Source organism: Rhinoderma darwinii, chromosome 2 (assembly GCF_050947455.1).
Source record: "Rhinoderma darwinii isolate aRhiDar2 chromosome 2, aRhiDar2.hap1, whole genome shotgun sequence".
In the NCBI taxonomy this organism is placed as follows: Eukaryota; Metazoa; Chordata; class Amphibia; order Anura; family Rhinodermatidae; genus Rhinoderma; species Rhinoderma darwinii.
The window spans coordinates 109,900,499-110,044,677 of NC_134688.1; the positions used below are offsets into that span (position 1 = coordinate 109,900,499).

Here is a 144,179-nt window from a genome sequence, read left to right on the forward strand (position 1 = left end):
AACAGTAAGCATTTAAAGAAGAAGCGTCATAGTGTTTTTTGAGGTATCTCATTGTACAATTTTATTGGTTTCACAACAAATTAGAGGGTTTATACAATCTACATGTCAAATAAATGTATTGTACAGAGGAGTATATCAGTATGGGATGGAATAGCCAAGAACACAAATGGCTAAATACGCAGTTCTAGACTTTTAATATCTATTCTTAAATATTAGAGTTGTAAGCAATAAGCCTGACCCTTCATGTTACAATATCTTCAATTTACAATGGCTTTTCCTTGGCCATCGTAATCTGAAAACAGTATTGGCTTAAAACGCTACAGACAGTTCCAATCTGTGGTGCATATAATTGCCTGGAAGGTCCATCCAAAATACCATGCGTATTTCACTGACAAAACACTTAGGAATCATGCATTACATTGGGGGCAAATAAAGGCAATAAGTGGGCACTGTATTGTAAGTGCACGCGCTGATTGGCTGTCTAATAGCGCCTCTTTCGGGTATTTTGCAGTGCTAAATTCCCTGTATTGTTCTCTACTGGTAGAAACGATCTCCAGCGGGCACTGCACAAGTTACTGCCCCATACCCTAAAGACTACAATGAATATTCAAAAACAAAGATTGGGAATGTATATTGGCTTTATTATGCCAATGTACGTACCCAATGTTTGTCGTTGAATATCCATTGTTCTCTACTGGTATTACATGTACTGTACTATTATCTACTTACGCTACCTGTTCGAGGATGACCTGCTCCTTGGGACAACAAAGGATTGTCTCCATTATATTGTTACTGAAGAAGTTTTTACTTATTTAGGGTAGTTTTCCATAGAGTTATGGGCTTGTGCAATGGTTACCTCAGAACTAATTATTACTGTGGGACTACTATATAGATAGACTTGAAATTGAAGTACATATTTCATGTATCTAGTAAACTGACTCTCCTAGGATCAGGGCTATCAACTGTCCATAATTTTCTACACAGTCCATAAAAATAGGGGACTTTTGACCAGCGTACTTGATTATTTTAAAGCTGGAGGAGCTTATGCAGTTTATTGTAATTATCATAATTTTACACTTCAAAGTAATTTCTGCTTATGTGTTTTCATTATATCTGAGCTATAGACATCTACGTCTGTATTTTTTTACTAAATTGGAAAATAGAAAACAAATTGGTTGGTAAAGCTGCCAAGGATTTTAAAGACAACTAAAAAATTACATTGGTTGGTTTTGAATTATTAACAAACCCGGCTTTCAAAAGGAAGTATTTCTTGCTTGTGATAGCTGTCCAACCCACCAGTTGACAATATACGCGCAATAGACAGCATCTTTAAAGAGATGCTATCACATCTGCTGACATTTCTGCTTTAGTAAATAATTGTATTCCCATGAAATAACAATTCTGGATCATCTTCTCTTAGAACTCTTTTGTGGGTCCTCTGTTGTTCCTCTTAGAAACGTATGAATAAATTGACAACTGGGTGCTACCAGTTGGCGGTGTGTCTCTACACAGACTGACAATGTCTGATCAGTGCTAACAGAGTGAGACTATGTAGAGACAGCGCTTTGACAAGGGGAATGGTAACACCCAGTTATCAGTTATTTCTTACATTTCTAGGAAATATGTCTCAGAATTGTTATTTCATTGGGAATATTAGTATACACTAAAATAGAAATGTAAGGAGAGTTGACAGGTTCTCTTTAAAGGGTATTACTATAACACAAAGTTATGGCATATTGCTAGGCTATGACATCACTTTGCGATCTTTAGGGGTCTGACTGCCGGGACACCCATTGATCCTGAGATTGAAGGGGCTGTAGTTCTGATTTAGTGCTGCGTCCCCTTCTAAGGTTTCCCTGCACAGTGTAGCTCCTAGCCACCCATTTTGCAGAGAACTGCAGTCTGCCTATTATGCTGTCTATGACATTTTGTTAGACTAGTCACATAAGTATTATTTTCTTCAGCAATCATCATGACAGTACAGGCCGGACCCGGCAGAAGGCTATAGGGGTAGGTCACCATGATCAGGGATGTAGGTAGGGAAAGAGTTAAGGGAGTTAGGAGGGGTGGTTAGGAGGTAGTGGAGGTTAATGGGGCGAGGCTAGGTGTATTTAAGGGTGGGTGAGTGTGGAGGGGCGCCATTACGGGAGCAGACAGCGTGAAACTTGTCACAAAGTCTGCTGAAGATAAAATGGAGGCCCTACTTACCCAGCTCCAGCTGTGGCAGAGCGTGGGATGGCGCCGCTTGCGGAGGGGCTGGCGTTATTCGGCCCTCTGTCATCGGCTCCGAGCTCGGCGGTGAGCGCATGCGGAGAGGAGCTGTTGGGGCCTTCTGCTCCTGCGGCAGGAGATGGTGGTGTGTTGGCGGGTGGATCCGGGACTCAGGCGGTGGGTCATCTCCTCCTCGGCGGCGGTCCCGTCGCACGAGGCCCCAGAGCGCCTGAGCCCTGAAGTGCTGCCGCGAGCCAGGCACCGGGTAAGGAGCCCCTCATGAGACCCTCCAGGCCGGGCTCCCCACTCTGCTGCCAGGAGCAGGACGGCCCGGTCTGAGAGAAATCCTGTTGGCCGGCCTGGTTCAGCGGAGGTGGGGGGCAGGCTCCCTTGCATCTGGGACCGCCCTCTGCCTCCAGTAGTCTGGATCATGGATTTACGGCGGGCCGTGCTGGCGATGATACAGTCGGGCGGTCCGCTTGTCATCTTGATGAGGTGCCGGTTTCTAGATGTGTGCCACGGTCGGTGGTGACTCGGCGGGCAGGTGGGCAGCTACCTGCAGGCCGCGGGGTGTACGAGGCCCGCAACCATCGGGCAGAGAGGCCCAGTTAATCCGCGCTGGTCCAGAGCGCTTCTGTGGAGAGTCGTGGGTGTCGGTCGTGTGGCGCTTGTCCGGGTTCGGCCGGTCCGTATGAAGCTGATGACTGGGAGGTTGGTGCACAGGATGGACGTCTGGATAAATCCTTCGCCCCGGCTGGTGGGGAAACAGCACCTACGCAGCCCGGTGAGTTGATATCCCCTATGTTTTTTTACCGGCTATATTTCGGTCCACAGGGGTGGGTGGTGGGTTCCCCCTTGGGCCGACGGGGGTGCCGGGGTGTAGCGGGTTTGGGTCCGGTTGTGGTCTGGGTGAAGGGGGGGACCTTTGCGAATTGTTGGGTTATGTACGGGAGCTGTTGGCGCGAGGCGGGGGGTGGGGTCCCCTTCTCCTGTTCCGGCGTGGGTTCCGCTGTCAGTTGGGCCTGCAATGGTGGATAGTCAGCCGGGAGGTGCTGGGGGTGTCGGTGCAGACGGAGAAGGATACAGTTGATGAGGTGCGGTTTAATGATAAGGCGAAGGGGTAAGTGTATGTCTGCTCTGAGGGCCCGTTAGGAGCTCATCTGAAGCCAGAAGTCAGGGAGAAAATATGGAAGGACGAATATGTCGAAATATTTTCATTGTTGCCATTAGAAAAGTTCACCTTAGATAAGGGAAAGAAGTTGGAAAGTAAAGAGGAGGAAGGAGAAAGGAGAAAGAGGAGAAACGACGCTATCGCTTGATTCCCCAAACTTTTGTTAATTGGCTGCAGGCGTTTGCGATTTTGGCAAGCGTGATAGGACAGAGGACGCCGGAGCATTGTTTCACGCTCTTCTGCTATATGGATGCTGACGGGGAAGCTCATCAATTTTAAGGCGGGCAGACGTGGATGTGCTATGATGAGCAGTTCCGGCAGCGGAATGCCATGCCGCCTGACATTAGATGGGATAATAAGGACATAGGGTTGTGGTTGCGGGTCATGGCTCCGGTGCGTTATGGCCAGTCCTTTCCTGCGGGAGGGGGGGGGGGCGGTTCGGCAGTGCAGAGTGAGGGGGGCAGGAGGGAAATCCGGGTTCTGCTGGCAGTTTAATGAGAGCTAGTGTAAGTTCGGACCGGGTTGTAAGTTCAAACATAGTTGTTCCTCCACGAGTCCGCCAAGTTTTTCAGAAAAGGTAAGGGGGGGGGGCTGGGGGTGCTAGCCAAGGGCCTGACTTTGGTGAATTGGGAATAAATGGAGCCCTTCCTAAATAGATTCCCTGATAGATCGTAAGCAGTTTTGTTATTAAAAGGTTTTCGGGTTGGTTTCCGTATCCCTGCCCCCCCCCCCCCTCATGAGGTTCCATTTTCATTGCGTAATCTGCGTTCGGCATTGCAGTATGCGGGGGTGGTTCGGGATAAGTTGCAGAAAGAGGTGGAGTTGGGGCGTATGGCCGGGCCGTTTGTTGATTGCCCTTTACCGGATCTAGTGGTATCTCCGCTTGGGGTGGTGCCTAAGAAGGAGCCGAATAAATTTCGGCTCATACATCACTTATCTTATCCGCGGGGGCAGTCGGTTAACGATGGGATCTCTCCTGAACTTTGCTCCGTGGTTTATACCTCGTTTGATACGGCGGTTGACTGGGTGCGTCGTTATGGTGTGGGGGCTTTGATGGCAAAAACAGATATCGAAACGGCTTTTCGCCTCCTCCCGGTGCATCCTCATAGCATACGGCTGTTGGGGTGTTATTTGGACGAGGCTTATTTTGTGGATCGTTGCCTCCCGATGGGTTGTTTGATTTCCTGTGCCTATTTTGAGACTTTTAGTTCCTTCCTGGAGTGGGTGGTATGTGATGTGGCAGGCGTCTCGTCGGTAATACAGTACTTAGACGATATTTTGTGTGGTGGTCCCGTGGGTTCCTCAGTTTGTTCTTATTTGCTGCGCACGATAGAGTGGGTGGCGAATAGGTTTGGTGTACCTTTGGCCCTTGACAAAACGGAGGGGCCTAGCTCCTGTCTGGTCTTTCTGGTAATCACGATTGATTCCATAAGGCTGGAGTGTCGTCTTCCTGGGGATAAACTTGAGGCTTTGCATGCGGAGGTGGATCGGACCAGGCATTTGCGAAAGATCTTCTTGCGCGAGTTGCAGTCCTTGTTAGGCAAACTCAATTTTGCTTGTCGAATTATGCCCATGGGTCCGATTTTGAGTAGGCGTTTGTCAGGCGCGACGGCGGGGGTGAAGGCTCCACATCATTTTATTCGGCTGAATAAAGAGCACAGGGCTGATTTGGCGGTTTGGTTCGAGTTTTTGCATATGTACAATGGGAAGTCCTTTATCATGTCCCCGGTGGTGGACAGTGTTGATTGGGAGTTATTTACAGACGCGGCAGGGGGCGTGGGTTTCGGTGCTTACTGCAAGGGGCAGTGGTGCATGGCCGCAGGAGTAGGTGGATCTGCGATCTTTAAAGAACCTTGCTTTCCTTGAACTCTTTCCTATTCTGGTTGCGGTGGAGATTTGGAGCAATAGGTTTCGGGACAGCAAGGTCCGTTTTCATTGTGACAATCTGGGGGTGGTAGTGGCCAATAACAATGTGCCAGCTTCTTCCCCTCCGGTCGTCCGCCTGTTGAGACATTTAGTGTTACGTTGCCTGTCCCTGAACGCGTGGATAGTTGCGGTCCATGTGCCTGGGGTCCGGAATGACATTGCGGATGCTCTTTCTCGATTGCAGTGGGATAGTTTTCGCTTGTTGGCTCCAGACGCGGATTCGGAAGGGATTTCTTTCCCCGAGTGGCTGTGGGGGCTGGCTTAGGAGACACGGGAGGATTGATTCGATCTTCTCCTGCACCTGGGTCTGCTTATGATTCTGCGTGGAGGGATTGGGAAGGTTGGCTGGCGGCCCTGGATGGGGTAAGGACAGATGACGATCACGTGGTAGCGCTGCTGGTTTTCCAGGGGTAGGATTCTATCGCGGGCAGGTGAGTCTACAAGGTAAGTCGTTTTGTGGTAGCCCTGGCCTTTGGTTTTAAGCTCCGGGGTTGCAGGGATACTACAAAAAGTTTTTGGGTTGGGCGGGCCCTGAAGGGTTATAGAAAGGGAAGGGTGTTACCTGATCGTCGCCGCCCTGTGTCTTTTGTGTTATTGGAACAGTTGTGTGGGGTATTGGTGAGTGTTTGCTTTTCGGATTTTGAGGTGACCTTGTATCAGTTGCCATTCTCGTGGGCGTTTTTTGGGGCCATGCAGGTAGGTGAGCTTGTGGCGCCTAGCACTAAGAGGGCTGGGGGGTTGCGGATGGAGGATGTTTTGCTGACAGACAGGAGTGTAGAGTTCTGGATCCAGTGCTCTAAGACGGATCAGGGTGAACGTGATAAGCGGGTGGTGTTGGGGGCAGCGGCGGGGACCAGGATGTGCCCGGTCATATGCTTTGCGGGATATAGGGATGTTCATCCAGTTGCGAGTGGGCAACTTTTGTGTCACGCGGACGGGTCCTTTTTGTCTTGTTACTAGTTTAACTGGGTTTTTTGTAGGTGTCTTGGGCAGTTGGGGTTGGATGGGTCCTTGTTTTCCCCCCATTCATTTAGTATTGGGGCGGCAACGGAGGCAGCGTCCTGGGGGTTGGTGTCGGACGTGGTGAAGCGGATAGGTCGGTGGGATTCCCGCCGTTTCCAGTTGTATGTGCGCCCGCAGTTTTTGTGATGGTTATGTGTATGTTGGTGCTTTACTCCCCCCGCCCTCCTTCCCTTCCTAAGGTTTGTTTTATTACTTTTTGCTTTTATCATCCTAGGTCTCCCTTGCCGGTTGGTGTGGATTATCGGGCATTCCTATGTGTATTGGGGGGCGGAGAGGGCCGATGTTCGTCCGGAGGGCAGGCAGTTGGGTTTTTGGCAGGATGAGGTATTGGTTCGGCGGCTGGGGAGTAGAGGTATGGTGTGGAGTCGGGTGTTGCCTGACGTCCATAGGTTTGCTCAGTTGGATAGAGCCCCTGATGTGCTATTGTTGAACGTGGGGGTTAATGATTTGGGTCTTCGCCCCTTTTGGGAATTGATCAGGGATATTAAGTATGATCTACTTAGATTGTGGTCCAGTTTCCCAGGGGTTAATGTGGTGTGGTCCGAAATTGTCCCGCGTAAGGCCTGGCGGCATGCTAGGTCGGTGGCACGCTTAAATAAGGCCCGGGAGAAGGTCAATAGGGCGGTTTTGGGGTTTGTGGTGAGGAATGGAGACATCTTCATGCGTCATTATGACTTTGAGGATGGCCAAGGTAACTTCTGGTTGGGTGATGGTGTTCATCTGACGGCTGTGGGGATTGATCTTTGGACTCTGCGCCTACAGGAGGGGATGGAGCGGGCTCTTTTGCTGGGTGGGGGCTCTCATACTTAAAGGCTGTCTAAGTATGTTTGTGTGGCAGATTGTGGGTCCTTGCAGTTGGTGGTAAATTGGTGTGGGCAGGGCCGCCATCAGGGGGGTATTAGGGGTACTACTGTAGGGGGCCCGGCCAAACTTAATATAAAGGGGGCCCGGCAACTGCCGCGACTTGCCTTTGGTAGAAAAAAACAGGCCCCTGCAATGGTGCCTGTTCTTTTCACCAAAACAATGTCGTGAGCTGCGGGCCCCCCTCTCGTAAAACACCGCCGTGAAACACCGCCCGCTTGCGCGCACTCTCGACCGCAAACAAAGGACCGTGCCGGCGCGCAACCTGCTCGTGCCCGCCGGCAAGAGGGAAGCGGTGCGCCCGCACCACAAGACTGGCAAGGACAGCCACACAGGGAGAGCGGCGCACAGACTAGTTACCTGCTGGCCCTCCTCCGCCTCCTCCTCCACCTCCACCTCCTCCTCCTCCACACACGGACACACGCTGCGTGAAAATCACTGACAGTCTGCACGGCCCCATAGAGTAACATAGGTCCGTGCGAGGCGCGTGAAAATCATGCACGTTGCACGGATGTATTACACGTTCGTCTGAATAAGCCCTAACAATAAGGCCCAGTTCACAGAGTTTTTGGGCCTTGATATTGACTCGGACACTGCGTCAGAATCAGCACCAAACAACTTCCAAAACCGCCTCCCATTGATTTAATCTGAAATCAATGGGAGCCAGTCGCGGAAAAAAGAAAAAGCAGCACGTCCTTTCTTGCCGTTGTTCTGCCTCTGACCTCCCATCGAAATCAATGGGAGGCAGAAAATGCATTTTTCGCTGCGTTTTTTGTCTGCTGTCCTCAATCGCCGCGGGCAAAAAACGCGGCAAGATAGTGTGGGCAGGTCAAAATCTGCCTCAAAATTCGGTGCGCGGTTCCAGGCGGTCGCAGGTGCGCATGCGCGGGAGTTTGCGGGTGCGCACGATCGGTCGCACGGGCGGCAGTGTTTTGCGGCCCCCATGACGACCCCCATGCTACCCAGGGCCGCCATCAGGGGGGGTATTAGGGGTACTGATGTGAGAGGCCCGGCCAAACCTAATTGAAAGGGGGGCCCGCAGCTCACGACATTCTTTTGGTGAAAAAAACGGGCCCCATTGCAGGGGCCTGTTTTTTTTCTACCAAAGGCAAGTCGCGGCAGTTTACGGGCCCCCCTTTCAATTAGGTTTGGCCGGGCCTCTCACATCAGTACCCCTAATACCCCCCCTGATGGCGGCCCTAGGTACCATGATATAGTGCTGGACAGAGTACCGTTAACAGGCGGTGCCACGGTAGGGGGGCCCAGAAAATGTAGCTGTAGGGGGCCCTGAAATTCCTGATGGCGGCCCTGGGTGTGGGGGGGGGGGATTCATCGGGGGTATGGTCCCTCCCTAATTTATTATGGTTTAGTGGTCCGGTCAATTTGGGCTCGTGCTGGGTGGTGTCCCGGGGAGTGGTTGCAGTTTAGGTCAGCCAACTGCAGGCATGATGGTGCCCATGAGCCTGTAGGGTGAAGGCTGGAAGTAAAATACGATGCAGGTGGGCTGTTTATGTTGACAGACTTTTGTAGCTCCAAGGACTCCCCTTCCATTGTTATTCTTATATGTAAATTGTTGTTTCATCATGTTTGTTTGTAAATAAAATGGCTTCTTTGGCCAAATTTATCCAACCCAAGGTGTCTGTGTTTTCTTATAGGTGACGGGTTGAGTAGGTGGTATGGCCACTAAGGGGGGGGGGGTTAGTAGTCATAGTAGCATTACCCATATGAGAATGAACGTACTCTACAGTCCCTTGATCAAGGTTTTTACGTATATCCGCTATGATGAACTGTGCAGAGTAGCTTTATGTTTTGTGGCACTACTGTCACGTATTCAGCTGACAATCACATGCTTATTAAACACCGCACATGCCCTAAGATATATAACATGGTGTTGCTGCAGACCTTTCACACTGCTATAATATGTAAGCAAACACCCCGTGGTGTCTGCAATATTGTGAGTCACAGTAAAATATTGCTTGCATGTTTCTGGTGCTGGCAATTTTATTTTTGCCTGGTGAGATCTTGTGGGTTAATCACATTGCTTCGCGAAGGATGTGGGCACTGTTTGAGGAAGACAGTTAATTTGTCATACACTTTTCAATTTTATCAAATGGGCAATTTATCTTTTCCCTATTTTTTCAAATGAAATGAGCAGTAATATTAATGTGCCTTCCTTGGTTCTTAAAGGCTATGTACACCTTTGAAAAACTTTTTGTTTTTTTGTAATAAAAAATTGTATTAGTGTGTTTGGTGCAACTTTCTAATTACATTTTATTAAAAATTATTTTTACTTTTTGAGATACAGCTGCTTTGTATTCTGTATACATCAGTATAGTGCGCTGAAACTTGTATGCATCAGGTCAGCAGCACTGACGGGTTCAGTGTCAGCGGGTTCTGCGTGTCTCTGACACGCAGGATCCACCTGTGATCAAATCACATCTCAGTTATGAACTTAGATCTGATCGGTAAGAACTGGATCCTGCGTGTCGGAGACACGCTGAACTTGCTGACACTGAACCCGTCAGTGCTGCTGACCTGAGCGGATCAGGGTGGCTAGTAAACTGGACCCCACGTTAAGGCATGAATCGATGCCTCTAATACATTGAGCATTAACATCATTAAAAAGATCAAAATCTGCAGGCCCCTGATGAATGGCGGCAGATATTAATACAAGTAATGTAACGTGTAGGGCTGACAATTGGTAGCTGAAAGGTATAGGAGCTCGTAAAAGGGCTACTATATAGTAGCCATTACTAACCGTGCTCCGGTTAACACTGAGCTGTTTGACTCATAAGTAGTGCAGTAAACTGGGATTGAGCAGCTGCACGAACATCTTAGCGTACTAGCTGTTGGGTAGTATACAGGGAACAATATCCTTGACTATACTGGCAGCATAATCGGAGCATAGGAAGAGGGGACACCTATCCCCTCTTGGATTTATTGCCTATGCATATTAGAGGTCTAGTTTGGAGATAAAATAAAAATAATAGAATTCTCAAAAAACTACAAATTAAAATATATCTAAATAAAATCCAGACTAGATTCACAAGTAGGCATAGAGCCTGTACCGTTTTGGTATACCAATTTATCGTTACTGAAAACATCAATCTAAGTGCAAAAGCACTAGTAGAAAACATTGTTACATCAGCATTAATTATATGCAGATACAATTTATGAACTGGATACATATAGCCACATGGTTACTGGAAATAATTTTGTATCCCTATAGATTAAAAATCAGTGAGTAAAAAAAGAGACACGCCGAGCGCAGCATTGCTCTGCACAGTCAGGGTGGGTGAGGTGATTATGGTCTGGAGCTCTTGATTTGTTCATCTGGCTTTTCAGCTTCTGGAACTGTTTGTGCATCACTTCCTTATTCTCTCGTAGTTGCCGGTTCTGCTGATCACTTTTATGAACATGAGTTGCAATGTTATTCCTCAATGTTGTTATGGTTTCCTACATGAAAGAATAAGTGATCAGTACCTTAAAGGCTATGTACACCTTTGAAATCGTTGTTTTTTTTTTATTATAAAATGTCCATCAGTGTGTTTGGTGCAACTTTCTAAATACTGTTACTGAACACGTCAGTGTCGCTGACCTGATGGATTCAGGTCTCAGCGCTAGATACAGCTGCTCTGTACACAGGATACAAAGCAGCTGTATCTCAAAAAGTAAAAATAATTTTTAATAAAATGTAATTAGAAGGTTGCACCAAACATACTGATAGCCATTTTTTTTTTTTAAAAAAGTTTTCAATGGGATACATAGTATTTAAGTGTCTATTTAAAGAGACACGGTCATTTTTTAAATAATTTTTAACAGAGCAAGGAACAGGTGTGTGTTCTACATGGGAGAAGCGGTTATGGTTTTGTACTTATTGGGTGGTATTAGGCAGCCAAGATATCTTGGGTCCTGTATTGGCACTGTATTTGGTCGTTCTGTGGCTGTCACTGTAAATGGGGGCATGTGGCTTTAGCTGTATGAGGTGCTTTGGTCGTCACTTTATTTGCACTTTGTAGCTGGTGTTGTTAAAGAGGGCCTGTCACATGTCTTTCCACAGGGCCATTGCTGTGAATTAGTGTGGAAAGTGTCAGAACAACTCATATCGAGACCTCTTATCTCTTTCATTGCCGGCATGTGAGCCAAAAGCAGGAGAGGGGCTGTCCAGCGGTCTCCTACTTCTGGCTCACACACCGATGCTGCAATGAGATAGCAAGGTCTCACAATGAGAAGCCTGTCTGACATTGGTCACACTGAATGGACAGTGTCGGACCATGAAAAGTGTCGCTGTCACGAAGGGTCTGTGGACCCACTGGGCCGTACCGCCTTGGCAGTAAGGCAGCTGGCCAACAGGGAGCAGGTGAATGTCTATAGTTCTATAGGTACCTGTGGTAGCTCAGACAGCAGCAGGGCAGGCTCGGCTGGGACTTAGTTAGCAGGCGAACGTCAGGCAAGGTGAAGCAGGTCAGACGTGGATGCAGCACGGCACGACTTTGGCACAGCTCAGTGCTAGACCAGGAAGGTATGGATTGCTCGGAACAGGAACTGGAAACAGGTATAGGTACAGGGACTGGAACAGGGACTGGAACAGGAAATACACTAGGAGGCCATCACATAGACAAACTATAGGGAACACAACAACGCTCAGGCATAGAACTAGGGGGCTGGACCCCTCTTATAGTCCAGGGTACTCACGGGTCAAAGTTTGTCCATGATCCGGCAGAGGTGAGTGGACGCGAGCGCTGGCGTCTCCTGAGGAGGAGGCTGGGGCCAGCGCTTGCCGACTCGTGGCTGCGGCTGTCAGGGGGAGGTTGGAGCTGACAGCCCGCAGCCACGGACATTACAGTATCCCCCCTCTTACGCCCCCTCTTCTTGGGACCAGAGCGAGAGAGAAACTTCGTCTGAAGAGTAGGGGCATTGAGGTTCTCCTCTGGCTCCCAGGACCTCTCTTCAGGACCAAACCCCCTCCAATCCACCAAATAAAAAGTCTTTACTCTCACTCTCTTGGTGTCCAAGATCTCGTTGACCTCAAAGATGTCCGAGGGGCCGCTGGAGGCAACCGCAGGGCTGGGAGTCTTGGAATAGCGGTTCACGATCACTGGTTTCAGGAGGGAGACATGGAAGGAGTTGGGAATCCTGAGGGTAGGAGGCAGCCGAAGCTTGTAGGCGACAGGGTTGATCTGCTGCAGGACCTCAAATGGTCCGAGGAACCTGGGGGCAAATTTACATGACGGCACCCTCAGTCGGATATTCCTGGAAGATAGTCCATGCCAGAAGCAGCCACCAGTGCCTCATTGTTCCATAAGAGCTCTCCCGCCAGGGTGTGGAAGTGGATGGCGTACTCACTCATGGAGGTGTCTCCTTGTCGCAGGTTAATCAAAGAGGCCGCTGCAGATGAGACCCATCCAGGCTCCTCAAACACCATGCGAAAGGTCCAGAGGAAGGCAGGGAAGTCACGTGTCTGTGATCCTTGTCTCTCCCAGATAGGGTTCACCCATGCAAGAGCATTTCCCGTGAGGAGAGAACTGATGAAAGCGACCCTGGCACCATCAGACGAAAATGTCCTAGCATACAGGCTGGAGTGGATCTGACATTGATTAAGAAAACCACGACAGGTACTTGCTTCTCCATCATAGCGGTCAGGAAGTGGCAAAGAAACACGTGGGTCAATACTGCCAAAAAGTGTAGACCGAGGATCCACATTGTCAGGAGGTGTAGTAGGAGGAACGGCAGCTTGTACCTCCTGCCGACGTGCAAGAATGTTCAACGCCTGGAGGAGTTGGTCCTGTCGAGATCGGAGGTCCAGCATATTCGCTCGCATCTCCTGTGTCGTCGTCATAGTCTTGAATTGACCAGCGGGGTCCATGGCATGAGCGTACTGTCACAAAGGGTCTGTGGACCCACTGGGCCGTACAGCCTTGGCGGTAAGGCAGCTGGCCAACAGGGAGCATGTGAATGACTATAGTTCTATAGGTACCTGTGGCAGCTCAGACAGCAGCAGGGCAGGCTCGGCTGGGACTTAGGTAGCAGGCGAACGTCAGGTGAGGTGAAGCAGGTCAGACGTGGATGCAGCATGGCACGACTTTGGCACAGCTCAGTGCTAGACCAGGAAGATATAGATTGCTAGGAACAGGAACTGGAAACAGGTATAGGTATAGGGACAGGGACTGGAACAGGGACTGGAACAGGAAACACACTAGGAGGCCATCACATACACAAACTATAGGGAACACAACAACGCTCAGGCATAGAACTAGGGGGCTGGACCCCTTTTATAGTCCAGGGTACTCACGGGTCAAAGTTCGTACGTGAGGTCCGGGGCACGCGCTGCCACTTTAAGAGCGGGCACGAGGATCCGGCAGAGGTGTCTGATGTCTCCTGAGGAGGAGGCTGGGGCCAGCGCTTGCCGACTCGTGACTGTGGCTGTCAGGGGGAGGTTGGAGCTGACAGCCCGCAGCCACGGACATTACAGTCGCCCCTTTGGCAAGGGGAGATTGTCAATATCCAGTTGGCAATGTAGAAGTTAATTTGCATGCAGGGCAACAAATGTAACGCCTAGAATGACATCTAAAAAAAAAATCCAGGTTTAGGGGGACATTGTCAATTAAGGTAGTGGAAGATTTTTACATGGGAGAGGATGTGACAGGCTTTGAGATTTTTTCCTGCTTTCCTCGGATAAGATCTCTTCCTGTTTTTTATATAGACCTGATACAGATCCTGTCACATTCGACTATTAATCATTGCCTTTCTCATCCTGAGCTTTCTTTAATTGTAAAACTACTGCATGTGCATCCATAATGCTTCTCTATGCATGTACACTGCTGAACCACGACATTAAAACCACCTGCCTAATATTGTGTAGGATCCCATCGTGCTGTCAAAACAGCTCTGACCTTTTGAGGCATGGACTTCACAAGACCACTGAAGGTCTCCTGTAGTATCTGACACCAAGACATTATAAGCAGAGATGGGGCCTCTATGAATCAGACTTGTTTTTTCAGTACATCCTACAGAGACACAATCGTATTGAGATCTGGGGAATTTGGAGTCGAAGTGAACACCATGAACTCTTTGTCATGTTTCTCAAACCATTCCTGAACAATTTTTGCAGTGTGGCAGGACGCATTATCCTGCTGAAAGACGCCACTGCCATTAGGTAATTCCGTTTTCATAAAGGGGTGTACTTGGTCTGCAACAATGTTTAGGTAGGTGATACGTGTTAAAGTAACATAGACATAAATGCCAGTACCCAAGGTTCCCCAGCAGAACATTGTCCAGAGAATCACACTGTCTGCGCGAGCTTGACTTCTTCCCATAGTGCATCCTGATGCCATCTCTTTATCAGGTAAGTAATGTATGCAAGGGGCGTTGCTAGGGTCTTAGAAGATCAGGGGCACAAGTCCCGAGACAATATATTTAACACCCCCCCCCCCTCCCCCCGAAAAATAAATAAACTTTTACATACATATCGGAGATAGCATATCTATAAGACTAAGGCTCCTATAGCTTCACCGCTTGATAGAATTGGATGCATTGTCTTAGCATACAGTATCATACATGATAAGCTTAGATACATGGCCCCAGCAGACAGTATCACACATGATAGGCTTAGGGCTCATTCGGATGAGCTTGATTCTCGTCCGTGTTCTGTGCGTTGAAACAGCGCATAGCACTTCGGACCCATTGATTTCAACGGGCTATTCACACATGCGTGAGTTTTCATGCGGCGAGTGTCCGTTATCTGAAACTCACTGGATGTCCTATATTGGTGTATTTCAAGCACCTAGCCGCCCGTTGAAGTAAATGAGTGCGTGAAAACCATGGACAGCACACCGACAACATCCGTGTGCTATCCGTGTTTCACACAACAATTCATTTAAAAAGTGCTTGCGAATGCGTGAAAAACACATGCCACACGCGAAGCACACTGATGTAAAATGCAACGCACAAAACCAGATTTACGCGCGTTTTTTACGCATGTTAATCTGTCACGCTTGTGTGAATGCAGCCTTAGATACAGGGCCCCAGCAGTAAGTATCCTTGTACTAAACTTCTAGGGCAAATTTGTCATTTCTGGGGCCCCAAGCAAAGTTATGTCTCAGGGCTCTAACAATGACACCTGTAGAGCGGAACGTACACAATGCCCCCTGTATATAATGTTACCACCCCCTGTATGGTTCCACATACATCCCCCTTGTAGACAGTGCCATGCAGTCCCTTGTAGGTAGTCCCACATACCCACCTTGTCTCAGCAGACAGTATCATACACGATAAGCTTAGATACATGGCCCCAGCAGACTGTACCACACATGATAGGCCTAGATAAATGGCCCAGCAGACAGTATTACACATGATAGACTTAGATACATTGCCCAGCAGACAGTATCACACATGATAGACTTAGATACATGGCCCAGCAGACAGTATCATACATGATACTTAGATACGGGGCCCCAGCAGTAAGTATCCCTATACTAACATATGTTCACCCCCCCCCCCCCAAAAAAAAATGTGTGTATATATATATATAGAGATCCAGGGGCCCGGAGGTCCGGTGCTAGCGACACCACTGAATTGTACACGCAGCCGGCCGTCCACATGATGTAAAAGAAAATGTGATTCATCAGACCAGACCACATTCTTCCATTGCTCCATGACACCCTGACCGATCTGCGGCCATGCAGCCCAAAATTCAGTAAGCTCCAATGCACTGTTTGTTCTGACACCTTTCTATCATAACCAGCATTAACTTTTTCAGTAATTTATTTTACTGTAGGATCGCACCAGATGGCCTAGCCTTTGCTCCCTGTGCGTCTTCAATGATCCTTGGGCACCCATGACGCTGTCGCCGGTCTACCGGTTGTCCTTCCTTGGACCACTCTTGGTAGGTATTAACTACTGTATACTGAGAAGACCCCAGATGACCTGCAGTTTGGAGATACTCTGACTCAGGGCCACACCGTCCATGAAGCGACATGAGCATCTCGCCTCAGGCGGCGGCCTGCTGCCTCTCTGAGGGGCGGCGGCCTGCTGACTCTTGAGGGGGCGGCAGCCTGATGCCTCTCTGTGAGGGCCGTCTCGCCACCCCCTCCTGCACTAATTGTACCTGCGTCTACAGACTGCAGATGCAATTACATGCATAAGCGCTGAATGGCTGGGCACGTTCCGTGCCTGACCATTTAGCACCTTACAATGATGCCGATTGGCAGGGCAGAATCACTTGCCCCGTCAATCAGCGCCTTTTGACGATGCGTGCCGATTGGCGTGGCATCTCATTCTGCCCTGCCAATCAGCACTTTTCAATGACGCTAGCTCCACGATGACGTCATCGTGCCACTACCATTATTGGAAGGTGCTGATTTGCGGGGCACGCCATTCTGCCCTGCCCATCAGTGCCTTTCAACAAGCGTGATGACGTCATCGTGTCGTTTGCATCGTTCAGCCCCAGCAGACCTGCTCAGAAGAGAGCGGGTCTGCATTGACACAGGACGGCGTGGGAACAGGATTAAGGTGATTATATACAGTTGTTTTTTTCTTTAAAAAGTGTGTGTCGCATTATCTACAGGAGGGGAGGGCTATATGTTGGGCACAATCTATAGAGGTGACTATATGTAGGAAACTCTACAGTGGGGGGCTATATGTAGGTAACTATATACAGGGGGGCTATGTGAGGAACTATATACAGGGGGCTATATGTGGGGCATTATATACAGGGCTGCTATATGTGGGGCATTATATACAGGGGGCTATATGTGAGGCACTTTATACAGGGGGCTATATGTGAGGCACTATATACAGGGGGTTTATATGTGAGGCACTATATTCAGGGGGGCTATATGTAGGGCACTATATACAGGGGTTTATAGGTGCAGAAATGTTTGAAAGTGCTTTGAAAAGTGAGAATCTGAAGACATCTGAGCGGAAAACTGCAGAAATGGGCCGTGGCCGGGAGAAGTCGTCATAGAGGTCTGGACCGGATGGAGAAGAAAAGAGAAAAAGAACAACTAGAATATGAGACGTCACCGGTGAGTCACTTCATGTAAATGTTTATTCTGCCTCTAATCAGTACTGTAGTCACTGTATGATCTGCAGAGAGATGATGGGTGGTATGATTATTATTTTGTGTGAAACAGCATCTCCCAGCATATCCTTACCATTGTTCGAGCCATGCGGGGAGCTGTAGTTTTACGCCATACAAACCTATATGGCAGGGGTTGCACTAAATTGAGCTGTATTTCTGATGGTGTTGTATTTATGTACTGAGGTTAGTTCTGGTGCTGTGTTTATGTAATGAGCTTGGTTCTGGTGCTGTATTTGTGTACTGAGTGTGGTTCTGATGGTGTATATATGTACTGAGCTTGGTTCTGGTGCTGTATATATATACTGAGCTTGGTTCTGATGCTGTATATATGTTTCGAGCTTTGCTCTGGTGCTGTATTTATGTACTGAGCTTGGTTGTGGTTTTGTATTTATGTACTGAGGTTAATTCTGGTGTTGTATTTATGTACGGAGTTTGGTTCTGGTGCTGTATATATGTACTAAGCTTGGTTCTGGTGTTGTATTTATGTACTGAGCTTGGTGCTGGTGTTGCATTTATGTACTGAGCTTGGTTCTGGTGCTGTATATATGTACTGAGTTTGGTTCTGGCACTGTATTTATGTATTGAGCTTTGTTCTGGTGCTGTATATATGTACTGAGCTTGGTTCTGGTGTTGTATATATGTAATGAGCTTGGTTCTGGTGTTGTATTTATGTACTGAGCTTTGTTCTGGTGTTGTATATATGTACTGAACTTTGTTCTGGTGCTGTATTTATGTATTGAGCTTTGTTCTGGTGCTGTATATATGTGCTGAGGTTTGTTCTGGGGCTGTATATATATATATATATACTGAGCTTGGTTCTGCTACTGTATATACGTCAGAGCTTGGCTCTGGAGCAGTAATTATATAGAATATATTTATAACAAAATTGCAGGGCAGATAGAGTTGTTTTAAATTCGTTGTATATTTAATGAAAACCTGTCAGGTAGTTTTAACCCAATGAACCGCCACCATGTGATAATACATGACCTGACAATATTTCCAAACATTCCCCTGTATGTTTTTTTCACATGCCGCAAAATCTATAAAATCAACTTTTAAAATGACGCACACTAAATCCTAATTACTTATTAAAGGGTCGTGGGGCAGTGCCCCTTCCCTGAAGAGTCACACAGTCCTGACTCCTTTACATGCTTTATTAAGATCCCCCTGGCTGTTATATATCACTACCAGTCTCCTCCATCTTTCTCAGATGTGCAATTGCCTTGTACTACTTGAGTTGGAGGAGGCTCCTAGTGATTTAGAACAGCCAGGGGGATGTCAATCAAATTCTGGGAGGCGCCATTTCAATTTTCGACCTCAGGCAGTGGAAAAGCTAGAATCGGCCCTGCTCTGAATCAGTCTTTAAGCCATCACAATTTTGCCCTTTTCAAAGTCGCTCAGATCCTTACTCTTGCCCATTTTTCCTGCTTCCAACTCATCAACTTCAAGAACTGACTGTTCACTTTTTTTTTTCATAACATTTTTGGACTTTTTTATTCATCCTTAAAGAGCTCTGCTCATAAGATTAGTGGTTGTTCATAATGAGCTTTAAATTATATTTGCAGTTTATGTCCCTATGATAAAACTTGTGAAGTGTTAATAATGGCGCACAGTGGCGGATTAAGTAGACCATGGGCCCTGGGCTGTTACCCAAACTTGGGCCCCCCTTCCTCACCGCCGCCCTGCCGCACCGTAACTATTTTTAACACTACTTTTTGGGGCAAGCATTAACAGTGTTACGATTCCCCTTGTCACAGCGCGGTGTCCCTACATACTGACAGTATCACACTGTGCAGGGACACATCCTCCTGACAAGGGGAATTGTCTATCAGTCCTGGACTGCAGAAAGACTTTTTGTGAAATACAAGGATTTCCTATAATAAACATGTCAGGAGAGGTGACAGATTCTCTATAAATCTAGTGACTCACAGGTGACGACGTAGTTTTTTTCCTCTTCTCCATCCAGTCCAGACTTCATGACCACTTTTCCCAGCCATTTCTGCAGAATTTGCCACTCAGATGTCTTTGGCTCCTCACTTTTCCAACATTTCCACACCTATAAACAAAGATAATATTATCATGGTGCCACATACTGTGCCCCTAAATATAATAGCACCAAACACTGCGCCCCTGAATAAAATAGTACAAACATTGTGCCCCTAAATATTATAGCACCATAGACTGCGCCCCTGAATATAATTGTGCCAAACACTGTAGATAGCACCACACACAGCCCCCTGTAAATAGCGCTACACAGTCCTCCCCCTCTGTAAATAGCGTCACATAGCCCTCCCCCTCTTGTATATAGTGCTACACAGCAATCCCCCTTAGATATAGTGATACACAGCGCTCCCTTCTATATAGTGCTATACAACAATCCCCCCTTGTATATTGTGCTACACAGCGTCTCCCCCCTTGGACCTGCAGCTCTTGTAATTGCTCAGTATAATGTCCCCCATAGCTGCCCCCACAGTATATTGCCACCCATAGCTGCCCCCACAGTATAATGCCCCATAGATGTGACACAGTATAATGCCCCATAGTTGTGACACAGTATAATGCCCCCATAACTGCAACACAGTATAATGCCCCATAGCTGCGACAAAGTATAATGCCTCCATAGCTGCGACACAGTATAATGCCCCATAGCTGACACAGTATAATGCCCCATAGCTGACACAGTATATTGCCTCCATAGCTGCGACACAGTATAATGCCCCCATAGCTGTGACACATTATATTGCCCCCATAGCTGCTACACAGTATAATGCCCCATAGCTGACACAGTATAATGCCCCATAGCTGACACAGTATATTGCCTCCATAGCTGCGACACAGTATAATGCCCCCATAGCTGTGACACATTATATTGCCCCCATAGCTGCTACACAGTATAATGCCTCCATAGCTGACACAGTATAATGCCTCCATAGCTGCTACACAGTATAATGCCTCCATAGCCGCAACACAGTATAATGCCCCATAGCTGACACAGTATAATGCCCCATAGCTGACACAGCATAATGCCCCATAGCTGACACAGTATAATGCCCCATAGCTGACACAGTATAATGCCCCATAGCTGACACAGTAGAATGCCCCATAGCTGACACAGTATAATGCCCCATAGCTGACACAGTATAATGCCCCATAGCTGACACAGTATATGCCCCATAGCTGTGACACAGTATAATGCCCCCATAGCTGACACAGTATAATGCCCCATAGCTGACACAGCATAATGCCCCATAGCTGACACAGTAGAATGCCCCATAGCTGACACAGTAGAATGCCCCATAGCTGACACAGTATAATGCCCCATAGCTGACACAGTATAATGCCCCATAGCGGACACAGTATAATGCCCCCATAGCTGACACAGTATAATGCCCCATAGCTGACACAGTATAATGCCCCATAGCTGACACAGTATAATGCCCCATAGCTGACACAGTATAATGCCCCATAGCTGACACAGCATAATGCCCCATAGCTGACACAGTATAATGCCCCATAGCTGACACAGTATAATGCCCCATAGCTGACACAGTATAATGCCCCATAGCTGACACAGTATAATGCCCCATAGCTGACACAGTATAATGCCCCATAGCTGACACAGTATAATGCCCCATAGCTGACACAGTATAATGCCCCATAGCTGACACAGCATAATGCCCCATAGCTGACACAGTATAATGCCCCATAGCTGACACAGTATAATGCCCCATAGCTGACACAGTATAATGCCCCATAGAGGTGACACAGTATAATGCCCCATAGCTGACACAGTATAATGCCCCATAGCTGACACAGTATAATGCCCCATAGCTGACAGAGTATAATGCCCCATATGTACGTACCTAATAAAAAAAGAAAACATAATTGCTTACCTATCCCGGTTCCCACGACGGTGGGGGATGCGATGCTTCTCCTCCTCTGCACTGTGCTGTGCTGTGAGTGACTCCGTGCAGGCAGGCGCGATGACGTCACTACATCGCGCCTGCCTGCACCGAGCCGCTCACGGCAGAGTGAATGCTGGAGCGAGGCTCCAGCATTCAACCAAACTGAATCTGCGTCCTGCGGATGCAGATTCAGTCGGAAGCAGGCAGCGCGGTAGCGCTGCATAGTTTTTTAAGTTTGTGTGCGGTTCGGGCCGCGATGGGCCCCCTGGCAGCCTCGGGCCGCGATGGGCCCCCTGGCAGCCTCGGGCCCCGATGGGCCCCCTGGCAGCCTCGGGCCCCGGGCGACCGCCCGAAACGCCCACATTATAATCCGCCATTGATGGCGCAACAGAGCATAATGCTATTACGTTTTACCCAGATAAATAAAACTGTGCACACTGCTGTATGAAAATATGGTATTATGCATGCACCCATTGAAATGCATTACCGCCATATTCTGGATTGATGTGATACAGATTCCAAATGTGGATGTGTGCATTAAAGGTATTGTCAGGTTTTCCGCAAATTAATGTTATTTTTTGTACAAATAAAAGTTAAACAATTTTCCGATATACTTTCTGTATTAATCCCTCATAGCTTTCAAGATCTCTGCTTGTTGTTATTCACTAGGAACATTAATTGTTTTCTTCCAGTGGAAAAAATTCTGTCCATAGTCATGTGATGGACACACAGGTGCTGGGATCGTTAGAAGACACATCTCTGACACACACACTGTAACGATCCCAGCATCTGTGTGTGCATCACATAACGATGGACAGAATTGTATCTACTGGATGTAAACAAAGAATGTTCGTACTGAATAACAACAAGCAGAAATCTAGAAAACTGTGGGGAATTAATACAAAAAGAATATTGGAAAGTTTTAAAACTTTTCATTTCACAAAAGATAACAGTACTTTGCTGAAACCGGACAACCCCTTTGAGCTTGGCCTGCACAAACCTTCAAATATCAGTCAATAGACCCCATTATTTATTTTCTTCCAATTAAGGCCTCATGCACACTTCCGTCGGCCGTTGTACGGCCGCTAATGACGGTTCCGTCAAACACGGGCCACACACCGATGGCTTCCGTGTGCAGTCCGTTGTTTCACGGACCAAATTCAATGAAAAGGCTGAGACTGTTCCGTCAAAACTGGCAGGAGTAGGACCTGCACTACTTTTGACGGAACGCCCGCACGGTTCCGTTAAAACCATGGAAGTGTGCATGGTCGCATTGAAATGAATGTGTCAGGGTGCTATCAGTTGAAAAAACGCTTAGCACCCTGACGAAAAAAACTGAAGTGGGCATGAGGCCTAAGGATGCCATAGAAAAGGTAATAAAAGTTCAAATGAAAAATTTGATAATCAGCATTTCACCCATTTGATTAGCTCGGTCTAGTTGACATGCAGCTGGGAGGGTCTCCCGCACAGCACTGCCGCTTATCAATATTGACCATGTGACATTATTAAAGCTATATTACACGTATATACACGTATACATTCTTTAAATATATAAACTTACTGATGTACAAAATAATTATCCAAACTAAATTATAGGGGAAAGTATGACCGCACAGACCCTTTTCCGAACAAGAAGCATAGGTAAAAATATGTCCTGAAATGAATGTCCTAACCATGGCCTGAGTTACGTCTTATATGTAGACACTCGGATCAGCAAGGCAGAGATCCAGATGTTGCGTGAAGATCAGCTCACTTCCTGGAAGTTTATTCATGTTTTGTGCAATGAGTAACCATAGAGAACTAATGACAAACACGGAGTAGGTCAGGACATGAGGCACATTCTGATGCATATTCCTGTCAAACATCATCCTGACATATAACGCACGTTGTGTAACAGAGTACACTCATATTGTGGTCTGCTTACAAGTATATGTAAAAAAAAAAAAATTCTCCAATGTTTGAGGGATCGTGATTTGAAAAATGTAGGGTCCTACATAGGCAAAGGAATGAGGAATGGGTCTCACATTGTCATTGCTGCCGACACTCGGTCTATCTACTGTTTAACAATGATTATTCTCAACCATCGTGCGGTCCTATCGTATGGAGGGGATTGTATCCTCCAATAGACGTGTGACACAATATATTTCATCGGTGAAGCGATGAGGTCATGTGACCACTTTACTGCACGCTCTGGTCCCTGCATGTAAATGCTGACTGCAGCCACTGCCAATTTTTAAAAAAAAAAAATCTAATTAGTAAGTGACCGTAAGATGGCCTGTCTGCTATCCTGATATGTCTGTTTTAGTACGTACTTTTATTCCCCATGAAATAAAAATGTTGGTGCATATTTTCTTAGTACTCTGCATTGTGCAATTCCTCTGTTATACCTCCTAGAAATGTATGAATAAATGTAATTACTCTTCGTTACCATTGCCCTTGTCAATAGGGTTTGTCCTTAACGCCGACTCAGTCAACAGTGACTGGACTGTGTCAGTGTGTGTAGGGACATGCCCTTTCACAATGAAACCCCGCTGGGCACTCCACCAGGGCCTAATAGGTATAGTAAGATGGCAGACCTGGGGGTAATAGTTAGACCCCCAGATGCTATAGCAACCCGTCAACACCCCACAATTGCCTTGTATCATGATGGGGTGACAGAGGGAGCCCCTCGCATTCTGTCTAACCAAGCATGGTCTGTGGCATCTTAAGGGTTAAACAGCTGTGATCGGAGTTATCTCAGATCTCAGGTGTAGGGGTCAGGTGTTGGCTCTATAATGCAGCCGGCACCTGCAAAGGATGGCACTGTCTCAGCTCCTGAACCCACACCATCACAGCGTCGTACATGTATAGTGGGATGTTGCCAAGGGTTAAATATACTTATATAGGTTTAATATGTCCTTCCTTAGACGTCCCTTCTCAAGACTAAATAAATCGTATTAATTTAATCTTTCCTCATAAGGGGAAATAGGGAATTTTAGTTATCAGTTTTGTTTTTCTTGTCTGTACTTTTTCCAACTCCAGGGCATCCTTTCTATGAACTGGTACTCAGAACTGAACTGCATATTCTAGATGAAGCCGCACCAATTGCAAAGCAGTAATATTGCGTGCCTGTCCCGCGAGACCATGCCTCTTTTAATACATAAAACTATCCTACTGCCTTTAAAAGCAGCGGATTGAAATTGCGTGCTGTTATTTAGTCTCTGATATACAAGTACACCCGGACACAAGCGACTCTCCCAGTCTTCTTCCCCTAGGACATATGATGCATGCAGATTATTAGTACCCTGCCATAATGCCAAGGAGCGACATAGTCTTCTTAAAAGAGGTTTTCTATGTCCTAGAGGAAGTTATTAAACTACGAGTGGGGCAATCTGGGCGCCACTACACAACGTCTTGTTTTTTAAATTTTTTTAAATAAACACTACATGTGCATTATACTGCCGCACTTCTCCTGTTTCTCCTGCAGTGTCAGTAAGTCACCCAGGCCCTGCAGTCTCCTCCTCTTCCTGGCAGGCTCCTCTAGCCCCTCCCCCTCTCTGACTTGTCTCAGCACACCGCCTGCAGAGATAAGAGATCGCCATACAATGATGCCTGCAGATCATCCCCAGCGCTGCCAAGCTGCTGAGGAATCTTGGAGACAGCCCTCCTCTCCAGCCAGCCCCTGTGACCACACATAGGCCTAGGGCAAGCCCTGCTGTTCTGCTCCACTGTGCATTTATTCTTTTCAAAGTAGTACCTCAGTGCTCCACTGTTTACTTATTTCTTACTATGTTATGCTCAACTGCATATCTATTTATTATTAGGTAATGCTGGGACTTGTAGTACTTAAGTTCTCCACTAAGTATTTGTTCATTACTAGGAAGGGGCGTTGCTAGGGTCTTAAAAGATCAGGGGGACAAGCCCCGAGACATATAATTACCCCCCCCCCCCCTGAAAAATATATACATTTTTACATACATATCGGAGATCGCATATCTATAAGACTAGGGAAATAAAAAAAAACACACAACCCTCAATAGCCATTTTATTGAAAATAAAAAAAGCTGTCATCCAAGTATTCCACGAATCTGAAGTATTCCAACATCCGAACCTGTAGAAAATCACACAAACATACAAAAAAAACACATTAGTAACATAGGTGGTAGGCTTAGATACAGGGCCAACGTGTGATACTGTCTGTTAGACCATGTATCTAAGCCTACCACAAGGTGGGCTTAGATACAGGACCACAGCATACAGTAATCTTATACTGCATAAGATTACTGTGTGCTGGGGCCCTGTATCTAAGCCTACTATGTGGTAGGCTTAGATACAGGGCCCATCAAACAGGATCACACATGGGCCATGTATCTAAGCCTACCATGTGGTAGGCTTAGATTTAGGGCCCCAGCAGACAGGGCCCATGTTTGATACTGTCTGTTGGTCATAAACTGCTGTTTGGACACACGGCTGGGCTCAGAAAGGCAGGAGCGCTATTTGGCATGCAGATTTTGCTGCTTTGGTTTTTGAGCGCCATGTCGCATTTGTAAAACCCTAAGGTACCAGAGTACAGTGGAAGCCCCCAAGAAGTGACCCCATTTTGTAAACTACACCCCTCAAGGCATTTAACATTTGCCTGGACATATGAGGCTGGGTTCACAAGAGCATGTTACGTCCGTAATGGACGGAACGTATTTCGGCCACAAGTCCCGGACCGAACACAGTGCAGGGAGCCGGGCTCCTAGCATCATAGTTATGGACGATGCTAAGAGTCCCTGCCTCTCCGTGGAACTACTGTCCCGTACTGAAAACATGATTACAGTACGGGACAGTTGTCCTGCAGTGAGGCAGGGACTCCTAGCGTTGGTCATAACTATGATGCTAGGAGCCCGGCTCCCTGCAGTGTGTTCAGTCCGGGACTTGCGGCCGAAATGCGCTCCGTCCTTTACGGACCGAACATGCTCGTGTGAATCCAGCCTGACAGGGCTCAGAAGTGAAGAGCAACATGCGCATTTGAGGCCTATTTTGGTGATTTTCACAGCATTGGCCCACAATCTGAGGTCAAATAGTAAAACACACCCCCAAGTAGTGACCCTTATTGTGGAAACTACAACCGCTTAAGGCATTTTAAGGGGTGTAGTGAGCATTTTGCCCCCAAGGGTGTTTTTCATTAGTAATTAATGTGCTCCGGATGGTGCAAAGTCAAAATTGTCATTTTTGGCTGATATGTCATTTTAGTGCACAATATGTTGTGCCCAGTTTGTGCCACCGAAGACACACACCTCGTAAACTGCTAAGCGGGTTCTCCAGGGTATGGTGATGCCATATAGGTGGACATAAACTGCTGTTTGGGCATGCTGTAGTGTTCAGAAGGGAGGGAGCGCCACTTGACTTTTGGAGCGCAGATTTTGCTTGGCAGTTGTTTTGTTTGGGGTTTTGCTGGTATTTGAGTTTATAATGTGGCGGCATATGTAAGCTGTCCGGAGTACATCAGGGCATGATAAGAGGGTATAATAATGGGGTAAATAAATAATATTTCAGAGATACAGTATGTGGCCAGTGTCGCACTGATAAATGGTGCCCGATCTTATCCGCTTTTGGACACCGCTTTAATCTGAGAGCCAGAACTTTTTTATTTTTCAGTCAAAAAATTCTGTGTAAGGGCTTGTTTATTGTGGGACGGGTTGTAGTTTTTATTGGTACTATTTTGGGATACATGGGACTTTATGATCACTTTTTATTCCATGTTTTGCAAGAGGTGGTGACAAAAAAATATTGATTATGTCATTGTTTTTTTGTTTTTGTTTTTTAGGTGTTCACCGTGTGGGAAAAATAACATTATAGTTTCATAGATTGAGTCATTACGGACGCGGCGATACAAAATATGTGTACTTTTTTAATGTTTTCATTTTTTTCCCTATAATAAAAGGCTTATTATAGGAAAAAAAGGCAGTGTTTGTTTTTATTAACTTGAAACTTTTCGTTTTACACTTTTATTCAACTTCTTTTTTTTTTTTTTGCCCCACTAGGGGACTTGAGGGCCTGCACCTCTGATCTTTACTCGAATGCATTACACTATCCACACAATGCAATGCATTAGAGTTGTCAGCCATTCACTGACAGCAAGCCTATTAGGTCCCGTCTCTGGGCGGGGCCTAATAGGCTATCGTACGTGGCAGACCAGGACTCCATTGTTAGGCCTCCGGTTGCCATAGCAATGATCGGCATCCTCACGATCACATCGTGTCGATGCGGATCGCTGCAAACCACTAAGATGCTGCGATCACTAAGATGCTGGTAAATACCATAGATGAAGAGCTCGCTTTTAGGCGCTGCATCTAAGGGGTTAATCGGCCATATCGGAGGCTAGCTCCGATCCTGGCCTTGAAGCAGTGATAGCGTTAAGCTATCACTGCTTTAAAACTGTGTCTGCAGACGTGTCTGAAGACACAGTACCCTGTTAGCCTATGACGTAATAGTCCGTCAGTTTGCATTAACAGGACAATGCCTGTGACGGACTATTACGTCACATAGCGTTAAGAGGTTAAGAGTCCCTTGAATATATTTTCAATAATGGATGTTAAACTTACTGGTCTATAATTACCTGTTTTAAAAATAGGTACCACATTTGCTTCTTACAATGTTCTTAAAATAATAATAATAATAATAATAATAATAATAATAATAATAATAATAAGACAAAGAAGGCAGTGATATTCGGGTGCATGGTAAAGTGGGGATTATAATATAGATTAATTAACTGAGTTTTTATCTTTCACAGACACATTTAATACTAACATATGGCTAACATGCTATTCAAATACTCTGGTGACTGGCATTGTATTTTGTGTCCAGCACAGGTAGAACATCTGGCTTCAACAGAAAGTGGAGACTTCTTGGTATGATTTCTTTAAGGTCGCTTTGTGGGAATTTGGCTAAGCTTGGAAATCCTTTGTTCACAATGCACTGAGCTTGTTTTGTACAAGTGCAAGACCTGAAACTTTTTTTCTCCAGCTTTAGAAAGCCTGGCTTGTGACAAAGTACCTTTATAAATTACACTGTGCTCCAGGAATTGATGTTTGTAAGGCTGGATTCACACATCTCATATTTGTAGGAGATTACAAAGCCAGAAGTGGATCCAGGAAAAAGGAGACGTATAAGTTCTGCCTTTATATTTACCATTCCTTTTAAAACCACTTCTGGCATTGGATCAAAAGTCTGCAACAAAAACGTGATGTGTGAATCCAGCCTTAGCCATGTTCCGCCTGTGTGACATTTATCATTTACACATACACTATTCAGAATATCAAAGTGACCTATTATCCATTACGGAGAAGTCCGCTTCGTTTTTCCAAACAAAGCTGTATGAGGACTTTTCTTGGCTAGACGAGTTGTGCTTTTTAATGGCACCGTTTAATGTACCATATAATGTACTGGGAAACTTTAAAAAATTATTTTGTGTATGGTAAACGAGCATCAAATTCCTCCATAGATTTTTCGTTTTGTTTTTACGACATCCATTGTGCCATAAAAATAACGTTAACTTTAATCTGCGGGTCAATACGATTACGGCAATACTAAATTTATATGGCTTATTTGATATATTACTACTTTTACTAAATTAAAAATATTTCCATTGATGGAGCTTTGTGAGGGCTTGATTATTGTGGGGCAAACTGTAGTTTTTATTAATACTATTTTAGGGTACATGCTATCACTTTTTATTCCATTTTGTTTAGGAGGTATGGTGACCAAAAAACAGCAATTCTGGCATTTTTTGGTTGCTGTTTTTTTATGGCCTTCACCGTGCGGGATAAATAATGTTATATTGTAATATCAATTATGTTTATTTTTTTGTTTACAGTCTCATGGATTTTGTATGAATCCATTTTCCAACGTATGCCGTATCATGGTGGCATCATATGATGGCACATAGCAGTGCCTATGGGTCCATAATATAGCTCTTTTAGGACTTGGGGAACCAATGTACAGAGTCTGTGCACATGGCTTTGCAATTTCTTGATTTTATCAGTTTCTAGGAAAGCTAGTATGAACACAGTCTGTCTCTCAGCTTTCCCAAATTCCTTAATGACTATTTTTAGTAGTTATGCATTAATACTGTATATGCTTTACTTCCGTATACATGCATAACTATATAGATTTGCTATTAAGGAGTCTGGGAAAGCAGAGTGACAATCCATGTGTTGTTCTGGTGGCCATAGTGGCCATTTGTCTTTCTTTTAGGCAAAATGCTCTGCTCCTAGATATAACCTGACACCAGATGTTGTAGCGTACACTGTACAGGGTGTATGGCTTTCCTGCCACGCAGGGGAACACACAGAGGAGGGCTTTAATTGACATTCTTGTTGGGTTTATCTTTTTATATCGCAAACTGTAATTTTGATTTAAAATCGTTTTTCTGTTTTATATCTTAAAAAGAGATGGATTAAGATCAATCAAGGCCTCTGTCAGTTAATATAACTTCACCACCAGGGTTGCCAACGTCCGTAAATTTACAGACAGTCTGCAAAAATGGGTGTTTTTTTTCTGCCGTCCGTAGCGTCCGGCAGTAAAAAGCACTGTCCGGGATTTTCGGCAGTCTCCCTGAACTTTGCACTGCACATGTGTTAAAATGTACATGCGCAGTGCAAAGGAATAGTAGGCCGCGGCCGGGCATATTTTCAGATTCTGCGGAATATAAAAATATGCAGGCCTGCCGCTGCTAAGTGAGGTCGGTGCCAGGAGTGGACCAATCCAGTCAGGTCAGGTGGCCAGACTGGTCCAGTCCTTTGCCGTCACCGACCCCATTCAAAAGTGATCCTCCGCTGTTTGCTTCGCCGAATGACCACCTCTTCCTGACGGTGAGTGGTGTCAGGCAGAGCGTGGTAGGGGTAGGCTACCGCTTCTTGCTCTGTTTGCACTAAGGGGAAGGGAAGGGGAGGGAAGGGAAGGGAGGAGGAGGCTGCGCGGCGCTACTTACAAGGGAAGAGGGGAGCTGTGTGTGGCTATCTACAAAGGGGGAGCTGTGTGGCTATCTGCAAGTGGGGCTGTGTGTGGCTATCTACAAGGGTGAGGCTGTTTGTGGCTATCTACAAGGGGCTCTGTGTGGCGCTAACTACAAGGGGGATCTGTGTGGCTATCTACAAGGGTGGGAAGGTGTGCCTATCTAGAAGGGGGGCTGTGTGTGGCTATCTACAAGGGGGAGCTGTGTGTGTCTATCTACAAGGGGGGAGCTGTGTGTGACTATCTACAAGGGGGGAGCTGTGTGTGGCTATCTACAAGGGGGAGCTGTGTGGCTGTCTACAAGGGGGAGCTGTGTAGCTATCTACAAGGGTGGCGCTGTGTTTCTATCTAAAAGGGGGGCTGTGTATGGCTATCTACAAGGGGGGCTGTGTGGGGCTATCTACAAGAGGGAGCTGTGTGTGGCTATCTACAAGAGGGAGCTGTGTGTGGCTATCTACAATGGGGGGCTGTGTATGGCTATCTACAAGGGGGGATGTGTGTGGCTATCTACAAGGGGGGCTATGTGTGGCTATCTACAAGGGGGAGCTGTGTGGCTATCTACAAGGGGGGCTATCTACAAGGGGGGGCTGTGTGTGGCTATCTACAAGGGGGGCTGTGTGTGGCTATCTACATGGGTGGGGCTATGTGTGGCTATCTACAAGGGGGGGCTGTGTGTGGCTATCTACAAGGGTGGGACTGTGTGTGGCTATCTACAAGGGGGAGCTGTGTGGCTATCTACAAGGGGGGCTATCTACATGGGGGGCTATGTGTGGCTATCTACAAGGGGGGCTGTGTGTGGCTATCTACAAGGAGGGGCTGTGTGTGGCTATCTACAAGGGGGAGTTGTGTGTGGCTATCTACAAGGGGGAGCTGTGCGGCGCTATCTACAAGGGGGAGCTGTGTGTGGCTATCTACAAGGGGGAGCTGTGTGTGGCTATCTACAAGGAGGGCTATGTGTGGTGTTATCTGCAGGGGGCTCAGTTACTGAGGGGGCGCTTTTATTGTGTTGAGCACTGAGGGATTATTATTATCATCTGGGCACTGTGGATTACGAGTTTGTTTAGAGGATGGGGTATAGGTGTGGAGGATGCTGGAAAAGCGAGAAACCAACATGTCTGTGTGTCACATTCTGCAGAGACAAGTCGTGGATGGAATAAGTTGTCACAGTGGTCTGGGCTGGATGGAGAATAAAAGGAAAGTGAAAGACTAATCAGAGAAAACATCACCTAAGTTAGTGCGGGAAAGCTACAAGCGGAGCTGTGACTGGTGAGTCACTCCTAGAACAATGCACACTGCATAGGCAACGATTTTGTAATGTGTCCGTAAAAATTTTGGTCTGTCCGTGAATTTTAGCTCAGTTGTCCAGAAATTTCTGAAGTGGAGGTTGGCAACCCTGTGCACCACCCACATACATTCTCAACTGCAATATTAATTTTACAGGCTCATGACTCTAGGACAGTTTTTGCAGACGCAAATATTTTTAACAAAACATATCAGCTGTACAGGAAAAAGCACAACAACAATACAGTACATGGAACAAAACAAGAGGGACAATGTCAATAAAGCTTAGTAAACCAAGCAGGGCTGACTCCAGGCCTTTGACAAGAGTCACAGTACACCCCTGTTTACCCCATTCTGCGCTTAAAAAAGCATTCAACTTGTTTTCCTGGATCTGCATGGGTCTCCCAAAGTCCTGTGGGCTCTGGCATCTGCCCTGGTTTGCCTGGGGCTGATACTGACCCTGGTCCTAAGAACATGGCATGCTGAAAGTTTGCGTTGAAACTATTAGGCCCCATTTTTTAAGACCCTAAACACCAGATCATGGTGACAGTAGTTAAACCCATAAGAACCAAACACGTTTTGCTCTTAAAGATCGCACAATTATTTTTTTTTGTCTTTCCATCTCGGAACATTTTTTTTATTTTTGCATTGATCCACCTGTATAAGGTAATTTGTACTTTCAATACATACAATTAGGGAATGCATCATTATTATGAATAGCAAAAAAAAATAAAAAAATTCTGCCACAGTTTTGGGAAAAATGCAGCATTTATTGCGGCTTTTTTTTTCCCGGAGTTTTCTTTTGTGCTTTTTTTTGCCAAAAATGCTGCAACTAGATGTTAAAGCCCTTTTACATGCACCGATTATCAGGCTAATGAGCTTTCATAGAACGCTCGTTCCCGATAATTGCCCTGTGTAAACAAGGCTACTATCAGCCAATGAACGAGCAAACGCTCGTTCATCGGCTGATTGTATCGTTTATTCTGCAAGAAATATTATCATTGTTGGCAGGGCCGACCTTAGGGGTGTGCGATCTGTGCGAGTGCACAGGGCACTGCACCCTCCCAGCATGTAGGGGACGCCACTGGGCTCTGCCTCTACTCTGTTCTCTGCTCCTCATTACACACACGGTGGAAACAAGAGCCGAGGAGCAAGAGCAGAAGAGGAGGAAGCTCCGCCCACAGCCTGTCCTGCAAGAAGCCTGTGAGCCTGTCAGCAAGGAGGGATTGTGTCTATGTGTCTCTGTGTTTGTGTGTGAGTATGTTCCAGTATGTATGTGTATATGTGTATATACTGTATGTCTCTATGTTAATGTGTGTATATATGTATGCCTCTGTGTGTGTTTATATATGTGTGGGTATAGTTATCAGAGCGTGATATCTATGTAGTTACATAGGACTGCAGGTAAGATCTACTTCATTATCTTTGCTCAGAGTTATCACTGTGTGTTATCTGTGGTGTTGCATAGGACTGCAGGTGACCTACTAGATTATCTGTACTCAGAGAGTTATCACTGTGTGTTATATGGGGTGTTACATAGGACTGCATGTAATAGTACTACATTTTCTGTTCCAGAGACTTATCACTGTGTGTTATCTTTGTTGTTACATAGGACTGCAGTTAATATCTACCACATTATCTGTACTCACAGAGTTATCACTGTGTTACCTGTTTTAGTACATAGGAACGCAGGTGACATCTACTATATTATCTGCACTGTGTATATATGGGTATGTATGTGAATGTGTCTTTGTGTTTGTATATATGCGCATTTTATGTCTTTGTACATACTCCTGTAAGTGTATTTATGTGCCTGTGTGTGTGTGTGTGTGTGTGTGTGTGTGTGTTTGTGTGTGTGTGTATATACCGTATATGTCTGTATGTCTATATATTTACCTTTATGCATGCATATATTCCAGAAGGTGTGTATATATATTTTACTGTTTGTCTAAATATGTACCTCTATGTATGTACAGTATTTATGTTCCAGTATGTGCATATGTGGTTCATTTTTGGTTTTTGGAAGGCAGCAATAGAGAATCCCGTACAGGGCGTCATCCAACCTACGACCGGCTCTGGTTGTTGGCAGCATATCTCCCTGTAAAAACAGGGAGATGCGCTGCCGACAGGATAGAAATGTATGTGGATGAGCGATCATAGTAATGTTCGCTCGTCCCAATGCATTGCTCATTGTGAAAGGAGCAAACGATCACTGATCTCGTTGATCGGCGCTTGTTTACACGGCCCACTTTGCGTTGTGTAATAGGACCCTCAGCTGATCTATAATGAAATATAAAACATGCTACAAATAATGCTTTCTCGTTTGTGGCATTTTTCTGGCTTCTTGTTGCGTTGTTTTGTTTAGTGGCTTTTTTTCAAAATGCAACATGCTCTAAGTATGGTGTATTTTCTGACGTTTTTACCATCTTGTCTATTGGATGTAAAGGATCTGCCAGACACAGCTTCTGTGTCGACGCCCGTGGTTAATCAGTCTGCACCTGCTCCTAGGTCTGATAGAGTGACTCGATCTCCTACCACTCAGGCTGGTAGGCTCAGGAGTGGGAGAACCTATCACAGCCTGGCCAGACGATTCTAGCTCCCGCCCTCGGTCTATTTATACCTTCATTTCCTGCTTGTCTTTGCCTGTGATTCTTCCTGTTTCCTGGCTCTGCTGCTCCTGCTATTTTTATTGACCTTGCTTCATTTTGACCCTGGCTTTACTGACTACACACCTGCTCTGCGTTTGGTACCTCGTACACTCCTGGTTTGACTCGGCTCGTTCACTACTCCTGTTGCTCACGGTGTTGCCATGGGCAACTGCCCCATTTTCCTTAGCTTCTGTGTACCCTTGTCTGTTTGTCTGTCGTACACATATTGAGCGTAGGGACCATCGCCCAGTTGTACGCTGTCGCCTAGGACGGGCCGTGCAAGTAGGCAGGGACTGAGTGGCGGGTAGATTAGGGCTCACCTGTCTGTCTCCCTACCCCGTCATTACATTGGACTTGAAAATGCAGAAAAAAAAGTTACTTAAAATTACTAAATAATTTATTAATAATGTTGATATGACTATGGGGACACCAAATATGGGAGTTAATTTACTTAAAATAGTTTCTATGAAACAAAATGTATTTTCTGTAAAATAGATTGTATTTATGTAAATTTTTGTTTATCATTTTTTTTAGTCCCATAAAGTTAATTTTAACTGTGATTATTTTATTTTATTTTTTTGAGATCTGCCTGGAATCACACAAGGTGGAAAAAAGTGATATAGATAGATAGATAGATAGATAGATAGATAGATAGATAGATAGATAGATAGATAGATAGATAGATAGATAGATAGATAGATAGCAGCAAAACAGAAAGTCCAGCAGCACCGGAAAAGATGTGGGTGCAAGCCCTGGGGAGCAGACCAAGATCCCAACTATACAGTAATCCAAAAAACAGGCAGCACACCGTAGTTGAAGTGTAAAAAATGATGGTACTTTATTGCCCCATGTGTGATGTTTCAGCTCTATCCTCTAGAGCCTTTCTCAAGCGGCTTGAGAAAGGCTCTAGAGGATAGAGCTGAAACATCACACATGGGGCAATAAAGTACCCTCATTTTTTACACTTCAACTACGGTGTGCTGCCTGTTTTTTGGATTACTAGACAGACAGACAGACAGACAGATAGACAGACAGACAGACAGACAGACAGACAGACAGACAGACAGACAGACAGATAGATAGATAGATAGATAGATAGATAGATAGATAGATAGATAGATAGATAGATAGATAGATAGATAGATAGATAGATAGCAGACTTCAGTGGCCATGGCTGCATGGAACGATGTTTTTTACATGCAGCTGCTCCATGGATAATATTTATATTCATAGAGATCTAATAAGCCACATGCCTTTTAAATCCAGTTCATATTTTCTCTTTGTACTAACTATTTTACTTATTGCTTTGCTAAGTGCAACGCTCTCTAAATTTGGATTAACTTTAAAAAAACACGATTGTTTCAATTATCTGGGCCCATTTTAAGCCAAGAATGTATTTACCATGATTTTTTATGAATTGGCAAGCTAAGCACTATGAAATATGTGATAACATAAAGTTTGTTAATACTTTTTATAAGTCATTGCCCTGAATGAAAAAAATAAATAAACCAATTAATGACTGTGTTGTTGAAGGTTCAGTTTATCTAAATATCGTAGTTTAAAGGACCCTACCATGAACAAGTGTTATGTAAACTATATAAAAACAGCAACCAAAGCAACCAAACCATTAATATTAAAGAGAACCTTTCACCTGCCCATACATGTGCATCTGAGTACAGCATGTAATAGGCAGGGCTGCACAAATCCTCGGGCACTTGAAAAAAAAAAAATCCTATCCTCCTCCGTTATTTAGATATCGGTGCCGTTATATTTGGCTCCCGATATTAAAATAACCCCCTGAATGGTCAATGGGGCGTGTAGTTGGCAAGGAGAGCTGGAGAGAGGAGAGTGTGAGCGTGTGTGCGCGTGCACGTGCAGCTCCAGCGCCACCACTGAACAGAAGAGGAGAAGAAGAACGCTCTCACTCCTCAGCTCTCGGCAGACAAGGACGACAAGACTGTGTGATCTCTTGTGAGAGATCAGTCTGAAGAGTGAGAGAGTGTGCGCACAGCTCCGACACCTCTGCTGACGATACTCCCACCACCACGAAACAGAAGAAGAAGAATTCACATTCTTCTCCTCTTCTGTTCAGTGGTGGCGGCGGAGCTGCGTGTGCGCGCACGGGCACACACTCTGTTCTCCAGCTCTTGCTGTGACACTGTCCGTAGCTGATTGGACAGTGGCACAATGATAGTAACACACCCCCTTGCCAATTTCACGCCCCATTGACAGTTCAGGGGGTTATTTAAATATTGGGCACCAAATATAGTGTCACCGATATCTAAATAACGCAGGAGGATAGAAAATAAATTTAAAGTGCCCCAGGATTTGTGCAGCCCTGCCTATTACATGCTGCACTCAGCTGCACATGTATGGGCAGGTGAAAGGTTATCTTTAAAGAGGCTCTGTCACCACATTATAAGTGGCCTATATTGTACATGATGTGATTGGCACTGTAATGTAGGTTATAGCAGTGTTTTTTTATTTAGAAAAACAATAATTTTTGACGGAGTTATGACCTATATTCGATTTATGCTAATGACTTCCTTAATGGGCAACTGGGTGTGTTTTACTTTTTGACCAAGTGGGCGTTGTGGAGAGAAGTGTATGACGCTGACCAGTCAGCGCCATACACTTCTCCCCATTCATTTACTCTGCACATAGTGATCTTGCTAGATCACTATGTGAAGTCACTTACTCACATATTAACGTTACTGAAGTGTCCTGTCAGTGAATAGACATCACTGCCAGCCAGGACGTGATGTCTATTAAGAATCCTGACACTTCGGTAAAGTTTGTGTGAGATTTCCAGCAAGGCAAGTGTAATCACGCGAGATTACGCTGTAAACTGTCATTTAAAATGAGATTACGCTTGCTGTGCTGTAAATCTCACACAAACGTTACCGAAGTGTCAGGATTCTGAATAGACATCACGTCCTGGCTAGAGGTAATGTATATTCACTATCAGGACACTTCAGTAACGTTAATATGGGAGTAAGTGACTGCACATAGTGATCTATCTGTGTAAATGAATGGAGAGAAGTGTATGACACTGATTGGTCACTGATTGGTCAGCGTCATACACTTCTTTCCACAACGCCCACTTGGTCAAAAAGTAAAACACGCCCAGTTGGCCATTAAGAAAGTCATTAGTATAAAGCTAAAATAGGTCATAACTCCGTCAAAAATGATAGTTTTTCTAAATAAAAAACACTGCTGTAATCTACATTACAGCGCCGATCACATTATGTATAAGATAGGCCACTTATAATGCGGTGACAGAGCCTCTTTAAGTCATCGTCCGAAACATTTACAACACTGTGGTGTTTCAACTGGCAATACCTGTTGAAAATAACAGAATCTTCCCTTTTACTTCCTCCATTCTTAATTCAATCATAAAAAAACTCCTTTTATTCTGAGGAATGGAATCCAAAAATGGCTTCCAACTATCAAGGAAAACAGCAAGTTTACCAAACTTAGTACTGTACATTTTTTCATCTAGCAGTGTCTTAATCGTATAATTTTGCCATTCAACGAGAGTAGGCTTAGAAATACAATATTTTGCTCTTAGTTTTCAAGCATAGAATAATACCTTATGTATAGGTATATAAGTAGAAGGGGAGACTATAATGTTCTCAGTAAAACCCAGTATACATAAGGTTTTTACAGGAAATAAATTTAGTAAAATTTCTAAAATGAATATCATAAATTACCTGGTCCCAAAATCTATATAATTTCGAGCAACGCCATAGGATATGGATGAGATTAGCTCCATCCCGCAAACACTTTGGGCATTTCTCATCGGTTTTATATTTAATTTTCAATAATAATTTAGGAGTATAATATGCTCGATGGCAGATAAAAAGTTGGGTTTGAAGAAGGGCTGGATTGAGACTTAATTTTGGGATATTTTTTAATGTTTGTTTCCAGTGGCAATTTGCAAATCCTCCCATATCTGCCTGCCATATCCTTTTAACCGCAGAGGCTATATCACAAGAAACAGCAGTAATAAGAACATTATATATTTTAGGTAAAGAGCCTTTAGAGTTCAAACAAGAAACTAGATAGTTCCCCACAGGGTTGTAAAACATGATTAGATTTTTTTTTATTGAATATCTTTTGTTGCAGATCTTGCTTGATAGTATCTCAATAATTCTTCCCTCGGTAGTGTGACTACAGTTTGCAATTAATTAAATGTTTTTATTCCACCATTGACAAATAAATCCGATATAAGTTTAACGCCATAGCTGCTCCAGTGAATGCCTATACCAAGGTCACTCAGCGGAAGCAGAGATCTATTGTCCGAGAGAAGCGATATTGCCAACGATGAAAAATTTTCATGTAGGACCACAACCGATAGAGAAAGTAAAAGAGAACGGAAAAATTATTACAGTATAGTGTTTTGTTTTTTTCCTCCTTCTCCCTCGCTGCTCGTTCTCTCTCTTATCTCTTTGCAATGTGGGTGGTTGGTCCGGGAGGGCTGAGGTTGGGATTGGGAAGTATTATTATATTTGTGTTATTTTGTAATTGCATCTCTTTGTTTTTTCTTGTAATTACTAACTTTGAAGAATTATAAAGATTAAAAAAAATAGAATTTAAAATGTAAAAAAAAAAAAGAAAATGACAGAATCTGAGAGCAAAACTCCTTTTTCTAAGCGTATGTTTAATGTGATTGTCCAATCTTTTACACCATTTTTTTTTTTAAATCTAAATAGGTACAAAATTATTTTCTGATTTATATCTTCATATATCTTAATAGCGATCGGAGCAGTATTTTTCTGATACAGGACTCTAAATCTCCTGCATAGATACAAAGTTAAACAATACAATTCTAGCTGTTAGACATGAATGATTGATATAGAAGAGGGGACAGAACCTCTCCTTGCTTTTATAATGTCACATGTAAGCACATAAGCATCTCCATGGTCTGCAAGAAGGGACCTCCTTATTGGCAGCAACCAGGTAAGTAAAAGTGGGGGGGAAGGGGTGGGGTGGGGGGCAGAAATCCTTAAATCCACGCAAGAGCTGATTTTCCAGATACTGCCCAGGTTTTAGGGACCATATTTAACTTTATAAATTATTATCCAAATAATGTCATGCACTATAAGAAACCCTTCTATATCCATCCAACCCCAAAACAAAAAAGGACAATATGATGGTAAAGTAAGGGTATGTTCAGATGGGCATATAGCAGGAGTATTTTACGCCTCGTGATACATCCCAAAATGAGTCTAGAAACAACTCCCATTACAATGCAGATTTGCCAAGCGCTTTTGAATTGTTTTTTCAAAGCCTTTTTTCTAAGAATCCATAGGAATCTGCCTCAAAAACGCCTCAAGAAGTGACATACACTTCTTTTTTTTACAAGGCGTATTTTTTTTAAACAGCGGCCTAAATCTACGACTCGCATGCACTACGAAGGTTTTAACCATTGAAAACAATGGGAGGCTTTTTGCAGGCACTTTTCAAGGCGTATTTTGGAGCATAACGCAACCGTTTTATACTCTAAAGTACACCTAAAAAAACTAAGTGTGATCATACCCTTAAAGGTATAGGTTGATAAGTTGATTAAACAGTGTGAAGCAAAAAAACCAACAAACAGAAAAACATTGTAATCATGACCGGTGTGACAGAGCGGTCTGTGGAGGTGAACCATGTCTGTATACCAGGGGTCAGCAAACTTCGTCACTCCAGCTGTTATGTAACTACAACTCCCAGCATGCCCTGACAGCGAAAGGCTTTATTATTCTAGCCAAAGACTTCAGGGCATGCTGGGAATTGTAGTTTCTCAACAGATGGAATGCTGAAGGTTGCCAATGTCTGCTGTAAACAATCTCAATCTAAGACTTTTACTGCATTGGAATAATGATGATTATTGTCTTCATCTTAATATTGTTTCCCAGAGAAAACAATACACATAGTAATAATCAACCCTATTATAAAAAGCCTCTATGACTTATTTCTGAACACAACCCCTTTTTGGCCAAATCTAATCATTTCTGCTTTAGGGACAAAGAGTTTGTTTGGAAAGGACAGAGACTTGGTAACCTCAAAAAGAATGCAGTGCTATAGTGTTTCCCATGCTAAATATCTGCTATTCTCACGCTTCATTTACAAAACCTCAGAGTAATGACCTACTACAACCGCTCCGTGTAGCAAGTAAGTGAGATAAGTAGTGGGGTAAATGGAGTGGAAAGGACGAATGTGTTTACTGAACTATGATAAATTTGGCTCATGGGTTGGCACTGTTGATTGACACGGTTGCTTTGTAGTAACGAGGTCCTGGGTTTGAATCCGACCAAGGGCAACATACTAGTGGAGTTTGTATGTTCTCCCCTTCCGGTTATTTGGTTTCCTACAATACTCCAAAAACATAGTGATTGGTTAATTGGCTTCCTATGAAATTGACCTAGTGTGTCTGAGATAGGAAAATTAGATTGTAAGTCCCATTAGGGACAAGGACTGATATGATTGGTGCCAATCTCTGTACAGCACTGTGGAATATGTTGGTGCTATATAAGCCACGAAAATAAATGTAAAAAAATTGAGTACAAAAAACAATATTAAATGTTCAAGCTTATTCTTAGACAGCCCCCCACCAACACTTTGTTTATTGTCCATAAATGTATTGTAAATAGGGTTGGCTGATAAGGTACCATTTCAAATTTCCAATGGATCAGCCAGTATTGGTTAATGACGTGTAACAAATATATTTACTACAATCTAAAATGTTGTGAGAAATATTACAAAATTTGGTTTGACATATCATACTAGAATCACAAGCTGTAATGTGCGCTCAATAAACTTATATGGGTTACGGGCAGGACCGGCCTTAGGGTAGATGGCGCCCCGTGCGAAATTATCTTTCGGCGCCCCACGCCATCATAAAAAAATACCCCACAAAAAAGTAGAATGCCCCCCACAGTATAATGCCCTATATAGTGCCCCCACACAGTATAATAATAATATTTAATAATATATTATAACCCCTTCAAGGACACAGTATTTTGTTCTCTAATTGTGCCCACACAGTATTATGCCCCCAAAGTGCCACACACATTATATTGCCCCCCTGTAGTGCCCCTACACAGTATAATGTCTGCTTAGTGGCCTCCACACAGTATAATGCCCCCCACAGCCCCCCTTGTAGAAAGTGCCCCCAGTAGATTGTGCCATACAGCCTTCCTGTAGATAGTGCTATAATTCCCCCTCCTCCTCCTTGTGGACAGTGCCATACAGCTCCCACCTGCCCCTTGTAGACAGTGCCATTAAGCCCCCACCTGCCCCTTGTAGACAGTACCATACAGCCCCCACCTCCTTGTAGACAGTGCCATACAGCCCCCACCTCCTTGTAGACAGTGCGATACAGCCTCCCCCTCCTTGTGGACAATGCCATACAGCCCCCACCTCTCCTTTGTAGAGTGCCCCCAAACATCCTTGCGTCGTGATCCAGTGATGTCATCATGCCGACCCGCGCAGGGATCCTGTCCCTGCACCTCATAGGCTGCAGGCACCTCTGTAGCCTAGTACAGAGTTTCCCAACCTTTTCGGACTTGAGGAACCCCTGGAAAAAAAAAATCCTCTGGGCACCCCTGCCAAAAATTGTTTCGAGAAACACAGAAAACGGCTAAAAATAGGAACTACACTCTTAGGGTATGTTCACACAGCGTTTTTTTGTAAGGCAGAAAAAATCTGCTTTTGAATTTTAATTGACAGCGTTATTTGATGGGGGTTTTTTTTTTTTTGCATTTTTTTTTAAGCCATTGAAGCTAATGCAAAAGACGCAGGCAAAAAAGCACCAAACGAGCGCCGCAGGTATTTACTGCCTCCTATTCATTTCAATTGGAGGTCAGAAGTGGAAACCACTTGAAGACCATCAGCCCCCCACTCACAGTAAAATGACCATCAGCCCGCCACTCCCCTGTAGGTAGGGCCACACAGCCCCCTTGTAGGTAGTGCCACTCACAGATACCCCCTGTAGATAGTGCCACACAGCACCCTGTAGATAGTGCCACACAGCCCCCTTGTAGGTAGTGCCACACAACCCCCTTGTAGGTAGTGCCACACAACCCCCTTGTAGGTAGTGCCACACAGCCCCCTTGTAGGTAATGCCACACAGCCCTTGTAGGTAGGGCCACACAGCCCCCCATTGCCGCACAGCCCGCCAGTAGGTAGTGCCACACAGCCCCCTTGTAGGTAGTGCCACTCACAGATACCCCCTGTAGATAGTGCCACACAGCACCCTGTAGATAGTGCCACACAGCCCCCTTGTAGGTAGTGCCACACAACCCCCTTGTAGGTAGTGCCACACAGCCCCCTTGTAGGTAATGCCACACAGCCCTTGTAGGTAGGGCCACACAGCCCCCCATTGCCGCACAGCCCGCCAGTAGGTAGTGCCACACAGCCCCCTTGTAGGTAGTGCCACACAGCCCCCTTGTAAGTAGTGCCACACAGCCCCCTTGTAGATAACACCCCCCCCCTCCTGTAGATTGCGCCACTGTAGCTCCCTGAAGGAGCAGAATCCCCCTGTGTCCAGGGATTCCGCTCCTTGACGGAGTGCTTGATGTCTCTGTCCATATATGGACAGTGACATCAAGGACAACTCCTGAAGCGGAATCCCTGTCCACAGCGTTGCTGTGACCGGGGATTGCACTCCGGGACAAGCCCCTGACGTCTCTGTCCATTTACGGACAGTTACGTCAGGGGCTTCTCCTGGAGCCGAATCACTGGCCACCACGTCGGCAATGCTGTGGGTGGGAATTCCGCTTCAGGAGTTGCCCCTGATGTCATATATGGACGGAGACATGAAGCACTCCATCAAGGAGCGGAATCCCCAGCCACAGGAGGATTCTGCAACTTCAGTGAGCTATGTACAGGAAGGGGGGTGGGGGTGCCATTTACTGAGTCAGGAGGTGCTATCTACAAGGGGTCCGCAAAAAATCTCCTCCTCCTCACATCCACTTCGCGCTGTGAGGAGTAGAGAAAGCATGTCCGTGGCAGTGGTTCAGAGGAGTGTCGCGGCACCCCTGGAGGGTTCTCACGGCACCCCGGTTGGGAACCACCGGCCTAGTACATAGCAGAGCAGGGAGATACCTCCCTGTTCTGCTATAATGTTCAACAGTATCTGCATCCTTAGCAGGGCCGTATTTACAGCTCACGCTGCCCTAGGCACTAAGCCTGAATATGCTCGCATTAAAGGCCTATTTAGTTTAGCCAATTATCATCATGATTTGCTAGGTTCTGACCAATTATAATGATATTTGGTCAGTGTTAACAAAGGAGATGATCAATGATAAAAACTTTGCTTATCGTTGCTCTGCAATTTTTATGTAAAAGTAATTGTTATCAGTCACACAACTGATAAATGCGAATCCCGCTCATAGTGAAATTTACCCTTGGCATTGATGCCCAGTGCACAATCTGGTCCTGGTGTCAGGTGGTGTGGACTGTGTTCCCCAAAACTCATGTGTTCTATTGGGAGATACAGTGCATACTATGCCATCCCAGAATATGGAATCTGTATACATAGATTAGCCGTACCCCCAAATTATAATAATACAATGCTTAAATACTACCACTATAACTAAATAATACCGCCATACACGGACTAAATAATACCACCATACAGAGGGCTGCCATCAGGAATTTCTGGGCCCCATATTGCCAATGAGTCTGGGCCCCCGCCCCCTCGTTATTAGGAGGGGGGTGAAATGTAAAGGGGCGGGAGGTAGGGCACATTAAAAAGAAAACTCTTTGGAGGAGCAGGGCAGAGACAGGAGGTGGGTGTCGGAGGGCAAAGTGGAGAGACTAAGTGCCAGGGCTGGGAGAACTGAAAGTAGCAGTGGTAGCCAGGGGGAGACGCAACCTCACAGGGGCTCTGTGGATTGACAGGGAAGAGACAGCGGCTCTGTGGGGGGCAAAAAGTGAAAGTGTGTTTGTGTGTATATGTATGTATGTGTGTATATATATATATATATATATATATATATATATATATATATATATATATATATATATATATATATAATCTGTCAGGGTGTAGGAGGGCAATATAAACAAAAATCATTGCACTGAAGCCCTATACACAGCAGAGTCACTCACCAAAATGTAGTCTCTAAGATCTCCCACCGCCACAGGCATGCCTGGATGATGCTTTTGCATTCTCTTCACACGCTGCACACACGTTATCTGTGTAAAAACCACACAACAAAATTAATTCAGGCACCAAACCAGAAAAAAATTCAGATCCTAGACCAGACCTGTTAGGTAATGCAGACACCTTTCCACCAGACCCCTACCTGTGGCCAGAGTTTAGCATTGAGACTTTTATCTACAGGGGGGCTGTGTGTGGAGCTATTTACAGGGGGGCTGTGTGTGGAGCTATTTACAGGGGGCTGTGTGTGGAGTTATTTACAGGGGGGCTGTGTGTGGCGCTATCTACAGGGTGCTGTGTGTGGCGCTATCTACAGGGTGCTGTGTGTGGCGCTATCTACAGGGGGCTGTGTGTGGCGCTATCTACAGGGGGCTGTGTGTGGCGCTATCTACAGGGGGCTGTGTGTGGCACTATCTACAAGGGGGGTGCGTGGCGCTATCTACATGGGATTGTGTAGCGCTATCTACAGGGGGCAGTGCGTGGCACTATCTACAGGGGGGCAGTGCGTGGCGCTATCTACAGGGGAGTGTGTGTGTGGCGCTATCTACAGGGGGTATGTTCGGCGCTAACTACAGGGGGCAGTGTGTGGCACTATCTACAGGGGGCAGTGTGTGGCACTATCTACAGGGGAGTGTGTGTGTGGCGCTATCTACAAGGGGGGTGCTATCTACAGGGGGTATGTTCGGCGCTAACTACAGGGGTGTGTGTGACACTCTCTACATGGAATTCCAGTCCAGGAGGAGACCCTGACCTCACTGTCCATATATGGACAGTGACCTCAGGGGCTACCTCTAGGAGAGGAATCTCCGGCCAGAGTGTCGGCAACTCTCTGGCCGGGGATTCCGCTCCTGGATGGGTGAATGGCAGAGCAGGAAGCTGATACTTTCCTGCTCTGCCATAGTATTCAATTGTATCTGCATCCTGTGGATGCAGATACAATTGAATATGGCAGTGGCTGAGACACGTCTGGGACAGTAATTTGCCGAGACTGCCTCTGTAGATTCAGGACAGTCCCTGCAAATTCAGGACTGTTGCTAACTATGCCTCCGGTATAAGCTTTCTCCCCCTACCCAGGTATACTCTCTCCTTCCTCTACCCCTCCCCATGTATAATTTCTCCCCTCCCTTCAGATATCATCACTTTTCACCCAATTATCACCCCCCCCCCCCATTGTATAATGCCTCCTCCAGTGGAGGGATGTCACGATACCAGAATTTGGACTTCGGTACCGATACTTTGTGTAGTATTGCGATTTCGATAACAAAGCGATACTTTGCCAACAGTAAAAAAACAGTTCTTCCATTTCTGATGTGAGGTACGTGGTGTGATGGTAAATTTAACCTCCACGTGCCTCACATTAATAGTAATTAACCCCATCATGTTCCTCAATTCTAATGGGTTAATGTGTAAGGTACATGTTGGGGTTAATTACTATTAATGTGAGGCACATGGAGGTTAAATTCATCACACCTCGTGCCCCACATTAATAAGTGAAAGAAGTTTTTATTTTATTTTTTACAGCTTACACATCATAAATAACGCAAAAAAATTGTTGTGCAGGTTATTACGGCCGCGCCAATACCGAATGTGTATACTTTATGTATTGAGACTTATTTTAATGTGTTTTGTAAAAAAGGTGTATGCGTATTTTTTTTACATTTAACATTACTTTATGTTTTTACTTTATTTTTAAACTTTAATGTACTGGTATATATCTATATACGGATAGTACACAGGCAGTTGTTAGGACAGACCTGAGTATGCCCTAACAGGTAATATGGTAATACAGCCCTGGGGTCCTTCAATGAACCCTGGGCTGGCTGCCCATATATGGTATGTCCCTCAATCGCATCACAGGGATTCCTGTGGTGGTGTGATCCAAGGGGCATCCCCCTTCTCATTTTCCCCTGAATGCTGCAGTCCGCTGTGATCGCAGCATTCAGGGGAATAGCGGCGGAGAGGAGAGGTTTCTCTGATCTCTGCCTTTATAGAGTGGGACTGCGGCTGTGTAATACAACTATTGCCCCGCACGCGGTCAGCACGAGGTGATGCGGGCGGCGCTGCACTAATGAGCGGCGGTTCAGGCACTGAAGACAGAACATGCGGGGGTGTTTTGTAGAGCGCCCGCCATGTTCTGTTTTCAGTGCTGCCGCTCATTAGTGCAGCGCTGGCCGCATCACATAATCCTGGTGGTGCGCACATGTCAGGACTCCGGAGCGGGTCCGTAACTGTATTACACAGCCGCAGCCCCGCTCTCATACATTCATGTATTACAATATTGAGCTGTATCGAAATACATGAAATAACGGTATCGAAGTTTTGATGCATCGTGCATCCCTACTCCAGTGCCATCCTCCCTCCATTATTATCTCCTTCCCACTCTTGCATCATTTTCCTCCCTACCCAGTGCCATCTCCCTGCCCCATTATCATCTTCCTGCCCCCATTATCATCTCCCTGCCCCCATTATCATCTAACTCTGCCCCCTCCCCATAGAAAGCAGCATAGGATTGCATCAATCAGCTCTACAACGGCTCTTTTCTCCTGTCCTGGGTAAACAGAGGGAGAAGACAGGTTTATTGTCACATGTTACACAGGACGGGAGATAAGAGCCGTAGGGCTGATACAATCCTATGCTGCAGTGTTAACATAATACAGAGGTGGGTAAGATATTTACTTTCTATGGGGGCAGGAGGAGATTTTTTCAGGAGACTCCGGGCAGCAGCAGCCAGACACAGACATAACTTAGAACTCACTGTGTTTGAAGAAGAAGACGACAACTGCTGCTGCTGGACGTATCCTCCGAGGCTGAGCTCATAACTCCCGCTGCTGTGATGTCTCCAGCCCTTGTCTCCTCCCCACACGCTGTCACGCTGTTGTGGAGGAGGAGGGGTGGGCACATCTCACTCTCCAGCGGGCCCTTACGGTTTTATTCTGATGTAATGAACGGGCCCCTGCTTCGTGATGGGACCTGTTCCTTTCACCGAAATGAAATCGTAAGGGTATGTTCACACGGCGGGGGTCCGTAACGGCTGAAATTACGGGGATGTTTCAGCCTGAAAACATCCCCGTAATTTCAGCCGTACCGGCATGTGCAGGCGCTTGAACGCCGCGTCAATTACGGGCGTAATTAGCGCTGCTATTCATTGGAGTCAATGAATAACGGCTCTAATTACGGCCAAAGAAGTGACAGGTCACTTCTTTGACGCGGGCGTCTATTTACGCGCCGTCTTTTGACAGCGGCGCGTAAATATACGCCTCGTGTGAACAGACAAACGTCTGCCCATTGCTTTCAATGGGCAGATCTTTGTCAGCGCTATTGAGGCGCTATTTTCGGGCGTAATTCGGGGCAAAAACGCCCGAATTACGTCCGTAAATAGGCCGTGTGAACATACCCTAAGAGTCACACTGCCGTGAGTATATTAATTCCAGAGTGCGGGCCCCTTTTTTAAAAATGTATGCCCGGGCCCCTCACTGCAATACCCCCAGTACCACCCTGATGGCGGCCCTGACCATACACTGAATAATGCCGCCATAGATAACACTATGGGAAGAAAAAAGTTGTGTGCAACCTTGCGAACATTTCAAAATGTCTAATAGGGAAACATTGTAATTGATGATCATGTCGTCCTAATGCCAAAATTCTAGCCTTATAGCCGTCCACCCCCCCCCCCCCCCACACACACACACACGCACACACACAAGCAAACTATAACTAAGCCCCACTCCGCCACACATTTTATTTTTGTTGTATTCACACGTTGCATTCATATTTTGCTGCAATTGTCACCAAATTAAATTGAAAATTAAATGCAAAAACGGCAATATGGCTGCAACACGTGAATATACTCTTAGGGTGTATATAGGGTAGGTAAACACTGCGAATTCTCTGCAACGGATTTCATTGTGTAAAATCTGCAGTATAATATAGTAGCAGCAAAGTGGATGAGATAAAACAAATCTCATGTCCACACAGAAACTGTACATAAATTGACCTGCATTTTTTTAATCTTCAGCATGTCAATTTATGCTGCAGAATCGCTGCTCTTGTATTGTAAGATTTCCCCATTAAATTCAATGGGAGGTAAAACCCGCAACAAAGTCATGTCTTGTGGCAGAAATGCTGTCATTCCGCCGCAAAAATCTCAAATGAGAAAAAAAAAGGTAATACTCGCGGCCGTAGTCATAGCAATAAGTATTCTGTTTTGAGCGTAGCCCAGCCTCCTGGGATGACGATTTATCACATGTGACTGCTGCAGCCAATCTAAGGCTGCAGTGGTCACATGGACTACAGCGTCATCGCAGGAGGCCGGGCTACGTTCAGAAGAGAGGAACGCGTCGCCATGACTGCAGCTGGGAGTATAAGCTTTTTTTAAATTATTATTTTATTTTTATTTTTTATTTCCGGAGAGGACATTCCACCTGAAAAACTGCACCAAAATGTGGTGCAGTTTTTCAGGTGGAATTCCCTGCGGTTTTCAGGACGTACACTCTGTGTACTTTTACGTATCCGCCCTGTGTGTTCCTACCCTTATAATCAAGTTGCTCTCCCCCACAAAAATTATCTCTAAAGAATCCTTTCTCCCCCGTACATAACATTTGCAGCCAAGTTCCTCTCCCCCCATATGATTCATAATAAGCTCCTACACCATAAAATAAACTATACAGAAGTCCCCCTCCCCACAAAATAGATTTAGAAAGAATCCCCCCCACACAAAGCACTTATAACCTAGTCTCCCCTCCCCCACAAAATCGATCTATGCAAAAAAAAACATCCTGTTACACATCATTTATAGATCAATCTTTCCTCCTCCCTCACACAGCACATAAATGAACAAAGATTAACCTAAAGCTGCCGCTCTTACCAGACTCCGAAGGTCCGTGGAGGAGTCTTAAATGTGGCAGCAGCAGAGCAGTGAGGAGCTGCGGGAGGGCCCTGAGTGCAGTACAGACTGTGCTGATTGGTGGAGCAGACAGAGGCCCCTGCTGCTCCACCAATCAGCGCTCACTTCACACGGCAGAGGAGAGAAAGGAACATTTCTCCTCTCTGATGTGAGGCCCGTATGTGAACCCCCTTCTCCGCCCCTTTTCTACTTGTTAGTCTGGCGGGGAGCAAGGGAGGGAGTTGTAAAAAAAAAAAATTTTTACATAAAAATTGCATTACTCATTGCTGAGTCGCCGGGCCCGGGAAGCACAAGCAGGGAAAGGGAGCCAGTGCAGCGCCCCCTTCCATCTGCTGGTGTGATGCGCCCTGCGCAATGGCACAGGTCGCACACCCCTAAGGCCGGCCCTGGTTACGGGTAGGAATAGATTCTCTACTTTCTGATTAGTCATCACAACAATGTAAAAATAGTTGGAATTAGGGAATACAGCTTTAACTTTACATAGTTATATTTGTCACATTGACTTAATTTAACCACAACTTCTTCATCTCAAATGCATGTTATATTGGGTAAAACTTTGTATAATGTCTACTGTGCAGTCACGAGTTAAGTTATGTGAGACATGTTATCTGAAATGTTTAACGGACTTGTACTTAAACTGTACTTAACCTGTATGTCAGTCTAAGTCTTGGGTGTGAAATGGATGTGAATCATGTATTCTTTACATATGCTACTTCCATATACTGTCTATGCTGTACAGGTATAATACATAAGTATTGCAGGGTATTATAACAACGATCCAACAGTTGGATCTTCAAGTCCCTAGTGGGACAAAAAATTTATAAAAAACGATCAAAACGTTCCATGTACCCAAAAATGGTACCAATAAAAACTACAGTTTGTTCCACAAAAAAACAAGCCCTCACATGGCTTTCTTGATTGAAAAATAAAAAAGTTATGGCTCTTAAAATATGGCAACACATAAACAAAATAATTTTTTTAAAACCTTGATTTTGTTGTGCAAACACCGTAAACCATAAAAAACTATATACATATAGTATCACCGTAATCGCATCGACCCGCAGAATAAATTAAATATATAATTTATAGCACAGGATGAACACCGTAAAAAAAAAGAATAAAAACAATAGAAGTTTTCACAGCCTAATTTCACAAAATTCAGCAAAAAACCTGTGGGATCAAAATGCTCACTACACCTCTTGATAAATTCCTTGAGGGGTGTAGTTTGCCAAATGGTAGCCTTTTGGAGGTGTTTCCACTGTTTTGGCACCACAAGACTTCTTCAAACCTGACATGGTGCCGAAAATATAATCTAATAAAAAGGAGGCCCCAAAATCCAATAGGTGCACTCAGAATCGCTTGGATAGGTAAAGCATTCCCACGTTATTACCACATAAAGTGCCACATGTCAGATTTGAAAAAATCGGCTGCGTCCACAAGGCCAAAACAGGCTGTGTCCTGAAGGGGTTAATAATGCTTTGGAGGTGATGATCCTGGATAACAACAAGGAGAATTGTGAAAGTTAGCATGAAGAATACTGATATCTTCCAGGGGGTAATTTTTTAAGAGGTTTTTTGTTTCTAAATTTTTTTTTAGAGAGGACCTGTCACATCCATATGACATGTCTATTTTTGTAAATATCTAAATTCCAATTAACAATTCTGTAGCATCTCCTGTTATTCCTCCTAGAAATGTATGAATAAATAGACAGCTGGGTGTTACCAGTTGGAGGTGTGTCCCTACATAGACTGACACTGTCCAATCAGTGCTGACAGAGTGAGACTGTGACAGGGAGAATGGTAACCAGTTGTATACTTATTAATACATTTCTAGGAGGAATAACAGAGGAATGGCACAAGGCAGAGTTCTAAGAAAATATGTTCCTGAATTAGTATTTCATGAAAATACAAGTATTTACTAAAAACAGACATGTCAGGAGAGGTGACAGATCTTCTGTAAGTGAAGTTGAACTATTCGGCTTATTCAGTTTCTGACAATTTACAATGTCCAGGTAAAAAGTAGAGATTGATGCTGGGATGCACCACCATCTTCTGTTCGGTGAATTACTCTTGTATAATCTAAACCAAAAGTTTATCTGAATATATTTTAAAAACTGATAATGGAAATTTTACTTATTATGGGCCTCTATACCAAAATGTACTTTCTTGAAAGACACTAAACATTTGATGTGAGTTTGAGTGCAATGTATTTTTCTCTGCAAAAAGCCATTTCAGACTGAAGTGAGGTCGGATCCTGTTCTTCAATGGGATTTCTGAGAGAAAGTGTAGAAACATGCCCCATGATCACTACTTTATCCCACATACCTGTGGAAACATTTTCATATTTACGGCAGCATCTCTTTTACAAGCTTTCCTCATATGGCTGCGGACTCACAGGTTTTTAAATACTGGATTGCTTTTTTTCTTAAAGTGTAGCTAAACGTTTGAAAACTTCTGACATGTCATAGCAACATGTCAGAAGTTTGGATGGGTGGGGGTCTGAGCATTGAGACCCCCACCAATCGCTAGAACGAAGCAGCTGAAGCGCTCGTGTGAGCGCTCAGCTGCTTCGTGGCTGTTCGGCTTTTTCCGGAATGCCGATGTATCGGAGTACGGGCTCATAGATTTTCTATTGAGTCTGTACACGATACATTTATTTACGGAAAAAGCCGAACAGACACGAAGCGGCTGAATGCTCACACGAGCGCTTCAGCAGCTTCGTTCTAGCGATTGGTGGGGGTCAGTGCTCGGACCCCCACTAATACAAACTTCTCACATGTCACTATGACATGTCAGAAGTTTGTCAAACGTTTAGCTACACTTTAAGTTCTACTGCACTTCTACAGATTGATGAAACACTTCATTGTCTTCTGTGAAAGACGTTTTAAATACAGATACAAACTTTTGACCGGGAGCTCCATGAGAACTAATATTTAAAGAGAAATGTTGCACACAGTAAATATACATAAAGGTCTTTTGACACGGCCCGATATGGGTCGGGAAAATGATTGCCGATCAATGATACAGCTCATTGATCGGTGCTCGTTTTCTCCTTTCACAAGGAGCTATGATCAATTATGTTACTACAATCATTCATCGCCATACATTTCCACCATGTTGGCAGCACATTTCCCTGTTTACACAGGGAGATGTGCTGCTGACTAGCAACCATTATATTGGCCGCATAAACTGGCCGATCAGCGAAAGAACGTTCATCGGCTGATCGTTGCCCTGTTTCAGGGTAATGATCGGGAACGAGCGTTCATTTGAATGTTTGTTTAATCATTGTAAAAGGGCCTTTGGGATGTAAATGGAGGAATTTAGAATAAGTCAAGGAACGTTATTTCAGTTGATTGCTGTTTGCAGTGTCTCTCTCTGATTTTTCTACTAAGCAATAATCTCAAAGCCTGTGAATTGCAAATTAATTTATATCGCCAGAAAATAGTTAGTGAGATTACATAAAGTTAAGGGAGAGAAAAAGAGAGAGAACAGGAGAGAAAGAAAGAGAACGAGAGAGAGAGAGAAAGAAAGAGAGAAAGAAAGAGAGAGAGAGAAAGACAGAAAGACGAAGAGAGAGAGAAAGACAGAAAGACGAAGAGAGAGAGAAAGACGAAGAGAGAGAGAGAGAAAGACGAAGAGAGAGAGAGAGAGAAAGACGAAGAGAGAGAGAGAAAGACGAAGAGAGATATGTATTACATAAACTACTTTTGGTTTGTTTTTCATTTGCACTCTGCAGTTTTGTTGAAAACTATCCTATAGTTCCCTAGGGCAATCCATGACATGTTATCCGCTCAGACATCTTACTTGTTCCTTCATGCGTTGTCTTTATCATTTTACTCCAATTCTTAAGCAGGGTTGTCATTGTATAAATATACAGCGAATACTAAACTACCGATCAATTTTCCCACATGTCCTTCCCTGCTATATTATCAAAAGGACAAGGAAAGGTGTGATGATGATGATGATGATAATAATGGCAAAATAATGTAAAAGCTGTAGTCTTCACACTTTGTAGGATCTATATGCCTTAGGGTATGTGCACACACACTAATTACGTCCGTAATTGACGGACGTATTTCGGCCGCAAGTCCCGTACCGAACACAGTGCAGGGAGCCGGGCTCCTAGCATCATAGTTATGTACGATGCTAGGAGTCCCTGCCTCGCTGCAGGACAACTGTCCCGTACTGTAATCATGTTTTCAGTACAGGACAGTAGTTCCACGGAGAGGCAGGGACTCCTAGCATCGTACATAACTATGATGCTAGGAGCCCGGCTCCCTGCACTGTGTTCGGTCCGGGACTTGCGGCCGAAATACGTCCGTCAATTACAGACGTAATTAGTGTGTGTGCACATACCCTTAAAATTGCCATTACACTCAAAAGTTAAAGAGGCTCTGTCACCAGATTTTGCAACCCCTATCTGCTATTGCAGCAGATAGGCGCTGCAATGTAGATTACAGTAACGTTTTTATTTTTAAAAAACGAGCATTTTTGGCCAAGTTATGACCATTTTTGTAGTTATGCAAATGAGGCTTGCAAAAGTCCAAGTGGGTGTGTTTAAAAGTAAAAGTCCAAGTGGGCGTGTATTATGTGCGTACATCGGGGCGTTTTTAATACTTTTACTAGCTGGGCGCTCTGAAGAGAAGTAACATCCTCTTCTCTTCAGAACGCCCAGCTTCTGACAGTGCAGACCTGTGACGTCACTCACAGGTCCTGCATCGTGACGGCCACATCGGCACCAGAGGCTACAGTTGATTCTGCAGCAGCATCAGCGTTTGCAGGTAAGATCGACTTACCTGCTAACGCCGAAGCTGCTGCAGAATCAACTGTAGCCTCTGGTGCCGATGTGGCCGTCACGATGCAGGACCTGTGAGTGACGTCACAGGTCTGCACTGTCAGAAGCTGGGCGTTCTGAAGAGAAGAGGATGTTACTTCTCTTCAGAGCGCCCAGCTAGTAAAAGTATTAAAAACGCCCCGATGTACGCACATAATACACGCCCACTTGGACTTTTACTTTTAAACACACCCACTTGGACTTTTGCAAGCCTCATTTGCATAACTACAAAAATGGTCATAACTTGGCCAAAAATGCTCGTTTTTTAAAAATAAAAACGTTACTGTAATCTACATTGCAGCGCCTATCTGCTGCAATAGCAGATAGGGGTTGCAAAATCTGGTGACAGAGCCTCTTTAAGGGACAGATCCGGAGGTTTTGATACAGATTTTGCATGGAGGCCTAGCCGCCTCAAGCTCTGAATAGAAAGTTGACCAGGAGGAGCATTGACACCCTACACAACCCTTTGGCATGGAAAAGTCACTGGAATTAGGATTAAGATTGCTACAAATTGGCCAGTTACAGTTCTGTGGCAACTCACCTGCACTGCGGAGCTGACACCATATACATGTAATGTATGAGAGGCGCATCCCCATAACTAAAAGGGGAAAACGTGAGGTTTCAAGTGTTATGGTATTTTATGCCCTCGTGGCAATGTAACTGCGTCATTGGTGAAATGCTATTGATCTGCTACGTGATGTTGTTGCTACTGTTTCTTTATCCTTCTACTAGGTGGCACTTGTGCAGTGGTGAAACCAACCATTGTCTGGCAATGTATGGGAGAAGATATGCTCCAAAATTCTCCATTGAAAAGAAGGGTGTCTATCTGACAACAAAGACGTTGTGTGCAAATTGCAGTTTGTAGTTGCGTTTCTTGACTGTTTTTTAGCCAGGTAGGACAAGTTGCTTGGCTTGTTCAAACATCAAAATTTATGAAGCCAGGATGCAGTGCCCAACATGTAACGCTTTTTAACAGGGTAATGCGGGAAGCATGAGCATGCGTGCATCATCACGCCTGTGACAATACAAGATTTAACCTGCCAGTCCATGTTCTGTGTTGGCGGGAAGTTGGCGTGACCTGAGCTCTGCGTGTTATAGAGAGGAGAGGTGTTGTTGCCAGGAGGGGAAGGAGATATAAGCTGCTGTCGAAGAGGATAGAAAGAGAGAAAGACCGACTGATTTGAAACTGAGGAGCCTAAGTTTGACCAGTGAGGACGAACCTAGTCACATGACATGGTTGGGCCTGCGGTAGGGAAAAGGGATGGTGTGTGAGTCCCCATGTATGGATAGCTGGTCTGGGTGGTGAAGGAAACTTAGAAGATATGTGGTCCCGGACAGTCCGTGAGAGCTGTACTAGCAGTGGCCAGCAGTATTGCAAGACTAAAGGGAGAGTCAAGCCATGTGCAAGCTTAAGGGGCCTAAATTGCTAGGCAACTAGCAACCACCGTCACAAGGGGCAGTAGGCCCGAAGTACTAAATAGCAGCCACCATCTTGAGGTCTACTAGGCCCATGGCGGAACAACGTTTGTATTAAGGGAGGGTGCCCTTGGCCCAACCTCTGGTGGTATACAAAACAAGCCAGGCATCTTGTCAGCCTGAGCCGTAACTATTTTTCAGTCAGAAGAAGTCTTTATATTCAGATTATTCCTGTGCCTCCTAAAGAGCGGGAATATTGTAAATATCAAAATTGGCCATGTGCACCATTGGCATCGTCAAGAACTGTGTATATATTATTTGAGACTGTAAGTAAAGTTTTTGGCACTAAACCCCTCCTGCTTCCTTTCATCTTTCTTTGTGACATCCCTACGGGTCTTTCACCATCCGCACCCCGCTATTACATACACACTGCACAATGTGATACATTTTTCAATATCATGGTATCCATCACCACAGAGGTGCAAGAGAATAGGTTATTAAACAGTCATTAATATGTAAGTTAGGATAAAATCCTAAATGACTGTTCAGCTATCTTGTTTTTATGTTTACGTTTCACTAAATATAAATCATTTTTGTAATATTATATAAGAACCTCTAACCTTGTAAAAGTATACCAAAACACAAAATATCCCGAATGCAAATAGTGTTGTGAAATCCTGGAATCACTGCAAATATCTATGTTATGAGTATATACGGATATATATTTTAGTGCAATAGTTTATTAAACAGATCTTGTACAGTGACTCATTATAAGTGAGTGTTCCCTTATTCGCAGATATTACCTGTCAACAAGTGATGACCAGAAAATAAATGAAGATTTGTAAATGACTACAAGATGAGTTGGGGTTTTTTTCCCCCAAAAGTTGTATCAAATTATTTAGTCTGCAGGAGAGGGTTAATTCTGCATTCCAAGGACATTTCTCAAGAAGGAAGATGCAAGTGGGAGGTTTGGGAGGAGGAAGGAGTAAAGAGTGCTTGTGAGTCATTCTGGCAGAACTCTTAAAGGCTTGCAGGGGGAACCAAGAGCAAAGGAGCAGAGACGAAGTCACTAGGACCTCTACAAAGAGAACAACTTCAGGATGCTGCTCCTGCCTTTGCTTGGGGCTCTGGCCATCTCTGCTTATGCTGCCACCCTGGTAGACCCCCCTGCTGAAGACGAAGAAGCATTGGTGAGTCTCCTTCTCCTTGAGGACCATAAACCATAAAAAGAAAATATCTGTAATTCTAAGAATAATTACCATGATTAACTGGTTTCTATATTAGCTCTGCAGTAATAAGAATTGCTCCACATTGACATCGTTTAGTTTGGAAATATTTAGTTTTCTTTAGTCACAAACTTTTGTTCAATATATTATAATTCTGCAGGTACCTTTGGTGTCATTGAATAGGTAGAAAATGTCTATTCTTACCTTTACCGAAACTTTGATCTATACATTTGAAGAGGCAGTAAAATTTGTATTGCAAAAATATATTCATTCCTCCATAAAGTTGATATGCACCTTTTTGAAGTTTTTACTTTAGCCGGAGCAGAGAACAGCTACAATTTCTCTCTCTCTTTTTCTCTCTCTCTCTTCACTTGCGCTCTCTCTCTCTCTCTCTTTTTCTCTCTCTCTTCGCTTGCTCTCTCTCTTTCTCTCTCTTCACTTGCTTTCTCTCTTTCTCCATCTCTTTCTCTCTCTCTCTTTCTTTTTCCATCTCTTTCTCCTCTCTCTCTTCACTTGCTCTCTCTCTCTATATCCATCTCTTTCTCCTCCCTCTCTTCACTCGCTCTCTCGTCTTTGCTGCGTTTGTATTGCGTTTTCAAATGCACATGAAAGAAACGCATCTGAAAAACTCATGTGTTTTTTTGAATGTTTCAGCTGTAATCTGGTATTGAATTGAATGGTTACAGACTTACAGCTGCAATACTTTGTAAAAACACGTGGGCGTTATTTCAGATGCTTTATTTTGGCTTCATTTGAAAAAGCAACAAAAAGACACAACATGAAAAAATGTATTCATTTTTTTTTCCCTTCTACTACTCAGCCCAGATGGAGAACGTATAGTAGTAAAAATGCAACAATTCCTTGCCTGGCTTATGCCCCTTTCACACTACATTTGTTTGGATACATTTGGTTAGCAAACAAAAAAAAAAGGATCCCAACAAGGCTCCTATGGGCCAAATGTATTTCCAAACAGTGATATTTTGTAATTTATTTAACAGGTAAACACTTTGATACTTTTATGTTGTTGTATAGAATAATGGAGGCTGGTACACATTTTAATACCACAAAACATATATAAGTTAAGGTTACCTTAAAAAAATGAAAGTCATGAGTAGACATGCAACTATATAGCTTAGTATATACAGTTTAGTATCCATTTTTTTTTCTTGGGGGTGGGGGGGACCTATAAAGCGCCTGCCTTAGTTACCCCAGAGTGTAGTAATGATTTATGTCTCAAGCGACATGTTATTGTTATATTACCTTTATCGCTATTAATTATACACCATTTTTGATGAAAAACCAATAACTGCTTAACCATGTCATCCTTACAAGAACTGGACTTTGGGGTTTAGTAAAGGCCGGCAATTAGGTTTGAGAATTTTATGTGACTCCGCCGAGATTATATTTTCTACAGATTTTTTTTGTGATTGAAATTAAGTTTAGTGAGAAAAGAAGAGAGAAAAAAAAAATCACTTTAAAGTACTTTATTATGTCATGGAGAGATTTTGAAGGTCAAGCAGTGGAAAATAAACAGATGATGAAGAATAGTCCACTTGCCCTTATGTGCATTTTAAACGACTGCAATGCAACCCACTAGAAGCATGTGGATCTTGCGTGTCTATGGTTCCACTAATACCCTACATACAATACAAGTCCAGTTCTAAAATACTAGCAGCTCTAACGCGTTTTGATTCCTTACCATTTCGAGCTCTCTACCTGAATGGAAGCATTCATTATGCAACTTCAGAGGCTACAAACCTGTCCTGACCTAGTCCTGCTCACTCAGCTAAAGTTTTGCTGCAATGTATCAGTGTTGGCAATCATCTGTACACTAAATCCAGCAGTGACACAGTCAGGGACTCCAAGCTGATATCCATTATCTACACTGATACTTTGTAAGAAATTGTAGGTGCTCTTGTAGGAACATGTTTATATGGGTTTTTAGCCTCGGAATGTCAATAGAAGTATTTTCATTCACTTACAGAGAACAGAGATCTTGAAAATTTTGAATAATTGAAATGCAAAGTATATAAAAACGTTAGTTAAAATGGGTAACCTTTAATTATTTAGGACTGGACTACCACTATAAATCCTCGTATGCCATAGTGGTAGTCACAATGCTGAAGATGGCCGAAGAGGAGACCTAAATTTGCATTTTCAATCTATTTAGCTACAATAACCAATAAAAGATTTACATTTAATAAGAAACTTTCTACTCGCTTTACAGAAATACCTAAAGCAGTTTGGATACTTGCAGAAGCCACTTGAGAGTGACAGCGAGGATTTCAGTCCTGAGGAAATACAGGAAGCTATACAGTAAGTTTTCCAGAAATAACCCCACTCTTGTCCATGGGTTCTATTGAGTTAGGCTCTGTTCAAGCTGGTATCATTCCTTCCATTTTTACAGGATCTATGACAGCTATCCATCGTGATATGTTCTATTCAGTTTGATGTGGACAGTGTGAACAGAGCCTTAAAGAGGACTTTCCACCATTTCCCCAATGAAACAACTATGAGGCTCAATGCACACGATGCGTATTACGTGCGGTTTTGCCGCACGTATTTGCGTGCGGCAAATCCGCAGCGTACTACAGTACCAGCGTAGTCAATGAGATTCCAGGAAATCTCATGTACATGCTGCAGTATTTTTCAGGACGGAAAATGACCTGCGGTGCGTATTTTAAAATCTGCAGCATGTCAATTTATCTTGCGTTTCCGCTTGCGAATTGTATCTGTCTAGTGCAATGGAAAATTGCACCAAAACCCGCAGCATGAAAACGCGCCGAAAAAATGCATCAAACGTAAAAACCGCACTGAAAAATGCATAGAATAACGAACAATTAGGTGCGGTTTTTACCTCCAAATTTCCTGCGGATTGCTGCAGTTTTGGTGCATATGTTCCGCAGCAAAATATGCAACGTCTAGCCTAAGGGCTCATTCACACGAACGTGAATTTAGTCTGTGTGACCGCCGTTAAAACAACGGCCGTTACACTGACCCATGTATTTCAATGGGGCCATTCACTCGACTGTTGTTTCAACGCAGCATTTGAACGGTCCGTTGAAAAATAGGACATGTCCTATTTTACTGCGTGTCACGCATCCTTCCATAGACTCTAGTCTGTGCGGGATCCGTCACAACGTGTCCCGCACGGGTCCACCTCGGATGTGGAAAACTGCAGTTTTTCACGTCTGAGGTGGGCTACGTTCGTGTGAATGTAGCCTTAGGGAGTGTACAGGTCCTCTAAAAAATGCTGTCATTGTCAGCTTTTTGGTCAATCAAAATCATTGGCCTATCACATATCACATATTACGTATTTGTCATGCAATGGCGTAGAAAGATGTTCTCTCAGCCTAGGACACATAGAAGCATGAATTGCATTGGCAGCAGGAAAGTTCATGATGCTCCAGTTGACCCTCTAATTCTGCTCTGAATTTATTTTCCCATAAAGAATTTTCCAGCTGGCTTCTCAGCTACCTGGAACAGGCGTCCTGGACAATGATACACTGGAGAAGATGAAGCAGCCACGGTGTGGCTTAGAAGACCCCTTTAACCAAAAGACTCTGCGATATCTGCTATTAGGTACTCCAACCAGTGAGATAATTGTAGAAAGCAGACATTTGCTGGGCATCGCTGTTGGAGGGATGCTTTAAGGGTGCACACTCATACCTTCACATTGCATAATAAAATTAAAATAAAACATTTGGAATTTATTAGGACTGGTGTTTAATACGCGAGTCTTAATCTAAAATACGGAGCAGTAAGATGTGCTTATTTTACGAAGACGTGCATGCCTCTGTTTACCAAAAAGTCAAATCAACGTGAAAAATTTTTGGTCCGCAGATGACCTGCCACTTCCACCAAGCTCCGCCCTTTTTTTTTTTAAAGAAAAGTACCGCGAGCGGAGCAAATGGCGTATAGAAAGTTGCAACTTTTGTGTCATATGCGACTTCTATACACCAGAAAACTGGCATAGAACTAGTAATAAATTCCCCCCTAAAAGTTTACAACAGATTTAGGATAGTCCATCATTTAAATATTAGAATATACCACATTCTTAACCGTGGATTTCCCCTTCAAACAGTTATTTCACCAAAGAGCCCTATGGTGAACAAGGCAGTAGTCCATGTTTTGTGCCCTTGATATAAAGCCTAAAATGTTGTTATTTAACGCTCATGTCATGTGAATCCAGCCATAGTGTCGTTTTTCGGGTATGTCAAGAATCAAAATGCAATACAAACTGTTGTGGCACTGACTTGGCTTGGATCACAGGTTCACTGGTAAAATTTCAGATTATTGCAGGATGGCAAATTGAACATTTCCAGTTAATTTCCTTTATTTTGCTGACATCCAAAAATGTTCTTGCTGGGTTGCGTGCCTCATGCCCTGGCCTGTGAACACATCATCCATCACTGTAATAGGAGACAATAAAACTTTGAATTCACACACAGAAGATTTGGTTTCCGAATTTGTGTTCGAGCCTAATAAGGATGCATAGAGTTAGATCTGTTAGTGCAATGATATTTATATACTGTATATATATATATATATATATATATATATATATATATATATATATATATATATATAAAAAATGAGAAAAAGAATAAAGCAGCACAGCGACAGCAGTGGGTGCAGGCCTCCTAGGTTGAGGCTAGGAACCCTGGTTAATGAAATCCCCAAAAAAATAAAAAATGAAGAGACAGCAAATTTCCTTTGAGTGCTGACTCTTCATTTTTTTTTTTTTATATATATATATATGTGTAGAAGAAAGCAGCACAGCTTCAGTGGTCAAGAGCAAACAGTCCTCCCAGAGTCAGGCTAAGAGTCCAAAAAATTCCAATAGCAAAAAAATGAGGCAGCACTCCAACATAGTGATGGGAAAAGTAGTGTGTTTTTTAACTGCCCTAGTAGCAACGTTTCAATCCATCTCTATGGGATCTTTGTCAAGCACGTATGTGTATGTGTATGTGTATGTATGTATGTATATATATATATATATATATATATATATATATATATATATAAAAATTAGACTTCAGCCACGGACACCAATTAAGGTGCCCTCTGAATGGCTGATTTATTAAAGCTTTTCAACACCTTTTCGTTATACTGTAGCCGCATTACATTGTGTGTGGGGGGGGGGGGAATACTAATAAGGCTACACTAATATTCTACACTATTAGTAAATGTGCTATATTGTGCTTTTCACAACTCAACAGGTCAATGGAAAAAAAAGAACTTGACTTACCGCATATATAATTATACACCGGACATGACAAAAGATGAGGTGAGGAATGCCATCAAATCTGCTTTTAAATACTGGAGTGATGTCACCCCACTAAAATTCAAGGAGATCACATACGGAAGAGCAGACATAAGAATTTCGTTCCACAAGAAGGGAGAGAGCTGTTCGCGTCCATTCGATGGCCCTGGTATGCACTTCTGTAAAAATCTGTACTCAGTTTTATCTTTAAACATGTTTTTATTCTTTTTAATAGTCAATCTTCACATATTGATATTATGTAAGATATTCCTCTTTTAAAAGATTTCCAAGATAGATGGTGCCAGTAGTATCCAGAATCTTCTATATTACTCTGCACTATGCAAACACCAGCAAGTAGGGTGGAAACAATTGCCTCTTGGCCCTCACTTTTTGTCCGGTTTGGGTTAGGAAATCCTTTTCGTGGCTTTTGTAGTGCTCCAAATACAACACTGTCATACTTATTGTTAGAGCCATATGGTTTATATATACAGTAGCTGGTGCAGCAATACTTTAGGCTGATGAGGGTTAGCTACCCCTAGTTATAGAATTGCTACCGGCCTCATGTATTATCACTGTGCAGAACCCCACAGTACTAAGGGCTCTTACACATTTTATGGCTCCGTACAACCTCAGAGTTTTATCGAGGCATCGTACAGCGTCCAAAGTAGTCTGAGGCCTTTTTGCATTCTATATGCCTCTGCTTTCACACAGAAAGATTTAGACAGAAAGAAAATTGTGGTATGCTCTATCGGTGCTATTTTCACCTCCAAGCGTTGCTTTATAGGAAGAGTAACCCTGTAATATGGTGCTGCACGGAGCACCATACAGAGCCTTCGGCCTTTGTCCAGCCTAAATCAGAGTTTATCTCTCAATTTATAAACCGCACTGGAACACGACACGTGGTCTTTGCTTATTATGGTATGGTTATTTTTATTATTTGTTGTTATTATGGACAACAAAGACACTTGTCTGAATTCTTCAGCCTTTAAAAGGGACAAACGCTGTTGCGAGACCCTGAAACCTGCCTGTACAGAGCCTCTTAAAGTTTGGATGGCGTCCAGTGTTGTGATGCTCTTTCTTGTATATTGGCAGGGTCTAATAAAACGGTATGGTTGCCAGTTGGTGCTTTATGTTACTGGAGGTAAACCAGTACATTCCGTATAATAACAACAAATGACGTAGTGAACTGGAAAGGGATATGTGTGGGATTCATGAACTCGGCAGCAAGTGAAACTATCAGTTTGATGTGGTATGAAGTTCTTCAATGGTGCAGATTTCACACAATGTACTTTTTGTACTTATTTGTGCTCATTGCACTGCTGGTATATCTTCACTAAAATCTTGTGTAAATTAGAGGTCATTTAAAGGGTATGGACACGTTCCTGGTTAGATAAAATAGAACTATTATAATAAAGGTATCGTCATATCATATCTTCTAAGTATGTGTCTTCTAAGACCTACTTCACTATTTGGACATGCTCAGACAGGCCGCAGCTGCAGCCGTATTTTTTTCTTTGGCTTCTATAGCTTTTTAGTTTACTTAGTGCAGAAAAAAGATTGCGGTGGAGAATTTACATTTCACAGCATGCTCAGTCTGTTGCGGATAATTTTTACTGCGGATTTTAGCCTTTGCAATACAAAGGCTGAAACCTACGGTAATTCCGCTTCAGAAACCGCCACGTCGGGATACACCCGCACATATGCAGATTTTGTAGCAGATTCGTTGCGTAATTGCCGCGACTTTGCAGAAAAATCCGCAATGACATTTTCTGCCACATGTGAACATGTTTTTAGGACACTCACTGGAACCACCTTCCCATTAAATGAAGCCATGTTAGAAGAAAGTAACAATAAGGGTATGTTCACACTAGGGCGTCCGTTACGGCTGAAATTACGGGGATGTTTCAGCCTGAAAACATCCCCGTAATTTCAGCTGTTACGGCATGTGTAGGCGCTTGAACGCCGCGTCCATTACGGACGTAATTTGCGCTGCTATTCATTGGAGTCAATGAATAACGGCTCCAATTACGGCCAAAGAAGTGACAGATCACTTCTTTGACGCGGGCGTCTATTTACGCGCCGTCATTTGACAGCGGCGTGTAAATATACGCCTCGTGTGAACAGACAAACGTCTGCCCATTGCTTTCAATGGGCAGATGTTTGTCAGCGCTATCGAGGCGCTATTTTCGGACGTAATTCGGGGCAAAAACGCCCGAATTACGTCCGTAATTAGTGCGTGTGAACATACCCTAAGACTAAAATATCCCCCGGATTGTAGAATCAGACCTAGAAATGTGTAAACATCTCCTTATTAATGCTAAAAATACTGTGTGTCGGTCTTACAGGTAAAGTCCTGGCACATGCGGATATCCCTATGCTTGGCACAGTACATTTTGATGAAGATGAGTACTGGACTGAAGGAACATATCTTGGAGTCAATCTGCGCATAATTGCAGCGCATGAACTAGGACATGCCTTAGGTCTAGGCCACTCTCACTATGGTAGTGCACTAATGGCTCCTGTTTACGCTGGATATAGACCTAACTTTCGTCTCCATGATGATGATATAAAGGGAATTCAGGCATTGTATGGTAAGTAAAGTCTTTAGAAAATATCATAGTGCCGTTCACAGTAAAAGAAGGTAACATAGAATCATACACAACCACAGAAATGACGATACCAAACATAAAGAAAAGGAAAGAGAGGGAGAGAAATCCCAATTATCTCAAGAAAGGGTTCATGGCAATGGGATAAAAACAAAATTGTGTGATAAGTCAGATGCGAGTTGGCAAGTTATGCTTGAGATGATTTAGCTACTCTGCCTATTCCATTATGATTGGAATGATCACAGCAGCAGCAGATAAGTGTGATGATCTTGTGGGAGACAGTGACCTGTCCAATAATGTAACATCATAGGGAGGACACAAGAGAGACAGTGTAACGATGCAGTTACATGTGAGGTATTTGCCATGTATTTATGCCGCAAAAAATATGCTGCGGAAAACTTTACAATGTAATCCTATGGAAAAATATATTTCTAAGACAGATTTCTCATTTGATTGCATTGTGGAATATTATGTCTCAAGCACCACCCTGATAGAGTAAAACTTTCTAAGAACAAGCTATGTCCGAATGTTTAGAATGAAACTTTTACATTCACACAGATCAAGGAAACTTTAGTTTACAGCTACAGGATCAACGGGGAAATACTTAACTCTTCCACTGCCTCGCTTACTTACATCCTTTGAGATACCCATAATGTAAAAAGTAACTTGGCTGCACTTGATGGGCAGCAATAGACATTTAGTATTGTGTTTGTAAGTTTCCTGCATGTTTCCTGTACTGAATATAAAAAACACAAATCCAGACAATGAAAGGAAGAGATTACTCCCTAAATTAAAATAGAATTTTCCCAACAAATTTTTATAAAAGTTTGGATTATAGAAATTCAAAACTAAAATTAAATTGGTATTAAACTTAGGAATTATCAATTCTAGATCACAAAAGTGTTATTATACTGTAACAATGGAACTTATAAAGAACTTTTATATCTAAATACATTCAAAGGTAAAAACAGTCAGAATGAAGATGACAAAATAGAACATGTCACAACAATTGCACCCTCTGTCTCTCCAACTCCTACCAGTGGGATGCCTAATCCATGCCAAGACAACCTAGATGCCATGATTCTGGGTGAGTGTCCATCTTTGCATACTCTACATCTAAGCTTGCAGGTTCACAAGCATCCAGTATATAGCAATATATTTTAGTCTTCAGGAATAGGCTATAACACTTCTTGTTGTCTTACTTGTAGGGCCTTATGGGAAAACATACGCCTTTAAAGGAGACTATGTGTGGACAGTCACTGACTATGGCATTGGTCCCCTTATGAAAATCCAGTCCTTATGGAAAGGGCTACCAGGAAACTTAAATGCTGCCGTACACTCCAAACGGACCAAGCGAACATATTTCTTTAAAGGTCAGATGCCGATATTTGCTGAAGTTAGATTATAATGGGATAACAATGTTACTGTGACATTGAGGTGATACAATAATACTTTTGGAAAGTGATCAAGAAAACTATTTTTACTTGTTCCCTTTATAGGAGACAAATTATGGAGGTACACCGATTTTAAACTGAACTATGGATACCCTAAAGTTTTAACTAGGATACCCCCAAATATTGGAGCAGCCTTATACTGGGAAGGAAACCAGAAGATATTTATTTTTAAGGTAAAGTGTTGACCTAATAAAAAATATACACCAGGTGTTATATAATGCTGGCCAAACACTGTTCAGCTGACAACTCTCTACCCCAACTCCCCCATAAACATGCATGCTAAAGCCAGCCGAGCGTGCATGTTTACTGGCATAGACAGAGGAGGGATAAGTCGCTGCCAGAAACTTTTGGCGGCACCTATCTCCAGGAGGAACAAATGATCAAGCATGTTATCAATCCAACATGCCGAACCTTGTTTCCTACAACTTCAGATGTTGGGGGATATTTGGGTTGTAATGAATGTAAATCACTTTGTAGAGATTTTTACTTTGACATTGGATTTTTGTCTTTTGATCAGTGTACAAAAAATATTCAAAAAGTACTGTGATACAGTATGTAGTTACACAATTAAACATGAAAAAGACAGAGGATGATGGGAATTCTTTTTATATGCAGTGTACATGGCCTTTATGTATATCAGTTTCCCAATAATTTAAATGTACCACATTATTTTTTTTTAAATTACTTAACTATACATTTATATTGAAACATCCTATTTGTTCTAATTCTTGTTCTTTTGATAGTATAGCATTTTTTCTATTTAATTTTCATTATAATGGTAGCAGACCTATTGGTCTTAGATGTGAACAGCTGCAGAGATTTGCTTTACAGCAGGCACCTGGACATAAGAAAGTCAGAGAATTACTCATTGACTTCTATGGGAGAGTGCTGCGGGCATGCTCTGTGACATGTGCAGAGGTCACTGTGCATTGATAGTGGGGCTAAGCTGTCCCTATCACCTATTGCATACCTCCCAACCGTCCCGGATCCGGCGGGACAGTCCCGGTTTCTCACTGCTGTCCCGCCATCCCGGGCAATCTGTAAATGTCCCGCTGGGCGCTGCATCAGAGCAGCTGATCGCTGCTGACTGCAGCAGCGATCAGAAGAAGGCAGGAGTCTTGCGGCGGTGTTCTCACTGGGATCGATGCCGGCCCGTGAGTGGACCAGTCCAGTCACCTGACCTGTCATCTGACCTCACCGGACAGGTGACTGGACTGGTTCACTCCCGGGCCGGCATCGACACCAGTGAGAACACCGCCGCAAGACTCCTGCCTTCTTCTGACGGTGAGTGATCGGGCTATTCACACGACCGATTTTTTGACGGCCCGGGAAACCTGGCCGTCAAAAAATGGGACATGCCCTATTTTCGGATGTTTACCCGGCCACCCGGCTCCCATAGAAGTCTATGGGGCCGGATAACACACGGCCATCACCGGATGTTTCCCGAGTGATGGCCGTGTCTTCCGTCGCTCACGCTCTCTCTCCTCCTACTCCTCACAGTGCAGAGTTCATGTGAGGAGGAGGAGGGTCTTTTTTTGCTCCCTGTAGGAGTCGGAATCCCCAATCCCCGGCCGGGGATTGGGGATTCCGCTACAGGAGAAGTGAGTGACTACACTGTCCATATATGGGCACAGTGACGTCACTCATTTGTGAAGCGGAATCCCCGACCCTGTGGCTGGGGATTCCGCTACAGAAGAAGTGAGTGACCACACTGTCCATATATGGACACAGTGACATCACTCACTTCTGAAGCGGAATCCCCGACCCTGTGGCCGGGGATTCCTCTCCAGGAGAAGTCAGTGACTACACTGTCCATGTATGGACATTGAAGTCAGTGACTTCTCCTGGAAGGGGGGGGGGTGGGTGCAACCTACAAGGGGCTGGGTGGCATTACCTACCAGGGGGCTGTGGCATTATCTACAGAGGGCTGTGTGTGGCAACAAATTTAAATGAAATTCATCCAATTTTAAAACGGACAGGGAAAAAAACGGATGCAAAACGGGTCAAAATCGGCTGTTAAAAACTGCAACACGGCCCGGAACAGAATCGGAACGGATGCAAAACGGCCGGGAAAAACGTCCCAAAACGCCGACACTCGGACCCGGTCGTGTAAATAAAGCATACCTCTACCGCTCTCTGCTCTGGCGGCAATGTGGCACCTACAGGGGGACTGTGTGTGGAGCTATCTACAGAGGTGCTGTGTGTGGCGCTATCTACAGGGGGCTGTGTGTGTAGCTATCTACAAGGGGCTGTGTGTGTAGCTATCTACAGGGGGCTGTGTGTGGCACTATCTACAGGGGGCTGTATCTGACGTTATGTACAGGGGGGCTGTATCTGGCGCTATGTACAGGGGGGCTGTATCTGGCGCTATGTACAGGGGGGCTGTATCTGGCGCTATGTACAGGGGGGCTGTATCTGGCGCTATGTACAGGGGGGCTGTATCTGGCACTATGTACAGGGGGGCTGTATCTGGCGCTATGTGCAGGGGGGCTGTATCTGGCGCTATGTGCAGGGGGGCTGTATCTGGCGCTATGTACAGGTGGGCTGTGTCTGGCGCTATCTACAGGGGGCTGTGTGTGGCACTATCTACAGGGGGGCTGTGTCTGGCGCTATCTACAGGGGGCCTGTGTCTGGCGCTATCTACAGGGGGTCTGTGTCTGGCGCTATCTACAGGGGGCCTGTGTCTGGCGCTATCTACAGGGGGCCTGTGTCTGGCGCTATCTACAGGGGGCCTGTGTCTGGCGCTATCTACAAGGCAGCTGTGTGTGGAGCTATCTACAGGGGGGCTGTGTCTGGCACTATCTACAGGGCGGCTGTGTGTGGAGCTATCTACAGGGCGGCTGTGTGTGGAGCTATCTACAGGGGGGGCTGTGGGTGGAGCCTTCTACAGGGGGGCTGTGTGTGGAGCAATCTACAGGGGGGCTGTGTGTGGAGCAATCAACAGGGGGGCTGTGTGTGGAGTGATCTACAGGGGGGCTGTCTGGCGCTATGTACAGGGGGGCTGTGTGTGGAGCAATCTACAGGGGGGCTCTGGTGGATGATTTTTCCATTGACCGGTAGCAGAGTTACACAACTGGAAAAAAAAAATCCCCATCATGTAACTCTGCTACCTGTCAATTGAAAAGTCATCAACCACAGAGTCTCCCTCTTAATTTTCATTGTTCTTAGCCTTTTGGTTTGTCCTGCAGCTGCTGCCGTGATGAGCAAATGTTATACCCAAGATAGGAAAAGTAACATAAAGACGATATAACCTGAAATATAATGTCTGTGATATCCAGACAGTCCAGAGATCCGCAGTGAGAATGTGCGCGCTTTATTTGCAGAAGGATCTGGCTGTGATTTGTTTATGCGGAATATTGGGCGTGGTTAGGGCGTGGCTTAAAATGTCCCTCTTTTCCGAATTCAAAAGTTGGGAGGTATGCCTATTGTTTATGGTGCGATTCTGTGTTATGTACCTCTAACTTTATTATAGAAGTTTTACCATTTATTGTTATCCTACCTGCTATGATTCCTGCTGACCCTGCGCCCAGTGTACACTCCCGCCAAAAAAAACATACTCGGCTTCCTATAAGATTGGCCCAAATGTGTGTCAAAGATAGGAAAATTAGATTGAGAGTCCTATTGGGGACAGAGACTGATGTGAATGTTGGAAATCTCTGTACATCACTGTAAAATATGTTGGTGCTATACAGGCAACGGGAAATAAATAAGGCTGGGTTCACACGACCTATTTTCAGGCGTAAACGAGGCGTATTATGCCTCGATTTACGCCTGAAAATACGGCTCCAATACGTCGGCAAACATCTGCCCATTCATTCAATGGGTTTGCCGACGTACTGTGCCGACGACCAGTAATTTACGCGTCGTCGTTTGACAGCTGTCAAACGACGACGCATAAAATGACTGCCTCGTCAAAGAAGTGCAGGACACTTCTTTGAAATGTAATTTGAGCCGTTTTTCATTGAACTCAATGAAGAACAGCTCAAGATTACGGGCGTCAAAGACGCCTCGCATAATGCGAGGAGGAGCTTTTACGTCTGAAACGACGCAGCTGTTTTCTCCTGAAAACAGTCTGTCTTTTCAGACGTAAAAGCCACTAATCGTGTGCACATACCCTAGGGGTATGTTCACACACACTATTTACGGACGTAATTCGGGCGTTTTTGCCCCGAATTACGTCCGAAATAGCGGCTCCAAAGCGTCGGCAAACATCTGCCCATTCATTAGAATGGGTCTTACGATGTTCTGTGCAGATGGTCATTTTTTTTACGCCCCGCTGTCAAAGGGCAGGGCGTAAAAAAGACGCCCGCGTCAAAGAAGTGCCTGTCACTTCTTCAGACGTAAATGGAGCTGTTTTCCATTGACTCCATGGAAAAACAGCTCCATTTACGTCCGTAATGGACGCAGCGAAATAGCGCCTCAACATGCCATGGCGGCTGAAATTGCGGAGCTGTTTTCTCCTGAAAACAGCACCGTAATTTCAGCCGTTACGGACGTTGCCGTGTGAACATACCCTCAGTGTTCACAGCACAAGCTGAAAAGTGATCTCTTTGCAAAACAGGAACTGTTAGTTTGTGAGGGCTCAATGGCCACTGTACAAACGACAATATTTAAATGGTTTTCATTAATATAGATAGTAACGTGGAATGAATCTAAAAAATGAAAATATATTTTTAATTTAAATACTCATCTTATTTTTTGGTTCCCTTAAGCTTTTTGGTGCTGATTTTGACACAGAAACCGCGATAAAATCAGTGCAAAAAAACGGTTGAAATCGCCCCCCATAGATTTCAATAGAAGGCAGAGGCGTTTTATTTCCCGGGTGGCTTTTGGACACTCGCAGGAAAAAAAAAGCGCCATGTTCTTTCTTGCTGCGGTTGCCGCATCTGACCTCCCATTGAAATCAATGGGAGGCAAAAAAAAAAAAACCTGCAATGCTTGTTTTTGAGCGTTTTTTACCCACGGTCTTTGCATTAGCTTTAACGGCAGTGGGCAAAAAAGTTGCCAAAAATGCAAAAAAAAGAGCTATAACACAAAATGCAGTGTGAACAGGACCTTAAATGCTTTACCTTCAACACAGAGAAATAGACGCTTATGTATCATGTGTCATATTTTGATATTATAGAACATAAATTGTAATCTTTAATCTCTGCAGGGTGATGACTATTGGCAGTGGGATGAGTTGGCCTGGAGTAACTTGTATCCCAAGAAAATCTCCAGTCTATTCTCAGGTGTTCCTGGCAGGTTGGATGCAGCTTTGGCATGGAAGAATGGAAAGATATACTTCTTTAAAGGAGACAAGTATTGGAGGGTGAGCAAACAGCTACGCGTGGATCGGGGATACCCACTGAGCAAGGCTGAGCGTTGGATGCAATGCTACCACATGGATTAATAGGACAGAGAATAAAACGGCAAAAAGCCTTACACAATTACACCAGTCACCGAGGATAAAGTTCAATACAAGAAAACAGGGTATAGACTAATAAATGATGAGCTTTTGACACATGCTCGTCAATTAGAAAGGGGTTCCAATAATTCTACTGTTACTTATTGCTCCTGGACCAATGAATTTGAGTAAGAACATCCTACTGAACTTGACCATTACAACACTGCCACCTATGGACAAGTATAAATACTGCAACACATGTCATTTTGAACTATGGGTCAACACTTCTGTAACTTCAGTTTGTAAAAATTCAGCCATTATATGTGTGTATATTTTTTTTATAAAGCATCGCATATTTATCAAATTAAATGATCTGGATGTTCAAACTAGGCCAGGTTCACAAGACACACAGTGTAGTTTTGTTTATCTGTTCCTTTCCTTTGGGATCCAATCAGAGTTTAGGAAAAAGCATAAAAGTTTATCGGTCAATTCGAAAAAAGGGTCTGTTTTTTGTTTTTTTTCTCCAGAAATGACACCATTCTTGTCCGGGGACTATGTTTGTTATTGTAGTTGAGCACTAGTATGGTAAATGCTGCAATACCAGACACCGCACAAGTGTGGCGCTGTTTCTGGAAAAAGCTGACCATTTTTGCTAACCCTGGACAACTCTTTAAAGAGGCTCTGTCACCAGATTTTGCAGCCCCTATCTGCTATTGCAGCAGATCGGCGCTGCAATGTAGATTACAGTAACGTTTTTATTTTTAAAAAACGAGCATTTTTGGCCAAGTTATGACCATTTTCGTATTTATGTAAATGAGGCTTGCAAAAGTACAACTGGGCGTGTTGAAAAGTAAAAGTCCAAGTGGGCGTGTATTATGTGCGTACATCGGGGCGTGTTTACTACTTTTACTAGCTGGGCGCTCTGAAGAGAAGTAACATCCTCTTCTCTTCAGAACGCCCAGCTTCTGACAGTGCAGATCTGTGACGTCACTCACAGGTCCTGCATCGTGTCGGCACCAGAGGCTACAGATGATTCTGCAGCAGCATCAGCGTTTGCAGGTAAGTAGCTACATCGACTTACCTGCAAACGTCGATGCTGCTGCAGAATCATCTGTAGCCTCTGGTGCCGATGTGTCCTCGCTCGTCTGACACGATGCAGGACCTGTGAGTGACGACACAGCGTGATCTCTGGAGAACACGGCTGTGTCTGCACTGCCAGAAGCTGGGCGTTGTGAAGAGAAGTGGATGATACTTCTCATCAGAACGCCCAGCTAGTAAAAGCAGTAAACATGCCCCGATGTACGCACATAATACACGCCCAGTTGTACTTTTACTTTTCAACACGCCCAGTTGTACTTTTGCAAGCCTCATTTGCATAAATACGAAAATGGTCATAACTTGGCCAATAATGCTCGTTTTTTAAAATAAAAACGTTACTGTAATCTACATTGCAGCGCCGATCTGCTGCAATAGCAGATAGGGGTTGCAAAATCTGGTGACAGAGCCTCTTTAAGGTGCAATGTTGGAATCTATGACATATTGTTAGGGTTACCAGATCATGAAATTTAAGTCTTGCTCATGCTGCTTGGTTGCTCTTCATTTAGCTAATATGTCTGCTGTTTTGTAGCACAATGTTCGCCATGCAGACTTGTATTATATGTATTCCAAAATGATCTCTGGCTGTACAAAAATGTACATGCATTTGGTAAATTTGCCCTCTTGATGAAATGCAGAAGTCTACAGTGCCTCCTGCTGGCAGGTGACACAATTGACATTTAAATAATAAATTAATTATAGTAACATTATTTTCTGTGTGAAGTTCTTATTCAAAATTTCCAAAAACATATAGGGGGTTTATGTTATTACAAAACTCATCAAACATATGGGCTATATCGATTAAAAAATAGAGTAAGGCTTCATTCACATCTGTGCCAGGGCTCCGTTCAGGCGTTCCGTCGGAGCTTTCCCTCAGAACGAAACCCTGACTGAAACAAACGAAGATCATAGGTTTCCGTTTGCAGCACTATTGATTTCAATGGTGACGGATCCGGTGCAAATGGTTTCCGTTTGTCTCCGTTGTGCAAGGGTTCTGCCATTTTGACGGAATCAATAGCGTAGTCGACGGTTTCTCTTTAATCATTCAAGATCCACATGTTTTGGTAGCAGTTGCATAAGGTTTTGGATTTGCTGTGCACAGATGTTTCACACACTTTTCTCATCTTTATTGGTTTTGGGTTATGTTAATCCAGGTGAAGTGAAAAAAAAACCCATGTCAAATAATGATGTCGCCTCAAATGGGGAATTAAAACAAAAATCCCAGATCAACCTCTTACATGGATCAATTACACCACTAATAGAGATTTCTATGTTTTAACGGGAGTCCCTGTAATAACCTTTTAGAGAGAAAACTTCCCTCCTATGTAGCCAGGGTAAACAGCCTTGATCATTTGTACATTTCTAGGAAAAAGTATATTTTTTTATTTCTATTTTTTTATTATGTTTTATATATATATCAGAGAATAGTATAGTGATACCTTTTAATAGGGAGTATATAAGGAAATAGGTTTTCCTCATTTAACAGGTTCCCGACCGCTGGCCGTAAATATACGGCCAGCGGTCAGGGTCTCTAAAGTCCGGCGTATAGTATATATACGGCCGCACTTCAGAGACTGTGCACGCGCGATCGCGTGCACACAGCTCTATGCCCTGGCTGTTGCTAACAGCCATGGGCACTGGGCAGAATGTCAGGGGTCAATCTTTTGGCCCCTGAACATGTGATCGCTGTGACAACCAATCACAGCGATCACATGCATTTCTGCATAGAAAACAGTGTGCACGCGATCGCGTGCACACAGCCCTGTGCCCTCGCTGTTACCAACAGCTCTGGGCACTGGGCAGAGTATCAGGGACCAATCTGATGGTCCCTGATCATGTGGTCGCTGTGAAAACCTATCACAGCGACCACATTTGTTTTATTTTGACTTTTCTGGCAGTAAATCTCCTGCCTCTTTTCTTCTCCTCAAACATTGTTTCAGTTTGAGGAGAAGAAGAGACTCGGGAGAATTGCTGCCAGAAGAATACAGTGAAAAAAAATACAGTTACACTAAAACATTCTCTGTATAGATAGATTTCTATCTATCTATACAATCTATCTATCCATCTATCTTTTTTTCTATCTACCTTTCTTTCTTTTATTCTATTAGAATAGGCAGGTAGGGAGTATATAATTATATATATATCCACATATATATAATATATATAGCAATAGCGGTTTATTTTTTTGTTAGCGGTAGTGTAGATATATATAGCAGTTAGTTTGTGTGTTTTATAAAAAAAAAAAAAAAAAATTTGTTGTGTTAGTGTTAGTGTTAGTTACGTTATGGCGAGGAAGTTGTTTAGCGCCGAGGAGGCATACGCCATGCTGTGGTCTGAGTCGGAGACCGCATCAGAGATGGCGTCCGAGATGGAACCTGTTTTGGGCAGTGACGATGACAGTGTCACTTCAGGTTCATCTTCAGGGGACGTTGTCCCTGATGCAGTTGAAACTGCAGAACTTGAAAGCGCAGGGCCAAGTAGCGCTGTAGCACGGGACAGCCTGGTCCCTCCAGTCCAGGCTCTTGTATGGGCACCTGCCCCATCTTTTGGGCCTAGAATCCACGGATTTACGGCCACTCCTGGCATAACCGTGGACAATACAAATTTTGTCCAAATGGATTACTTCCATTTATTTATAACGGACGACATCCTAAATCAGATTGTCCACGAAACAAATTTATATGCCACGCAATATATAAGGCAGAAACCTTCATCCACCCATGCCAGAGATTGGACGCCCACCAATTTGCAGGAATTAAAAATTTTTTTGGGGCTCACCCTAAATATGGGTATTGTCAAAAAGCCCTCCATTAGGTCTTACTGGTCAACAAGACCCGCCCAAGCCACCCCAGTATATTCTGCAGTAATGCCCAGGTCTCGTTATGAGACAATAATGAGGTTCCTCCACTTCAATGACAACGCACAGGCCCCCCCAAGTACCGATGCAAACCGGGATCGGTTGTTCAAAATAAGACCGCTAATAAATTCCCTGAATAATTTATTTCTGCAACTCTACACCCCTGAGCAGAATGTAAGTGTGGACGAATCCCTCCTCAACTTTCATGGCAGACATAGCTTTCGCCAATATCTACCTTCAAAAAGGGCAAGATATGGCGTTAAGCTCTACAAATTGTGTGAAAGCGGGTCAGGATATACCACCGCCTTCAGGATTTATGAAGGGCGGGACCGCACAATAAATGTTCCTGGATGCCCCCCTGATCTTTCCACCAGCAGTAAGATTGTGTGGGAGATAATGCAGCCTCTGCTTCACAAAGGGTACCACCTGTACTGTGATAATTTTTATTCCAGTGTGCCCCTGTTTAGGCATTTGCATGCTGCAAGGACTGGGGCATGTGGTACCATGCGCAAAAACAGAATTGGTTTTCCACAGCAATTAGTGGGGAAGCGCATGGTAAAGGGGGACTCCTGTGCTTATGCATCTGAAGAATTGCTGGCGGTCAAGTTCAGGGATCGCAAAGATGTGTATGTGCTAAGCACGATTCATACCGCAGGAACAGTGGCAGTGAGGGAAAGAGGGGCAACATCGGACAAGCACAAACCAGTGAGCGTGTCCGAATATAACAAGTACATGGGGGGGGTGGATTTAAGCGACCAGGTTTTACAGCCCTATTTAGTAAAACGCAAAACTAAAACCTGGTACAAAAAAGTGGCCATTTATCTGTTACAGGTGGCCATCCACAACACATTTGTGCTCTATAAAAAAAACAGAGGCAGAGACACATACCTGGATTTCCAGGAGAAAATTATTGAAGGCCTCATTTTTGATGTTCAGGACACCCGAGAATGCCCCCAGTCTGAGGATGTCACGCGACTGACTGAAAGACACTTCATCAGTCGGATTCCCCCAACAGCAACCAGAAGCAACCCCCAGAAAAAGTGCCGCGTCTGCAGAAAAGACGGGCACCGCAAAGATTCCCGATATTTCTGTCCCTCATGTCCCTCACAACCAGGCCTGTGCATTGAGCCATGTTTTAAAAAATACCACACTGTTCTGAATTATTAGATTTTAGTTAATTTGTTGAAAATATATTTGCCCTACATTACGTTTTTATTTTTCCCCTGATTTTACTCCAAGGGTGAGGGAGGGAATGGGTGGGGGGTGGATGTCATGTTTGATGTTTTCTAAAGTTCATCTGCTGGAGAGCCCCATTTGCATAAACCTGAAATTTCTTATTTTAGAAAACCCCAAAAAATAAATTCCCATTATACCCCTAGATGAATATTTTGGGATTTCTGCTTCAAGAGCAGATATTTTGGACGTGTTATAGAAACTCTGTTGAGTTTTGTAAAACCAGCTTTGAAAAAAAGCGATTTGTGAAATAATCTTCTTCTATCCTCCGCCCTCCTACATCTCTATGTGATAAATAAGGCCACATATTTGGTATCCCCATGCACGGGAGAAGTGGCAGAATGTGAACGGAGATTAATTTTGACCGTGGTCTAAGCCGTGTGTGAAAAATGCTGGTATAAACTGACGCATTTGCTAAAAAATTGCTAATTTTATTTTGATCCATCTTATTCAAGAAACTTTCAGAAGAAAACTGGACTGTCTAAAAATATGATAAACCCCTTGAAGGAAACCTTGTGGGGTCTACTTGTGTGAATGAAGTCATTTATGGGGTGTTTCTAATGTTTCAGCAGCATTAGGCCCCCCAGAAAACAGTATGCTGCTATAAAATCAAATGCAAAATTCCTGGACCGAAAAGGCCAAAAAGCCTCCTTTTATGCCAAGCCCTGGCACATGCCCGCACAGTGAATAAGGCACACATATTTGGTATCCCCATGCACGGGAGAAGTGGAAGAATGTGAAAGGAGATGAATTTTGTCCGTGGTCTATGCCGTATGTGAAAAATACTAGCCTAAACTGACGCATTTGCTAAAAAATAGCTGAATTTTTTTTGTTCCATCTTATTCAAGAAACTTTCAGAAGAAAACTGGACTTGCTAAAAATATGATAAACCCCTTGAAGGAAACCTTGTGGGGTCTACTTGTGTGAATGAAGTCATTTATGGGGTGTTTCTAATGTTTCAGCAGCATTACGCCCCCAGAAAACAGTATGCGGCTCTAAAATCAAATGCAAAATTCCTGGACCGAAAATGCCAAAAAGCCTCCTTTTATGCCAAGCCCTGGCACATGCCCGCACAGTGAATAAGGCACACATATTTGGTATCCCCATGCACGGGAGAAGTGGAAGAACGTGAAAGGAGATGAATTTTGGCCGTGGTCTATACCGTGTGTGAAAAATACTAGCCTAAACTGACGCATTTGCTAAAAAAGTGCTGATTTTATTTTGTTCCATCTTATTCAAGAAACTTTCAGAAGAAAACTGGACTTGCTAAAAATATGATAAACCCCTTGAAGGAAACCTTGTGGGGTCTACTTGTGTGAATGAAGTCATTTATGGGGTGTTTCTAATGTTTCAGCAGCATTAGGCCCCCCAGAAAACAGTATGCGGCTCTAAAATCAAATGCAAAATTCCTGGACCGAAAAGCCTCCTTTTATGCCAAGCCCTGGCACATGCCCGCACAGTGAATAAGGCACACATATTTGGTATCCCCATGCACGGGAGAAGTGGAAGAATGTGAAAGGAGATGAATTTTGTCCGTGGTCTATGCCGTATGTGAAAAATACTAGCCTAAACTGACGCATTTGCTAAAAAATAGCTGCATTTTTTTTGTTCCATCTTATTCAAGAAACTTTCAGAAGAAAACTGGACTTGCTAAAAATATGATAAACCCCTTGAAGGAAACCTTGTGGGGTCTACTTGTGTGAATGAAGTCATTTATGGGGTGTTTCTAATGTTTCAGCAGCATTAGGCCCCCCAGAAAACAGTATGCGGCTCTAAAATCAAATGCAAAATTCCTGGACCGAAAAGGCCAAAAAGCCTCCTTTTATGCCAAGCCCTGGCACATGCCCGCACAGTGAATAAGGCACACATATTTGGTATCCCCATGCACGGGAGAAGTGGAAGAACATGAAAGGAGATGAATTTTGGCCGTGGTCTATACCGTGTGTGAAAAATACTAGCCTAAACTGACGCATTTGCTAAAAAAGTGCTGATTTTATTTTGTTCCATCTTATTCAAGAAACTTTCAGAAGAAAACTGGACTTGCTAAAAATATGATAAACCCCTTGAAGGAAACCTTGTGGGGTCTACTTGTGTGAATGAAGTCATTTATGGGGTGTTTCTAATGTTTCAGCAGCATTACGCCCCCCAGAAAACAGTATGCGGCTCTAAAATCAAATGCAAAATTCCTGGACCGAAAAGGCCAAAAAGCCTCCTTTTATGCCAAGCCCTGGCACATGCCCGCACAGTGAATAAGGCACACATATTTGGTATCCCCATGCACGGGAGAAGTGGAAGAACGTGAAAGGAGATGAATTTTGGCCGTGGTCTATACCGTGTGTGAAAAATACTAGCCTAAACTGACGCATTTGCTAAAAAAGTGCTGATTTTATTTTGTTCCATCTTATTCAAGAAACTTTCAGAAGAAAACTGGACTTGCTAAAAATATGATAAACCCCTTGAAGGAAACCTTGTGGGGTCTACTTGTGTGAATGAAGTCATTTATGGGGTGTTTCTAATGTTTCAGCAGCATTAGGCCCCCCAGAAAACAGTATGCGGCTCTAAAATCAAATGCAAAATTCCTGGACCGAAAAGGCCAAAAAGCCTCCTTTTATGCCAAGCCCTGGCACATGCCCGCACAGTGAATAAGGCTCACATATTTGGTATCCCCATGCACGGGAGAAGTGGAAGAATGTGAAAGGAGATTAATTTTGGCCGTGGTTCATACCGTGTGTGAAAAATGCTAGCATAAACCGACGCAATTGTTAAATTCTTGCATTTTTTTCCAATTTTGCCCACTTTAGTGAAAAAAAAAAAAATGATATATACTGACAAATGCCACTAAAACAAAGCCCTATCTGTCCTTTAAAAAGAGTGTAAAATTCAAAGATGAACTTTATTCACCTGCTGAGTTATAGTCATGTAAAGAAGCGCATAGCAAAATTGTGAAATTTGCTCTGGTCATTTAGCTGTAAAACAGCCTAGTCCTTAACCGGTTAAACCTTCCATGTTTTTGCTTTTTTGTGAACGTAAACCTTTCATAAAACAGGAGCACTTTAAAGAGGCTCTGTCACCACATTATAAGTGCCCTATCTCCTACATAATGTGATTGGCGCTGTAATGTAGATAACAGCAGTGGTTTTTATTTAGAAAAACAATCTATTTTCACCAAGTTATGAGCAATTTTAGTTTTATGCTAATGACTTTCTTAATGCCCAACTGGGCGTGTTTTTACTTTTGACCAAGTGGGCTTTGTGGAGAGAAGTGTATGATGCTGACCAATCAGTGACGAATCAGCGTCATACACTTCTCCCCATTCATGTATTCAGCACATAGTGATCCTGCGTTGTTCACTTTGTGCAGTCACATACACAAACATTAACGTTACTAAAGTGTCTTGACAGTGAATAGACATCACCTCCAGCCAGGACGGGATGTCTATTCACAATCCCTAAAATCGCTCATAACTTGTTGAAAATAGATTGTTTTTCTAAATAAAAAACACTGCTGTAATCTACATTATAGCGCAGATCCCATTATGTAAGATATTATTTCATTATGTCACCCACTTATAATGTGGTGACAGAGCCTCTTTAAACAACTACATCTAAAAGGCTTCCACAAACGGTTAATCTAGTAGATTCAAGTGGATGATTCGCCAAGAGCCACTAACAAACAGAGCTTCCTTCACACTGTGCCACCAACTAATCATATACAACTAGCAAATAGATGCAGTTAAAGGGGTTCTCCAGACCCTAAAAATGTATGGCCTATCAGGATAGGCCATCAATAGCTGATGGGTCGGGGTCCGACTGTCGGGACCCCCGCCGATCAGCTGTTTCGAAGGGACCGCAGCGATCACCGTCGACACGGAAGTAGCAGCAATTCACAGGTATTGCAGCCTGTTCTTCCATTGATTTAATTGGGAGAATGCAATACTGCGAACCACTGTTGCGTCGGCGATTCACAGCGTGAGCAAGTAAGGGAAATGAAGGGGAAGCAGCGCTCGTACGAGCGCTGCGGCCCCTTTAAAACAGCTGATCGGTGGGGGTCCCTGACCCATCAGCCATTGATGCCCTATCCTGAGGATAGGCCATCAATTTTTAGGAGCTAGAAAACCCCTTTAAACAACCCAAAATTGCAGGGCTGCACAATAGGTGCTCCCGAATCTTGGCTAACCGTGGGCATCTTAGCCCGTTTTCAGATGGCCATAATATAACAGCATTTTAGCACGTAACACCCGAAACCCTCCATGGTTCTACTGAACTGAATAGGGTTTTATGGTGATCTAAGTTTGGTTTAGTCGAATCACAGAGAGGCTAGGATCATAATCTGGTCAACTGAAACCAGCCTTTGAGATGGAGGTCACTTTTTAAGTGCACCTGTCTCCTGATTTATATTAATATACTGCTTTCCAAAACTGCCTCATTAAAACCGTACCTACAATTATACTTATACTTTTTGAAATGCATGACAGGATTTTATTGGCTTTTGGAGCAGCAGCCTGGCACGGAATGCTGCCAAATTACTTAATGTTCACTAGTATATGATCATTGTTTTTGGAGATTGAAAGCTTAGATTAAAAGTTTGGCCCATCTATAATAACCTCCAGTGCTTTTATTAGTTGGTAAAATACCAAGCGTAAGTACATCTGGTGTTGAAGAGGTGATGATCATTTTTTAACTCAAGAACAGTTGTGTGACTCTAGTTGTATGGGATGCATATAAAGCCACTGTCAGAGAAGCTGTAATGTCGGGGTAGGGAAACAGACAAGTGAGCCCTAATCTACCCGCCACTCAGTCCCTGCCTACTTGCAACGACCCGCCCTAGGCAACGGGGTACAACTGGGCGACGGTCCCTACACTCAATAGGTGCACGACAGACAAACAGACAAGGGTACAAAGAAGCCAGGGAAATGGGGAAGTTGCCCACGGGAACACCGTGAGCAACAAGCGAGGTGAACGAGCCGAGTCAAACCAGGAGATGAGCGAGGTACAAAAACGCAGAGCAAAAGAGTGGTCAGAAAAGCCAGGGTCAATCACAAGCAGAGGATCAGTAGTTCAAGAAGCTGCAGCAGGGCCAGGAAACCAACAGAGAAGAATCACAAGCAAAGGAGGAACAGGAAAGGCAGGTATAAATAGACATAGGGTGGGAGCTAGCTCCGTCTGGCCAGGCTGTGATAGGCTCTCCCACTCCTAAACCTGCCATCCTGGGTGGTGGATGATGGAGTCAGTCTCACAGACATAGAAGCAGGTGCAGACTGATTACCTATGGGCGTCGACACAGAAGTTGTGTCTGGCAGATCCTTTACAGAAGCATTTACAGCCGGAATAGCGAAATACATGAAGGTGACCAGAGAGCGGGAAAGGTTTCTAGTGTGAGAGATCCAGAGGGCCGAGCAGGAATATATTGTGAATCCTCAACCCTGTACCAAGAGCCAATGGGTCAGGGCTCAAAGGGAACTACTCACCCTACATACAGAGCAAACGAAAAAAACGTATGTTGTCCACAGAGGCAACTATATTTGAATTTGGGGACAAGAATGGTAAATTGTTAGCATATCTTTCAAGGGCAGAGCGTCCGTGTACTTCTATCACTTCTATTATCTCACCGGGGGGTGGTCTATGTAATGCCCCGAAGGATATAAATCAGGTGTTTCATGATTATTATTATGTTGACTTATACAGTTCAAGGTGTGGTGTCCCCGCGGGTGACATGGAATCCTTCTTGACGTCAATCCCGCTGTGGCGTTTATCTGATGCACAGGCGAATGAACTAGATGGCCCTCTCACAGACGATGAAATAAAAAATGCTATTCAGTTGCTGCCTACGGGTAAGACTCCTGGTTTGGATGGTTTCGGGGGAGAACGGTATAGGGCTAATTGTGAGGTTCTGGCTCCTGGACACGTATTCCAGTGCCCTTGAGCTGGGTAGTTTGCCTGCCTTCATGCGTGAGGCTCTTATAGTGTTGCTGTTGAAGCCAGGGAGGGACCCTACTCTCCCGGACTCATATCGTCCTATCTCACATATTAAAATATTGGCCAAGGTTTTAGCCATGAGACTGAAGAAGGTTATCTTGTCCCTAATTCATCCTGATCAGAATAGCTTCATGCCTGGTAAGGGCACAGATATTAATATACATAGATTATTTTTGAACATAGATACTGCGAGGCATGATGTGTCTCCGGGTTTTGTTTTCTCTGGACACATATAAGGCTTTTGACTCGGCTGAGTGGGAATATCTGTGGATGCTCCTTTCCCGTTTGAACGAACTTTGGTCCCAGATTCACCACTCTTGTACGTCTAGTATATAAAGAACCCAGGGCCAGGGTGAGAACGAATCTGGACATTTCAGAGTCCTCCACAATGGAAAGGGGCACATGACAGGGATGTCCACTATCGCCTCTGTTGTTTGCCCTCGAGATAGAACCTCTGGCGCTAGCTATACACCAGTCCCCTTCTATACAGGCTATCTAGCGGGGCCGTAGAAATGAAAAAATTTCCTTACATGCAGATGCTACATTGGTGTACCTGGCAGACGATGGTCCTTCTCTGGCTTCTCTATTACAACTAATTGATAAGTTGGGGGCCTTCTCTGGACTATCAGTGAATTGGTCTAAATCGATTATATTTCTACACTCAACTGGATATAATACCCGACAATCTCCCAGTGCCGTTAAGAATAGTAAAGGTCTCTCTTAATCTATTCCGTTACTGTGAACTTAATCTAAACCCTTTAGTAGCCTCTACTGCAATTCAACTGAACTCTTGGGTAAACCATCCTCTCTCTCTATATGGTAGGATTAACCTATTTAAAATTATTTATTTACTCAAGTTTTTGTGCTTATTTATTTGCCTGCCCCATTATAATACCTAAACAGTTTTTTAGAAATTTGGATGGCATTTTACGCTCTTTTTACTGGCAGGGTGGTTGTGCCTCGGATCAGTCTTGATTTATTGCAAGCACCTAGGCATATGGGGGGGAATGGCAGCGCCTAATCTGTATTTATACTACATAGCATCTCAGTTAGCGCTCGCACGGTGGTGGATATAGACCCGAGTAATGCAGCTACTGCACTGGTGGGGGCTCTTATGACAGCTTATGAGAGTCTTGCAAAGTCCCTTGTCTTGTACCTCTTCCGCTTCAGCCGGTGGCTAGAGCCTGGAAGGCAGCACATGTCCAGGTGTGAACCAATACGTCCCCTGTATGCTCTCCTAGAACCCCACTATGGAATAACACCTGGTTACCCCATCTTGGATCTTTACCCGGAGCAGCGTTGAGGTCGAGGGCGGGGGTTAGGTTTCTAGGGCAATTATGTTCTACGAACTCTGTCTTTGTGACTTTTTCTGAACTGAGGGATCAATATGACATATCAGGGAAGGTTTTTTTCCACGATCTTCAATTACACCATGCTTGTACCACCCAATTTGGCTCTGCTGCACCTTTGTTGGACTTCTCCAGGCTCGAGGACCTTCTTGGTGCTCCGGACCTGACGAAGGTCCTCATGCAAACCTATGCTCTACTATTGTCTTTTGGATGGAGGCCCTTTAATAGGGCATGGATTGTTTGGAAGAGAGATATCCCTGATTTGGGGGAGGAGTGGAGGATAGTAGAATTATCATTCTTTGATTCAGTTGTAAGGGCTAAAAAATTTCTGATAGTCTCGTTTTTTACACCGCATATACTATACACCAGTCAGTCTCTGAAGAAATGGAGCGTCTACTTCTGAGTCTACCACTTAGTTGTTTTAGATGTCAGTCAGATGTTTGCACTTATCTACATTGCGTGTGGTTACGCCCCAGGATTCTGCCCTTTTGGTCGGAGGTACTGGGATTCCTTCTTGTCCACTTTGGTTTCCCTCGACTCCTCACCTCCCAAATGTGTTTATTGGGCATCATGAACGATGTTGTACAGCGCTATTATAAGATATTCTCAGCTTTGTTCTATTTTGTGCTAGAAAAGTAGCAATTATGGCTTGGAAGGCTGAGGTATGTCCGAGTCTAATGCAGTGGATGCAACTGGTGAACAAATATGTACCTATGTATCAGAAACTATATCGCATTCGAAATTGACCTAATAAATTTAGTGAAATCTGGTCCAGATGGTTGGAGAACTCAGAGACTGCAGTCTAATTGTGCATGTACTGCTGGTGGGGAGGGTGGGAGAGGGTTGGGGATATTGAGGGGCTGGTATGACTGGTGTGTGAATGTGTGCTTCATTGTTGCTTGATAATGGATTATGGCACCTTAATTACCATCATTTTTGTATGATAATTGATGCTGGCATCTGTGTATTGGTGCTTGATGTTATCATTATAAGTGTAAATCTTACCTTACATGTTCTTGTTTTCGTAACACAAAAATTGAAAAATAAAGACTTAAGAACAGTTGCGTGAACCCGAAGAACATGTAGGAAATCGCTTCCTATTTATTAACAGGTGAATTTTCCCTGAAGGTTAAATGTTAAAAATCACAGTTGTTTAGATTGTAGGGTAAAGCAGAATTTTCCATTTGCGCATGGTGGGGGAGATTTATCAATAGTGGCGTACAAGTCAACAAAAATTGCACCAATTTTATGAACATAATGAATTTGGTCGAACTTGCAAGACATGTTTTGACTGGTGTACATTTACTCCAATATTTTACACTGATAAAATTAGCATATTTTTAATAAGTTTAGGGAATTTTAAGACTCCTCAGCCACTTTTCTAGACAAATTTCAAAAATTTTAAGGTAGGTGTAAAATTTAAACCACATAACCATAAACATTTTGCTTAGTAAATTTCCCTTAATGTTGTAGATATTGAAGGATTTCTCTCCTGAAGTCAGCCGCTTTTCAAATGGAAGTCGGTGTGGCGATCAGTAGATTGATGAACGTCTAGCTACGCTCATCATCTGTTAATCGCCAGTGGAAGACGTATGTAGCCAGACATTGGCATTACAAAGTGCCCATTCAAACGAATAGCTATCTACGGAAAGCATGTATGGGCCTGGTCCACCATAGCTGGTGGTTTTATTAAGCACATTTCTCTTTTTGTAGACCGTCTCACGCTTTCTATGTAAAAGGTAGAACATTGCCTGAAATACAGTTTAGTTTGGCTTTTAGAAAACGTCAAAGAACTTGTTTACTTCATGGTCCACAGAACGAACATTACAATACAGCATCAATCCGTCACACCATAATGGAGTACTGGAGACTTTTCAATTCTGGATCCTCAATTAACCAGCTAAACGAATACCCCCTCCCAATACTTAGGCTGGGTTCACACGACCTATTTTCAGACGTATACGAGGCGTTTTTTGCCTCGTTTTACGTCTGAAAATACGTCTCAAATACGTTGTCAAACATCTGCCCATTACTTTCTATGGGTATAACGCTGTATTGTTCCCACGACGCGTAATTTTACGCGTCGTACGGCAATTACGACGCATAAAATTACGCCTCGTAAAAAGAAGTGCAGTGTGATAAATGAGAGCTGGAGGGAAACCTATTTCAAGTTGATGCATACAGCTATATATGGCCTTAATATCTTGCCCTCACAATCTTTCCCTGATCGCATTACAAGTTGTCCCAAGTGCAATACACCACTGACGAATTTGTGGCATGGAGTGTGGGGGTGTGTACATACGAAACGATTTTGGGGGATGGTACAGAAATATATTAAGGACCATTGGAAAACGAATCTCCCAATGACGCCTCAAGCGCTACTATTCCATCAGGCGCGGCCGCCAGAGGAAGAGGGTGCTCGAGGAGTAAGATCACCTCCCGTGTTGGTGCACACGATTTTACTGGTAGCTTTGAGATGCCTCCTGAGTCACTGGTTAGAGGCAGACACGCCGGGGTTAGAATTGATTGTGTCACGGCTGAAACAGTTATTGGTTCTTGAGAGGGTGGAGGTGGAAAGGCGGAAGGAAACGGGAACCAAGAAGCTATTTGATAAGTGGCAAGTATTTATAGAAACGCAATGTACAACAGCCGAAATAGCGGAAATTGTTAGGCCTTTCCAGTACACAAAGTGGTACTGCACGCAGCTCTTGGCAGGCGGTTTAGGGAGGATGCAACTGTGAACCAGCTGGGGGAGAAAGGATGAGTGGAAACTCATTGATGATCTAGGTGGTGTTGGAGTTGGGGGGAGTCATGTTTGTTTGGTCCATCTGAAGATCGACAATTATGCCATGTTTCTATGTTGGTGTGTTTATATGTTATGTTGAATTTAATTTAAAAGTTAATCCCATGACAGTTGAGTGCTGCGCACTCATGATGTAACTCTTACGTGAAATGTTTGTAAGAAAATGTGAAAACTGACAATAAAAAGGATATTTAAAAAATAAAAAAAAAAGAAGTGCAGGACACTTCTTTGGACGTTTTTGGAGCTGTTTTCTCATAGACTCCAATGAAAACAGCTCCAAAAACGGACATAGAAAACACCGCGAAAAATGCATCGAAAAACGCGAGTTGCTCAAAAAACGTCTGAAAAGCAGGGGCTGTTTTCCCTTGAAAACAGCTCTGGATTTTCAGACGTTTTTGGTCACTACGTGTGCACATACCCTTACAGAAACTCAAACTCTATTCTGCCATCTTGATAACTACTACACCAATGGCTGAAAAAATTAGATGAGTCTATTGTTGTTGTAGTAGGAGATACACAATACATTTTACAAGAATAAAAAGACTGCAATGTTGTCCTACATCCCATCCGCCCTGCTGTTCTTTCTCATAAACAGAAGGCATCTTAATGGAACATGAAACATTTACAATGAGAACATCATATTGTTCTTGTTCAGGTTCAAAAGTGCTCAGGAAATTATTGTAAAAACAAGGTCTGCAGGATAATCTTATCAATAGAAGCCTCCGAACATGGGCAACTCATCATACAGAGAAGCCCTTGTAATAGAGCAGGGACAATGATCGGGTTATTTAACCCTGCACTTTTATCACATAGCCTTTAAAGACCTAGCATCATCTTAATTCATTTACTTTTAGACTGGACACAGTCATTACTGGATGGAGCCATAATTTGTGAGAATACAACCCATCAATGGCTGGAATCAAATTAAGTTACTGGGCAACTTTCTCTATATAATACATCTCTTCCAAATACATCTGAATAGTGCTTTTTTTTTTAGAATATGCACACATTTTTAAAATATAGTCTGAGGTACCTAATACTTTACACTGCAGGTCTGCTCTTTAAGCCCTTAGTGACCAGTCTACTTTAGGCCTTAAAGGGGTTCTGTCACCAGATTATGTAGATCAGGCATTTATAATCTGATCAGCGCTGTAATGTAGATAACAGTGGTTTTTATTTAGAATTTTTTTTTTTAGCAAGTTATGACCAATTTTAGATTTATACAAAATTAGTTTCTTAATAGACAACTGGGCTTGTTTTTACTTTTTACCAACTGGGCATCGTGAAGAGAAGCGTATGACGCTGACCAATCAGCGTCATACACTTCTCATTGTTCCAGCCCATTGTTACAGTGTGATTGTGCAGTGAAAGAAGCTGGGCTGGAACAATGAGAAGTGTATGACGCTGATTGGTCACTGATTGGTCAGCGTCAGACACTCCTCTGTACAACACCCAGTTGGTAAAAAGTAAAAACACGCCCAGTTGTCCATTAAGAAACTAATTAGCATAAATCTAAAATTGCTCATAACTTGCTCAAAAATGATTGTTCTTCAAAATAAAAACCACTGCTGTTATCTACATTACAGCACCGATCAGATTATGTAGGAGATAGGGCATTTATAATCTGGTGACAGAGCCTCTTTAATGACCAAGCTTTTTTTTTTCTTTTTTCCAGCGTCACATTCAAAGAGCTTTAGCTTTTCTATTTTTCCATCGACATAGCTTTATGAGGATTTTTTGTTTTGAAGTACAATTGGATTTTTCAAGGGCACCATTTTGTAGTACATATTTTTTGATTAAACTCTTATTAACTCTTTGGGGGGGGGGGGGAATAGAAAAAAACCCAGCAGTTTCACCATTGTGCTATGGATTTTAAATTTATGCCATTCAGCATAAATAAGGGCCTGTTCACATCAGTGTCGGGCTTCCAGTCATCGGTTCAGTTCGATCTTTCCGTCGGAGGAACCGATGAACGGAAAGCCAAAACACAAATCATAGCTTCCGTTTACATTACCAGTGATTTCAGTGGTAATGCTTCTGTTACAGTTGGTTTCCGTTTCGTAAAGTTTGTTTTTTTTCACGCAAACAATAGCGTAGTTGACTAGTCAGCGTGTTTGGTGCCACCGTCAAAGTACTTTAGTAAAAATTATTTTTGCTTTTTGAGATACAGCTGCTTTGTATACTGAGCAGCTGTATCTAGCGCTGAAACCTGAATCCATCAGATCAGTGGCAATGACGGGTTCAGTGTCAACAGGTCACACAGGATCGAGCTACTATCGATCACAGCTGGACCATGCGTGACGCACTTTCACTGAAAGCGTCAGTCGCACGGACCTGACTAATTCAGGTCTCAGCGCTAGATACAGCTGCTGTGTATATAGGATACAAAGCAGCTGTATCTCAAAAAGTAAAAATAATTTTTGATAAAAAGTAATTTGAAAGATGCACCAAAGAAAAAAAACAAAAAAACAGAATTTATGTATGCATGGGAAATCGAACAAATAGTAAGTAATTAAATAAAGTAAATTGGAATTAGATTAAAATCTGTCTCTTATATTTAGACCAGTTAGGCTGGGTTCACACGACCTATTTTCAGACGTAATGGAGACATTTTACGCCTCGAATTAAATCTGAAAAACGGCTCCAATACGTTGGTAAACATCTGCCCATTACTTTCAATGGGCTTTACGATGTACTGTGCCGACGACCTGTCATTTTATGCGTCGCTGTCAAAAGACGGCACGTAAAAATACAGCCTCGTCAAAAGAAGTGCAGGACACTTCTTGGGACATAATTGGAGCCGTTTTTCATTGACTCCAATGAACAGCTCCAAATTACGGCCGTAAAAGACACCCCGCAAAACACGAGTACATGCAATTAGGTCTGAAATTCAGGAGTTGTTTTCAGGAGAAAAGACGTATTTGCAGTTATCGTGTGCACATACCCTTAGGGTATGTTCACACGGCCTATTTACGGCCCGAAAAATGGCCTAAACCGCCTGAAAAGTCGGAAGCAGAACGCCTCCAAACATCTGCCCATTGATTTCAATGGGAAAACGGCGTTCTGTTCCAACAGAGCGTTTTTCGCGCCGTTTTTTACGCGTAAAAAAACAGCCATGAAAAAGAAGTGCAGAACACTTCTTGGGACATTTTTGGAGCAGTTTTCCATAGACTATTGAAAAAAAGCTCCAAAAACGGCCATAAAAAACCGCTGCGAAAATAGCGAGTGGCACAAAAACCGTCTGAAGATCAGGAGCTGTTTTCTCTTGAAAACCACTCCGTTTTTTGAGACGTTTTTGACCCTGCGTGTGAACATACCCTTAGGGTATTCGTGCTATGTTCATGGCATTCAAAGAGTAGTCAAACTGGACTAATGTTGTAAGTGGTATACCCCAGGGATCCGTACTGGGTCCATTACTGTGTAACCGGTTTATAAATGATGCAGAAGTTGGGATTTCATAGCACTTTCTCTGTATTTGGAGAGGACACAAAACTCTGCAGTGTTGTAGAGAGAGAACACAGAGTCATTGCATGTGGTTGAGGTTAATAAACATTACTATACTGTACAAACCATAACGTTACGGCACACGCTTCCACAGGATTTGGCAATGGCTGAAAGTGTGGACAGATTTAAGAAGGGCTCAGACATCTTCCTTGAGAACCACAATATGCAGGGTTACTAATATTCATGTCAAATGTTCATCCAGGGATCTGTCTGATTAACATTAGGGAGGATTTTTATTTACTTTATAGCAAATTGGGTGCTCGCCATTCGGGGTGGTTTTCGCCTTCCTCTGGATCAACGGTGGTCTAAATGTATAAAAATGTTGAACTTGATGAATTTAGGTATTTTTTCAACCCACTATTATAACTATGTATTATGGAGAACCAGTAACCCATTGGGGCAGGAGATCTCGTTCTGTCATGTAGAAGGACATTATGTAGAAGACTGCAGTTTGTTTTTTTAATTTGGAAAATACTCTTTACATATGTAACAATTATAGGACAGTAATTATTAAAGCGTTACATGCAGCAGGATCTCTTATTTGCATACTACTGCACTCTCTGAGGACAAGTGATATCTGGCCAGCGAGTCCTCAGCGAGTGAACACTAATAACCAAAATGACAAACCTTTCTATACATAAATTTAATTTCACCGAGGTCATACAGCAAATCTAAAAATTATTCCAGGAATAGGACATCCCAAAAGAAATGAATAACCTCAATAAAATACGGCATTATTACAATCACAAATATTTGCTGTTAATTGGTAAATATAAGCGGGTGTAAAAGCATCGGCTGCTTACTGTTACTAGAGCGGATGTTAACACAAAGTGCAGAGGAGATCCCCTTTATGCAGAAATACGAATAATGAACTACACATTTTATAAAAATAGCTATAAGTAAATGGACATGTTCACCTTTACACTCCATTCTCCAGTTTACATACAGACTTACATTATTAAGAACTTTCCATTCTTGCACCCCTCCCCCCCACCTGACTGTATATTACACTACACTTCTTGTATATAGACTGTACTTACTTTTTCCGCTGCTGCCTTTTCGGTGATTAGAAAAAGCCTCCATCTTGAGTCTTAGATTTCCCCAGCTTTCTCTTCCTCTCTACTTTGCTATAAATCCCATGATGCTTCAGCACAGCATCACATGACCAGCTAATGACCAAACCATATCTGCATGCAGGGGGACACTGATTATCATTCTCTCTATATTCTCCTAAATAATCAGAGAAACCAGAAGTATTCAGACAGGGAGGCTGCACTATATTCTTTTACATTATATGTGTGTGACAGCAACCTGTCCAACTATCAGTGGGGGCGGATGATAGAAGTTTCTGGGCCCCCACCCTCCTTGTGCAAAACTAGTGGTGTACAGGAACTGCTAAAGCCTGTGATGGGCGACACATAGATCTCTACAGAGTCAAGTAGAGAAAGCGTGTCACCGAGCCGGATTCAAGCAACCATCCCAGTCTGATATATAGATAGAGGCTGAAAGAAAAATAACAGGTGAGAGACGGACACATGGAATACCATAATGAAGCACACGGAAAAGTTTTGTTTTGACCGGAGTGTCCCTTTAAAAACCATGTATTGATCCCGAGTTAAACAGTCTCAAAATTTCAGCGGTACAGTCTCCAGAGTGGAAGTCTCCCAGCATTTCTTGCTAGCTTAGTGTCTGCAGTTTGATCTGGTGATTTGCATTCTGGGAAGTATCGTCTTTACACCACGTACTGCACAGTAGTCTCATGTAGGGTAAAACTGTCCGACTGCTTCATAGGATTGCAGCTAAAACATTAGGGTTGTGTCCTTGTCAACTGTTTGCAATAACCTGCAGAATTGTGAATGCAGCTCTGGGCTGTAATGCACGCAGTTATTGAAGACTAGTACAAGGCTGGATTCACACATGCAGGTATTTAGTCAGAACTGGATCATAAAAGGAAGGAAACGTATTGAGAAAATACTTATGCATCTCCAGGTTTTTTTTGTACTCACTATAGCTCGCTTTGGCTTAAACAAAAAAAACAAAAAAAAACTGCATCAAAAACCACCAAACAACTGAATTTCCACCAGGATGAATAACCTAATAAGCTTTAAAACAGTCTTTAAAAAGGAGAACATAAGCTTTAGACGAAACTATTGAGTGTATTTCAGAGCAATAGCAAAAAAAAAAAAAGACTTTGTAGTGAGTTAAGAATCTCGGGTGAAAACTGAACGTAGTAGCACACATTTGTCAAGTGTAACATGGCTAGGATGCTATACTCCATTATGAACACAAGGGGGCCACAAAGCAGCTGGTAACCTCAGCAAGGCATCTGGCAAGTATTAACCACATATCCTTGGATCACAATGGAAAAATAATTAAAACAGAAGACAAAGAAGATGTAGTCATGGTGCATCACTGTTCCTGTAGAGTTTCCAATACGTTAGTAATACATTGTTAGCCACAACTCAGTGGTTTGTATAAGACTTTAAAAAAAAAAAAAAGCCCCTCTGTTGTATTTTAGTAATTTTTTTTAAGCACATTTTGAAAACGGTCAGATTTTGGTCAATAGATCACAGGGACAGAACACAAGCGGAGGCTCTATGTACAGATGTATGAACAGATCTCATCAGTGTTGTACTTTGTGCCAAAAAAGGAAACAAACTTCCTCACAGGCAAGCGGGGAACCTTTCCAACAAATCTTTGGGAGTTACAGAAACGGCTCTTTCCTGATCTCTGATGCACTATAATGGAGTGACTGGGTATGGACAGCCAACATCTCTGCTGGGAATAGGCACTTCCGTTATCAGGAGTAGTAAGGGTCACAGGGGACTATTACATGCCACCAAAATGTCTGATCCAGCACTGGAGAGGCGATGACCACTGAGCCCCAGTACACGAGCCAGGATTTGTTTTATTATTTTTAATATGAGGGAGGGTGTTCCTTAAATGAATATGTAGTCACACTGGCAAAGACAGATTTCACACAGCAGCATTGGAAGCCACAACAAGAAGTGAAACATACACCGAGGAAAAAAGTAGAATGGAAAAGTCGCACCTCTACCAGGTTTGTACCCACTCATCTTTTGGCTTCCAAATACTGATGCTAAATACTGCCGGGTGAAAGACTCCTTCATCGCACACTATTAGGCCCTATTCACACACAGTTTTGTGGCACTGATTTTGACACAAAGTGTGTTGGAATCAGCGCCAAAAACCACATCCCATTCATTTCAGTAGGAGGCAAAGGCGTTTCTTCCCCACTCATGGGGAGGGGAGGGGGGGGGGGGGACCAAAAAAAAAAAAAAAAAAAAGAAAGCTAACTGGCATGCTCATTCTTCCCACGGTTTCATCTCTGACCTCCTATTGAAATCAACGGCAGGCTGAGAAAGCATCTTTCGCAGCGCTCAATAGCGGAGGACGAAAAAAGCCTCAAAAAAGCGCAAGCGGGTCAAAACCTGCCTCAAAATTCCTGAAGGAATTTTGACAGGTTTTCCTGCCTGCAAAATACTCAGTGTGAACAGGGCCTTAACAATAGCTAAATGCTGTGAAATGTTAAAGTAAATAATCATTTCTTTAAAAAGTGGAACGCAGCCTCATTGCAGGCAGATGCTGCATATAATGGATCTGGTGTAAAATTACAAGCATGTGACATAGTGCGATTCAAAATGAAGAAAACCGGGACCAACGGCGCTGCTTAAATAGGTATTACACAACCATTGTGGTAGGTAAAGTAGATAAAGGACTTTATTGTTTTGACAAGGCTAAAACGCGTAGCCTTGTCAAAACAATAAAGTCCTTTATCTACTTTACCTACCACAATGGTTGTGTAATACCTATTTAAGCAGCGCCGTTGGTCCCGTTTTTCCTCATTTTGAATCGCACTACAGATCGACAGCAAACTTCGTTTGACTGTGATGTGGATCTGGCTGCAGCTTGCCAAGCCTTTCTGACACCTATTGGTGTCCACCACCCGGGGTGAGCGGAATTGTCGCATCTATCCTCCTTTTATCATCCTATAAGATCCTCATTTGTCCCTCTGTGGCGCCGTGTCTCCTTTTTTCTAATTTATTAAGCATGTGACATGGAAGTATTGCCCTCTGTTCACTTCAATCTGTCACCAAGTAGCTGACCGAGCTCCGGATTCTAGTACTTCTACGTGACTTTACCCTCCAGCTAATATAAATAGCCATACTGTGTGAAACCAAGAACCTAGAAATAGCTCTGATATAGCAGAATGGAATAAAAAAAAAAAACAAAAAAAAAACACCAACTCTGGGAAAGCTTTCCTTTAATTTGAAAAAAAAAAAAAAGTAAAATATATATATCAAGCGTGGAAAACAATTGAAAAATAAATCTCATTCTCTGCCATCTGACCCTTTAGAATAATCCTTCTACAATATATTCCTGGTTTGAACTAGTCAACAGTATTATGGAGTACAAAATACCACACACAATGGGGGGAGACTTACTAAGCTAAATATGGTGAAAAACACAAACTGGCATACATTGTGTTTTAAAGGCTATGTACACCTTTGAAATTGATATATTCGTCTTTTTATAAAAATGTCCGTTTTGTGCAACTTTCTAAATACGATTAAAAAATATTTTTACTTTGAGATACAGCTGCTCTGTGTACAGGATACAAAGCAGCTGTATCTAGCGCTGAGATCTAAATCAGTCAAGTCTGCGGGACTGACGGGATCAGTGTTAGGCTGGGTTCACACGACCATGTTACGTCCGTAATGTACGGAACATATTTCGGCCGGAAGACCCGGACCGAACACACTGCAGGGGTGATGTACGATGCTAGGAGTCCCTGCCTCGCTGCAGGACAACTGTCCCGTACTGTAATCATGATTACAGTACGGGACAGTAGTTCCACGCAGAGGCAGGGACTCCTAGCGTCGTACATCACTATGATGCTAGGAGCCCGGCCCCCTGCAGTGTGTTCGGTCCGGGACTTCCGGCCGAAATACATTCCGTACATTACGGACGTAACATGGTCGTGTGAACCCAGCCTTAGCGAGTCCTGCGTGTCTGACATGCAGGAAAGAGCTGCTATAAATTGCATCTTAGTTCAGAACTTAGATGTGATCGACAACAGGTGGGTCTGACCTGCTGACGCAACCAGTCAGTCCCGCTGACCTGACGGATTCAGGTCTTAGCGAAAGATACAGCTGCTCTGTATACAGGATACAAAAGCATCTGTAGCTCAAAAATTAAAATGACAAGTATTTAGAAAGTTGGACAAAACACACGGATACATTTTTATAAAAAACAAAAAACGAATCCAAAGGTGTACGTAGCCTTTAAATACTTCTCCTCACTAGTTTTTAAAAGGGTGTGACAGTGGAAAGGGGCAGGGCTTAAATATGCAAAACTGGGGCAAAATATTGGTCAAGGAAGAAGTGGCGTAAGTAAGAGAAAACCGTGTTTAGCATGTCCTGCAGAAGTGCCAAGATTATTATACAGCGTACACCAGTATGATTGACCAGGCAGGCAGAGTCTATAAATCAGCCACAATAGGTTTGTTGAGCATTTAAGACAAGTGGAAATTGTCACCCATGAGGAGATGAACAGAACATAGATCTGGTGCAGAAAAAGACAAAAAATGAAATAAATAATACTATTTTGCATAAAAGAGCTCCATGGGTGACTGTATGATTGTCTTATATTTGGATTGTGCCACATTTTCCATGCAGGGACTACACATCGCAGCTAGAGGGAGTATTTGAACTAGAAGATGACGGCTTTGACGGACACGAGTAGCCCTGTTTCAGCTCAGAGTGCATCGGTGGAAGGGACATATAGCATGGCTTGTATAAACCCGCCCGTCAGTAACCCCAGCACCGCCACTACAGTAGTCTAAGGGGGACAGCGAGGGCCTTTTGTGGTCATGTTCTATTTAACATTTATTAGACAATGGCCATGTGACAGCTAGAATGGCAATAACTAAGTGGGGTGGTGTATTGAGCTACACTGGGGAAAGGGTATTTACGGATGTAGCAGAGCTGAATTTGCAGCTTTAATATTACGGTTTACCGTCATAACACAACAATCCTATCACAATAACTTCAGAGCTTTCTGCATGTAGAAATTTTTTATTATTATGAATGCATTAGAACGCAATTATTGGGACAGGAGTCAGAAAGTGGTCTATTCCTTTAAAATACATAAAGTAAAGGTTTGTCTGATATACTAGGTTCATCATGTTACATACATTTTGTACAGAGCTCTTCATATAATAAAGTGCTATAGAACAGTGTAATACATTGCAGTGGTTTCATCTTTTTGCCCTAACTAAAATAGAACTATTTAAATTTCACATAAAACTAGCTGGACTACACTAGATCACAGTTGTTATCCGAAAAGTCAATCTGACCCCTAAAGGAGAAAAAAAAAAAAGAGAAGTGTACAACAGGACGGACAATATTTAAAGGAGAACTAAGCGTAAAAGTACAAAACCTATAAACAAGAAAGAAGAACTGCTTATATCACAACAAAGATTAGTAAAGATTCCTGGAGGTTTTCATGGGGCGGACATTCGAGGTGACTCGTGAAGTCCACCAGCCGCACATGGCAGCTGAGCAGGACAATAGATTTCATTCAACTGTGCAGCAAATATATAAGAAACTTTAGACGATGTGTCCCGTATCTATGGAGGGAGCAAATCTATTTTCCTCTGTGCTTCTTCGGTGTGTAGAAATGAAGCAGTTAACCCCCTGCAAACAATCAGTTATCATTTTTCTAAGGCACATTAGAAAATGTAGCCAGCAATAGGATTTTTCTTTTAGCTAAAGGCAACAACAAGTTTACACGTCCCTATATCATTTTGTGAGATTACTATATGTACCTTACTAATAAAAATGGCGGACTTTATACTTACAAAATGGATGCCTCTAGTATATTGTGCACATTTGGGAAAAAACAAACAAATAAAAGGCACAAATTCTGCACTCTTTACAGGCCATTTCAGATGGCGGACTTCTGTTATGTGCAGAGGTTCTCTTTATACAGAGGGGTTTGCGCCAGGACTTCACAGCCCTGGTATTTCCTGAAGACACTCATGTTGACTCATCCATTAGGCAGAATTACATTTAAAGTGGACCTGTCACCAGGACCAAATATACCATATGTAAATTGGATATGTTTAGCCCACTCCCTCCCTATTTCCATTTTTTTTTACAATTTGATCTATTCCCCCCCTGGTTCCAGAGTAATACTCCCCCGTTCTTTTGGAACCCAATATGGTAATTCACTGTAGTTAGCCAACGGGGCGTAAACAAAGGTGAATCTCCCTGGGTGGAGCCGTCTTCACTGTGACACTTTCCAGTCAGCGAGGCAGCTTAGGACAGGCGGGTGATCGAGAGACTTCGCTGGGAGAGGACTTCTCAACAAGCAGATTGGTTATAAGCTGCTTCGTGATGATTGGACAGTTTCAGAGGCAGTTAAGATGGCTCCACCTGGGAAGACTCACTGTAGTTAATGCCCCGTTGTGAATTAGAGCGAAGGACAAATACTTAACAAGGATTCAGCAGAATAATTAGAAAACCGCGATGGAAATAGGAAGGGAGCAAGCTAAAGGTAATATATGTAAATTGGATGTTAGGACCTAGTGACAGGTCCTCTTTAAATGAACTAGTAAAAGACATTCATCCCACGTGTCTACCAATCATACACCGTATAAAACAGGCTTAGGTAAAACGGTTAGTGCGCTCAATTCAAACTGCCAACGACTTCTCCGTTCCCTCCATTCATAGAGTCCACACAATCCAAGAGATGAGTAGCAGCTCTGGCCAATGAGAGAGCGAGATGTACCGAGACCCATTGCATAAGGCCCAACGATTTTCCCAACCATCTTGAAACAACTATAGCTTTATACCCTGCAAGAGTACGCCTCAGACACGAATCACAGGGGTAGTGGCAGTAAGGGGCACAGTAGAGCCGCATTCATAGTCCATGTCCACAATAGTCTGCATGTTGGCGTTTAGGCTGTTCGTGGATGTACCAGTGCCAGTCTGACGCTCTCTCAAGCTCTGCAAGTAACTCTGCAAGAGAAGTCACAAATCAAAAATCAGACAGACCGACAGAGGGAGATAAGCTTTATAATCAAAATACCATGCTCCTTATCGCATAGAACCATAAGCACACTATTACTACCAGTGTCTAGATTAAGTCCTAGAGGTAAAAACCTTAGCGGGAGCTCTAAAACCGGATGAGTTGAAGAAATATATGTAAATTGGTTTGTGTGGCCAAAACAGTTGTCATTACACAATCATTTGTCCTCTGGGGGCAGTGAACATCTAAAAATAAATCTTCTATTAAAAGCTGAACCCGTCATGTATGCAGCAGATATTTAAAACAAGAAGTCCAGGTCAGCTTTATGGCCTTCAAGACGCATATTAGAATTAGACTTGTTAATACAGACTCACCGGTGCAAGGATGTCCCCAGTGTATCTTTTCATAGGGTTAGCCTTTCGCCGATAAGTCCCTTCTTGAGCAGTCGTGCTCTGACGTTTTTTGGCCTCTTTCTGTCGGATTCTCAGGAGCTGGAGGCGCTTCTGGCGTCTGCTTATAATCACTGTCAAATGAAGTAAAAATCGCATACACAGAGTAAGTTTTTTTTAAAAGTAAAACATAAGACAGACAAGGTAGAGAAAATAGATCCCCCTCCAGTGTCCGGACACCACATCATCAGATAAGGTTGTTCCCATAATATTATTTGGAGCAGGAGAGGCCAGTAGGACTGTTCATTGGTGCAGGGCCAGACTTAGGGGTGTGCGGCATAAGAACATGGAGGTTGCACCCCATCCCACATTTGGTGCCTAAACATACAGCAAGACAGCTGCATAGGATGCGACTACATATTGGCAGGGTTATTTAGGCAATTGTTTGGCAGTAGTATATGGTCACCTTATGGCAAATTAATTTGGTCACTGTATGGTGGTGATAAATGAGAATTCTTTGCACACTGTATATGGTACGCCATAAGAGGGTATCAATAGAACGTGCTGCACAGGGACCTAAGGCCAGCCCTACATGCGAGTAACTACAGCAACAGGAATGTCATTTCTTCTTGTGGGTAAAAACAAAGTAATGCCTCTCTCCAATGTGGCACTTACAGGGTAGGAACACACACACACCGCATGTTCAGGGCGGATACGCGGTGTCAAGCTGCACGGCAGATCCACCCTGAACACTGTAGGGGATGCAGTCCGAAAAACCGCACGACATTGTGGTTTGTTTTTGCTGTGGCAGGATTTTTCACCGCAGAAAGCAGCACCGGAAAAAAAAAAAGCGTTCATACTTACTCCCTTCCTCTCTTCTGTGCGTAGTCCGACCTCCTGGGAGGACATTGCAGGCCATGTGATCGCTGCAGCAGTCACATCGGATGAAGAGTCTTCCCAGGAGGCCGGACTGGAGAAGAACCGGTGAACTCTGGGTAAGTATAACTTTTTTTTTTTTCTTCTTACTTGTGATTATTGCGGTGGAATCACCGATTCCACCGCAAAGGTCGCAACACACACCACTTTGTTGCGGCTTTAAGCACCCCAATGAATGGGAAAAACCTGCAACACAAGAGCAGCGATTCCGAAGCATTGACATGCTGCGGCTGATAAAACCGTTCCGCAGGTCAGTTTGTGCATTTTTTTTGGCGGGTTTTTTTCCCACTGTCTGGGAATGAGATTTGTTGAAATCTGACGCACACTGCTGCTACATTAATATGCTGCGGTTTTTCCCGCAATGAAATCCGTTGCGGAAGATCCGCAGTATTTTATGCTTAGTGTGTTCTCCTTCGTGCATAGTGTAGGCTATGTAACATTACCATCTATGCTTTGGCTGCTGCTCAAGTAAAGACTAGTTCTGCTGCTTTTTCCAATACCGCTGTTAAGTTTACGGTCAACAAGGTGGGGGGCCCATACCGGACTTTTCTGTTTGGTCCATTAAAATCTAGTTATTCTAAGGGCTCATTCAGACGAGCGTAAAACAACTGACCTATTGATTTCAATGGGGCCATTCACACATGCAGGAGTTTTCACATAGCGCGTGTCCGTTGCATGAAACGCACCGCATGCCCTATATTGGTACGTTTTTCACGCACCTATGCGCCCATTGAAGTCAATGGGTGCACTTTTTTTTGTGCATCACATGCCACTCGCAAAGCACAGATGCAATAACGCAACGCATGCGGACCAGATTTACGCACGTGAATCTGCCACGCTCGTGTGAATGTAGCCGTATGCAGATGTTAACTCAGAATAAAAGGTGATTTAAACAAAATATTTTTTGGGACATTGAAGAGCGTTTTTGTTTAGTTCTACTGAATGGGACACAAGTGTAAAACAACATAAAAACACAGACGACGACGACACAAAAACTCTGATTTGAAGCTATATAAAAACGGACTAAATTTTGGAAAGCAAAAAGCAGATATTTATTCAGTTCTAACGTCCAAGGGGCAGCTGCATTTTGTTCACAGCAGGAATTATTGTAGACAGATTTTGTGAGGTCTTCAGTCCACAGTAACCTTAGAGCAGGAAGTCACAATATATTTTCAACCTTTTCCATTAACCTCTAACCCTTGTTAACCTCAATACACACTCCTGAGCATCACACAGATGGTAACCGTTCAGTAAACGGGTTCTAGGACTTGAAAAACTGACTACAATGTGTTTTACACATATTAACCGATTAAATATTCGTATATCAAAAAAGTTTGAGACTTTGATATTGATGACCTATCCTTAGGAAAGGTCATCAATATCAGAACTGTGGGTTTCAAACGCTCAGCTCTCCCACCGATCAACTGATTCAAGTGTTATGGGACTTAGCTGCAGTACCAGGCACAGCCACTACCGAACGTACAAAGCTGTGACCGCTTACAAAATCAGAGGCCACAGCCTCACCAGAGCGCCACAGCTCTTTCAATCAGCCGATTGGTGGGGGTGCCAGGAGTCGAACCCACACTCATCTAGGATAGATCATCAATATCAAAAATAGGTCATCAATACCAAAGTCCTGGAAAACTCCTTTAGGGTATGTTGACACACTTATCAAAAAAAGTCTGAAAATACGGAGCTCCTTATTTTCAGCAGTTTAAAGAGGCTCTGTCATCAGATTTTGCAACCCCTATCTGCTATTGCAGCAGATCGGCGCTGCAATGTAGATAAGAGTAACGTTTTTATTTTTAAAAAACAAGCATTTTTGGCCAAGTTATGACCATTTTTGTATTTATGCAAATGAGGCTTGCAAAAGTCCAACTGGGTGTGTTTAAAGTAAAAGTCCAACTGGGCGTGTATTATGTGCGTACATCGGGGCATTTTTACTACTTTTACTAGCTGGGCGTTCTGACGAGAAGTATCATCCACTTCTCTTCAGAACGCCCAGCTTCTGGCAGTGCAGACACACAGCGTGTTCGAGAGATCACGCTGTGTCGTCACTCACTTCCTGCCCCAGGTCCTGCATCGTGTCGGACGAGCGAGGACACATCGGCACCAGAGGCTACAGTTGATTCTGCAGCAGCATCGGCGTTTGCAGGTAAGTTGATGTAGCTACTTACCTGCAAACGCCGATGCTGCTGCAGAATCAACTGTAGCCTCTGGTGCCGATGTGTCCTCGCTCGTCCGACACGATGCAGGACCTGGGGCAGGAAGTGAGTGACGTCACAGCGTGATCTCTCGAGAACACGGCTGTGTCTGCACTGCCAGAAGCTGGGCGTTGTGAAGAGAAGTGGATGATACTTCTCGTCAGAACGCCCAGCTAGTAAAAGAAGTAAAAACGCCCCGATGTACACACATAATACACGCCCAGTTGGACTTTTGCAAGCCTCATTTGCATAAATACAAAAATGGTCATAACTTGGCCAAAAATGCTCGTTTTTTAAAAATAAAAACGTTACTCTTATCTACATTGCAGCGCCTATCTGCTGCAATAGCAGATAGGGCTTGCAAAATCGGGTGACAGAGCCTCTTTAAGCAACTACGTGTTTTTCGCAGCGTTCACTGTCGTTTTTGGAGCAGTTCTTCTTGAGAAAATTAAAGACGGCTCAAGAAGTGACATGCACTTTTTCCTGGGCGTTTTTTTACGCAGCCGGTTTTTAAAAACAAAACAAACAAAAAAAACGCCCCGTCGGAACAGAATGCCGTTTTTTTTCCCATTGAAATCAATGGGCAGATGTTTGGAGTCGTTCTGCTTTCGATTTTTCGGCTGTTTATGGCCTGAAAAACGGCCCAAAATAAGCAGTGTGAACATACCCTCAAGGTTCACTTTAGGTACCTATATATTATAGATCATCCTTTTCCCCCTGACGAAGCCTGGTGGCGAAACGCGTTGGGTGTAAGTGGGCTCCTGGCAATCACTACTCTTTACCACATTGCATGGTCTGTTAACTTCTATTCTATTATTTTTTGGCTACCTTGCCAGTTCTGTCTATCGATTCTGATGGTCTATTTCACAGTTGTTTATTTTTGTTATGTGACTCGCCATGGCTGTTTATTTACAATGTACTTCTGTATGGTATAGAGGTTATGGCCAGTAGCCCACTCAGTATTTTCTTTACTGTGAGGACTTATATTTTAATCCATTTTTGATGCTATTAACTGTATTTTTATCATGTCTCAAAAACTATTTTATTTTGAAAATGTATGGGTCATTTAACACGGATTTTCTGCATATGTGTGTTTAAACTATATATTATATGCACTACAGAAACTAAAAACTATCACAAAAATATCTAAAACCATAAAAACTGCAAGATAAATGTAACCAGTATACATTTTTATTTATTGTTGGTCAAACTAGGATTTAGAAATATATCTAGTGATAAAACGTGGAGGTCTAGGCTTATTAGACGTTTTATCACTAGATATATATGTTTCTATGTTGAGGTCTAGGCTTATTAGAAACTTTCCACTTTTTTCCATGGGAGCCTATTCCCTAGTTTTCTCTGATTCAGGCTTATGAACATTGCGGAGCTGCAGTTACTGTGCTGCCGTACAATGCTCTGTTGGGTGCCATATGGCAGACTTATTCTCTCCTAGCAGCAATGTTTCTAGAGAAAGTCTGCAATACAGCATGCCTCAATTTTTTTTCTGTTGGATTCATACGACGATACATTACGGTCCCATTTACCTCTATAGGTGCCCTATTATGGCTACATTTAACCCAGAGCCCTGAAACGACTGCATGCGTGAAGCCTAAGAAACTGTTGCTGTATAAAATATCCATATATACAGTCACATCTTGTAAAATTAAAGTTTAATATTAAGATCCGCCTTCACCAAGCCCTGTAAAAATGACAATATACTGCAACACGTCAGTATTAAACCCTAGAGGGACTAATGAAACGTGTTCACTTTATTTCTTTTTTTTCATAGTGAAAATATTTTTTTTTTAAAAAAAACCTTTTCCCATTTTTCCTCTAAAGTGGTGTAAAAAAAATAAAATAAAAATAAGCCAATGGGAGCTTCTGCCTCCCATTGAAATTAATGGGACAACTTCAGCTGTTTTTTGGCACGGTTTCCGCATCAAAATCAGCGCAGAAAAAACAGTGTGAACTGACCCTAAGAATAAGGCTTTATTCAGACGATAACGTATGAAATCGGCCGCGATAAACAGAAGTTTTCCACGGCCGACTTGCACCTGTGCGGGACCAGTTTTCACAGATCCCTCAGACTGGAGTCTATTGAGAGACCCGTGAAAACAGACAAAAACAATGTCTTATTTTTTCACGGGCCGTTCACACAGTACGTTAAATCAACGGCTGTGTGATCATCATAGAAATACATGCAGCCGTGTGATGGCAGTCACACGTTCGTCTGAATAAGACCGAACAGATCCATCAATAGCAACTTGACAGTTTATGTAGCAACAGATTATTTTTTTTTTTACACTGCACAGAACAAAAATGGCATAGTTTGTAACATTTCAAATTTCAAAGATGCTAGAATTTACATTTTATGGCTGTAGAGGCCACATTACGGGTGGATCTTTGCTGCAGGTGTAAAATAAAAGTTTATATGACTAAAGCCTATGACACGGCCGATTTTCAGCAGTTTAAAATAAAAAAAATCGGAAGCAAAACACCTACAAACATCTGCCCATTGATTTCAATGGGAAATACGGAATTCTGTTCTGACAGGGCGTTATTTTACGCCTCATTTTCAAATAACGGGGCATAAAAAGAAGTGCATGTCACTTCTTTAGCTGTATTTCATTGACTGAATAGAAAAACAGCTCCAAAAACAACCGTAAAACACCCCGCATTTCCATTGAAAACAGCTCCGTATTTTCAGCCGTCTTGTCAAGTGTGTGAACATGCCCTCAGACTGCAAAGGTCGGAAGTCACCTCCAATCTTATAATTGCAATAATTTGATTTACTAAAGCATTTTAAGAGAACAAGTTCAGATCATAATCGGCTTGACATTGGTTGGATTTATCCTTTGGATATGCCATATACTAGTCCTTCTCAATTAATTAGAAGACCATCAAAAAGTTAAATTTATTTCAGTAATTCAATTCAAAAAGTGAACCTCATTATATAGATTCATTACACACAGAGTGATCTATTTCCAGCATTTTCTTTTTTTAATGTTGATTATTATGGCGAACAGTTAATGAAAACCCAAAATTTAGGGTCTCCGAAAATTTGAATATTGGGTAAAATCTGAAGATTGCAGACTAATGGTGTCACTCTAATCAGCGAATCAACACAACACCTGCAAAGGTTTCCTAAGCCTTTACAAGGACTGGTCTGATGCTCAGTGGTCCAAAGTTTTCTGATAAAAGTAAATTATGCATTTCATTTGGAGGAAGAGGGGAGAGGCATCAATCCAAGTTGCTCAGTGTCCAAAGTTCTGTTTTCAGATTAAAGTAAATTTTGCATTTCATTTGGAAATCTCGGTCCCAGAGTCTGGAGGAAGAGTGGAGAGGCTCAATCCAAGTTGCTTGCGGTCCAGTGTGAAGTCTCCACAGTCAGTGATGGTTTGGGGAGCCGTGTCATCTGCTGGTCCACTGTGTTATATCAAGTCCACAGTCAACGCAGCCGTCTACCAGGACATTTTCAAGCTCTTCATGCTTCCCTCTGCGGACAAGCTTTATGGAGATGCGGATTTCATTTTCCAGCAGGACTTGGCACCTGCCCACACTGCCAAAAGTACCAATACCTGGAGTAATAACCGCAATATCACTTTGCCTGATTGGCCAGCAATCTCCCCTGACCTACTCGCCATAGAGAATCTATGGGGTATTGCCAAGAGGAAGAGGACACCAGACCCAACAATGCAGACGAGCTGAAGGCCGCTATTAAAGCAACCTGGGCTTCCATAACACCTCAGCAGTACCACAGGCTGATCGCCTCCATGCCACGCCGCATTGATAACACCTCAGCAGTGCCACAGGCTGATCGCCTCCATGCCACGCCGCATTGATGCAGTAATTCATGCAAAAGGAGCCCCGACCAAGTATTGATACTATTTTTCAGTAGGACAACATTTCGGTATTAAAAATGTTTGAAATTGGGCTTATACAATATTCAAATTTTCTGAGACACTAAATTTTGGGTTTTCATTAACTGACAGCCATAATCATCAACATTAAAAGGAAAAAATGCTGGAAATGGATCACTCTGTGTGTAATGAATCTATATAATACATGGGTTCACTTTTTTTAATTGAATTACTGAAATAAATTAACTTTTTGATGATATTCTAGTTCATTGAGAAAGACTAGTATATGTCACTACCCCTTAACTGGACAGAGGACTTTGGACAAAGGATCTGGTGACCACGTTACATTTTATTAGACTCCCACACAAAACTTTGATATCATATTCAACTGTACTCACCATCAGTATGTGAGAAGCCTTCAGCTGTCAGTTTACACTGGACTACAATTCCCAGAATACTTAATACAGGCCAGATGCCAAGAACAACCCAGCTGAACCAGCAGAGGGGATGAGACACTTCAAGGCGGAGCCGGTCGTAGACATAATGCACCAGCAGCATCATCTCAATGAAATAATCGGTGCACACCGTCAATATAGCTGCTCCAAATGCGGCAGTGGAAATCACAGTGAAAAGCTTCTGCCATTGCAGAGTCAATACAGCAAAGAGCATAGCAGAGCCCATCATCACTCCTATAGGAATCCAGGCTGTGGGTGGATGGTAGAACTGCTCCAAACCCACCAGACAAGCAGTGGCCAGCAGAAGTCCAAGAATCAGGCCTGTCATGAAGAGGCCCACACTGTGCACAAGCATAGTGACCAGTCCGCAAAGCAGGCCGATGCCCAAGGCAATGCCCGCACTCAGTTCCAGGCTCAGCTGTGTTTCCAGAATTCGCTCTTTATAACAAAGTAAAAAAATGACCGCTGAACCAGCCAGCAGGCCTGACAAAAACATAATGGCTTTGAAGCACCTGTAACCTGCAGAGAAAGGCAGAGGAAACGTTGGTTAAATTATTTACACGAGGCAATTCATTAGATCACAATGCCGAGCTATAGCACATTCTTTACAGCAACTGATTATTTTTCTTCCTATTTTTGTCATTTATTTGGTATATTTCTCTTTAGAATACTTTTTTTCTGAGGGGTAATAAGCTCCTGACAGCCGTTTAACTCCCCTGGGAACAAAGGATTGGACAAGTTTGATCCCTTTTTCTTCCAACATCTGTGGATGGGGAACATTTAAGTGGCCCCAACACACATTACATAGTCGGCGATCCTGTCGACATCATTGGTCTTAAATTATCCAGAGTCCTGAAAGAAATTTGCCGTTATAGACCATAATGGTATGGAACATGCTACAAATTACAGTATAAACCGACAAAGACTACCCTAAATGCTATAATTAAAAATGTCCACCGATTTGTAGAGAAAAATACAAAATCTTTATTAAGATACAAAACATACAGTTTAAAAAAACACCCATAAGAACACATATATACAAAGTACAAAAAGAGGACAGTGTATATCATAAGGCAGGGCATATATGGTGGTAACAGGCAAATATCAAAATATACCTTGTATATACACAACCACTACGTGCACATCAGTTATTCCAATAAAACCACGGTTACACCATTATAGTCAGCACAAGTAGTGATCAAAAAACTGAGACCATATATCGCACAAGGCCTCACCCACCATAAGCCATCATAACTGCCAATACACTGTCCAACATCCCAACACGCGTTTCGCACCTGGCTTTGTCAGGGGGTGCTGGATCAGTATAATGGGAAGATTTAAATATTCACACAGCTGAAATTGAATTCAGTTCGACCCGGTTACCCAATTATGAAGAGGTCTGTTGGCGCATGCATGCAAGAGGGAAGGCGGCACCTCAGTAGCGCTGAACACGGCCTATGGAAATGAGCAGTGCCCAACTGCACAAAACTCAATTCCATGTTGCGTCACAAACGGCCCCCCACCACCTGCATGCGCACTAAATCCTTAGATCAGCTGCAGCCATGTTGAATGATGGCACCGATTATAAACAGTGCCCGCAAAGCAAGATTATTACTCTCTACATCATACATGTGACTAAACAATTAGTAATAAATGTAGAAAATGTACAATAATAATATCAATAATGAATGGTCATCCCGTATGGAACAAACACCTACTGTCCACGGAACACAATAACCATGTATATGTAACCATGAATCCACATGAGGTCATCCCATACAGGAGAATTATTTTTTTCATTTTTCATTGCAGTTCACAATTGTAAGAATATTAAAAAGAAAGTGAGATTTCCCTTACTTACCAAAAAATATATATACAAGTCCAAAGAGGCTGCACAAGGAACAAACCACAATTGGAACTACATCATAATGCCGCCCATTTTCCAGGCTACACAAGTCCTCATAAGGATCTTCTTGCCCAGTGTCAACAGTCTGAATATTGAAGTGCTGCAAAACGCCAGGCAGAACAAACGGTGACGAATCAAATGCCATTGCTGAATGTGGTCCACAAACTTAGGTGAGGGTGCCCATTAATAAAAAGCCTGCAAGACAAAGAGATAGTTTAACATTTCCACTTTTTCAGGCTGTAAGGAATCAGAAAAGACTGCACTTGGCATTTAGTTTTTCATACTTTTATAAATGACACGAAAAACACGTATACAACTTCCCATGACTGACAGAGGATTTATGGCAAATTTTAGTTCAAGAATAGTAACCTCTCAAATTAGATCATGTTGGGTGCCATAGGCAAGTGTGATGCAGTAGGGTGCCCTTGGAGGAGTAGGCTGAAAGGCTGGTTGTCCATCACTTGGCAGTCCTTCCTATGCCCAGCTTTCGGCTTTGTATTGCTTGCGTACAGACAGTGACTCACTTACAGAGCCAAGTAACAAGATAATGTAGCACTGCCCGTGTGTGGTCTACCAATTTTTCATAAAAAGTTTTGGTACATGTATTAATTAGCAGGTAGATTCATTATGGTATGCTTACACGCGGCAGATTCCTGAATTCGTTTAGTTTTTGCAATATGTACATGAATTTCCGCAAGCCCCATTCAGATAAATGACAGTCCCAAAAAAAGTCTGCAAAAAATCTGCACCATGTGAACATACCTTTAAAACTATCATTTCCATCATCAGAAAGGCAAGCTTACTGAGGAGTGGAGAAATGGAAGGGGACAGCCACACATCTCACATTCTTTCCATATAAAAGCATCAAATGTGGATGCGGGAAATGTTCCTCTTACTAAGCCACATAACAAAAGGCACAGCAGGAATCTATTAGCAGGAAACACACCCTGCCGACACGCCGAGGTCCATGTCTGTATTCCAGTCGGGAAACCGGAGAACAAGGTAACAGCTGGGAATCCCAACCATTTGTGAGTATGCGCCGAGCCCTTCCTAACAGAACATCTGGGCTTCCCCCGGCATGAAACACGAGAGCCAGCAACAGCCCTGAAACCCTATACATGCCCTAGAGTAGCACTTTTACTTCCAAGTATATATGTAGCCCTCATGTCACCTTTTTCACAGCGAAAGGGGGGGGCGGAAGAGTCATCCATAACAAGTTCTAGACTTCACATGTCCCACATCGAGAAAAAAAAACAAAAAAAAAAAAACTTAGAAATCAAATTTGATCTGTCTTAGGAGACAGAGTTTTGTTTTTTTACTCGTTTGACGTGGAAACCGTGCCCAAAAACGGCCAAAAAAGCCTCCCATTGATTTCAATGGGAGGCAGAGGTGTTTTTTTTCCCTCGAGCGGAAAAACAGTCTCGTAGGAAAAAGCAGCAACATACCCTATCTTCGGGCGTTTACGTCTCTGACCTCCTAATGACGTCAATGGGAGGCAGAGAAAGCGTATTTCGTAGCGTTTTTGCCCGCGGCGCTCAATTGACATGGGCGAAAAACGCAGTGAAAATCGTGACAAACGGCGTGCACGCAGACCAAAATCTGCCCCAAAATTCCAGACGGAATTTGAGACAGAATTTTCTGTCTGCAAAAAACTCAGTGTGAACAGGGCCTTACAGTATTTTCCAGATTTTAAAACACTTGGAAGGGCCGGTGTTGCCAAAATAGTAGACTTGTTGTTCAATACCTTCCCTAGATCCATAAGTGCCTCACCATATCATGGCTTCAACCATATCATCATTTCTAAAGTGGTCAATGTACGAGAATTAACAGGACCACAGTATAGTGATGAGGACTAGAGCAGTGGCGCTAGTATTGGATTATTCACAGTCCTTATGAGAAAATGACTATCTATTTTTTTGGGGGAAAAATAATAGCATATACTGAATAAATATTTGTTTGTTGTGGTCTCTAATCTCTCCTTTATCTCGAAGCTGCTGCCTGGAACGCGTGGAGTGCTCTCGCCAAATCGCTCATCTCTGCCAATTCTCTTCTGGACTCCTAACAATCTGGTTCTACACACTTTCTCTCTAGCAGCAGATTGGGCCTTTAGTATTCTCTCAATTATATACCTCCCCATGAAAATGACCCCTGCTCTACCACAAAATACTAGTAAATGTCAGCTGTGCCTGGCATCTATCTCTAGATCGGACACTAAATCCTACAAAAACTAAGCGTCTTGTGCTCCCCAAACCTACTAACCTACCTAAAGGTTATGTTTCTATTTGTGTGTGGTACTACCCAAACTTCTGGGCAGCATGCCCACGGTTCTGATTGAATATTGGTAGAAAACTACAGATCTGAGTCAGAGTAAATCACTTGTACCTCAAAAACATCTCCTGAATCTGCCAAAAAAAGCAGATACTGTGGGCAGCAGGGGATTGAAGAAGTTGTTTATCCACTTTCCTGGTCTTAGTACACACTGGCTGGGTAACTGGCTCATGCAGCTTTATGTGTACGCCCCAATTTTGTACAAAAGATGGCTGGACAATAGTACAAATCAAAGACTTTTACCTATTGTGTCATCCCCAACTCCTCTGATTGTAATCATGGCCCTAATTGTCAAGTGTAAAAGGGCCTTTATTTTAAGTAATTCTTTGCATGAATCGGTAGCATATGGAACTTTATTATATATCTTATTAGGTATAGTGGCATTTTGCTTCCGGCTACGCTATTGCATCTGGCAAAATGACGGGTCCGGTGCACAAAAGACAAACGGAAACCACGGGCACCGGAGCAGTCACCATTGAAATCAATGGTGATAGAAACGGAAGTGTCAGTTTGTGTCTGTTCAGGGTCCTGTTCTGACGGAACGTCAGAACAGGACCCCAAACCAGATGTGAACGAAGCCTTATGCTGATCTCACTACCACAGGCTGTTTAGAAATGATGTAGTCCATGATGCAACAGAGGATAGGCAATTTGTATGCCCCATGCGCTTTAGCACTCGGAGGCCCTGTGCTGCGAGTTTGCGTCGTCTACCGCTTCATGGTTGAGATGTTGTTACTCCTAGATGCTTCCCCTTCACAATAATAGCACTACAGTTGACTAGGGCTGATTTTACAAATGGACTTGTGGCAAAGGTGGCATCCTAGTGCCATGTTTAAAGTCTCTGAGCTCTTCTGACCCATACTACTACTACTACTACCACCACCAAGGTTACCAATTAGGAGGGGTGTCCACAAACTTTTGGCCACATAGTGTAAGAGGGGGTGCATCTGCAGTTTGTTAGACTGCATACTGTGAGAGTAGACCGGGAGCAAAAGTGGAAGGACATCTGATTGGCTCAGAGCACAGCTCTGACATCATAGCAGAAAAAGCCCACCCACTAAGGCCCCACGCACACGACTATTTTCATCTATCAGTAAATACTGTCCGTAAATACCGATCCGTATTTATGGATTGGTATCCACAAATATTGCATCCGTATTTGATCCATATATACGGATTCGTTAAAAAAAAAAAAAAAAAAAAAAAAAAAAGAGGGGAGGCTGCAAATGAGGTCATCAACATGCTACCTAGCAATATTCCGTAAATAGGGACAGTTTACAGATGCACATCCGTATCCGTCCATTTTTACGGAAGCGTTCATAGGCTTCTATGGGAGCGTCCGTGCCGTAATTACTGACAAGAATAGGACAGGTTGTATAACTTTTTCAGCAGGGACACTCTACAGTAAAAATACTGAAAGGTGCCCGTGGCCAATAGAAATTAATGGGTCCGTAATTACAGACCGTAATTACTGACGAAAAATACTGTCGTGTGCATGGGGCCTCAGCAAGCATGCACAGAGGAAAAAAAGTGCATTTTCAAAAAAGGTATAAAAACGGTTGGAAAAAGACCCAACATTTTGATTCTGCAATAATATGCAACTATAGGGCTAATTATTTCCCCTACCCCTGAAGAAGTGGTTTATTATTAACAATTATACGTTCTGTTATTCCATCACCATGTTAAAGTAGTCCTTTACATTGCGGTATAAAAAAAATGGGGGGGGGGAATCTGTCAAAACAGGAGAGGGCTGTGTTCACATTTGTATTAGAGACTATTAGTGGAATGAGATTAGACTATAACAGTCTCAGCACAGTCAATATGTAACAATGTTGTACAGACCAAAATAGGCTCCAGCAGTTAAACAGTTCTTAATGAAAAGAAAAATCTGGATGGTGGAAAAAATGACAAGTCTATCCCGGCTCTCTGCATGGAAAGTCTCCTGTTCTCCTCCAGAACATCTGCCACTGGATGTGCAAACACAAACAGCAAATGCAGATGAGAAAACCGATGAGCACTTCACTAGTCCACAGATCTGTATATTTCTAACCTGTCCCGATACCCCAGAGCGCAAGTCCTGTCACACAGGGCAGATCCGGCGGACATCCCATACCAACGATATCTACTAACAGCGACAGTGACAAAGGCCGAGGGTCGGCCCAAAGGTCCTACCAAGTCACTTACTACCTCAACACTATCACTCTTGTTGCAATAAAACTTAAATTTAGTTTGCATCTGGATCTCTTGTGTACCTTTGTGTGTGCTGGGGTTATATATATTTTGGGATTCTCAACCCTACCCTACTAGCACCACGCCAACCAATTGAGGAGTGCATCCCAATCTATTCTTGATATACAACATGGGGTGGACTACAAAAAGTGACACCAACCTGGAACTGACATTTACATGGGCCAAATTAAGGGCACAATGGACCCAATAACTAGGGCCCATAAAGAGAATTCGGTCATAACAATGAAGGTCGTTCATTGGTTATAAAATGAATCTCTCTGTATCTAAATAAAAGGACCAACGCCCCAATAATGAGTTTTTTGGACATGAGCCATATCTGGGATGAAACTACAATATAAATGAGCCAATAGGCTTTAACTCCCTAGCCAGGTGATTTAATGACAGTCGTTAAAATCGACCCTCCGGTCCCACGACAACATTTTAAATATGATTGGGTATATGTGGTTCAATTACCTGGTGCCCTCAAGTTGTGCCCCTCTGCTGAGAATCTGACGCTTTGGGGTCCCCTCTATGATGCAGTGCTTCTTAGACTACAAGTCTGAGACGCTCCCACTGTTTTTGGATTGGCCAGAGCTCCAAACAAAACTGAGTGCCTGTGGTCTGTGGCCATTTGGGGACCCCATAGTGGCCTATCAACAGCAGAGGGGCACAACTGGAGAGCAGCATGTAATATAACTCCATATACCCCATCACATTTATAATTTCGCCCTGGGACCGGGGGGGGGGGGGGGCATTTTAGCTTTAGTTGGTTCTTTGTATTACTGTATTCACAAATGCCATTTTCAGTGAGATTTTTTTGTTTTAAAATTTGGGGTGTTTTTTTGTTTGTTTCTTTAAAATGAAGTTACTTTATATACCCAGCCAATACATACAATACATGGTAGACCAATCATTTAAGCGGCTGCCACGTAATATTACATTTGCCCTTCACCAGCCAGATTCCCCCACCGATATCAGCTGAGCCCTAGGGGTTAGATAAGCCAGACCCACAGCATTCGCACAGCTTCTGTTTAACAAGAGACTGGCTTCACTTGACTCCTACCTAACATGCACCACTATTGGCCTCAAGGACGCGGCTCTCTCTTGGTTTTCCTCCTATCTCTCTGACCGCTCGTTCAGTGTGTCATTTGCTGGTTCTACCTCTTCTCCTCTTCCCCTTGCTATCGTTCCTCAGGGATCAGTCCTAGGTCCGCTCCTCTTTTCCCTCTACACAGCCCCTATTGGACAAACCATCAGCAGATTTGGCTTCCAGTACCATCTCTACGCTGATGACACCCAATTATATGCCTCTTCCCGTGACATCCCCCCTGCTCTAATACAAAACACCAGTGTCTGCTGTCTCTAACATCATGTCCTCTCTATCTGAAACTGAATCTTTCTAAAACTGAGCTCCTTGTGTTCCCACCATCTACTAACCTCCCTAAACCTGATGTCTCCATCTCTGTGTGTGGCACTATCATAACTCCTAAGCAGCACGCCCGCTGTCTCGGGGTTATTTTTGACTCAGATCTTTAATTTACTCCTCACATACAATCACTTTCACGCTCCTGTCATTTTCACCTCAAAAACATCTCCAGAATCCGCCCTTTTCTTACTGAGGAAACAGCCAAAACTCTCATTGTTGCTCTGATTCACTCTCGTCTTGACTACTGTAACTCATTACTAGTCGGTCTTCCCCTTACTAAAAAGTCTCCCCTCTCCAATCTATCCTCAATGCAGCAGCCAGGCTCATCTTTATGACCAACCGCTACACCAACGCCTCTAATCTGTGCCAGTCACTGCACTGGTTTCCCATACCATTTAGAATTAAATTCAAACTTATTACTCTCACCCACAAAGCTCTCCCCAGTGCTGCACCTCCTCCCTCATCTCTGTCTACCACCCTACTCGCGCTCTATGTTCTGCCAACGACCTTAGATTAAAATCCTCCATAATCCGAATCTCCCACTCCCGTCTCCAAGATTTCTCTCGTGCTGCACCTGTCCTCTGGAATGCGCTACCCCAGACAATCAGATTAATTCCCAATATCCACCGTTTTAAACGTGCCCTGAAAACATATCTATTTAGACAGGCCTATAACATTCCCTAATCTGACTCCTTTCCATGGCCCCCCTTTTAGATTAGTCATCAGAAAAAGATTCCCTCACACTCCTTCTCTTCATGTCTGTCATACACGGATACTGGCTGGTGACCGGCTCGTGCAGCTTTATGTTACCACCCCATGTGTATAAAAATGGCTGGACTATTGTACAGAACAAACACTGTTATAATTTGTGTCTCCCTTATTTCCTCATAGATTGTAAGCTCTTGTGAGCAGGGTCCTCACTCCTCTGGTTTGAATTGTAAATTAACTTGGTCACTATGTAATATCGGATATTGTTTGTTTGTTTCATGTTCCCCCTAAATTGTAAAGTGCTGCGTAATATGTTGGCGCTATATAAATATTATTCATGAGACAACCCCTTTAAAATCATAACAGTATGTTAAGGCCCATTTCACAGGCCAAAGATTGGAGAAACGGCCTGTGTACACGAGCCTGGCAATCGGCCGTCAATCGAGCAAACACACATTTGTCGGCAGATCAGAGCTTTTATGCGCAGCAAAAATAATCGTTGTCTGAAGCAGATCTCCCCACGTAAACTGGGTATGTGCTGCAGACAATAATGAAAACTATTGAGCCAAACAAGTTCGTTAGTCTCCATACAGTACAACGATTGCTTCATGTAAATGGAGCTAAAGGAGTGCCGATTGACGTACTGTATAGACAATCAGGGCTCGTCTGCTGGTGTAAGAGAACCCTTAAAGGGCCCTATTATTACACCAGCCAACGATTCATATGAACGCTCGTCCCCAATCATTGCCCTGTGCCTGCACTTTCCTTAACGTGTTTTTTGCAGCGTTTTTCGACCGCGGCCATTGAAATCAATGGGACGCGATTTCGGCAGTTTTTGGGCGCGGTTTCCGCGTCAAAGAACCCATTGTGAACCGGGCCTTAGGTTGCGCTCACATGTGGTGTACTTGCATTGTATTACCACTGCGTAAATATACGCTGCAGAAAACGACAATGTATGCATATGGGAAAAAATTTCCGCAGTGCAGGCAGGTTTCTCTAATTCTTGTGTTGCAGAATTTTCTTCCCATAAGCACATTGTAGTTTACTTTTATACTGTGGAAATACAATGCAAGTATGCCACGTACAAACGCGCCCTTATTGTAACAGGTTTCAATTCTATGACAAAGTTACATAGGTTGCTCTACGCAACTTCTGACCGCCGCTGTAATAGTACGATGCCGGCAAGAGTCGGAGACCATACGTTGTACTACTATGGCGCACTGGGAATGTCAAGCGGCAACCACACTGGTTACGATTAAAGCGTCCACATGGAGGTTTGTCACCCCAAATACTGGATTTCAAACCAAATTGCAGCTTGTTACTGCATAACTAGGAGTGTTTCTCAATTATGACTCTCTGGTTGGGTGGAAAAGCTCTTTATAGATAAAAAAAAACAAAAAACAAATCTCCACTAGTGAGAGTTTAGGTTTTGGAATTCGGTATTGTGAAAGAGAATACATCCCAAGCAGTATACACTATTACAGAACAATATCAATGAGAAAAGACACACACACACACACACACTATGAGGAAACTTATTCCACTGTCTGCATTTGTAGGAATAATGGAGGAAAGAGAACGTGGCCAAGACTGATGTGTTTATTCATTCTCTGCATGGAAAGTCTCCTGTTCTCCTCCAGAACATCTGGCACTGGATGTAACACAAGCAGCAAATGCGGATGAGAAAACCGATGATCACTTCTCTACGTATCTAACCTGCTTGGACGCCCCAGAGCCAAAACTGTATCCACAACATTGCATTTAACTGCCTACAAAAATGACAGATAGTTCATGAGGAGGTTACTATATTGTAGGGTAAAATGCAAAAGCGTGGGATAGACTGCAGGAAGCGACGCCAACCTGGGCCTGACCTTTACATGGGCACAGTGCACCCAAGAACTAGGGCTCAAAGGGAATTTCTTGAAAACTGAACGATTCTGTTCATCGGTTATAAAATTAATCTGAATAAAAAGACCAAAGCCGAATAAGGAGTTATCTGGACTGGGATGAAACTACGGACATGTAAATGAGCCCTTTTGCTGTCCACCCAAAACCCCATCTCTTTGCCTCAGTCCGCCTACAAGCGCTCAGCTCTGACCTGCTAGCCCTGGCTGAATGACAATTGTGAAGAGAAAGCCAGCAGAACCATTAGCTATTCATATGAAGAACTCGTAGCAGGGATGACAATTAACCCCATCATACCAGCCAGCCATCAGTGTAACGGGAGGTTATACAGGACTTCTGAGCTGCACAGGACTGGCTGGGACACCGGCATCTTTTAAACTGTGCTCAGCCAATGGCATCTGCCCTCCCCAACGTATTCATCCGACAATCAGATTTTGCTTGGGGTTTAACCATCTCATCTCCTTTCATAGACCTGCTGTTAGTGGTCAGTTATTTTATCTATTTACAGTGAGAAGTGAATTCTGCCAAGATGAACTGCAGAACAAATAAGCTAGTAAATAAAAAAGCGAGTACTTTAAAGTAAACCTGCCTCATGTGCCCACACTGGTCTGCTCAGGTGCACGTTACTCTTCTAAGACCCCACTGCATACGTTGCAGAAACCACCGCAGACAAACTGAACCGATTTTCCATCGCAGAAACCTCTGCAACGTGTGCCCTAGGGCGTTGCATTATAGCAGCTCGTGATGGTATGGTAAGCCTACGTGCACACAACTTGGTATCTTGCGCCACTTAAACAATGGACCCATTGTCCATTTTTTTTTTCTTTGTCTGACTTCTGCATCCGTTCCGTATATTCCAAAGCTTTGACTTGAATTGGCAGGAATAGGACCTGCGGCTCTGTCCCAGGGCCCGCTTACAGATCAGTGGAAACCACTGTGGTGTGCATGAGGCCATTAGAAATGAATGGGTCCGTGGGCTATCAGTTGAACAGTGGATAGCACTGGGGTTCAACGATGTATCGATATTTCGATACAATTTCGATGCCGTGCCCCCTCAAACGGTTCAATACAGTTAATTCATGTATTTCGATACGAAGGTGTGTGGCCGCACAGCTTAGTATTGTAACATGAGTTTAGTCAGAGCGGGGCTGCGGCTGTGTAATACAAGCGGGCGTGCCGCTCATTAGTGCAGCGTCGGCCGCATCGCCTAATGCCGACACCACACACACGGCAATGGCTGTATAACACAGCTGCAGCCCCACTCTAATGGCGGAGATCAAAGAAACCTGATCGCCGCCGCTTTTCCCCTGATCGCAGCATTCAAGGGAAAAATGAGAAGGGGGATGCCGCTTGGATCACGTCACAGGAAATCCCTATATAGGCAGACAGCCCAGGGTCCATTGAAGGACCCCAGGGCTGTCTGACCATATTTCCTGTTAGGGAATACGTAGGTATGCCAGCACATTAAAGTTTAAAAAAAAAAAAAAAAATGTAATGTTAAAAGGAAAAAAAAAAATATTAAAAAAAATTAAAAAAAATAAAAAATATATATATATTTATTTACAATAGACATTAAAAGTCCTAATAAATAAAATATACAAATTCGGTATGGTCGCGGACGTAATAACCTGCACAACAAATGCATAGTGTCATTTATGATGTAAACACTTTAAAAAAAAATTAAGACTGCTTTCTTTTACTTATTAATGTGAGGCACGAAATGTTATGAATTTAGTACCATGTGCTTCACATTAACAGTAATTAACCCCATCATGTACCTCACATTAACCCAATGTTGTCCAATATGGCAGAGACATGATGGGCTTAAGGCTGGATTCACACGAGCATGTTCGGTCCGTAAAGGACGGAACGTATTTCGGCCGCAAGCCGAACACAGTGGAGGGAGCCGGGCTCCTAGCATCATAGTTATGTACAACGCTAGTAGCCCCTGCCTCTCCGTGGAACTACAGTCCCGTACTGAAAACATGATTACAGTACGGGACAGTTGCCCCGCAGCGAGGCAGGGACTCCTAGCATCGTACATAACTATGATGCTAGGAGCCCGGCTCCCTGTAGTGTGCTTGGTCAGAGACTTGCGGCCGAAACACGTTCCGTCCTTTACGGACCGAACATGCTCGTGTGAATCCAGCCTTATTAATGTGAGGCACACGGAGTTTCAAAATTCATCACACCACGTGCGTCACTCCTGAAAATTGAAGAACTTTTTATATATTATTATTGTTGTTGCCAAAGTATTGTTTTGGTATCAAGAAACGCAATACTACACAAAGTATCGGTATCAAAGTCCAAAGTCTGGTATCGTGACAACCCTAGATAGATGAACATAAAACGGTCGCGTGCATAGGGCCTAAACGTACAAATTGATTTGCTTAACAACCACGTTCCGGAGATACAGAAATATATATCTCTCAACTCAAAATCTGAAGTACATCATGCCAGGCATGATAGGAGCAAAAATATATAGAACAAATACTATTTTTTACTGCTATCTCAGCTGTTCTTTCCAACACCACCATAACTATGTGTTTTGGGGGGGGGGGGTTGAGTAGGGAGAGGGGAATAAACCGCTTATTTTCCGCAAGATCAATGGATAGAGCATGTTGAAATACAACATGCCAGATCCTTCATTCGCCCAACATCTGGTGACCGGGGAGAGCCGGGAGACCCCCATACACGCTATGGATCGTTGGCAATTCCCACAAAAACTGGTGGGTTCGACTAACCTTTATTGAATGTATATGGCCACTTTTAGATATAAGACAGTGTGTTAGTGAATCCTCTCATGATCCTATTCCGTTTCACCTTGGTGTCCCTCGTCAAATTGGTCTGGTCTCAAACTGCTGTTTGGGACCTTGAGAGAAGGTGTTTAATTCCTTATTATTTAATAACTAAAAAAAGTTTGTTTTTTTTGTTTAGAAAGCCTGGAGAAATATTTTACCATTTATATATTCTCATTAAAAGTCAGTCATATTTAAGATTTACAAAAGTCACCACTTCCCATTCCCAACAACTGCTTTTAAGGCTATGTTCACACGGAGTATTTTGGGGGAGGAATATCTGCCTCAAAATTCCGTTTGGAACTTTGAGGCAGATATTCCTCTCCCTGCACGCCGATTTTCGCGCAATTATCGCGCCATTTTTTGCCCGCGGCCATTAAGCGCCGCGGGCATAAAACACAGCGAAATACGCTTTCTCTGCCTCCCATTGAAGTCAATGGGAGGTCAGAGGCGGAAGCGCCCGAAGATAGGGCATGTCGCTTCTTTTTCCCGCGAGGCAGTTTTACTGCTCGCGGGAAAAAGACGCCGACGCCTCCCATTGAAATCAATGGGAGGCGTTCTCGGGCCGTTTCTGCCGAGTTTTGAGACGCGGTTTCCGCGTCAAAAAACTCGGCAAAATACCCCGTGTGAACATAGCCTAAGGGTCAACCACATCCTTTACCATCAAACAGATGCAGCAAGATCTTTTCAAAGTGTAACCCCAGGACTAGCAAGATAAGGCCCTTTTACACAGGCCAATTGGGCAAACATGCGTTCATATGAAGTAGAAACTATCGCCTGTCCCCATACATAATTCCTAGTGAAAGGCGCTATTGAGCGCCGATCAACAAGCAGGCTTCTTGATCGGCGTTTCTGGCTAGTGTAAAAGGGCCCATACTGAATTATCTAGAAATCAACAGCAATTTGTCAAGTTTTTTTTATTGTGTTATACTTTAGTTGCTTTCTATGGGCAACACGCCAAGGCCACTTATTCTCTGGTACAGCTTTCATACATAAGACCCACTGTCTACAAAGTGTTGCATTTTGGTAATTTCTTCATTCAGAATATATGGGATTATACATTAATGGCTATTCATCAAATGCTGCATTGAGGGTTGAAGGCAAGGGGTATGCAAAAAAACTATTTGAGGTCACTTTCCATAGCCAACCAAAGTATTATTGGAATTCTTGGAAGCCATAGTTGAAATTTCTATCTAGCCCCTCAACACATTACAACGTAGGCTTTAAGAGGATCAGAAGTCAAAAATTTGTTTGCGGGAGGTCAAAATAAGCATACAGTAAGTCTAAAGGAAACTGATATACTGAAAAGAAATAGGATAGGGGGAGAAGCAAAATGAATAGTAATAGAAAAAGGTGGTGTGGGAGGATGAATGACATAGCGGACATAACAACCAGGGCAAGCAATGAGATATATAATCACATCCTAGCTGCATGCACGGACAGAGACAGCTCAAGCGTAGAAGTGTCTGTAGATAAAGAGACGCGTCGCAATTTGTAGTGTGGTGTACAGACAGGGCCGAAGGGACTTCCACAGGACAGAGACAAGCCGAGCCTAGTCACCAGCTGCTGCCATTCCCACGCTAACATGGGGATCAGAGGAAGCCAAAACCAATTCTGGCACCAGTTTGTAATTCTATGGCCAAAAAATTACCAGCTCGACATGGGAAACACATTTGTGTGCCAGGTGGGACAGAATCCCCTGCTACTCTTAGGATTCCAAAGGACTTAACCCCATTCGCTACCTACAGAGCTACTGTGGTTACATAATTCCAATAAATGGAAAACCATCCATACGTGTATTTCCTCAGACTATTGTTACAGTAGTCAGTTACATCACTACGACCCCCTCGCACACATTTCAGGCCAAGAGTCTTTGGTAGAATCACTACTTAGAGGCTCTGTCACCATATTAGAAGTGGCCTATATTGTACATGATGTGATCGGCGCTGTAATGTAGATTACAGCAGTGTTTTTTCTTTAGGAAAACTATCATTTTTGACGGAGTTATGGCCTATATTAGCTTTATGCTAATGAGTTTCTCAATGGAGAACTGAGCGTGTTTTACTATATGACCAAGTTTGCGTATATTATGTACAATATAGGCCACTTATAATGTGGTGACAGAGCCTCTTTAATCTGCCATGTCCTCCAAAGGTTTGATTCATTGGGACAACGAAACAATGTCAATTCTAATTTCCTTGTTGGTGGATCGGATTAACCTTTCCAAGTTGTCCTGCTCTATACGGTTTACAGAACTATACCAACACCCTCCGTTTCAGCTGTTTTCAGTGGCTATATGTACTATTTTAACTGCACTTTCAAAACACTTGATATGTCAGAGACATATCAGAAGTTTTAATTGGTGGGTGTCCAGGTGTGGAGACCCCCACCATCACTCAAACGATGGTGCAGAAACACTCAGCCGAGCAGTCTACATCTTCAGCTGTGATCGGTGCTCCTCTTTAGGCTGAAGACTATCATTTCAGCGATGGTGGGGGTCTCAGCACCCAGACCCCCACTGATCACAACTTCTGATAGGTCTCGTCTCTATGTGCAGATACTCTTTAATGACCAACAATAAATTTTTATTTTTTTGTCGCCATAGCCATATAATTTGCGCAGCTCATCGTATAAATAATCTGTTATCTTTGTTCTATGGATTGGTGGGATTACAATGATGACAGTTATGTATAGTTATTTTTTTGCTATTGACTGCAGCAATTAAAGAGGCTCTGTCACCACATTATAAGTGGTCTATCTTGTACATGTGATCCGCACTGTAATGTAGATTACAGCAGTGTTTTTTATTTAGAAAAACTTAAATTTTTGACGGCGTTACGACCCATTTTAGATTTATGCTAATGAGTTTCTTAATGCCCAACTGGGTGTGTTTTACTATATGACCAAGTGGGCGTTGTGGAGAGAAGTGTATGACGCTGACCAATCAGTGTCATAGACTTCTCCATTCATTTACACAGAACATAGTGTTCTTACTAGATCAACACACACACGTTACTGAAGTGTCTTGAGAGTTAGACATTTCTACCAACCAGGACGTGATGTCTATTCAGAATCCTGACACTTCATTAATGTTGGTGTGCGATTTACAGCACCTCAAGAGTAATCTTGCAAAATTACGCTGTAAATGACAGCCCAGCGTGATATCGATGTGCTGTGCATCACACACAAACGTTAGCGAAGTGTCAGGATTCTGAATAGACATCGCGTCCTGGCTGGTAGTGATGTCTATTCACTGTCAGGACACTTGAGTAACGTGTGCACATAGTGATCTAGTAAGAACACTATGTGCGGTGTAATTTAATGGAAAATATATAAATAAAAATGTAACAAAAAAAAATTATTTGTTTTGGTGTGTGTATCTGAGGGCCGTAACTTATTTTTCTGTTTATTTAGCGGTGTGATAGCTAATTTTTGCAGGTGAGCTGTAGTTTTTATTGGTACCATTTTGGGGAGCCAAGACGACCATTTTTTTTGGGTTGCCAAGTAGACCAAAAACCAGTAATTGGGAAGGTGCACTCTTCACTGAGATTAAATAATGTTATATTGTAATAGATCAAACTTTTACGGATTCACGATACCAGTTATGTTTACTTTTTTTTTTTTTTTTAACGTTACTTTGCGGAAATTTAAGAAAAAACCCCCAAAACCTTGGTTTAAAGGGGTTGGCCAGGAAAAAAATAATTTTCTAAAGAGTGTCGCCATGTCTTTACTTCCCTAAAACCCCCTACATACCTTATAACCAGTTTGTTTGATCTCAGTCACTTCTGCTCTGTTTGTTTACATCCTTCGGTTCTGGTCCTAGCTATTTCCTGTCTTGTAACCCACCATACCCATGATCCCTTGCTGTACCTGAGAAGACAGCTTACAATCCCATCCCCCTTCCTCAGCATCCTGGCCATCTCTGTATACTGCCACGCCCCTCTACGTTCACAGGGTCACTCCCTGCTCCAATTAGTCACCCAGGTCCCTCCCTGCACACTGTCAAACACCCACTAATAATCATGCTCCTCTGTGTCTCCATCTATCAATGCTCGAATTACAGGCACCCAGCCCCCCACCTGTTTCATAGCCTGATACATGAAAGTCTGGCCACTCCAATCATGTGAGACATCTTCGTACACACAATCCTGCCAGCAAGTCTTCCTCACCTGCTGCCGGATCGATGACAAGAAATCCTATATTCGCACGCAGCGTATCCGCTCTATGCGCCGCAGGGAATTCCTGGCAAAAACAACACACCAAACTAAAGCAGTTCATCACCTGGAAGGTCCGCCGTGGAGAACTCCAGCACCAACTGGCCTGCTAGCATGCCAACCTCCTGGAATGACATTTCATCCCAGGAGATTTGCGTTGCTGAAAATCTGCAGTATTTACGCAACGTGTAAACTGACCCTTACAGTGAGGCAAACATTACTCCACACAATGGCTATAAAGTTGTTTTTTAACATCATTTACCCTAAATGTATGCAAGTTTGTCTCCATACCTCCCAACTTTCAAGTATTGCAAAGAGGGACAACTGATGCGGCGAGCGTAGCGCACCAATTTCTTTCCTTTTAGGTCACACCTCTACCTCCGCCTATACACACCCGGTCTAGCCCACAGTATCATGCCCCAATAGAACCCCACACACAGTACAATGCCCCTGCAGCATAGTTCCCCAATATCTGCCCCCATACAGTACAATGCCCCCATACAGGTTTCTTTTTAGAAGTCCCCCTAGGGTACTTGAACTAGCGATCGTTGGACTATATACTGCAATACTAATGTATTGCAGGATATAGTGATTTTGACAGGCTCTTATTAAGCCCAATAGCAGGGCTTAATAGATGTACAAAAATAGCAGACCTGAGGGCCTTTATCAGGCCCCCAGGCTGCCATGACGACCATTAGCACCCCTCAATCGTGTCACGGGGGCCGATGGTACGTCGGAGGTGGCCGTCACCCTCATTCCGCCTGTTGCAGTGATGTCAGTTGTATTACACAGCAGACACCCACTAAAGCATGGAGTGCACTCAGCCCGCTCCATACTTACCCTTAAAGCTGCCACGCACATAGCATGTCGTTAGGGGTTAAAGAAATGCTTTTTTTTTTTTCTGGAAACCTCTTAAGACGTACCGTTTAAAGAAACACTTTTCTTTTCGCCCTTTCCCATTTAAAAACGTAGCAAGGTGCAAGGTAGACAAGTTTATTAATTTACCTGGTGCTTTATCCCATAGGTAGCTGCCATTGGGTCATGTGATCTCCGCTCTCTGAATCCTACAGAGTCTGCTGTAGGCACCGGAGGTCAGTCTCTGAAGGCACGTCTGAGACTCACATGGAAGCGCTCATAGACTTGCATTGAGAGACTGGTCAGGATTCAGAATGGAGATCAAGTGACATCACAGCAGAATGAAACTGAGCAGCTACCCGTGAAATACAGCACCAGGTAAACCAATACACGACTACCTTGCACCTCACCACATTTCCAAACAGTAGGGGGTGATAAGCCAGAGTGCTTCTTTGAGACTGTATTTTTATTATTGCAGTCCAGCCACAGCTAGAATTCTGCTTCTAAATCTCATAAGAGACAGTCTTTGCGGATTAACAGACATATTAATATTGCAGCTTCAAATAAGATACACACGATCACGTGACAAGAACGCTTTTCCCTCAATGGCCTGACCAAACCATCAATTTCTAGAGTATTCAGTATGCTAAAGACATCCTCAATTCATCACGCAACATAGGCACTTGCCCAGTCTACTCATGAACACGTCCCGACAACGCTCCGTAGGCTGCGGCTACACAGTGCAGTTTTAAAAGGTCGTTTTTGAACCCTCAACCAGGAGTAGATTTTAAAAAAATCACACACACGCACGCGCGCACGTGTGGACGCGTGCGCACACACACACACACACGCGCGCGCTGGAGTGGATGTCAAAGGAGAGACGCGTCACCACGACAACGGCCATGGTAAGTATTCAAGTTTTTGGGGGTTTTTCTACCGTCGATTCCCGCATCCGAAAACCCGCACCACAATGTGGTGCGGTTTTTCGGGCGGAATGTGCCACGGGTTCCAGGTCAGATACGCTGCGTAGTTTTACGCAGTGTATCTGACCCGTGGGAACCTGGTCTTCGGGTGGAAACACACAAGACTAATACATTGCGTAAAACTACTCATCCGTAGTGTGTCCATTCCGGAAGCTGCAGATTTCACCCGAAATAAAAACCACACTAAATTGTGGTGCAGCTTTTCAGGCGGCAGGTCGCTGCGGATGTACTGCAGGAATAAATAAAAAAAAAAATAAATAAAAATAACTTACCACACATGCGTTGTCATGGCGACGGGCCACTCTCTTCTAAACGCGGCTCAGCCTCCTTGGATGACGCTGTACCCCACGTGACCACTGCAGCCTTTGATTGGCTACAGCAGTCACATGGTATGAAACATCAGTCCAGGAGGCTGGGCAGCACTCAGAGCAGAGGATCGTGTCACTAAGAAAACGCGTGGGTGGCAAGTTTAAACTTTATTCATTTCAACTAAAGAAACCAAAACAAAAAAAAACACATCTGCTTTTTGTTGCAGGTTTTACCTCCACATTGAATCCAATGGGAAAAACCCACAACAGAAGATCAGCGATTCAGCAGCATAAATGGACACGCGGTGGAAAAAAAAACCAAAACCCTCAGACGAAACCCCTCAACGGAAGAACAACGCTGATGTGAACACAAACGGTAGTTTGAAAGGCGCCGCCAAAGGAGTCGTTGAAAACACACGCAGGCTCGGCCAAGCGGAGCAAGCACATGTATAGGAGGAATAGCTGTCGGCTGAACGATCATTTGGCTGACAGCTATGTAGCGTTTATGGCCGGCTTTAGACTGCAGAATGAAGGAGTGAGGGTTGGTTTGTTTATATGCTACTATTTTTTTTTTAGCAATCCGACAAATTTTCATTGCCTCCAGCCGTAATAAGTGTGTGTAAATGACCGTTTACGGTTTCCAATTGATAATTAACCTCACATTTTTACGAAGAGTCATTATTGGTCCGCATTACAGAAGTGAAAGGCCTCCCGCTGTCAGCCACCAGTCTGTTCCATAAAGGAATCATTTGCATCCTATCAAATAATTGTTGTGTGTAAACCTTAACCCCTTAAGGACGCAGCCTAGTTTGGGCCTTAAGGCTCAGAGCCCATTTTTCAAATCTGACATATTTCACTTTATGTGGTAATAACGTCGGAATGCTTAAACCTACCCAAGCGATTCTGAGATTGTTTTCTCGTGACACATTGGGCTTCATGTTCGTGGTAAAATTTGGTCGATATATTCAGTGTTTATTTGTGAAAAATTGCAAAATTTAGAGAAAATTTACAAAAAATAGCATTTTTCAGAATTTAAATGCATCTGCTTGAAAACCAGACGGTTATACCACCCAAAATAGTTACTAGTTCACATTTCCCATATGTCTACTTTAGATTGGCATCGTTTTTTGAACATTATTTTATTTTTCTTGGACGTTACAAGGCTTAGAACATAAACAGCAATTTCTCATATTCTTAAGAAAATTTCAAAAGCCTTTTTTTGAAGGTACCTCTTGAGTTCTGAAGTGGCTTTGAGGGGCCTATGTATTAGAAACCCCCATAAAACACCCCATTTTAAAAACTAGACCCCTCAAAGTATTCAAAACAGCATATAGAAAGTTTTTTAACCCTTCAGGCATTTCATAGGAATTAAAGCAAAGTGGAAATGAAATTTGCAAATTTCATTTTTTCTGCTGAATTTCAATTTTATTCAATTTTTTTTCTGTAACAGAGAAGGTTTTACCAGAGAAATACTACTAAATATGTATTGTCCAGATTCTGCAGTTTTTAGAAATGTCCCACATGTGGCCCTACTGCGCTCGTGGACTAAAACACAAGCCCCAGAAGCAAAGAAGCACCTAGTGCATTTTGAGGCCTCTTTTTTATTAGAATATATTTTAGGCAGCATGCCAGGTTTGAAGAGGTGTTGAGGTATCAAAACAATGGAAACCCACCAGAAGTGACCCCATTTTGGAAATTACACCCATCAAGGAATTAATTTATGGTTTTTGTTATCATTTTGACCGCACAGTTTTTTCACAGCACCTATTTGAATTGGGCTGTGAAATGAAAAAAATGATATTTTTTCCAATAAGATGTCATTTTTGATCAAAATTTCTTATTTTCACAGGGAACAACATACCCCATTTTGTTGCCCAATTTGTCCTTAGTGCGGCAATACCCCATTTGTGGTGATAAACTGCCGTTTGGGCCCATGGGAGGGCTCAGAAGGAAAGGACCACCATTTGGCCTACTGGAGCTTTTCTGGTGCTAAGTCATGTATGCAGAAGCCCCTGAGGTACCAGTACAGTTGAAACCCCCGAGAAGTGACCCCATTTTAAAAACTACACCCCTTAAGACATTCATCTAGAGGTGTAGTGAGCATTTTGACCCCACAGGTACTATGTAAAAGATAATGCGCAGCAGATGGTGCAGTGTGAGATTTGCAATTTTATATATATATATATGCCATTTCAGTGTCCAATATAGTGTACCCAGCATGCACCACCGGAGATATACACCCCTTAAATTGTAATGTGGGTTCTCCTGGGTACGGCAATACCCTACATGTGGCTGTTATCAGCTGCCTGGGCATACGGCAGGGCTCAGAAGGGAAAGATGAGGGGGGTAAGCTGTGCGGAGTGCATCAGGGTAAATTAAAAATCAAGGGATGTATGATACATTTTAAAACAATCTTTTATACAGAGCCCTGGTTTTTCGGGACACGTGTCGCATTGGTATATTGTGTTCTTCCTTATCCCCCTCTTATAGCAGACTCTGCACCTCTTTTGACTCTTTCCCTTTCCACCGGTTTGGGGAACTTCTCCTGGAAAGTGTTGCCCTGGTATGATGTGTGTGGCCTCGCTTCCAGAAGTACTGGGTGCCCCCCCTTCCTGGTCCCTAAAGATTAGATCTTGAAATTCCAGGAAAGTTCCCCTCTGGCCTGCACATCGACGTAGCACGTACGCATTGTACAAAGCCATCTGTATGATGTGCCCGGCCAGCTTCTTATACCACACCGCATGGCGCTGTAGGGCTTCAGGACTTGATTTGACAAGTCCACCCCTCCCATGTACCTATTGTAGTCCAGGATGCAGTCTGGTTTGGGGGTGGCCTTTCCTTCATATATCCTAAATCTGTAGGCACAGCTTATACATCTTCACGCAGGTACTGGCGGAATTGAACCCTCCCTTTAAAATGTACCAGAGACTCATCAATAGAAAAACACTTCTCGGGGGTGTATGCTTGGGAAAACCGGGCACTGAAACGGTCTAATAGGGGTCTCCGTTTATACAAACGGTCAAAACTGGGGTAATCTCGGGGTGGGCACGGCTCATTATCAGTATAATGTGAGAAGCGAAGTATTGCCTCTATTTATTTTTTTAGGTTCCAGTTCAGTTCTGAAGTTGCTTTGAGGGGACTATATATTAGAAACCCCCATCAAACACCCCATTTTAGAAACTAGACCCCTCAAAGTATTCACAACAGCATTTAGAAAGTTTATGAACCCTTTAGGTGTTTCACAAAAATTTAGAGCAAAGTAGAGGTGAAATTTACTTTTTTTTTTTTGTCAGAAAATCCTCTTTATACCATTTTTTTTATAACACAAAAGGATTTATCAGAGAAACGCAACTTAATACGTATTGCCCAGATTCTGCAGTTTTGAGAAATATCCCACATGTGGCCCTAGTGCGGTAATGGACTGAAGCACCGGCCTCCGAAGCAAAGGTGCACCTAGTGGATTTTGAGCCCTCTTTTTTATTAGGCACCATGTCCGGTTTGAAGAGGTCTTGTGGTGCCAAAACATTGGAAACCCCCCAAAAGTGACCCCATTTTGGAAACTAGACCCCTTGAGGAATGCATTGTAGTTTTCTTGGGGTGCATGCGGATTTTTCATCAGTTTTTATTCTATTTTTAGGTGGCGTGGTGACTAATAAACAGCAATTCTACTATTGTTTTTTTATTCTTTTTTTTTTACAGCGTTCACCGTGCGCTATAAATGACATATTCACTTTATTCTGCGGGGCGATACGATTACGGCGATACCAGATGTTTATAGTTTTTTTTTATGTCTTATGGCGTTTGCACAATAAAATACGTTTTGTAAACAATCATTCACTTTTTGTGTTACCTTATTCTAAGAGCCAGAACTTTTTTATTTTTCAATCAATAAAGCCGTGCGAGGACTTATTTTTGGCGTAACGAACTGTAGTTTCCATCAGTACCATTTTTAGGTACATGCGACTTTTTGATCTCTTTTTATTCCATTTTTTGGGAGGTGAAGTGACCAAACAATTGTGATTGTGGTACGGTTTATTAATATTTTTTTTTACGGCGTTCACCGTGCGGGATAAATAACAAAATAATTTTGTAGTTCAGGCCGTTACGGACGCGGCGATACCAATTATGTATAGTTTATTTGTTTGTTTATATCTTTTTATTAATAATAAAGACTGATAAGGGAAAAAGTGGGACTTTTACTTTTATTACTTTTAAAACTTTTATTTTCTTATTTTTACACATCTTTTTTTAACTTTTTTTTTACTGTATTACTTTGTCCCACTAGGGGACTTGAGGGCAGGAGGCCCTGATCGCTATTCTAATACACTGCACTACATGCGTAGTGCAGTGTATTAGAACTGTCAGCTACTCACTGACAGCAAGCATAGTGGGTCCTGACGTTGTCAGGACCCACTAGGCTTCCGTCTATGGCATAGCCGGACGCCATTGTTTGGTGTCCGGTTGCCATAGTCACCATCGCCGGCCGCTATCGTGTAGCAGGCCGGCGATGGCGGATTAACCCCTAAGAAGCCGCGATCGCTATTGAACGCGGCTTCTGAGGGGTTAATCGGCGGGGGAGCTCCGCGATCGGTCCCGGCACATTGAGCAGTGATAGTCTGCTGTCGGAAACAGCAGCTATCACAGCTCATGAACGCGCCCCGCGCGAACGGCGCCGTGTTTACTCCATGACCTACTATTAGGTCACTGAGCGCGAACGCTACAGTTAGCATGACCTAATAGTAGGTCATGGAGCGTTAAGGGGTTAATCATAAGGTCAACGCAAAGTCGTGAACCTGTAATCCCAGCCATAGGGGTGGGGGGGGGGAAATCACCGAAGGGCTCTAGGTCCCGCGGCGTACAGCCTCCTGCAAACAGCCCAATTTGGGATCCGCGTGACACGGGGGCTGAATATGGCCCCCATAGAACTTTAGACCCATACTGTACCCCAGATTTGAAAAAAAAAAGGCACAAGTAGGTGGCATGCTTGATACCTGCCAATAGCCCAATATTTCACAGGACTGCGCCGAGAACCAGACGTGAAAAACACGCAGTGTAAGCAAATTTGCATTAAAAGGGTCATAGCAACCAGATTGCAGCTTTCATTTTTCCTGAGCTGGTTTGCAAATGTTTGGTTGCTACAGGCAAAACAGTTCTGCTTTTTTAAATTCATGAGGCCTGTGCTAAATCACAACTATGAGTGCGCTGTATCCTTTATAGGGCTCCATTAACCAATATTTTTGAGCTGTATGAATAAAGCAGACGTGTCCCTGTAATATGTAGTTCGGTTTCGCGCATAGCTCCATGTGCTTCGGGAGAGAAAAGCTTTATACGTACAGAATCTGATGGAGCATGGAGAACGCCACAATTCATATGCATTTCTATGGATGCCTTATTACAGCTCTGCACAAAACAGCCGAACTATGAGCTTCTGCATGAGGCCATACGGAACAGAAAGATCCTCTTTAGGGCCAGTTGACCGAGTTTGTTTTTTTACACGTTTGACGCGGAAACACTCTCGGAAAACGCTCCAATAAACGTCCGAAAATGCCTCCTTGATTTCAATGGGAGGCGGAGGCGTTTTTTTCCGTGTGCAGAAAAACCGTCTCGCGGGAAAAAGAAGCGCCATGCCCTATCTTCAGGCGTTTAAGTCTCTGACCTCCCATTTACATCAATGGGAAGCAGAGAAGGCGTATTTCGCTGCGTTTTTGGCCGCGGGTGAAAAACGCGGCCAACAGCGTGCCAGCAAATCAAAATCTGCCTCAAATTTTCAGACGGAATTTTGAGGCAGAACTTTCTGCCTGCATAAAAGTGTGTAAACATACCCTTATACTTGTGCTGATTTAAAAAAAAATTCGAAGTTCCCCTATGGGTATAGTTGGCACCCTGGAATTTCAAATTAGGCTTGCAGGAGCCTTGACTAATGGACATGCTGCCTTTCAGCCAATCACTTGACAGGAGTTGCTTATTGGTCTGGTCATTGGCTAGAGTGAGACATATGTCAATGAGATTAAAGGGCACGGTACCATATTGTGGCGTCTGCATGTGACCGACACCACCCCCACTTGCAGCGGTGAATGGCCACACGATTGTGCCGGAAAAATTTGTCACCACAATTGAGGCGGATATCAGTTGCATGCGGACGTTGCCATGTGGGACCCGATTGGCTCATTTATATTAGCAGCGGATGTGACTTCAGTGTACCAAATGCCCACGGAACAACATCTAAAATAAAGATAACCAGCAGCAGCAACCTATAAAGCAGTGGTCTACAACCGGTGGCTCTAGATGTCGTGAAACTACAACTCCAAGCATGCACTAATCGTTGTAGAGCCAGCTTAAACACCACAGCTCTAGGGAAACAGGCGCTCTGCTATAGTCATCTCAAAGGGGAAGCAAATAGAGACAGAGCCGCTTTAGAGTGTCAGTCCATATCACCAGGGTCTGGCAACCCCCAAAGATCTGTGTATAGCAGTGCACGAGAGGGGCAGCCAGCAATAGAGAGATTCATGTGGAGTAGCTGGAGTTCAGCAGAGGAATGCCGTCCATGCCAAATAAACACGTCCCCAGTGTCCCCTCTACTGTCCCAGACAAATGTCAGGTCTTACAAAGCTGCTGCTCAGATTCATTCCGATGAGCATCCTTCAACATTAGCAAATATGCAAACCGCACGCAGGCCACAGACACATGCCACCATTTCTAGATATCCTTAGGCAGCGTTCACATGTTGCGATAGTGTGCCGTGCATCTCTTAAAGAGGAAACCTAAAAATAAATAAATATATATCCTGTATAAACCACACAGCCAATAGCCACATGGCAAAACCATGGTAAAAGCTCTTAAAATAATACACGTCTTAAGTGAACAGCAATGGATTGTTGATAACTTTGTGTCCCATAAACAAGTATTTGTAATAATGAGACCAGTCGTCTAATGTAAATCCACCGCCGGTAAGCTCAATGTGTCAGATTTTTAAAGATTTTTCTAACCATACAAAACATGACTTCTCATTAATTTGGCACTAGAGACCGAGGGTTGTAGTTTTTATTTTTTGTTTTGCAAAAATGACGCTGCGATCGCACCACGTGAATACATCCAAAGACATGGATACCGAGATACATACTTGCTTGTGTGTATGAAAACAGTCAGAAACATTTTAAGATCAATCATATTTTGGCGGCGTTTTATTTTGAACATGCAATTTTCAAGTCCTATACAAAAAAAAAAAAAAAAAAAGCCATACCCAGAGCATGCTACGTGTTGAAAAACAAACAAACACACCACGACCACCCCAAACCGAAATGCTGTGCGAGTCGCCTCGTCAGTGATTCACAATACATCTTACCGCAGCAAAATTCTGCAAAAAGTCCTGTACAACGTAAATGAATGGGATTTTAACAAGTCCCATCCACTCACCTTGTAAATTATCTGTAGCGGAGGATTATAGACAGGCCGCGAATATTCAAATCCACACGACGGCCTCCACGTTGCGGAAACCTCTCATTGATATGAAATCTACGGCTGTATCGGGACCAAAATCTGTTCCACGCGGATATCAATGTGGATTTGTAGGTCGACTCCACAGGGGTAACTTTTATGCTGTGTGTGAACCCAGCCCAAGACCGCTTACTGATGTGACTGTTGTGAGAATAATGGGGGTTCACGCTTTATTCAACCTTCAGTGCATTTTTACCGGCACAAATATCACTTGCCGTGTCTGTAGAAGGGGCGTGGCTTATACAAAGTGCGACTGACATTTTCGGCCACTTTTCTGGCGTGGTTTAGTAGCCTGCACCATTATCCCCGGCAGCTTTGTTTCCATATACGATATTCTGACTGGCATACCCCTATATTACTAGAAATATCAGGAGGATTACCGGAAGAGTTTGGTTGAGGTCCTGCCACATCAATCCCAAGAACAGGGGCGCCATGCCTCATCACCCTCCGTTGGTGACACAGAAACATGCACCTTAATGGGGGTATCCGCACAGCCACCCCTGTTCTTGGCTACGGGGGGCTCCCAGCAATCCTTCTGATACGCTATAAAAGTGAGAAACCCCTTTTAATAAAAAATAAAACATTCATTTTAAACAAAACTGCAAATACACAACCCTCATGTAGACCTATCGCGCATACACCACGGGACTCTCGTATCTTTACGTCGCACAGCTGAGACATTTTCTCCAGCACAGGTAACATCACGATATCTTAGATCATTAACACTTCAGTAGCCGGATTTCACATTGGCAATAACCCAACCACATGCAACTTCAGTCACCAGCACAATGACACCTAGAACACCCAGAAACGCATTAACTCCTTCACTGCCAGAGGACCACTGAAGAGCGGTAAAAAGGGTTAACAGTAATCCACAGCATTAAAGTACAGAGATTCAGGATTATTTTACCAGATCACTGACGGATGGTGGAAAATGATCTCCAGGCAGAAAGTAGTCACTTCCTCCGTCAGCAGCCGGGGATCCTAGAGGGAAGGGGGGTGGGGAGATGCTGCTGGCGGCTTGTGGTAACTTTTCAGCGTTTCATCCTCTTCATTATTATTAGAGACGGTGGTTCTTGTAAATGGCTGCAGGGCTCCGGCCAGGACAGTTAATAACAGCTCAGTGCAGCGCCCAGCACAGCCGCCACATCTGCAGCCCTCACACCAGCCATGTCCCACTATCTGAAACCACATTCAAACTCACTACAAGCCTTTCTCCTCAGAACAGCTGAAAGGTGACGTCACCGATCACGACCGTACCATAACAGTGGCGGGGGGAGGTCGTCAGGGTGGCAAATCGCAATTGTTTGACGTTCCGGATATATTTACTAGAAATCCTGGCGGTTAGTTTACTGCAGAAGATGACCGTAACTGGTTTAGGTTCGCATATGTTTACATGATCGTGGTTGCGGTGAATACAAATTATCGCACCCCTCCTCAGTGTGCAAATGGATTGATCTATAGTTAAATGTAACGTGGTGGGAGAATGAGAGCAGAGGATGTGACTGCCGCTGTTTATATGGGATGTACGTACAGGGACCGCACAGCTAATGGGATAGCGTGGGAAACGGCCGCGCGCTTAGACAGGGAGATGTAGGGCAAGTATTTTTGGATGAGCGCTTCACGACGGTTGTGGAGCTACACAAGATGCCACAGACAATACAATGGGGCAGATTTACTAATACTAATTTAAGAACAGATGTTTGCGCCTCCCTAGACAATTGTAAAAAGTGTCTCGGGAAATGGGCGTGGCTTAAAAAGTCTAGGGGGAAATGGGCGTGGTTTAAAATGTGCCAAACGAAGCCAACCAAGTGATGGTATTAGGCTGTGTTCACACGCTTGACAAAAAACGTCGCAGAGCTGTTTTCAATGGAAAACAGCCCCTGTTTTTCAGCCTTTTTTACAGCCGTTTTTAGAGCTGTTTTTCTATTGAGTCAATGAAAAACGGCTCAAGAAGTGACATGCACTTCTTTTTACGAGGCGTTTTTTACGTGGCCGTTTTTAAACACCTTCCATTAGATGCCCACTAAACGTATATTATGGAGTATAGGAGATGTGGGACAAAGTTCAAGCTTTATGGGCTCCATATATTTGGAATTGTGACTCACTATTTTATAACCATACTATAATTGAATAAAACATTATACAGGGACCACTAATACCACCATGCAGTGGTCAAATACCAGTTACTCACTGGCTCTCTTCAGAATATCATCACTCTGTAGACCGTGTTCATGAATACAGTACAGTTAAATTGAATAATTTACAGGTGACGTCTTCTCTGATTGTAATCGTTCACTTTCCCTTTTCTTTTTTATTGCGGCCCAGACCACCATGAAGACTTCTTCCAGACACGATTTCCTCTGCAGACTATCCTGCCCAGATATCTTTGGCTCATCGCTTTTCCAGCACATCCCCACTCTCTACACAAAATTACCACCCTGCTTTCTGCAAGTCCTGCTGTTTCCGAAGGTGCCCTTATTACAGTACCTGCTGTGCTGCACCGTGCCCTCAAATACAATTCTTCCGAAAATAATGGTGTCATAATTAAAGTTAAAACAAAAATAATAGTGCCAGTTAGTGTGCCCATAAATAATAGTGTTGTAATGTTAGTGCCCCTGAAAACAATAGTGTTAAATACATAGAGCCCCGAAAATAAGAGTTCCAGACAGATTGTGCCCCCTAAAATAATAGTGCCAAACAGATAGTTCCTTAGGCAGTTATAGTGCCTCCTTTAGGCCACATAGGACCGTGCATTACGGTCCGCATACTATCCGCAATTGTGGATAGTATAGGACACACATTGGGCCATCCGTGCCATAATCACGGACCGTGCACACGTCTACGGTTGTGTGCATGAGGCCTTAGTGCCACACACATTAATAGTGCCCACCACAGTAATAGTATCCCACATACTTCCTCAGAAAATAATAGTGCCAAACAGATAGTCCCTTATGCAGGAATAGTGCCCCAGCCACTAAAAGTGCCCCACACATTAATAGTACCCACCACACTAATAGTACCCACATACTTCCCCAGAAAAAAATAAAACTAATAATTACCTAACCCTGTTACCGCCACGAACAGAGCAGGTCAGCCTTTGGCCTGCACGATTAGGCCCAGTTCACACTGAGTTTTGTGACGCAGAAACCGCGTCGGAAAACACGCCAAAAAACGGCCCGAAAATGCCTCCCATTGATTTCAGCGGTAAAATACGCTCACGGGAAAAAGAAGCGACATGCTCTATCTTCGGGCGTTTACGCCTCTGACCTCCCATTGACATCAATGGGAGGCAGAGAAAGCGCATTTCGCAACATTTTTGCCCGTGGCGCTAAATGGGTGTGAGCGAAAAACGCAGCGAAAAAGGGCAAATGGAATTTTGAGGCAGAATTTTCGTGTGAACTCAGCCTTAGTGACCCGGTTTGTAGGTTTCATGTCTAAAGTGAACTGTAGCCTACAAGAGAGTGAATGGCGAGGCAGACAGTCAAAGGCTCCCTGCCCTTCCATAGGATTCAGTTATTTTAAATGCTAAACTGCACGTGGGAATCTTACTCATAGGCACTTGTGGCTTGTGCAGCAGGTCAGACCTTATATAAGGTTCGCCCCTGTTTTATAAGAGTTTCGTTTTAGAGAGTTGTGAGACGCCTTAAAGGGAATGTGACATCTCAATTCGTTTATAACTGCGCCCCTGTATGTCTAAGAAAATAAAGTAAAGGGTTCCAGGGGCATCATTGTAGGGGAATGTTCACAAACAAAACTCAAAAACTTCTGAAAATACGGAGCTGTTTTCAAGGGAAAACAGCTCCTGGTTTTCAGACAATTTTTGTGCAACTTGCATTTTTGGCAGCGTTTTTTACGGCTCCAAAACCGTCCCAAGAAGTGACCTGCACTTCTTTTTCGTGGCCGTTTTTTACGCGGCTTTTTCAAAACGGCTGCGTGAAAAAACGGCCCGTCGGAACAGAATGACGTTTTTCCCATTGAAATCATTTGGCAGATGTTTGGACGCATTCTGCTTCTGATTTTTCAGCTGTTTTTCGTCCGTTTATGGCCAAAAATAAGCGGTGTGAACGTACCCTCAACATTTATTCTTGGGCCTGAACAATGTGATCTGTCTCCTTCAACTCAAACAATAAATACTTTTGTGGAAATGCACATACATTATCTCTTGTGGAATCTATAGCTACTTGTTACATTGTTTCATATAGTTCATCTCACAAACAAAGCTCGGCTTTATAAACTGAACGCACAAGGTTTCGGATTCTGTAGTAGCCTGGGAGGTTACGTAGGTTTAACACATAACCAAATACTGTGTCTTTGTGACGAGCAAACATATAGGCATAGATATTTTACTTACATTGTGTTTGTCTTCAGGATATCCCAGATGGACCTCATTGGTGTACAACAGTATAGCTCAGTAGTTCTCAAACTGTAAGATGCCCCCCGGTTGCTGATGTGATGAGGATGGGGGGCAGTTTTGACACGAGTGCAGGTGTACCGATCCCTCCTGATGAATGGAGATGGCTGCAGGAGGGCGAAGTTACATGCAAGCAGAGTGGAGCAGGGCCTTTAATTGCTCGTTAAAAATAAGACAGTAGGGTTTGGCCCTGTTCACTTTAGCATTTCTGCTTCCATTCATAACGGAATTAGGGCGGATTTACACGAACGCGATATACGTCCGTGCCACCCGCGTGTTTTTCACGTGTGTCGCACGGACCTATGCATGTCTATGGGGCAGTGCAGACTGTCAGTGAGTCCGCTGCGTAAACTCACGACAGGTCCTATATTTCTGCGTTTTTCGCACATCACGCACCCATTGAAGTCAATGGGTGCGTGAAAATCACGCGCACCACACGGAAGCACTTCCGTGGGACGCGCGTTATTCGCGCAACAGCAGTCCAAAGTATGTTTGGAAACAGAAAAGCACCACGGAGCCGTTAAGTGCCTTTTGCGCACTCAAAACGCCACATTTTTTGCGTGCGCAAAAACGCACACGCTCGTGTAAATCCGCCCTAAGAGATATGGCAGATCCGTTTTTGAACAGGTCCTATTGACTTATAATCTGGGCGATGAGGGGTTGGGGTCTAACTTTCCATCATGCATAAAGAAGAAGTCTACTACCTTTCCATCTCTCTCCCTTTGTCCGCAGGTTGATATTTTTGTCCGACTAGTCGTTAATGATTTGAGAAATTTACAAACTAATTTTCATGATAATTTATGTCTAGGTGAACGTAAGGCCTTAAAAGAACTTAGGCTCATAAAGGACATTATATTTAAACCTGCGGACAAGGGGGGCAATATTGTAGCATGGCCGAGTGACATGTACGAGAAGGAGGCCATGAGACAACTTAATGATGCACAAACCTACAGGGTCTTGGACCATAACCCCACTTCCCTCTTTAAAAGTAAACTCGAGGAAATCTTGGAGAGGGCTCTCAGGAATGGAATTATTACTAAGGAGGTATATGGTGGACTGATGGTGAGTGAACCTAAAATCCCCACCCTATACCTCTTACCAAAAGTCCATAAGAATGTACAGTGTCCTCCTGGTCGCCCTATTATTTCCGAGATTGGAAGTCTATGCAAAGTCTCATGTAGATTCATAGATTTTTATCTCAGACCACACGTTCAGACCCTTCCCTCGTATACACGTGACTCCAATGACATTTTGCTATCCCTGGAGGGTTTGAAGTTTGAGCAGGATATGTTTATGGTCACAAGCGATGTCGAGTCCTTGTATACTTGTATCCATCAGAGTCATGGCCTGCGTGCGTGCAGATTCTTTTTACAATCTGGGAATCTGGCATCTGATCTTGTTGAACTTGTCCTTGAGCTCTTAGAGTTTGTGCTCTGTCACAATTTCTTTGTCTTCAAGGACAAATATTATCTCCAGAACCGCGGTACAGCGATGGGGGCTACTTGTGCCCCGTCGTATGCAAACCTTTTTATGGGTTTCTGGGAGCGACAAATGATTTTGGATGAACAGAACCCATTTGAACTATCTGTCATTTCATGGAGGAGGTTCATAGACGATGTTCTGTTTGTTTGGCAGGGTTGTGAACGTGACTTGACATTATTTCTGGAATATTTGAACAAAAATGACATAAATGTCAAACTCACCAGTAAATATAGTCAATCTGAGATTGAATTTTTGGATCTCAAAATCTCTATTGCGTCCGATGGTCGGGTGGTCACTGACATTTTTAGGAAAGATACCTCCGTAAATTCCTACTTGAAGGCTGACTCCTCACACCCTAGACATGTGATAAAGGCCATTCCGCGGGGACAATTTATACGTGCAAGACGTATTTGTTCCTCGGATGTCTGTTTTGAGAATAGGTCCAATGATCTAACTGAGAGATTTATCAGGAGGGGCTATGATAGTCTCCACCTTAAGAGGGAATACGAGTATGTAAGGACCCTGAAAAGAAATGATCTTCTTAAACCTAAAACAAAACAACCTAAAAGTTCCTCTGTGAGATTTATTTCTGGATATAATAAGAATTGGAATTCTATACGTGACATTTTTCATAAACATTGGTCTGTGCTACATACAGATAAACGATTGAATAAAATATTGCCCAATACTCCAGCTATGACTCCGCGTCGTAGTCCAAATTTACGGGACATGTTGGTTCGTGGTCATTACGTTCCTCCTATAAACAGGTACATATTTGGTTCCAAGGGGCCTAGATGGGGCAATGTACCATGTGGGTCCTGTGGCGCCTGTTAAGTTATGGAAAAAAACAACTCATTTACAGGGTCTGATTTGGGCAGATCATACAATATAGTACACTTTGTCAACTGTAATGTGCGAAATGTGATCTATCACGCACAATGTCCCTGTAATAAAATCTATGTGGGAATGACCACAAGGGAACTGAAAGTACGCGTGATGGAGCACATTCGTGACATTAAAGGGATTGCATATGGAGAATTTGATGAGAATTTCGGTGATCGAAACAAACCACTGGCTAGACACTTTAGGGACTACCATGACAGGAATTGGAGGTTACTGAAGGTTAGGGGGATTGATAGGATCTATCAGGGAAATTGTGGTGGTGATACTTTTAGAGAGCTCCTACGGAAGGAGACCAAATGGATAGTTATTTTGGACACTGTCTCCTCGAGGTTTGAATGAATCTCAAAGCTTTGCATCTTTCTTGTAAGTATTGTTCTATGTTTTTAATTATTTTATTTTGCTACTATTTTGTTTAGATTCTATACGATTATTCCTGACCTGAGCTGAGCTTTGATGAATTGAATGACTGGGTAACTACACGTCCTGGGACATTGAAGAAGACGAGAACAACTATAACTATGAATTTATATGTGTATGATAATTGGCTATATGAGGGTTAATACCCGCCTTGGTGATAGTATGATTAATCACATGTGTTGATGGTTATGTAAATTATTTTCATTTTATTATATTTTTTGGTCTATGTACGTTTTATATATATATATATATATATATATATATATATATATATATATATATATATATATATATATATATTTTCATATTTTTTTGATGTATTTATTACTATTATCTATTATATTCACTGATAACAATAATATATGTATTTCATTATTTTGTTATTTGTTTTAAATTTGAACATTATCGATGCAGTACAAAGTTATTTTTATTTTTTTGATTCCTATCTTTAGTGTTTCATTATATTAAGTACACAATATTCACGGTTAATACTTAATTATATTTATATTGGCGGGTTTCTGTCAGGGTGGGTGCGGATTGTTTTGGTATGGAGGTTGGACCCGATGTGTCCTATTGAGTGGAGGGCCCCCGCTCATGTGGCGCATCTGGTGTCCGCCCTGTGCTTGACCGATGCTGCTCCACCTCGACATGCACCTGTTTATTGTTTAATATTATTTTGAACATATTTAAATATATATGTATATACATCATCATCATCTATAACATACAATCTCATCAATTATTATTAAGTATTTATTATCTAGTATTTATTATTATTATTATTATTTCTCTTTCTATTTTTATTTATTTTTACATTTATTTTTATTTATTTTATTTACTTTATTTAATTAATTATTTATTTACTTATTATTATCTTATTGTTTATGATGTATGTGGAATTCATTTACTTAATTATATTATTTTCACCTTCTTATTTATGCACTTTTTTGCACTGTTTATATTGTATATATGTGTGAATATTATATATTTACATATGTTTACCATTATAATCTTCCAAAATATTTATCACATTCATATTAATGTAATGTTATGTAAATGTTATAAATTTTATTTTTTGGTGTCATTAGTATATGTAATTAATTTAATTAAAATTAATTTGAGTGCCATTTTTTATTATATATATTCTTTGTATAAATTGTTTGGTTGTTTTCTATCTGTAATTGTATTGGTAAAACGTTATTTCATTATTTATTACTATATACCGTACTCTTTATAACAACATATCTTCAATGTACCGTACAGGATGTTTTGGTCATGTGACTTTTTTAGGTTGCGTGTGGTGTGCTATTTGGAATCCATCCGATTGGGCGTTTATGGTCTGACATGAGGAATTGCCTTACTGACTATGTCCTCACGCTGATCCATTCCGGCGTTGAACTGTTTGGGCGTTGTCATGGATACCCGCCTGCAGTATTTACAGGCCGCTGGTCATTGATATCATTGAGGGGAGTGATTCGCTCTTCGTCTATGGATGAACCATACCGTATCAGCGGTCATTTGTTCAGATGTTGTCTACGCCACTCGCCCGTGTTTAGTATATCCCTTTCAGTCACTTACGAGATCAAGAGGCGTGTCCTGCTCCTTTCTCGTGGGTGAACCGCATTTACTCCCATGGTTGACACGCATATCTGCGCGTCATGGCAACGGCGCGGCGCCGTTTGCTTCAGTGGGAGGAGAGGGGGTGGTTCCCTTTTTGCACACCATTGGTCATCTTCCTCCGGGTCTAGAGTATTTAAACTTTGGCTGTCAAGGTAGTAGCACACCTCCTGACGAAGGTTGCGAAACGCGCGTCGAGGTGCTGCTGTCCAGGTGTACTATCTCTCCACCATGTCCTCTGCAGGTATATTTGACTATATAACTATTGTAGTTTAAATCCTCATACTGTTTTAGTGCTCCATGCTATATTCACATTTGTGTAGTCTGGTTTTTGAGCGACCTGTCTTTGCAGCGTTATCTTATCAGGCCCTCTGGGTTCTGATGCTGTTATTACATGCTCATATACCATTTGGTTTTCCATCCCCTTTTTTGTTAAAGGTACATGCTGTTGTTTATGAGGACCTTCTACTCTGATTACATATAATTCTATGTTTTCATTACATTGCACCTGGTTTATTTTATGTATTTTTAACTGTCTATAGTATATACTTGGGAGGGGGGTTATTTTTGTATTTCTATTTGTGTATTTATGTGTAATAAAATATTATGATTTATAAAATTATTTTGATGAAATAATAATGTATCAAGATCTATTTTTGGTTTAATAAATGACTTATAATGGGGTTCCGGTATTTGTGCGGCAGACTGTGCCGTTCTTGCTGTCAGATGGAAAGTATAAGTTGCAAGTGTAAACAGAACCTTAAAAGCATGCTTGCCGCTATATTTGAGGACTATGGGTATTTTAAGAAGCAACTGAATTCGAGTAGGTTTTCTATTTAAAAGATTTAAGGTTTTAACAATACAATTAGTGGACTGATGGTTTATGCTGTGCTGGTGTTGGGGAAACTCTGGTGTAAGGCCGGGTTTACACGAGCGTGTGCGTTTTGCACACGCAAAAACCGCTGCGTTTTGCGTGCGCAAAGGGCACTTAACAGCTCCGTGTGTCATCCCCGTATGATGCGCGGCTGCGTGACTTTCGCGTCGCCGACATCATTATGTTACTCCGTTTGGATGTTTGTAAACAGAAAAGCACATGGTGCTTTTCTGTTTTCATTCATAGTTTGACATCTGTTGCGCGAATCACACTCGTCCCACGGAAGTGCTTCCGTGTGGTATGAGTGATTTTCACGCACCCATTGACTTCAATGGGTGCATGATGCGAGAACAACGCACAAATATAGGACATGTCGTGAGTTTTTCGCAGCGATCACACGCTGCGCAAAAATCACGGAAAGTCTGCACTGCCGCATAGACTAACATAGGTCCGTGCGACACGCGTGAAAATCACACGCGTTTCACTAACGTAATACACGTTCGTGTAAACAAGCACTAACAGTCAATGTTTTGGCTTGAAGTCCACATTGTCTGAAAATTCTACTATGGAGGGGCAACACAAAACTAATACGTTTTACAATTGTATTATAAAAATAACTTTAGTTATAAAATAAAAAGTCATTTTGAAACATGTTAAATCACATTTTTATTTTCCAGCATTTTACATTCCTGAACTACCTGGATTTCTGCATTGATTACTAATAAAATGTGGTCTGATTGTTATCTAAGTCACAATTATAGACAAACAATCTAACTATACTAATAACACACACAGTTGTACTGTTCATGTCTTTTATTAAGCACACTGAGTTAGGCTTAGTTAACATCTGCGTCAGGATCCCGTTCTGACGTTCCGTCGACTACGTTATTGATTCTGTTAAAACGACAGAACCCTTGCACAACTGAGACAAACGGAAACCATTGGCACCGGATCCTTCACCATTGAAATAAATGGTGATAGGAACGGAAACCTATGGTTTTCGTTTGTTTCAGTCAGGGCTCCATTCTGATGGAAAGCTCAGATGGAACGTCAGAATAGAGCCCTGACACATGTGTGAACAAAGCCTTAAAGGGGTTTTCCAGCCACTAAAAATTGATGGCCTATCCTCAGGAACCCCCCCCCCCCCCGCCAATCAGCTGTTTTGAAGAGGTTGCAGTGCTCGTACGAGTGCTGCGGCCCCTTCAAAACAGCTGATCGGCAGGGTCCCGAAAGTTGGACCCCGACCTATCACCTATTGATGGCCTATCCTGA

At 43.3% G+C, this 144,179-nt stretch overlaps 2 protein-coding genes and 2 long non-coding RNA genes across 5 annotated transcripts; 2 read left to right on the forward strand and 2 right to left on the reverse strand.

The window, feature by feature from the left end:
• Positions 1–25,186: 25,186 nt before the first annotated feature.
• On the reverse strand, positions 25,187–91,267 carry LOC142740762 (uncharacterized). 2 transcript variants are annotated; one of them, XR_012880873.1, is made up of 3 exons: positions 91,189–91,267; positions 44,191–44,277; positions 25,187–25,268 (listed from the first exon to the last, which is right to left on the reverse strand). It is a non-coding gene; the product is annotated as an uncharacterized LOC142740762 (long non-coding RNA). The 2 variants fall into 2 exon arrangements; XR_012880874.1 differs by lacking the exon at positions 91,189–91,267 and adding an exon at positions 46,998–47,060.
• MMP19 (matrix metallopeptidase 19) lies at positions 56,316–72,058 on the forward strand. The gene is made up of 9 exons (XM_075852101.1): positions 56,316–56,584; positions 58,848–58,936; positions 60,072–60,202; positions 61,843–62,055; positions 64,232–64,477; positions 65,454–65,579; positions 65,701–65,865; positions 65,992–66,119; positions 71,102–72,058. The coding sequence occupies exons 1-9, from the start codon at positions 56,495–56,497 to the stop codon at positions 71,336–71,338; spliced, it is 1,425 nt and encodes a 474-aa protein (XP_075708216.1). The 5' UTR covers positions 56,316–56,494; the 3' UTR covers positions 71,339–72,058.
• Positions 91,268–96,226: 4,959 nt separating the features above from the next.
• Positions 96,227–134,477, reverse strand: LOC142742400 (transmembrane protein 198). The gene is made up of 5 exons (XM_075852102.1): positions 134,111–134,477; positions 107,909–108,148; positions 105,991–106,566; positions 98,578–98,726; positions 96,227–98,193 (listed from the first exon to the last, which is right to left on the reverse strand). Exons 2-5 carry the CDS (start codon positions 108,096–108,098, stop codon positions 98,044–98,046), a joined length of 1,065 nt encoding a protein of 354 aa, XP_075708217.1. The 5' UTR covers positions 108,099–108,148; positions 134,111–134,477; the 3' UTR covers positions 96,227–98,043.
• A 203-nt stretch (positions 134,478–134,680) lies between these two features.
• Positions 134,681–140,592, forward strand: LOC142740763 (uncharacterized). The gene is made up of 3 exons (XR_012880875.1): positions 134,681–134,726; positions 135,529–135,672; positions 140,416–140,592. It is a non-coding gene; the product is annotated as an uncharacterized LOC142740763 (long non-coding RNA).
• The last annotated feature ends 3,587 nt before the right edge of the window (positions 140,593–144,179 follow it).

Bases quoted from the DNA above. Each gene is read 5' to 3' on its own strand.
- MMP19 (XM_075852101.1), top strand. From the start codon at position 56,495: ATGCTGCTCCTGCCTTTGCTTGGGGCTCTGGCCATCTCTGCTTATGCT. The intron at 56,585-58,847 runs GTGAGTCTCCTT...CTCGCTTTACAG, and splicing joins CTGAAGACGAAGAAGCATTG to AAATACCTAAAGCAGTTTGG. The intron at 65,580-65,700 runs GTGAGTGTCCAT...TCTTACTTGTAG, and splicing joins CCTAGATGCCATGATTCTGG to GGCCTTATGGGAAAACATAC.
- LOC142742400 (XM_075852102.1), bottom strand. From the start codon at position 108,098: ATGGCATTTGATTCGTCACCGTTTGTTCTGCCTGGCGTTTTGCAGCAC. The intron at 98,727-105,990 runs GTGAGTACAGTT...TTCATTTGACAG, and splicing joins AGGCTTCTCACATACTGATG to TGATTATAAGCAGACGCCAG. The intron at 98,194-98,577 runs GTGAGTCTGTAT...CTTCTCTTGCAG, and splicing joins CTGGGGACATCCTTGCACCG to AGTTACTTGCAGAGCTTGAG.